Source organism: Mustelus asterias, chromosome 15 (assembly GCF_964213995.1).
Source record: "Mustelus asterias chromosome 15, sMusAst1.hap1.1, whole genome shotgun sequence".
Taxonomy (NCBI): domain Eukaryota; kingdom Metazoa; phylum Chordata; class Chondrichthyes; order Carcharhiniformes; family Triakidae; genus Mustelus; species Mustelus asterias.
This window is the reverse complement of record NC_135815.1, coordinates 5408149-5552327: the sequence shown is the minus strand read 5'-3', so window position 1 is coordinate 5552327 and position 144179 is coordinate 5408149. Positions and strand designations below refer to the sequence as shown.

The following is a 144179-nucleotide window of genomic DNA, read 5'->3' as shown; positions in this document are numbered from 1 at the left end:
ATGCTGGCGTTGGACTGGGGTAAACACATTTAGAGTTTTAACAACAGCAGGTTAAAGTCCAACAGGTTTATTTGGTAGCAAATAATTTGGTCGCTGAGCAGAAACTGACAGCCACGTTCCGCACACATGAGGACGGCCCAAACCGGGATCCTGGGTTCACGTCACACCTGTCAGGACAGCCAGTGAGATTCTGCAAGTCCAGGGGTGGGCTGTGGGGGTTGCCGATGGTGTGACGTGAACCCAGGATCCCGGTTTGGGCCGTCCTCACGTGTGCGGAACTTGGCTGTCAGTTTCTGCTCAGCGACCAAATTATTTGCTACCAAATAAACCTGTTGGACTTTAACCTGGTGTTGTTAAAACTCTTACTGTATTTCCCACGTTACAATCATTTTGTTGACTGTAAAGTGCGTTTGTGAAAAGATGCCATAATAAATTCAAGTTCCTTCTTATTTTGATCCAGCCAAGTTATTCAATGAGGGCGAAGATTCAAGCACCATAGGGGGGGGGGGGGGGGTGGGGGTGGGGGTGGAATTCTTCTCTGTACTCACAAACTCCTGCTGAAACCGTGATGGCCTGAAAAATCGGGAATCAGGCGCTGGCTGAAAAACAGGTTCCTGGTCCACTGTGCCACCCCGATTGCATTCCCAGCCAAAGTGGGTGGGAACCCAATCAGGGTGGCATGGTGGCACAGTGGTTAGCACTGCTGCCTCACAGCGCCAGGGACCCGGGTTCAATTCCAGCCTCGGGTCACTGTCTGTGTGAAGTTTGAACGTTCTCCCCGTGTCTGCGTGGATTTCCTCCGGGTGCTCCGGCTTCCTCCCGCAGTCCAAAGATGTGCAGGTTAGGTGGATTGGCCATGATAAATTGTCCCATAGTGTCATGGGGATTAGCAGGGTAAATATGTGGGGTTATGGGAATAGGGCCTGGGTGGTATTGTGGTCGGTGTAGACTCGGTGGGCCGAATGGCCTCCTGCTGCACTGTAGGATTCTATGATTCCATTGTATTCTATGAAATATTCAAATACATTATTTTACCACCTGATTAGCAGGCTTGAAGCCGGATTCAATTCCCTCCCGTGATTTGCCCGCCTCCCCGGCAGGATCTATACACGGCAGCCTTTGGTCCAGGTCCACACAGTGCAGGCCTGGTGTGTTGGACCCAAGAGTCCAGGGACCACTACCCTTCAGCAATGAGAGACAACCTCCCCCCACAACACTCAGACATGAAGTTGACCCCACCCAATACCTCCTCAGACTCCCTCCCTCTGGTGCTCACTCAACAATCCCCGCTCCCTCAGATCCCCCACTCAGACTCCATCCTCAGACCTCCCATGGGCCAATGGGCTCCATTGAGAGCTGTGTTTATTTTCATTTCTCTTCATGCTGGAATGCATCCCAGTGCCTCCATTGTTCCTAACCACAATGTTGACATTCACTGTAAGCGTGATTGACAGCTGAGGGGAAGGGGTGCCTGAGTGGGGGTTGTGAGGGGCAAGAGGAGGCTGAGTGGGGGAGGGTCTAAGGAGGAATGGAGGCTGAGTGGGGCATCTGAGAGTGGGGGTCAGGTTGAGTCACCCTTATGCCTACGTGGTGTGGGGGGGCTGGTTACTCATTATTTGTGGGTGGGGGTTAGAGTGCCCCTCTTAGTGAAGGGTTGGTGGTTCTCCCATGGTCAGTGCAGTGGGTGTGGGGAGAGGGGGGGTGCGGTTACCATTTTATTTTGGGGGGATGGGGTCCCGTCTCTGACTGCGGAGATCCTGATGTCTGAACAGTGAGGCTATCCAATGGATTCTCCGAGGTGAGATCATTAGCATCTCTCAGGTGGGTGAATCTCACCTGCCAGACGCTGCCAACGTCAACTGTTTCCGTGCCAGCCTGGTCATTCTCCCAGTGCGGGAGAATCGCTGCCCACATGTTGCAAGCCTCCCATCCATTGACTCTGTCTACGCTTCCCACTGCCTTGGCAAAGCAGCCAGCGTAATTAAGGACCCCACGCACCCCGGACATTCTCTCTTCCACCTTCTTCCCACGGGGGAAAAAGATACAAAAGTCTGAGGTTACGTACCAACCGACTCAAGAGCAGCTTCTTCCCTGCTACCGTCAGACTTTTGAATGGACTTACCTTGCATTAAGTTGATCTTTCTCTACACCCTCGCTATGACTGTAACACTACATTCTGCACTCTCTCATTTCCTTCTTTATGAACGGTATGTTTTGTCTGTATAGCGTGCAAGAAACAATACTTTTCACTATATACTAATACATGTGACAATAATAAATTAAGTCAAATCAAATCAAAAGTTATGAAGGTAAAAGAAATCCAACCTCTCCAGCAAACGGGAATATAATTCTGATATAGGTTAGAGCTCACTCTCACCATATCATCAGCATTAATCTCCCTGAGCTGTTGTGATTTACAGTTTCACAGATATTGGGCTGTGTGAATTGTTACCAGGTTATTTTGGGAGGTAAGTAATTATCACCATATGAATGAATTCACGAGTCAGACCGAACAGTTAACTAACTGCACACGGTTTCAGCAACAGCCTGGGATCTTTACTCGGGTCACCAAACAAAGACTCCCCTCTCCCGCTCGCCTTAACCTAATCAACACTAGTTTCCGTATCAGAACAACAGCCACATGCATTTATATTGTGCGTTTTTATATATTAAAGCATCCCAAGGTACCTCACAGGCATGTAATCAGACAGAACTTAGCAGTGGCCCACACAGGGAGATGTCAGAACGGCGAAAGATGTAGATTTTAGTGAGCTTGTCAAAAAGGAAAGTGAGGGAGAGAGGTGAAGAGGTTTTGGGAGGGAATTCCAGAGTTTAGGGCCCAGGAAACTGACGGCACTGCCACTAATGGCACAGTGGCGCAATGGTTAGCAATGTTGCCTTCCAGCGCCAGGGACCCGGGTTCAATTCCCGGCTTGGGTCACTGTCTGTGTGGAGTTTGCATGTTCTCCCCGTGTCTGCGTGGGTTTCCTCCGGGTGATCTGGTTTCCTCCCACAGTCTGAAAGGCATGCTGGTTAGGTGGATTGAACATCTCAGTGTACCTGAACAGGTGCCGGAGTGTGGCAACTCGGGGATTTTCACAGTAACTTCATTGTAGTGTTAATGTAAGCCTACTTGTGACACTAATAAATAAACTTTTAAACAATGGCCCTGGTTTTACCGGCACGCTCGCTCCGAAATCAGGGTGGGCGAGGCTCGCAGAACAACATTCTCCGTTGGCCTCGGGCGCGATCTTACGAGCCTCGGGCTGGCGTGATGGTAAAATTCCAGGCAATGCGTGCAGGGACTGGGTCCAGATCTTTCTTTAGTGAAGAAAAGGAATTGAAGATGTGTTGAGGGGATGACAGACCTCTCAGAAATGAGTGTACTTATTGGATGCAGTATTTCCTGAATGCTCAATGTTCTTTATGAGTGAAGCTGAGGGTATAGTTGCAGACAACTGTCTCTGCTTAACTCTTGGGTCGGATGATTCCACTGAGCTAGGGAAGGAAAGATTGCAAGCGATCGTTTGATGAAGATGAATAGAGAGTTGGCTACTTCTGCAGTGGGGAAAAGGAATAAGCTCACAGGATATTCAGTCACTGTTTAAGAATTGCTCTTGAGAATTCCCAGGTGAGATTCGCTATGCTTTTGCTGGTTTATTACCCTGATGTAGTAAACATAGTGAGAGGACACCTGTGGTTTTGTGTTTTCCACAGTGTTTAGATCACTCGACAGTTATGTTATAAAATTAATCTGAAACAAATTACTGAACCTTTTTTTAAGTTCAAGGGAGGGAAATAAAAATCCTGATCATTGAGCATCAACGCCAAGATACGGTCAGAATCTGTAATGGAAAACAGATAATATTAAAAAAACTCTCCCCAACAAGTCAATTTACACAAAGCAAAAATAATATTGTAACCCTACACAGCTGTGAGCTCATCAGCAGGACAAAGCAGCAATAGAGAACTTGGCAGAAATTATTAAATGTTAGGCACCAATTCATTCCCAGAGGAGCTTTTCTATACTTTTAGCCTCAGTACAGCATCAGTCTACACCCCTGACTACCCCCCCATCGCCAGCGCTTGATCAAAGAGACATTTCCTTCAGGAACACCTGTGAAAAAATACAATTTAAGACTTGGACGCGCCATTGGATTTCAGCTCTGTGGGCCTGTGGTGTGAGCTGGATTCGCTGTGACTCGGAGATTGTGGAAGAGAGGGAGCTTGGACTGAGTTCACTGATGCTCTGTGGCAGTTACTGTCATTCCCACTGGCACCGCCACTGCCACCGCGCCCCCCCCCCCCCCCACCCCCGCCATTCCGTGCCCCCTCGCCACCAACCATCCGCCGTCCCTCCCAGCTGGATTGAGAAAGGTTCCAGAAAATGGGATGTTGTGCCGTTTCTGGATTGCTGACCTCAAACCTATCTCCGTAAACCACATCCAGCGCTACAACCCTCCAAGATCTTTGCACTTCTCCAATTTTAACCCTCTCAGACACTTCCCATTTTCTTCAACTCACCGTTGGCCACCATGCCTTCAGTCTCCTGGCCCCTAAACTCTGGAATTCCCTCCCTAAACCTCTTCACCTCTCTACCTCACATTCCTTTCTGACAAGCTCCCTAAAACCTACCTCTTTCACCTTTTCTGACATCTCCTTGTGTGGGCCGCCATTACGTTTTGTTTGGTAACATGCCTGTGAAGTACCTTGTGATGTTTTACTAAATATAAAGGCGCTATATAAATGCATGTGGTTGCTGTTCTGTAACGGAAACTGGTATTGATTTTGTGAAGGCGAGCGGGAGAGTGGTAATTATTCACCTCCCAAAATAACCTGGTAATAATTCCCAAAGCTCAGTATCTGGGGAAGTCTAAATGACTCACCTGATGAAGGAGCAGTGCTTCAAAAGCTAATAGCTTGTGCTACCATATAAACCTGTTGGACTTTACCTGGTGTTGTGAGATTTCTTACTGTGTTTACCCCAGTCCAATGCCGCCATCTCCACGTCAAGTCTAAATCACACAGCTCAGGGAGCGGGATGCTGATGTTTAGTTGCGTTTGAGACCGACACTAGGTAAAGCATCTCTGTAAATGCTTGGCTGGTAGTCCTGTCCTGGTCACTGAGAAATCTCAAATCTGACTCTTGTCTCATAAATCTCTTCAATGTCTGTAGCTTTATTTCTTTCCCCACTTTTCCAAATGATTCACTGGTAATCATGGAGCCATTGCAGACGCTAGGAAAAGGAGGAGGCCATTTAGCCCTCAAACCTGAACTACCCCTCTACTCATTTTCCTGTCTTTGCTCCCTATTCTTTGATATCTTAACTCACCAATCATTTAATCTCAGCCTTGAGAGCCCCAGTTGAACCCCCAACGTCCATACTGTTTGTGGGAGAGAATTCCAGATTTCCATGCACCCTCTGTGCGAAACAGTGCTTCCCATTTTCACTCCGGAACAGCCTAATCTTTCCCCTTGTTTCTGATTCTCCCGTCTGAGGGAATAGCTTTTCCATGTCTGTCCTCTGCTGGAGAAAGCATAGCAAACGCCACAAGCTGGAGGACATTGTGCAGCTTTTCATCCGTCAGTCTAACGAGTCCCGTTCGGGAAGTTAATATATTTGAGTTAATGAATAAAAGTGCAGAAGAGATTTACTAGGATGCTACCAGGACCTGATGGTTTGCGTTATAAAGAGAGGCTGGATAGACTGGGACTTTTTTCCCTGGCGCATAGGAGACTTAGGGCTGATCTTATAGTGGTCTATAAAAAAAATGAGGGTCATCGATCAGGTAAATAGTCAACATCTTTTCCCAAAAGTAGGGGAGTCTAAAACTAGGGGGCATATGTTTAAGGTGAGAGGGGAGAGAAACAAGAGTGTCCAGAGGGGCAATCTTTTCACACAGAGGGTGGTGAGTGTCTGGAACAAGCTGCCAGAGGTAGTAGTAGAGGTGGGTACAATTTTGTCTTTTAAAAAGCATTTAGACAGTTACATGGGTATGATGGGTACAGAGGGATATGGGCCAAACGCGGGCAATTGGACTAACTTAGTGGTTCAAAACAAAGGGCAGAAGGGCCTGTTTTCATGCTATAAACCTCTATGACTGTAAATTCGGGGACCTTGCCCAGGGACTGATTTTAAGAATCTGCACCAGTTATTCTGCTTCAGAATGAACGGCTCTGGTTCAGGATCACTGAGGTTTTAGCGATTTTTCTCTCTCAATGTAGAAGGGTTGCAATCATTTGGCTCATGATCTTGAGTGCCATACCTCCTAGCCTGTGTAGTTTAATGCATGATGATTAAAGCAGAACTTTTCTCCAACCCTGCTTCAACATCAGAAAAAAACAAAACTGCTGCCCCTGTGCCTAATTCAAAGCATGTCTTGTTTTCCTCTACTAGGAATAAGGTCGCTGCACTACCAGAAGGATGCAGATGTTTTGCCGAGGGTACAGAAGAAGTTTACCAGGATGTTACCTGGTCTGGGGGGTACTAGCTATGAGGAGAGGTTGGATAAACTTGGTTTGTTCTCACTGGAACGATGGAGGTTGAGGGGCGACCTGATAGAGGTTTACAAGATTATGAGTGGCACGGACAGAGTGGATTGTCTGATGTTCTTTCCGAGGATAGAAAAGTCAAGTACTAGGGGACGGAGGTTTAAGGTGCGTGGGGAAAAGTTTAGAGGAGATGTGTGAGGCAAGTTTTTTACACAGTGGGTGGTGAATGTCTGGAACACGCTGCCCGGGGAGGTGGGGGGAGCAGGTACGATAGCGGCATTTAAGAGGTAACTAGACAAATATATGAATAGGATGGGAATGGAAGGATACAGACTCTGCAAGTGCATACGGTTTTAGTTTAGACAGGCATCATGATCAGCGCAGGGTTGGAGGGCCGAAGGGCCTGTTCCTGTGCTGTACTGTTCTTTATTCTTTATTCTAGGATATCAGCACTCCAGTAGTTTCTGCTGGTTTTCTGGATCTCCCCAAGAAAAGCATCTTAATGGCTTTCCTTTCATGGATCTTGGCTCCTTTCAAAGGCTTCTCTTTTTGTTTATTCTCTACAGGCTTCTTGCTGTGCTCCCGAGGTCAGAACTGACCCTTCTTTCTGCAGAAATGGCATTCAGCCCCTTTGGCCACACAAATTTTGAACCTTTTTTTTGTCACAGCACTGATTACAGTTAGTTTGGAGGGCTGATGGCCACTCTTCCTGCTGTCTCTCAGCTTGAACATTATCCAGTCATTTGTCAGATTGGGTTCACTCCAGTACAGATTGGCTTTGCTTCTTGATTTCAGCTTGTCCATTCAGTTGCATTACCTTTGTTTTGGTTCAGGCCTCGACTACAAGTGGTCAGACATTGCTTCATCCAAGACTCAGACAATTCCATCCCTCATTGTACCATCTTTTAAGCTGCATATTAATAGCTGTCTGCCAGTCTATATAGATCATTGAAAAATGTATCAATATTTTCCCCTTGTCATTGGATACTTGATTTGATTTGATTTGAGTTATTATTGTCACGTGTATTAACATACAGTGAAAAGTATTGTTTCTTGCGCGCTATACAGATAAAGCGTATCGTTCATAGATAAGGAAAGGAGAGGGTGCAGAATATATGTTATAGTCATAGCTAGAGTGCAGAGAAAGATCAACGTAATGCGAGATAGGTCCATTCAGAAATCTGATGGCAGCAGGGAAGAAGCTGTTCTTGAATTGGTTGGGACATGACCTCAGACTTTTGTATCTTTTTCCCGACGGAAGAAGGTCGAAGAGAGTATGTCCGGGGTGCATGGGGTCCTTAATTATGCTGGCTGCTTTTCCGAGGCAGTGGGAAGTGTAGACAGAGTCAATGGCTGGGAGGCTGGTTTGCGTGATGATCTGGGCTACATTCACGACCTTCTGTAGTTTCTTGCGGTCTTGGGCAGAGCAGGAGCCATACCAAGCTGTGATACAACCAGGAAGAATGCTTTCTCTGGTGCATCTGTAAAAGTTGGTGAGAGTCCTAGCTGACATGCCAAATTTCCTTCGTCTTCTGAGAAAGTAGAGGCGTTGGTGGGCTTTCTTAACTATAGTGTCGGCATGGGGGAACCAGGACAGGTTGTTGGTGATCTGGACACCTAAAAACTTGTAGCTTTCGACTGTTTCTACTTTGTCCCCATTGATGACAGGGGTATGTTCTCCTTTACGCTTCCTGAAGTCGATGACCATCTCCTTTGTTTTGTTGACATTGAGGGAGAGATTATTGTCATCGCACCAGTTCACCAGATTCTCTATCTCATTCCTGTACTCTCATCATTGTCTGAGATTGCTTGTTAAATTTAGCCCACTTAATGATGACATTTTTTGGCAGGTTGAAGTAGTGATGAATGCTTTTATTACTTAATCGTACTTGGCTTTTTTCATCTGGAACTAGGGGTCACTATTTAAAAATTAGGGGTCGCCCACTTAAGACAGAGACGAGAATTTTTTTCCCTCAGAGAGCAGTGAGTCTATGGAACACCCTTCTTCAAAAGGCAGTGGAAGCAGAGTCTTTGAATATTTTTAAGACAATGATGGATAGATTATTGATAAGTAAGGGAATGAAAGGTTATCAGTGTAGGTTGGGATGTGGGGACCTTACAATTAGATTAGCCATGACCTTATTGAATGGCGGAAGAGGTGAGAATGGTCAACTCCTACTCTTAATTCGTATGATTACTTGTCTGACTAGAATATCATCTGCACAGCCACCCATTGCATATAATAGTGTAGTTCCCTTATCGCTGCTTGGCTCTGCTCCTGGGTCTGATGCAGTGTGATATCTGGTGAATCGTTAAAGTAATTTCATGCATGTTTTTGCTTTGTTCAGACCTGCGACATGCTGGAAGTTTTCCAATAATGGCAGAGGTTTTTCCATGTTGTTCTTTTACTTACTGCTACCATCTAATATTCTTGGTCTTGCTCTACTGACACAGGATGTTTACAGAATCTGCTGAGGTAAGGATAATATTAACTTTTATTGAGCACTGCCTTGTAGTGACTTCAACTTGCCGTGAAGTGTAAAAGAGAATAACAAGATTACGAGACATTGCATCACTTCCTCCGATGATGTGTGCTGACTCATTAGAATTTCACCCAGTTAGCGTTAACCCCTTCTACCACAGGTATGACTCTCCATTCCTTACTTAAAACATTCCACTCTAAAACTATGGCATCTAACATAGGCCAGCCTCGGGTGACTCTCTGTGGAGAGTCTGCATGTTCTACCCATGTCTGCGTGGGTTTCCTCCGGGTTCTCCGGTTTCCTCCCACACTCCAAAGGTGTGCAGATTAGGTGGGTTGGCCATGCTAAATGCATGGGGTTACGGGGATAGAGTGGTGGTGGGACAGGGGGGATTGGTTAGAATGCTGTTTCGGAGAGTCGGTGCAGATTCAATGGGCCGAAAGGCCTACTTCTACCCTGTACGGATTCTATAGATTTATCATTAGTTTTCCCAGCATGTTAATGCCGAATGGAATTTCTGGAGTGGGTTAGTGCTAAGTTGTTTTAGAAATTGAGCCCATTTCAAAATTTCACTCGAAATGCTGCTGTGTTGAGGAAAAAGGCAAATTATTCTTCCCTCTCCATTCTTCTCCCCCACTCAATAATTATAGTCACCCATCATTGTAATGTTCATGCTGCCATCTGTCTGATATGGTGAATACCAGTACACTGTTAGCCTGCCAGGACACGGCAGCTAGGTCAGACCTAGCCTACACCTGGTATCCACCTGCTATATCCCAGATGGGGAGTGGGTGTAAAAGCCCATCTGATTCACTGATATCCTTTAGGGACAGGACTCTGCTGTCCTTGCCTAGTCTGGCCTACATGTGACTCCAGACCCACAGCAATGTAGTTGACTCTTAAATGCCCTGAAAATGGCCTAAAAAGCCACTCAGTTAAAGGGCAATCATGAAACATAGATTCCCTTCAGTGCAGAAAGAGGTTATCCGGCCCATTTGCTGGAATTTCACACCCTCGCCTGCCTGACGCTCGGAAGAACCCGCCCCAGGCCAACGGTGAATGCTGTCCTGTGAGCCTCGCCCGCCCCAATTCTGAGTCAGGCGAGGTGGTAAAATTCTGGTCATTGAGTCTGCACTGACTCTCCGAAAGAGCACCCTGCCCAGGCTCACTCCCTCACCTTATCCCCATAAACACACATACCTACCATGGCTAATCTGCCTAACTGTGGATGATTACCAAGTGTTCAACCAACACCTCACACAAGACCGGATATATTGAGAATAAATGCTTTCCTCTGGGCAAGACCAATTGACATAATCTTAAAAATTAGAGCGAAGCCGCCAAGGGAATTACTTTTTGAAACAAAGCATTGTGAAAATCTGGAATCCTCTGGCCCAATTGAGACTGGTGGTCAGTTGAAAATTTCAGAATTAAGATTAATAGGCTTTGGTTAGACACGAGTATTAAACATAATGGAACAAAAGTAGATAAGTAGAGTTTGGATGCAGCTCAGCCAAGATCTAATTGAATAGCAGATCAGACTCCAGGGACTGAATGGCCTCCTCCTGTTCCTACGTTATAGCTAGACTCCTGTGAATAATCAAATGTTGCCTGTATGCGGTGTGAGTGCCTGTCGATCCTCACAAGAGCTGCAGTGTTGAAAGTGCTGTTTATCCGAGCCAGTCCCTTGTTAAAAATTAGATTCTTTGACGAGTAAAGGGAGATTTCTTCCTTTGGTATTTGGAATCTCCATTCCTCCACAATCCGTAAAATTACTATCTTTGGTGGATCTCCTGAGTGGATTCTTTGGCCAGTAACGTGCTCTTGTTTCTGTTATTAATCAGGAATAGGCAGTTGTTTTTGTTTTTGGTAGTCGCAGTGGCTTGAGTCTGGGTCCAGGATTTCACATGCAGTCCACATGTTTCATGTGTGTCTGTGGAAGCAGTGGTGAGTTTTGACCCTTCTCAATGCTACACAGCTGCAGAAGCTGTTTCTGAAATCTAATCACAGGGAAAGAATGTTTGCTGAAAGAAATTCTGCCTCTGCAAAGCTGAGGAATTAATCGCAAAATTAGCACTCAGCCCCCCTACCCATGTCTGGCCGCAAGTAACTGCAAATTTAAGGTGTTTTAGCCGATGGAACAAGGAATAATCTCAGAGGGGATGAATTTTAAATCAAAATTAAATGCCGTCCTTGCAACTCTTTGACTTTTCTGGGCCTCCTTGAATGTTGGCGCAGAATATGGGGCATGCGTTTAATACTTCAGAGTTCATAGAATCATTGAATCCCTACAGTGCAGAAGGAGGCCATTCAGCCCATCGAGTCTGCATTGATTCTTTGACAGAGTATCTTACCTAAGCTCTCTCCCCAACTTTATCCCTGTAATCCTATACATTTACCATGGCTAATCCATCTAACCTACACATCCTGGTACACTAAAGGACAATTTACCGTGGCCAATCCACTTCACCGGCACATCTTTGGACTGCAGGAGGAAAACCACACAGACACGGGGAGAACATGCAAACTCCACACAGACAGTCACTCACTTGATTGGCACTCCATCTATGAACATTCAATCTCTCCACCACTGATGCACAGTAGCAGCAGTGCGCACCATCTACATGTGCACTGTGGGAACTCACAAAGGCTCCTTCGACAGCACCTTCCAAACCTATGACTACTACTGTCTGGAAGTACAAGTGCAGCAGATACATGGGAATACCATCACCTGGAAGTTCCACTCCAAGACACTTAGCATCCTGACTTGGGAATATATCGCCGTTTCTTCACTGTCTCTGGTTCAAAATCCTGGAACCCCTTCCCTAACAGCACTGTGGGTGTATCTGCACCACATGGACTGCAATGATGCAAAATGGCAGCTCACCACCACCTTCTCAAGGGCAATTAGGAATGGGCAATAAATTCTAGCCTAGTCAGCGACACTCACATTCCATGAATAAATTAAAAAAGAGATAGAATTTCACAAAGAAGCATGGATAAGCTATCTTGCCACTGACAATTAACATCTTTAGAGGTGCCAGTAAACAGCTTTGCAAGTTGGATGGCTATCTGCATTAGATATGCAAATCCAGAATATTGATTTGAAAGAGCAAGTGTCAAAGATAAAGAATGCCAGCTAGCCAAAAGTAAATTTAAGTCAGATATCAGAAGTCCTTCACTAAGACAGCAGCTAAGTGCTGGATTCAGCTGTGGCTCAATGAATAGTTTACGTACTTCTGAATTGGAAGGTTATAGGTTTTTAACATTTTTAAAAATTCATTCATAGGACACGGGTGTCGCTGTCTGGTCAGAATTTATTGCCCATCCCTAATTGCCCGAGGGCAGTTGAGAGTCAACCACATTGCTGTAGCTCTGGAGTCCCATAATGGCCAGGCCAGGTCAGGATGGCAGCTTTTCTTCCCTCAAGGACATTAATGAACCAGGTGGGTTTTTCATACAATCGACAATGGTTTCATGGTCGTCAGTAAATTCTTAATTCCAGGTATTTTTTATTGAATTCAAATTCCACCATCTGCCGTGGCAGGATTCGAACCCGGGTCTCCAGAACACTAGCTGAGTTTGTGGATTAATAGTCTAATGATAGTACCACGAGGCCACCGCCACCACGAGGCCACCACACTTCAGAGACTGAGGGTACAATCTAGGCTGCTGCCCCTATGCAGCAGTAAAGGGGGATGGTCTTTGTGACATTGCTGTTTGTGGGAGCTCGCTCCGTGCAAGTTAGTTCAGGAACGGACTTTGAACAGACCACTAGCTTTTCCTCACATCCTGCCACAGGACCTTTTACATCCACCTGAGAGGAACAGTTAATATTTAACATTTCGTCTGAAAGTTAGCACCCCTGAAAATGCAGCACTCCCTCACGCCTCTGACTTGCTGGAAATATTTGCAGAGGTCCTTTGGCAGGAAACTTGTAAAACCATGTGACTTGGCTGAAAATGATCACTCACACAGCAGAATCCTGGATTTCTGCCAATCATTCCCTGCAGTGATAACAAAGAGATGCGGATAATTCTGCAGTTCAGGGCTACACTCTTTTACACACATTGCCGTTCATTTACTTGTTCAATAAATTGTTTGTCAGTTTACAGTCTGACATTAATCTGACAGTGCGTACATAAACAGTCAAAGCTGAGGCAGAAGTGCATAATTAGATGTGGGCCTTGTTTAGTTCGATGTCAGGCAGGTAAATGTTCATTCTGATTCATCGGGGGATGTCAGGTCTATTTCTGAGGCAAATTCACTGGGAGGCAAGCTTGAGTAGAATGTCTAAAATAATCTGCAAAATATAACACCTGCCAAACATAAGCCGGTACATCCCACTTTTCCAAACAATTCCTCGGGTGCATTTCTGAAACCTCAATGGAAGCTATCAGGAGTAACTCAACACCCAATATCCGGGCTTGGGCTGACAAGTGGCAAATAACATTCGCGCCACACAAATGCCAGGCAATGACCATCACCAATAAGAGACACTCTAACCACCGCCCCTTGACACTCAATGGTGTCACCATCACTGAATCCCCCACTGTCAACATCCTTGAGGTTACCATTGACCAGAAGCTCAACTGGACCCACCACATAAACACAATGGCTACAAGAGCAGGTCAGAGGTTAGGAATACTGCAGCGAGTAACTCAGCTCCTGACTTCACAAAGCCTGTCCACCATCTACAAGGCACAAGTCAGGAGTGTGATGGAATACTCCCCACTTGCCTGGATGGATGCAGCTCCAACAACACTCAAGAAGCTTGACACCATCCAGGACAAAGCAGCCCACTTGATTGGCACCAGATCTACAAACATTCACTCCCTCCACCACTGATGCTCAGTAACAGCATCCACAATGTACTATCCACAAGATGCACTGCAGCAATTCATAGATCATAGATCATAGAATATTACAGTACAGAAGGAGGCCATTCGGCCCATCGTGTCTGCACCGACCACAATCCCACCCAGGCCCTATCCCCATAACCCCATGCATTTCCCCTAGCTAGTCCTCCAACACTAGGTGTCAATTTAGCATGGCCAATTCACTTAACCTGCACATCTTTGGAGTGTGCGAGGAAACCGAAGCACCCGGAGGAAACCCACGCAGACACGGGGAGAACCCTACACCAATTCACCAAAGCTCCTTAGACAGCACCTTCCAAACCTATGACGACTTCCATTTAGAAAGACAAGGGCAGTAGTTACATGGGAACACCATCGCCGGCAAGTTCCCCTCCAAGCCACTCACCATCCTGACTTGGAAATATATCGCCGTTCCTTCGCAGTCGCTGGGTCAAAAATCCTGGAATTCCCTCCCACAGCACATGGGTCAACCCACAACACGTGGACTGCAGCTATTCAAGAAGGCAGCTCAACACCACCTTCTCATGGGCAACTAGAGATGGACAATAAATGCTGGCCAGCCAGCGACGCCCATGTCCCACGAATGAATAAAAAAAAAGTAAAATCTGCTGTAGTGTGCTATCTTCAAACAACTCCAGACTGACCTTCCAGTGTAGTACTGAGGGAATGCCGTACTGTTAGAGGTGCCATTTTTCAGATGAGACATCACCAAGACCCTGTCTGCTCTCCCGAGAGTTTATAAAAGATCCCAAGTTACCAATTCAAAATACAGCAGGGAAGAGTTATCCCCTGTGTCCAGGCCAATATCTTTACCTCAACCACCATCACAAAAGCAGATTATCTGGCCGTTATCAAATCGCTGTTTATGGGAGCTTGCTGTGTGTAAATCGGCGAACACATTTCCTACATAACAGCAGTGACTACATTTGAAAAGTGTTCATTGGCTGTAGAGTGCTTTAGGAATTCCTGAGATGGGGAAAGGTGCTTTATAAATGCAAGTCTCTGTGCCATGTAGATGGGAGGCTACGCTTGATGTACATATCGTGTACTAATTGTTTCTGTAAATACCATGTTGTGAACGCCGAGGGTACATCGAGCAATTTGAAGGCTTTGTGCTCATTGATTAATCAATTCCTCTTTATCCCTGACCTGAAGTGGATTGGGACACAACTCAGTAAACAACTTGACAAGCAATGATGAGCTGTCACTGACTGGAGAATTAGTTGTAGGGAGTGATGTTGATCAATGGGGTAGAAAGATGCTACATAGAAATGTCTAGATGTTGAAGATTGGCCCCATAGAAACAATGTATTGTTAGCTTGTATATTGGAATTGACAATGCATCAATTGATTCTCTGTACTAGCTTAACATTTCAATTTAAGTCCCTGCTATAGACAGCCAATTATCACGAAAGAACATAAAAATTTAAGTGGAGTATGGTGGCACAGTGGTTAGCACTGCTGTCTCACAGTGCCAGGGACCCGGGTTCAATTCCAGCCTAGGGTCACTGTCTGTGTGAATTTTGCACATTCTCCGTATCTGCGTGGGTTTCCTCCGGGTGCTCCGGTTTCCTCCCACACTCCAAAGATGCGCAGGTTTGGTGGATTGGCCATGCTAAATTGCCCCTTAGTGTCCCGAGATGTGTTGGTTAGGGGATTAGCGGGGTAAATTTGTGGGATTACTGGGATAAGGTGGACCTGAGTGGGATGCTCTGTCAGAGAGTAGGTACAGACTCAATGGGCCAAATGTCCTCCTTCTGCATTGTAGGGATTCTATGATAACAGGGATTCTATGAACTAGCTCATTTATAATTACTTCAGTAAGCAGTATGTACAAGGCCACTATTTTAGCTTCACTATAATTATGACGAAACTCTGCTCAGCAATGACAATAGACAAAATGAATTCTTTGTACTGCCATTGACTCTGAATTAATCTGTCTGCTTCAGTCACCTGCATCTCTCTCTGTGACTTTGTCACCTTGTCTAACCAACGCTTCATCCTTTGTCGGTTCTTCTGTTCCCTGCCGAGGAAGATATTCCAGCTGTTTCCATTCAGGCAATGTTCCCAAATATCTCTTTTTTTCTTGGATCTTGGTATAAGTGTACTTTCTTTATCCAATCCATATCCTTCATTCTTGGCATTCTCTAAGTTTCAATATTCTTCTCAATAAAATCTCTGTAGATGCTAAGCCCGAGAACTAGTCTCACATTTCAACACTGCAATTTGTATAATAACATCAGGGTAACCATCTCTTCATAAACTTTTGCCTATGTTTTTACCAAAATATCCTTCCTTGCTCAAGCTTCCAAAAGTATTGAAACAAATCCCAATTCTGCTTTGATGATTTCTTCACCACTCCTGTTCTCCAGCATCAACCCACCAAGATATACGTAGTATTGCATAATTATAGTTAAGAAAGCCCACAAACGCCTCTACTTTCTCAGAAGACTAAGGAAGTTTGGCGTGTCAGCTACGACTCTCACCAACCTTTACAAATGCACCATAGAAAGCACTCTTTCTGGTTGTATCACAGCTTGGTATGGGCTCCTGCTCTGCCCAAGACCACAAGAAATTACAAAAGGTCGTAAATGTAGCCCAGCCCATCACGCAAACCAGCCTCCCATCCATTGACTCTGTCTACACTTCGCACTGCGTCGGCAAAGCAGCCAGCATTATTAAGGACCCCACGCAGTCTGGACATTCCCTTTTCCACCTTCTTTTGTCGGGAAAAAGATATAAACGTCTGAGGTCACGTACCAACTGACACAAGTACAGCCTCTTCCCTGCTGCCATCAGACTTTTGAATGGACCTACCTCGCATTAAGTTGATCTTTCTCTACACCCCTAGCTATGACTGTAACACTACATTCTGCACTCTCTCCTTTCCTTCTCTATGAACGGTATGCTTTGTCTGTATAGCGCGCAAGAAACAATACTTTTCACTGTATGCTAATACATGTGACAATAATAAATCAAATCAAATACTACAGAGAAGCAGGCCTTTTGGCTGAACAGGTCATTGCTGGTGTGTATGCTCCACATGAGCATCCTCCCACCTCACTTCATCCCAATCCTTCCATTCCTTTCACGCTCAAGACCTTATCTAGCTTCCCTTTAAAATGCATCCACTTTATTCACCTCAGCCACTCCATTCTCATCATTCACTTGGTAACGATATACAAACATTTTTGTTTCGACTGACTGAATAAGTCAAATTCTCTTTTTATTAAAAAATAAAAGCAAATTACTGCGGATGCTGGAATCTGAAACCAAAAGAGAAAATGCTGGAAAATCTCAGCATCTGTAAGGAGAGAAAAGAGCTGACGTTTCGAGTCCAGATGACCCTTTGTCAAAGCTAAAAGGGAGATATTTATACTGCAGGGTGAGGGGATGAAAGATGAGTTGTAGCCACAAAAACAAGGGGAAAGACCGTGAGATTATAAGACATAGGAGCAGAATTAGGCCACTCGGCCCATCGAGTCTGCTCTGCCATTCAATCATGGCTGATATTTTTCTCATCCCCATTCTCCTGCCTTTTCCCCATAACCCCTGATCCCCTTATTAATCAAGAGCCTATCTATCTCTATGTTAAAGACACTCAAAGACCCGGCCTCCACAGCCTTCTGCGTCAAAGAGTTCCGCAGATTCACCACTCTCTGGTTGAAGAAATTCCTGAAGAAAGGCTAAGAGGTGCTAATATTTACTTAATATTTACTTAATTAGCACCTCTTAGCCTTTCCCTTTTCTCCTCCAGCATAAATATCTCCCACTTTCTATGCCTTTTAGCTTTGACAAAGATTCACCAGGACTCGAAACGTCAGCTCTTTTCTCTCTTTTCATTAGGTGGGTTTTTCAGATTTTTGCTGGTATTTTGAAGACTTTATTCTGTGATGCCATTCTATTTCTTCCACAGAATCTGAAAATGGGTGATATTGGCTTCATGACCAGATGCTGCGAATATTTTGTACTATTTGTACCTTGTTAAAAAAACATGATGACTAATTCTGACATTTTTTTGTTTTTCAATGCACTTGATTTGTGTTTTTTGGAGGTATCATTTTGGTTTAATATTGAGGGTTGATGACAGTAATGGGGGATCTTGTCAGGATAGATTATTGGATTCAACGGTTTACAAGACAGCTGAATTAATATTGATGCGAACTTGGCCATTTAACTTATAGGGAATATTTCATTGGTTGGAGATACATTTCAGTGGTTGGGATGGTGTAGGAGGTGGGTTCAATGTCCATTGACAGGACTACGAGATCCCATTAACAGCCAATGACAGGTTGTCTCTTGCTGCCAGGAAACATGTCCCGGGGAGCACTGAAAGTTCGGCAGACTGTATCAATCTCACTGTAAAGACACAAAAACCATCCCAAGATTAGCTGGAATTAAGAGGGAAAAGGGAGGGAGAAACTTAAAACAATCACTATCACTATAGATAGAGATGGAAAGAACTAATGGAACTTAAAGCTGAGAAGTTCCTTGGAATGAATGTCCTGCATCCTCAGGTCTTAAAGAGGTTGCTGCAGAGATAGTGGACACATCGATTGTAATCTTCCAAAATTTCCTAGATTCCAGAAAGGTCCCAGTAGTTTGGAAAATTGCAAATTAAACACTTCGAGCTAGACTTACTTTCCAAAGAGAACTGAGGGACTGCTGTGTACTCTGTTTCACGGAGATGTGGCTCACTCCTGCTTCACCGGACAGTGCCCTACAACCAGGGGGCTTCTCAAATTCATCGAATGGATCATACAGCAGCCTCAGGCAAGGCTAGGGGAGGTGGGGTCTGTTACCTAATCAACACCTCGTGGTGCATAGACACAGCAACACTGGCAAGTTTCTGCTCCCCAGACCTAGAATACCTAATGCTAAAATGCCGCCTACTACCTCCATTATCCTGATGGCAATTTATATCCCACCCTCTGCAGACACGAAGATCGCGCTGGATGAAACATACACAGCTACGAATAGCCTTGAGACGAAACATCCCGAGGCCTTGTTCATCGAGGCCTGGGACTTCAATCAGGCCAAGCTCAAGAGCGTACTACCAAGTTATCACCAACACGTCTCCTGTTCCACCGGAGGCCCAAACATCCTAAACCACTGCTACACAAATATCAAACATGCCTACCGCTCTATCGCCCGCCCACACTTTGGCAAATCAGACCACAAGGCTGTGCTCCTGCTCCCGGCTTACAAGCAAAAACTGAAGCGGGAGAATCCATCAAAGAAAGTCGTGTGATGTTGGTCTGAGGAATCGGATGTTTCCTACAGAGCTGCTTGGAGTCAGTGGACTGGTCAGTATTTAAAATCTCTGCTACCAGCCTGAACGAGTACGCCACTACAGTAACTGACTTCATTTGTAAGCGTGTAGAATACTGTGTGCCAAAGAAGCAAGTCCGTGTGTTTCCCAACTGGAAACCATGGATGAACAGGGATATCCACTGCTTGTTGAAGTCCAGGTCTGGGGCGTTCAAGTCAGGTGACCCTGACCTACACAAGAAACCCAGATACGATCTAAGGAGATCCATCAAAGATACGAAAAGACAGTATCAAACCAAGCGAGAGTCCCAGGCTAGCCACACAGACCCCCACCGACTATGGCAAGGTCTGCAAGACATAACAGGCTACAAGATGAAGGCGTGTGAAATCTCCGGCTCCAACGCACCCCTCCCTGATGAGCTCAATGCATTCTATGCCCATTTTGAGCAAGAGGTCAGCGAGAGCATGCTCTCCACCCTGGAAGCCCTGGATGAAACTATGTCTGGGGGTCATCATTGCAGATGTCAGAACAGCTTTCTCGAAGATCAATCCACGGAAAGCGACTGGCCCAGATGGGATACCTGAACTCAGATCCTGTGTGGATCAGCTGGCGGGGGAATTCACAGACATCTTCAACCTCTCTTTATAATAATCTGAGGTCCCTATCTGCTTTAAGAAGATGACCATCATCCTGGTACCTAAAAAAAAACTAAGCAGCGTGCCTTAATGACTATCGGCCGATGGCTCTGACATCCATCATTATGAAGTGTTTCGAAAGGCTAGTCATGGCACAAATCAATTCCAGCCTCCCGGACTACCTGGATCCACTACAGTTTGCTTATCGCCACAACCAGTCCACAGCAGACGCCATCTCCCTGGCCCTGCACCCAACCCTGGAATACCTAGATAACAAGGATACCTATTTCAGACTCCTATTTATTGACTCCAGCTCAGCCTTCAACACCATTATTCCCACGAAACTCATCTCCAAACTTTGTGGCCGGGGCCTTGGCTCCTTCCTCTGTGACTGGATCCTGAACTTCCTAACCGACAGACCACAATCAGTAAGGAGAAGCAACAACACCTCCTCCATGATCATCCTCAACACCGGTGCCCCACAAGGCTGTGTTCTCAGCCCCCTACTATACTCCTTATACACCTATGACTATGTGACCAAATTCCCCTCCAATTCGATTTTCAAGATTGCTGATGACTCCACCGTAGTGGGTCGGATGTCAAGCAATGACCAGACAGAGTACAGGAATGAGATAGAGAATCCTTGAACTGGTGCAGCAACAATAATCTCTCCCTCCATGTCAACAAAATGAAGGAGATTGTCATCGACTTCAGGAAACGTAGAGCAGAACATGCCCCTGTCTAGATCAATGAGGATGAAGTAGAAATGGTCGAGATCTTCAGGTTTTTAGGTGCCCAGATCACCAACAACCTGTCCTGGTCCCCCCATGCCGACACTATAGTTAAGAAAGCCCACCAATGCCTCTACTTACGCAGCAGACTAATGAAATTTAGCACGTCAGCTACGACTCTCACCAACTTTTACAGATGCTTACAAATAGAAAGCATTCTTTCTGGTTGTATCACAGCTTGGTGTGGCTCCTGCTCTGCCCAAGACCGCAAGAAACTACAAAAGGTCGTGAATGTAGCCCAATTCATCACGCAAACCAGCCTCCCATTCATTGACTCTGTCTACACTTCCTGCTATCTCAGCAAAGCAGCCAGCATAATTAAGAATCGTACACACCCCGGACATTCTCTCTTCGACCTTCTTCCATCGGGAAAAAGATACAAAACTCTGAGGTCACGTACAATCGACTCAAGAAGAGCTTCTTCCCTGCTGCTGTCAGACTTTTGAATGGACTTACCTCGCATTAAGTTGATCTATCTCTGTTATGACTACAACACTACATTCTGCACTCTCTCCTTTCCTTCTCTATGAATGGTATGCTTTGTCTGTATAGCGCGCAAGAAACAATACTTTTCACTGTATGTTAATACATGTGATATTTATAAATCAAATCAAATCAAATCAAATTCTATTCAAGAAAGGAGGAAGACAGAAAGCAGGAAACTCTGGGGCAGTTAGCTGAGCATCTGTTTGATTCCTGGGATGGAGAGACTGTCTTATGAAGAAAGGTTGAGCAGGTTGGGCCTATAGCCATAAGAGTTTAGAAGAATGAAAGGTCATCTTACTAAAACATAGAAGATTCTGAGGGAACTTGACAGAGAGGATGCTGGAACTGGGAGGATGGTTCCCCTTGTGGGCAAGTCTAGAACTAGAGGCCACTATTTAAAAATAAAGAGACTTCCATTAAAGACAGAGGCGATGGTCATTAGACTTTGGAACTCTCTTCCCCAGAGAGCAGTGTGGGCTTTTGTCATTGAATTTATCCAAGGATGAGTTCGATAAGTTTATGATTGACCAGGGAGTCAATAGTAATGGGCAGGGGAAAGGGAGAGGTGGTGAGTGCATTGGCAGGCAGGAAAATGAAGTTAAGTCCACAATCAGATCAACCATGATCTTATTGAATGATGGAGTGGGCTTGAGGGACTGAATGGCCTATATCTGCCCCTAATTCTTATGTTCTAATGACCTAATCATTATATCACCTGTCTGTTCACCAATGTTCTTTCTGAGCTTTTTCATTTGAGAGTCTCAGAGTCTAAGTTTTAAAGTTTAAAGTTTATTTATTTGTCACAAGTAGGCTTACATTAACACCCGCAATAAAATTACTGTGAAAATCCCCTAGTTGCTGCACTCTGGCACCTATTCAGGTCCACTGAGGGAGAATATAGCATGGCCAATTCACATAACCAGCAGATTTTTAATGACAATTCCTATAGAATTGGTATTGAAGATTCTTCACAAATAGAAAATCCAGTTGGATGGGTTCATTTAAACTTTAACCAGTAAATATTATGACCTTTTAGGAACTTTTTTTGCAAATGCAGACTGACCACACACTTGGCCTGGACCTGAGTTAGAATTTCCCTCTGGATAATCAGGACGCCTCTTTCAATCGATTAAAATAGTCTAATCGCTTTGATGCCTCATCCAATGTTTCTTCTGTTCTCTGTGTTCATGTGAAAACAGATGTCAATGAGACACACAGCTCACTGTGGGTTTGAAAAGCATGCAGAGTTAGCACAAACAGCATCATTCATACCTTCCAGGGATCACAGCGGGGCAGGTATTTGATATAACCTTGTTGCTTCACGGATTCAGACAAGGAGCAGCAGGCCTTTAAATACACACGGGCCCAGATTATCATCACAGTGGAGAGGCTCTCCATCACAGTGAAAAATCCCAGGAATGACTGAACATTCTAAATCCCATCCCCGAACCAGGTCCCCACTCCTGACATGGACTTAGGATGACATGGCGGCACAGTGGTTAGCACTACTGCCCCACAGCACCAGGGACCTGGGTTCAATTCCTGGCTTGGGACACTGTCTGCGTGGAGTTTGCAGATTCTCTCCGTGTCCGTGTGGGTTTCCTCCGGGTGCTCCGCTTTCCTCCCACAGTCTGAAAGATGTGCTGGTTAGGTGCATTGGTCATGCTATATTTTCCCTCAGTGTACCCGAACAGGCGCAGGAGTGTGGCAACTAGGGGGTTTTCACAGTAACTTCATAAGCCAACTTGTGACACTAATAAATAAACTTTAAACTTCAGGTCTCCCTGTCTTCGCAAAGCTGGGAGTGGAGTCGGACCAGGATTCATGTGCCATTCTCAGAAGCAGCTGGTAATTTAAGTTGCCAACTGCCTCCATTGATTTCCAATTCTTGAACTCTTGCAGTATGAACCCCACACTGCGCAGAGCGGAGCAAGTAAGCGAAAGTCTGAACTGGCTGGATTCTTTGGATAGCTAGCATACCAATTTGAAGTGATAAGTTGCCCCTTTGGATAGAGACCTGGGACATCTTTGGGAGAGGTAAGACACCCTTTCGGATTGTTTGAATTAAGTATGATTATGCACTTTTTAATGCATAAACTCATTGACGTTGTCAAGCTGTCAAGGAACCGTCCAGCTATCAAGGAGCTGTCCAGCTGTCATGGAACTGTCAAGGAATTTTTCAGCTGTCAAGGGACTTTCCAATTATCAAATGTCACAGGTGTCAAAGCTGCCCAAAAAAGTGCCCAAGGATGTTTGATGAATTGGCATAGCGGATGTAAGGGCAAAAGATGTTGTGTGGGGCCATAGTTTGGCTTGAGTTAACAATATAGAATCATAGAAAGTTTACAGCACAGAAAGAGGCCACTTGTCCCATCATGTTTGTGCTCTTTAAAAGTCAAGCAAAGCAGCCAATCCTATTTTCCAGAATTTGGCCTATCAGCCTGCAGGCTACAGCACTTCAGGTGCATATCGACACACCTCTTAACTGAGTTGTGGGTTTCTGCTTCAGGCAGCGAGTTCCAGGCCCCCAAAACACTCTGGGTGAAAGACTCTTCCCTCATCTCTCCGCTAATCTTTCTACCAATCACTTCAAATCAATGCCCCCTCGTCACTGACCTCTCTGCTAAAGTAAATAGGCCCTTCCCAGCCACTCTATCCAGGCTCCTCACATTTTTGTACATCTCAATCGAATCTCCCCTCAGTCTCTCTGCTCCAAGGTGGACAGTCCACGTCTATCTAATTATTCTGCATGACTGCAATTTTCCTGGCAACATTCTGGCAAATCTCTTTTGTACCCTTTCTCGTGCGATCACATCCTTTCTGTAATGAGGTGACCAGAACTGAAAACAATACTCAACGTTGTGGCCTGACTAACGTTTTATACAGTTCCAGCATAACCTTGGTATTCCATACCTTGGCTAATGAGGAGCAGGATTCCATATGCAACAACCTTCAGCCAGAAGTGTTAAGTGGATAATCCATCTTAACCTCCTTTGGAGGTCTCCAGCATCGCAGCTGCTAGTCTTCAGGCAATGCAATTCGTTCCACATTATATCAAGTAACATCTGAAGGCACTGGATATTGCAAAGACAATGGGCCTGAAAATATTCTGGCAGTAGTTCTGAAGACTTGTGCTCCAGAACCTGTCATGTCCTTAGCCAAGCTCTTCCACTACTACTACAATATTGGCATCTACCCGGCAATGTGGAAAATTGCCCAAGTATGTTCTGCACACAAAAAGCGGGACAAATACAACCCATCAGTCTACCCTTGTGATGGAAGGGATCATGAACAATGCTTTCAAGTGGAACTTGCTTAACATTAACTTGCTCAGTTTGGGGTCCACCAGGGTCACTCAGCTCCTGACCTCAGTATAGCATTGGTTCCAATCAGGAAAATGAGCTGAATTCCAGAGGTGAGTGAGAATGACTGCCGTTGACCCACAAGGAACTCAGTCTCAGCTCTGTTCAGGTGCAACCCGCCCAGCTTGTACAGGCGCCATCTCCTCAGAGTTCATTCTTCTCATCCTGCAGTCTATCACCCCATGCCAACACTACAGTTAAGAAAGGCCACCAACTCCTCTACTTTCTCAGAAGACTAAGGAAATTTGGCATGTCCACTATGACTCTCACCAACTTTTACAGATGCACCATTGAAAACATTCTTTCTGGTCATATCACAGCTTGGTATGGCTCCTGCTCTGACCAAGACTGCATGTAACTACAAAGGGTCATGAATGACCCATATTAGTATACAGTGAAAATAATTGTTTCTTGTGTGCTATACAGACAGCACATACCGTTCATAGAGTAGGAAAGGAGAGAGGGAAGAATGTAGTGTTACAGTCATAGCTAGAGTGTAGAGTAAGATCAACTTAGAGTGAGGTAGGTCCATTCAAGAAGCTGTTCACGCAAACCAGCCTCCCATCCATTGACTCTGTCTACACTTCTTGTTGCCTCGGCAAAGCAGCCAGCATAATCAAGGACCCCACTCACCTTGTACATACTCTCTTCCATCTTTTTCTATCGGGAAAACAAATTCTAAATTCTGAGGTCATGTACCAACCGACTCAAGAACACGGCACAGTGGCACAGTGGTTTGCACTGCTGCCTCACAGTGCCAGGGACCTGGGTTCGATTCCTGGCTTGGGTCACTGCCTGTGTGGAGTTTGCATGTTCTCCCCGTGTCTGCGTGGGTTTCCTCCAGGTGCACCAGTTTCCTCCCACAGTCCAATGATGTGCGGGTTAAGTAGATTGACCATGATAAATTACCCCTTAGTGTCCTGGGATGCGTAGGTTAAAGGGATTAGCGGGGTATATATGTGAGGTTACGGGGATAGGGCCTGGGTGGGATTCTTGTCGGTGCAGACTCGATGGGCTGAATGGTCGCCTTCTGCACTGTAGGGATTCTATGATATTCTATGAACAGCTTCTTCCCTGCCGCCACCAGACTTTTGAATGGACCTACTCGCTCTAAGTTGATCTTTCTCTACATCCTAGCTATGGCTATAACATTTCATTCTGCCCTCTCGCCTTTCCTTCTCTATGAACGGTATGCGTTGTCTGTATAACGTGCAAGAAGCAATACTTTTCACTGTATACTAATGCATGACAATAAATCAAATCAAATCAAATCCTCACTATCAATCATGTGGCCAAGTTTTGTGTCATCTGAAAACTTCTTGGTCGTGCCCCCAGCATTTACATCCAAGTAATTAATATATATCACACAAAACAGGGGACCGAGTACTGAACCCTGCGGAATCCCATTGCACACAGTCTTCAACAATTATCTTTTGTTTCCTGCTATTGAGCCCAGTTTCTATCCAGCTTGCTGCATATCCCTGGATCCCATTGGCTTTTATTTCTTTTAACCAGTCGATCAGGTGGGATCTTGTCAAAAGTCTTGCTAAAACCAATGTAGACCACATCAACTGCACTACCCTCATCAGTAATCCACCTTGCTACTTGCTCAAAATATTCAATCAGGTTTGTCCAACACATGATCCTCCCTTAATAAATCCCGGCTGACTTGATCAATCCCTGTCATTTTAGAGGGCAGTTGAGAGTCATGCACATTGCTGTGGGTCTGCAGTCACATGTAGGCCAGACCGGGTAAGGACGGCAGATTTCAAAAAACAAAGAACAAAGAACAGTATAGCACAGGAACAGGCCCTTTGGCCCTCCAAGCCTGCGCTGATCACGTTGTCCTATCTAGACCAATCGCCTGTATCCCTCTATTCCCCGTCTGTTCATGTGTCTATCCAAACAAGTCTTAAATGTCGTGAATGTATCTACCTCAACCACCTCACTTGGCAGTGCATTCCAGGCCCCCACCACCCTCTGTGTATAAAAAACTTCTCCTGCGCATCTTCACTGAACCTTTCCCCCCTTCCCTTGAACTTGTGCCCCCTTTGTAATTGTCATTTCTGCCCTGGGAAAAAGCTTCCAACTGTTCACCCTATCCATACCCCTCATAATTTTATAAACTTCTATCAGGTCGCCCCTCAGCCTCCATTTTTCCAGGGAGAACAATCCCAGTTTATTCAACCTCTCCTCATAGCTAATATCCTCCATACCAGGCAACATCCTGTTAAACCTTTTCTGCACTCTCTCCAAAGCCTCCACGTCTTACTGGTAGTGTGGTGACCAGAATTGAACACGGTATTCCAAATGTGGCCTAACCAACGTTTTATACAACTGTAGCATAATTTGCCAATGTTTACACTCAATCTTTCGACAGATGAAGGCAAGCGTGCCATATACTTTCTTCACCACCTTTTCCACCTGTGCTGCCACTTTTAAGGATCTGTGGACCTGTACTCCCAGATCTCTCTGTGTGTCTGTGCTCCTGATGGTTCTGCCATTTATTTTATCGCTCCCTCCTGAATTGGATCTACCAAAATGCATCACCTCACATTTGTCCAGATTAAATTCCATTTGCCATTTCTCTGCCCAATTTTCCAGCCTATCTATATCCTGCTGTATTCTCTGACAATCTTCATCACTATCTGCAACTCCACCAATCTTAGTGTCATCCACAAACAGTAATCAGACTAGATATGTTTTCTTCCAAGTCATTTATATATGTTACAAACAGCAGAGGTCCCAACACTAATCCCTGCGGAACACCACTAGTTACAGATCTCCATTCCGAAAAACACCTTTCCACTGCTACTCTCTGTCTTCTATGGCCAAGCTGTCCTAAATCCATCTAGCTAGTTCACCCCTGATCATCCCCTGTGATTTAACCTTTTGCACCAGCCTGCCATGAGAGACCTTGTCAAATGCTTTACTAAAGTCCATGTAGACAACATCCACAGCCCTTCCCTTGTCAATCATTTTTGTCACCTCCTCAAAAAACTCAATTAAATTAGTGAGACATGACCTCCCTCATACAGAACCATGCTGTCTGTCGCTAACAAGACTATTCAGTTCCAAATGTTTGTAGATCCTACCTCTAAGAATCTTCTTCAACAACTTCATTGTCACTGACGTCAAGCTCACTGGCCTATAATTACCCGGGTTATCCTTGCTACCCTTCTTAAATAACAGGACAACATTGGCTATCCTCCAATCTTCTGGTACCTCACCAGTGGCCAATGAGGAAACAAAGATTTCTGTTAGAGGCACAGCAATTTCATCTCTTGTCTCCCTCAGTAATCGAGGATAGATACCATTTGACCTCGAGATTTATCGACCTTAATGCTTTTTAATTCACCTAACACTTCCTCCTTCATCATGATGACTTGTTCTAGAGGGTTTACACACCTCTCCGAGGCACCATAAATCGACGTGTCCCTCTCTGTGAATACCAATGCAAAATACTCATTAAGGATCTTACCCACTTCCTTTGGTTCTACGCATAATTTCCCTCCTTTGTCCTTGCGTGGACCACTCTTTCTCTATCTACCCTCTTATTCCTAATATATGTATAAAATGCTTTGGGATTCTCCTTAATCGTGTCTGCCAATGATGTTTCGTGACCCCTTTTTGCCCTCCTAACTCCCTGTTTGAGTTCTTTTCTACTTTCTCTATATTCTTCAAGTCCTTCATTTGTTTTTAGTTGCCTAGGCCTCATGTATGCATCCTTTTTCTTTTTGGTGAGATCCGCATTTTCCCTGGTCATCCACGGTTCCTGAATCCTGCCTTTCCTGTCCTTCCTTCTCATAGGCACATTCCTGTCCTGCACTCCGATCAACTGCTCCTTAAAAGATTCCCACGTGCCAAATGTGGATTGACACTCAAACAGCCTCTCCTAAACAACAGCCTCCAAACCCTGCCTAATCCAGTTGTAGTTACCCTTCCTCCAATTTAACAGCTTAACCCTAGGACAACACTCGTCCTTTTCCACGAGTATGTGAAAGCTTATGGAATTGTGGCCACTGTTCGCCACATGTTCCCCCATTGCAACTTTGATGACCTGGCCATGCTCATTCCAGTATAGCCCTCTCTCTTGTCGGATTATCCACATATTGTTCTGAAAAACCTTCCTGGACACACTTGACAAATTCCTCACCATCTGGACCCTTAGCCCTAAGGGATTTCCAGTCAACATGAAGAAAATTAAAGTCTCCCACTACAACAACCCTATTATTTCTACATCTGTCCAGAATCTGCTGACATATCCGTTCTTCAATTTCCTTCCCTAAAGGACATTAGTGAACTAGATGGGTTTTAACAACAACCGATGATAGTTTCATGGTCGTCATTACTAAGAGTAGCTTTCAATTCCAGCTTTCTTATTTAAACTTGTATTCCACCTTCTGCTGTAGTGAAATTTGAACCCATGTCACCAGGGCATTAGCCTGGGCCTCTGGATTACTATCTTAATGACATTGGCAGTGCACCAACATCTCTATTTATATACAAGTTTACCTCATCAACAATGTGAGAAATGACCAAATAATCTGTTTTAATCTGATGTTGATTGAGGATAAATAATGAACAATCGTGGCATGGTTGCAGCACAGACGGAGGCCATTTGGCCTGTCACGTCCATGTCAGCTCTCTGCAAGAGCAATTGAGTAAGTCCCTCTGTCCCGTCCTTTCCCTGTAGTCCTGCAGTGTGTTTCTCTTCTGGTGCTTATCCAATTTCCTTTCGAAAACCCTGACTGTATTTGCCTCTCTGTGCATTCCAGATCCTAACCACATGCTACATGAAAAACATTTTCTACGTGTCGCCTCTGATTCTTTTGCAAACCATCTTAAATCTGTGCCCTTTGGTTCATAGAGTCATAGAAACCCTACAGTGCAGAAGGAGGCCATTCGGCCCATCAAGTCTGCACTGACAACAGTCCCACCCAGGCCCTATCCCCGTAACCCCATGCAGTTACCCTGCTAATCCCTGTAACCTATGCATCCCAGAACACTAAGAGTCAATTTAGCATGGACAATCAACCCAACCCGCACATCTTTGGACTGTGGGAGAAAACTGGAGCACCCGGAGGAAACCCACACAGACACAGGGAGAACGTGCAAACTCCACACAGACAGTAACCAAAGCCGGGAATCGAACACAGGTTCCTGGCGCTGTGAGGCAGGGACCTGTCGGGCAATACAGCAGGATATAGATAGGCTGGAAAATTGGGCGGAGAGGTGGCAGATGGAATTTAATCCGGATAAATGCGAAGTGATGCATTTTGGAAGAAAGAATGTAGGGAGGAGTTATACAATAAATGGCAGAGTCATCAGGAGTATAGAAACACAGAGGGACCTAGGTGTGCAAGTCCACAAATCCTTGAAGGTGGCAACACAGGTGGAGAAGGTGGTGAAGAAGGCATATGGTATGCTTGCCTTTATAGGACGGGGTATAGAGTATAAAAGCTGGAGTCTGATGATGCAGCTGTATAGAACGCTGGTTAGGCCGCATTTGGAGTACTGCGTCCAGTTCTGGTCGCCGCACTACCAGAAGGACGTGGAGGCATTGGAGAGAGTGCAGAGAAGGTTTACCAGGATGTTGCCTGGTATGGAGGGTCTTAGCTATGAGGAGAGATTGGGTAAACTGGGGTTGTTCTCTTTGGAAAGACGGAGAATGAGGGGAGATCTAATAGAGGTATACAAGATTATGAAGGGTATAGATAGGGTGAACAGTGGGAAGCTTTTTCCCAGGTCGGAGGTGACGATCACGAGGGGTCACGGGCTCAAGCTGAGAGGGGCGAAGTATAACTCAGACATCAGAGGGACGTTTTTTACACAGAGGGTGGTGGGGGCCTGGAATGCGCTGCCAAGTAGGGTGGTGGAGGCGGGCACGCTGACATCGTTTAAGACTTACCTGGATAGTCACATGAGCAGCCTGGGAATGGAGGGATACAAACGATTGGTCTAGTTGGACCAAGGAGCGGCACAGGCTTGGAGGGTCGAAGGGCCTGTTTCCTGTGCTGTACTGTTCTTTGTTCTTTGTTCTTTGCTAACCATTGTGCCACCCTGGTTCTTGATCCTCCTGCCAATTGCAACAGTTTCTCTACCATCTACTTTATCGCGGTCCCTCATGATTTCGAGCACCTCGATTAAATCTCCTTTAACCTTCTTAGAAAGGGTGCCATGGGATCTTTTGTGTGCACCTGAGGGGTAAGATGAAGTCTCTGTTTAATATTTCTCTCAAAAGACGTTTTCTTGGTGAGTGCAACACTGTGAGCATCAGCCTAGATTATATGCTCTTTTTTTCTGGAGAGCAATTTGAACAATAATAACCTTCAGATTCGGAGTACAAGGGAATGCAATCCACCAAGACCCAACTGACACTGTGTTAAAATCTTTACCCAAGGTTTTGCAATGTTAAGAAGCTTGACTTAAGAGATGTAGCTCTGGAAGACAGCTTAATATGAACAGCGTGCCTTGATAGATAAATAACCTATCATTATTTTTCTCATTCGTGGATACATCCGCACATGTATGGAAAATTGTATGTGTCAGTGACAGTGCATTTCTTCAAATACCTTCAGGAACATAGTCCATTAAAATGATGCTTCAGAATATAACATAAAAGTGTCGATGGTCTGATGAACTGAGATCATTCAAAATCTTTTCATTGACCGCCTAATGAACTCGACTATCACAAGCACGCTCATCTTATTTCATTCTTAATCTGAAATACTGAGCTTTCTTTGCTACTCTTCATCATAAATACTGGAGCAATCCACCCACAAAACTGTTGTTAGGATGAGTCTTAGTGAGTGCTGAAATTCCCTGGCAACGCACAAATTTGTTCTATTTCAAAGAAAAAATCTTTCCAGTCTGTTATTAAAACTGCATGGCAAATAAATGTCAATTTTCATCAAAAACGACTAGATAACAATGCTAGCTACAGAAACAACGTCCGTGCTCACATTGCCTTACTGTGCAGGGTCCAGTGAGGGACTGCCATTAAAAACAAAGCAAATTGTAACTTGGGCTTCTTGGAGTCTGACGTTGGAGCAAGATTGTTGCAGAGTGAAGGGGAGGAAGCTGAGAGAAAGCTAATATAAAATAAAGTCACCACCCATGATGAGACGAAGCTCAGAATATTGATTTAATAATGGCAGTATCGGATTAATCTTCCAATGTAAAACGTCCTGACTTGCATAACATGTTGTTATAGTTAGCTTATCAAGCCGATAATCAGGAGGCCGAGACTTAAAACCCAGAGGAATGTAGAAGAATCATAGAATCCCTACAGTGCCGAAGGAGGCCATTCGGCCTATCAAGTCTGCACCAACCACAATCCCACCCAGGCCCTAGCCCCGTAACCCCTCACATTTACCCTGCTCACCCCCTGATATTAGGGTCAATTCAGCATGGCCAACCAACCTGACCTGCAGATTTTTGGACTGTGGGAGGAAACCGGAGCACCCGGGGGGAAACCCACACAGACATGGGGAGAACATGCAAACTTCACACAGACAGTGACCCGACAGCAGAATTGAATCCAGGTCCCTGGCGCTGTGAGGCTGCAGTGCTAACCACTGTGCCACCGTGCTGTGAGCTTGTGAATGTGTGGGAAATCTGAGAATTTAACTTTAGTTTTAAAAAATCTGGAAATAAAATGTTGGCGTTAGTAAATGTGACCACAATGATGATGGATGTTATAAAAGTACTGCTGGTTCACTGATGTGCTTCAGGGAAGGAAACTTGCCATCATTACTTAGTCTGGACCTATATGTGACTCCAGACCCATACCAACCAGCATTGATCTTAGTTGTCCTTTGAAGCATCTCAATGGCACATCAAAGCGCAAATAAAAACAAATGCTGTACATCACAACCATCAATTCCTAAGCTGCAATAGAACAATGAGGAATCTCTCTGGTTCTATTGGACACAGTTGGCCAAACTTCTGATCTGCTTATTTGAGAAAGGATATAATTGTATTGGAAACAGTGCAGAGACGTGTGTTGTTTTTATGATATAAAGGCACCAATCACTCATAAGGGATTGTGTAAACATGTCATGGATTCATTTATTGAGACTGGATACATGGAACATTCGTTCAAAGATCGAAATCTTGTAGACTTCAGCAGCAGAGCTGTGTGTGCGCTCTGCCCAAAGGCCAAAGTATAACCGAGACTGGATTGCATGATACACTTCCCTTCTCGTGATCTCATGCTGCTACCCCTCAAAGATTTATTGCAGAATCACAGAATTGTAACAGCGCAGAAAGAGGCCATTTGGCCCATCCATAATGCAATCTGCACCTGTAACTCCACAATCTTATTCAGTATATTCCATACATTCACATACATGCACTATGACCCTGATGTAGACCCCACTAATTTCTCCCTTACTCCGACTTAACCCATTAACTTACCATTCTCTAGACAAGTGCTTTCTGTTCCTCCCAGTATTTCGTCCATCCTGGTATTCCTCTCTAATATTTCCTCTTATAGAACATAAGAACATAAGAACATAAGAAATAGGAGCAGGAGTAGGCCATCTAGCCCCTCGAGCCTGCCCCGCCATTCAATAAGATCATGGCTGATCTGACGTGGATCAGTACCACTTACCCGCCTGATCCCCATAACCCTTAATTCCCATACCGATCAGGAATCTATCCATCCGCGCTTTAAACATATTCAGCGAGGTAGCCTCCACCACCTCAGTGGGCAGAGAATTCCAGAGATTCACCACCCTCTGGGAGAAGAAGTTCCTCCTCAACTCTGTCTTAAACCGACCCCCCTTTATTTTGAGGCTGTGTCCTCTAGTTTTAACTTCCTTACTAAGTGGAAAGAATCTCTCCGCCTCCACCCTATCCAGCCCCCGCATTATCTTATAAGTCTCCATAAGATCCCCCCTCATCCTTCTAAACTCCAACGAGTACAAACCCAATCTCCTCAGCCTCTCCTCATAATCCAAACCCCTCATCTCCGGTATCAACCTGGTGAACCTTCTCTGCACTCCCTCCAATGCCAATATATCCTTCCTCATATAAGGGGACCAATACTGCACACAGTATTCCAGCTGCGGCCTCACCAATGCCCTGTACAGGTGCATCAAGACATCCCTGCTTTTATATTCTATCCCCCTCGCAATATAGGCCAACATCCCATTTGCCTTCTTGATCACCTGTTGTACCTGCAGACTGGGCTTTTGCGTCTCATGCACAAGGACCCCCAGGTCCCTTTGCACGGTAGCATGTTTTAATTTGTTTCCATTGAGATAGTAATCCCATTTGTTATTATTTCCTCCAAAGTGTATAACCTCGCATTTATCAACGTTATACTCCATTTGCCATATCCTCGCCCACTCACTCAGCCTGTCCAAATTTCTCTGCAGATCTTCTCCGTCCTCCACACGATTCACTTTTCCACTTTTCCACTTATCATAGAACATAGAAAGCCACAGCACAAACAGGCCCTTCGGCCCACAAGTTGCGCCGATCACATCCCCACCTCTAGGCCTATCTATAGCCCTCAATCCCATTAAATCCCATGTACTCATCCAGAAGTCTCTTAAAAGACCCCAACGAGTTTGCCTCCACCACCACCGACGTCAGCCGATTCCACTCACCCACCACCCTCTGAGTGAAAAACTTACCCCTGACATCTCCTCTGTACCTACCCCCCAGCACCTTAAACCTGTGTCCTCTCGTAGCAACCATTTCAGCCCTTGGAAATAGCCTCTGAGAGTCTACCCTATCCAGACCTCTCAACATCTTGTAAACCTCTATCAGGTCACCTCTCATCCTTCGTCTCTCCAGGGAGAAGAGGCCAAGCTCCCTCAACCTATCCTCATAAGGCATGCCCCCCAATCCAGGCAACATCCTTGTAAATCTCCTCTGCACCCTTTCAATGGCTTCAACATCTTTCCTGTAATGAGGTGACCAGAACTGCACGCAGTACTCCAAGTGAGGTCTAACCAGGGTCCTATAAAGCTGCAGCATTATCTCCCGACTCCTAAACTCAATCCCTCGATTAATGAAGGCCAGTACGCCGTACGCCTTCTTGACCGCATCCTCCACCTGCGAGGCCGATTTAAGAGTCCTATGGACCCGGACCCCAAGGTCCTTCTGATCCTCTACACTGCTAAGAATGGTACCCTTCATATTATACTGCTGCTTCATCCCATTGGATCTGCCAAAATGGATCACCACACACTTATCCGGGTTGAAGTCCATCTGCCACTTCTCCGCCCAGTCTTGCATTCTATCTATGTCTCGCTGCAACTTCTGACATCCCTCCAAACTATCCACAACACCACCTACCTTGGTGTCGTCAGCAAACTTACCAACCCATCCCTCTTAATTCCCACACCCCTGTCAGTCAAGAATGTAACTTACTGAGCCTTAAAAATAAACAACAACCCAGCCTCCTCTGATATCTGGAGATGAGAATGCCACAGACTAGTGATTCTTTGATAGAAAAGTATTCTCCTCATCTCCGTCTTAAATAGAGGACCTATTAGTTTTAAACTGTGTCCCCTAGTTCCAGTCTCTCCCATGAACAAAAACATCCTCTCAGCATCCACCCTGTCAAGTTCCCTCAGGATCTTACACGTTTCAATCAGATCACCGCTCATTCGTCTAAACTCCAATGGTTACAGGCCCAACCAGTCCAACCTTTCCTAATAGGATCCACCACTCCTGCCCCCCTGTCGCCATTCAGGAATCAGTTGAGCAAACACAACTTCGAATGCAATTGCATCATTAAAATATTGAACAGGGATACCAGGACTAAATCAATGCCAAAGTTCCAACCACATTATCCCATAATGACCTTTTGCCAAGCATCCAATTAGCCGATCGTTTTCTCCCCCACGTTACAACTCACGCTGCAGAAAGTGCCGGCCTCCCCCTCCGTTGCAGCATTCCTAACTCCAAGGACTTGAACATAAAATCTGACGGAATGTTGCACTGTCAGAGGTGCAATCATTTTGATGAGATGTCAACTCAAGGCCATGCCTGTCTTCTCAGCTGAATGTGAAAGACTCTCTGGCACTAAGAGAAGAACTGAGAAGTTCACCCTCGTGTTCGGATAAAGATTTATCCCTAAACCTACATCACAAAACAGATTATGTGGTCATTTATTTCAATGTTGCTTTGCAGGATCTTGATTGGCACCACATCCACAAACATCCATTCCGTCCACCACCGACGCTCAGTAGCAGCAATGTGCACTATCTACAAGATGCACTGCAGCAACTCACCAAAGATCCTTAGACAGCACCTTCCAAACCCATGACCACTTCCATCTCGAAGGACAAGGGCAGCAGGTACATGGGAACACCACCATCTGCAAATTCCCCGACAAGCCACGCACCATCCTGGCTTGGAAATATATCGCCATTCCTTCGCAGTCGCTGGGTCAAAATCCCGGAATTCCCTCCCTAATGGTATTGTGGGTCAACCCACAGCACATGGACTGCAGCGATTCAAGAAGGCAGCTCACCACCACCTTCTCAAGGGCAACTAGGGATGGGCAATAAATGCTGGCCAACCAGCGACACCCACGTCCCACGAATGAATAATAAAAAAAATCTGTCTGTGTGCAATTTGGCTACCATGTTTCCTGCATTGTAAGAGCGACTGCACCTCAAATGTACATAATTGGCTGCGAAGTGCTTGAGTACACCCTGAGCTTGTGAGAGCAGTTACAGAAATGCAAGTTCAGTCTTCTGTTTCAGCTCAGTATAATTCAAAAGTACAGTTTTTGTGAAGGATTCAGAGGCCCCAGATGTACGGAATGTTACATTTCTGCTGATCCTGGTGCAAACACAGTCTACTCCAGAAATCAGAAAAACCATATTGAAAGATAATGAGTAAGGCAGCGGAGGCTGAGAACGAACATTCAGAATCATTTATCAGAGAGGTTGAAGAAAGCCCATTTCCTCTCTCATTGTGTAACTTGGCAGCTGTGATTCGCAATCATGCGGTAAAGTGAAATGCCGACTGTCCTTTTAATCCAGTATCTCATCATTCCTCAAATAATGAAGATATCTCCAGATACATGTCATTGTCCTGGTAGCACGTTGTGCACTCATTGGTAATAAGGGGGATTCTAACTGTGACCAAACAACTATTGGCAGTTCTCCAGGAAGGTCAGACATCGGATAGCAGCAGCTTGCCTTAATACGGTGCCTTTGATGTGCCAAAGCGGGAACATTCCTGTGGTCTGTGGCAGCCCTCCATCTCACAGGACAATAGTTTGCACCACAGTGGTCAACTCTGTTAGGCATCGCCTGATGTGACTCGGGCTCCTCTCTGGCTTAGTTGTCTCTGCTGTATTTGCTTCACAGGAAGACAGTGGCTGAGAACGTAGGGAAGAAGCGCAGGAATAGACCATTCAGCCCCTCGAGCCTGCTCCCCCATTCAGTTAGATCATGGCTGATCTTTTACCTCAACATCATTTTCCCCGTTATTCCTTTATCCCTTGATATCTGAAATATCTAGAAATTGACCGATTTCTATCTTGAACATACTCAATGACTTCACAGACCTCTGGGACAGAGAATTCCAAGGATTCATCAGCCTGAGTGAAGAAATTCCTCCTCATCTCAGTCCAAAATGGCCTACCTTCTATTGTGAAACTGTGTCCCCTCGTTCTAGACATCACCCTCCCTCCCTGCACCTCTCCGTCAGCCAAGGGAAACAAACTTGTACCATCTAACCTGTCAAGCCCTGTAAGAATTATTTAAATGAGGTGACCTCGTATTCTAAACTCTAGAGAATACAGGCTCAGTCCCTTGGGCGGCACAGTGGTTAGCATTGCTGCCTCACAGCACCGGGGACCCGGGTTCAATTCCTGACTTGGGTCACTGTCTGTGTGGAGTCTGCACGTTCTCCCTGTGTCTGCGTGGGTTTCCTCCGGGTGCTCCGGTTTCCTCCCACAGTCCGAAAAATGTGCTATTTGGTATGTTGGGCCATGCTAAATTCTCCCTCAGTTTACCTGAACAGGTGCTGGAGTGTGGCAACTAAGGGATTTTCACAGTAACTTCATTTCAGTGTTAATGTAAGCCTACTTGTGACACCAATAAATAAACTTTAAACTCAGTCACTCCCCACAGGACAGTTCCTCCATCCCTGTAATCAGTCTGATAGACCTTTGCTGTGCTGCATCTGTAGTCAGGAGGCTAAAACTGTGCACAATACTCTATGTGAGGTCTCACCAAGACTCTATCCAATTGCAACAAAACATCTGTGTTTCTGTACTCAAATCCGCTTGCAATAAAGGCCAACATTACACTCGCCATCCTAATTGCTTGCTGCAGCTGCATGTTGGCTTTCAGTGACTCATGAACAAGGACACCCAGGTCTCTTTGGACAGCAACACTTCCCAGTTTCTCAATATCTCAGAACATTTCTGTTTTTCCTCCCAAAATGAACAACTTCACATTTTATTCCATCTTGTCATGAAATAGAGATAGCTCCGATAAGTTATATTTGTACTTGCGTGTTCAGGATAAGCTATAGAATCCCTAAGTGCAGAAGGAGGCCATTCGGCCCGTCGAGTCTGCACCGACCACAATCCCACCCAGGCCCTATTCCCTATAGATAATTTATATCCCTTTTATTTTAGTTTCATTTTTTAAAGCTGCTTGTAAATTTGTGGGTCTGTTTAGATGCCTGCATTGTAATGAAGCTTTTTACCACCCCTTAAACAAACACAAGGCATAAAAAACTAGGATTTCCTTCCCTGAAGGACATTAGTGAACTAGATGGGTTTTTGTGACAATCAATTCATGGTCATCATAAGACTTTTAATTCCAGATTTTTATTGAATTCAAATTTCACCATGGTGGGATTCAAACTCAGGACCCCAGAGCATCACACTGGGTCTCTGGATTGCTAAGTCTAACGACAATACTACTATGCCACTCGCACAGCTAACAAGTTGCATGAACTTGGTTGGCATTCCCTGGAGTGGAGGAGATTGCTGGGTGATCCAATCAATATTTTGAATGATTCGAATGGTAAACAGGGAGGAACCATTTCCTCTGATAGGGGAAGTCTACAGCATGTGAGAATTAGAAAAGGCTTTAGGGAAGGAGTATCTCTCGCAAAGTTGAGTAGAAATTTGAAACTGGGTGTTTCAAGGCTGAGGTGAGATTGATATGTTTTGCTTGGTAAGGGATATGGAACACAGTGGGAAAACTGAGTTGAAGCAAAGCTCAGCCATGAATGGTCTTTCCCACTTCCTAATGTTCCCTCTCTCTGGTGCAGGAAACTACAGAGAATTCAGTGACATCTCAATCAGAATAAGCAGCAGAATAGTCTACCACTCAGGAGTCACAGAAAGAGAACAATGACTCCTGACTAGAATGAAAGGGAACATGAGAAGTTAGCTCTTTGGAGAAAAGTTCATTGTCTTTTTCCCAGTCCACATAAGTGACATGCTGTTTGATCTTAAATGCTCCAGCCCTGCTAACATCTCCCCTTTTTGACACAAATTCATGTCCAAGCCTAGTTCTGGGCTCCACACAAGGGGCCTTTCTGGAGAATAATTATGAGCTATGAACCATGAATAATGAGAGGTGGGACTGTGTCTTATTTGCGACAAACCTGACAGAACTTTACTTGAAATACAACCTGTGTTTGAATTGAACTTGGTATCCTCAATATCTCCAGGTACCAATATTTAGTTTTGTTAAATTCATCCCCGGGATGGAGATCCCACTGGCAAGGCTATCGTACCTCATTCACTTGTGAAGGTGCTGGGCTTTCTTAGACCATGGCTGTCTGTGTGGCGAAGGTGCACCCACCAAACTGTTAGAAAGGAAATTCCATTATTTGGAAGCAGTGACAATGAAGAAATGACCAATATGTTTTCAGGTTGAGGTGATGTATGAATTGGAGGGGACTTTGGAAGTGGTGGAGTTCCTAGATGCCTGCTGCCCTTTCCCTGGCAGTGGTGGAGGGGAGGGGTTTAGGAAGTCCTATCGAAGGAGACTTGGTGAGTTGGTGTAAACTGCTGCTACCTATGGGAGTAAATATTTAACATTGAGCAAGACTTGGAACAGACACCCGTCTGATTAATGTGGCAGCCTCGTGACTGGGAGTGAAAGCCCAAGATAACTCAAGTTCACACATTAGTACAGACAATTTCCCCCTTTAAATTTTACTGACTTCAGTCAACTCAACACACACTGAAGATTGACCCTGGCTGGTGAGGCTCTGTATCACACAGCACGGTGTACTTACCAACCGAGCCACTGGAGGGAGTAGATGTTGAGTTTTATTGGCTACATTTTGAATTGGAGTCACTGGGCAAAATTTGCTGGCCTTTAAAAATAATTGAGAATTCGGATCGTTTCCAGATCCTGAATCTACACTTGGAGCAAGTACATCTGCCAAGGAGGCTGCATCCGGGTCTGCCCGGATCCAATTAACAATGGCGGGTTTAAAGTTCTGGGAAGATAAAGTTTTATGTATTTGCCAGAGGTATTAGAATTTGAACTGTATGAGATATTAAACATGATTTCCTTTATTATCTCTCCCTCGCGGACTCCCTCTGCTTGTACATTTCTGAATGGTAGCCTCAAGTGGATAAAATGTACATTGCACTTTTCAATACACTATAGTGGGCCAGGACCTGAGGCTGCAGGCCCAATCAGAGTGGGAGGGGATAGCCTTGGAAAGACGGCAGAGGTGGAAGCTGGCACTGTAGGATGGGGACTACAAAGGTGTCTCAATCGAGGCACGTTCTGAATAGGTTGATGATGTTACAAAATGAGCCTGTGCCACAGCTGCCAGGCCACTCCATGTAGAGGTGAAATTCCTCTGCAGGGTAGTGAGCAGTTACTGCTCAGAGTCTCAGATCCATGCTGTTCTGGTGGGGAGGCATGAACAGGAGATCTCAGAGGTCACCCTGGCTAGGCGCCAACAAACTGGCTCCAGGCCAGGTCCTGGGTTGGTCTCATAGAGTCTATCCATTGCTTTCAGTGACATCCCCAATCAACCCTCAATTGGCCACTTCATTATTTAAATTTGCTACCCACTACCACTGGAAGGGAACTCCGGCTGGCGATGAACCATCTCTGGCAAGATTGCCCGGAGGCAGGAACATGTCAGCCCTCTAACTCGAAGCCCTCATTGCAAGATGAACTTCCAGTCCTGGCTTTTAAACCTCTCCTGTGGGACTGGGATGGTTACACCCAGTGAAAACTGGAGGTAGGGATGCAGAATGCTGTGCGTTAGAAAGATTCTTGAAGAAATTACAGCTATCTGACAGAACGCAGTGAGTTAACGAGGTTCCTGAACAATTACAGATATCGGTCATGCAGCATCACCTCCCACCCCCCCCTGCCCACCCCCCCAATCACCAACCCACCTTCACCTCCTCCTGACCCCCCAACACCCCTCTTTCTACTGCAAAAAAGGTAAGGAAAGGAGGGAGAGAATCTGCAAAAGCACATCATCGGCTGGGGCCCTGCTCCCTACCTCTGTCCCTGCTGTTGTGGCTGGAAGGACAGGGCTAATGCATCACTTTCGGGCATATGCGAATGTCATTCTCTGAGATACTGCAAGAACCGATTCCCAGATGTCCTAAAAATCTTCCTGTTTATACACCACAGCAGGGTCTTCCTTTCACATTTCCTCATATTAATCATCATCACAGGAGCTCAATTGACTTCCCATGCTTTCAAATGGAATTGCATAACTGCAATGTGAAAACCTCCTCCCCCTCTTTTGAGGGCTAGTCTCCATGGTAACGGGCCTGGGCAGAATAGGGGAGATAGGACAGAAGAACTCAGAGAGTTCAAAGCCAGGGGACCTGAGAAAAAACACAGAGTCTGACCAGCCGAGTATATCTGGTCAATCTCAAAGTTTGAAAAATGCTACAAGCTACTGTAGCTCTCATACGCTTCCTTTGCCAAATAACCATCAAGTTTCTCTCTTGCGTGTTCCAACTGATTCTTCTCCCCATTATATCCTTGAACATCTGCTTCATGCATTCCCTGGTCTCTAAAGGAAATGAAATTAAACCCCAACCGTCTGTTCATCTTCCCTCCTCTGAGCTTGAGTCTTATCTCATCTTTGTAGAGATCAGGATGAGGTCAAATAGGAATAGAGGGACGGAGCCAAACAGAGTGACTGAGAAATGCTTCATTTTTGCCCAGTAACCCGGGCCTAACACAGTCACTACCTGGGCCAGCTCTTGTTCCCACTGCCAAACCTTCACCAAGGTGTTCAGCAACTTTCGTTTTGAGTTCTGCATTGAGCCTATTGCCTGCATCCCATCATGCACTTTTCATGATCCCAAAAGGTCAGTTCTTCAACTCTTCCTTTTGTGCATTGTGCTCACCTCTGACCAGAAGAAGTAACAGGAATTATAATTGCTTAAATTATAATTGCTCTTTTGTTCTTTGTAAAAAACCTAGATAGAAAGAATCATCAAATCCCTACAGTTCAGAAGGAGACTATTCAGCCCATCAAGCCTGCAGCAACAACAATCCCACCCAGGCCCTATCCCCATAACCCTGCTAATCCCCCTGATATTAAGGGTCAATTTAGCATGACCTATCCACCTAACCTGCACATCTTTTGACTGTGGGAGGAAACCGGAGCACCCGGAGGAAACCCATGCAGACACAGGAAGAATGTGCAAACTCCACGCAGACAGTGACCCAAAGCTGGAATCGAACCTGGGTGGTTGGTGCTATGAGGTAGCAATCTTAACTGCTGTACCACTGTGCTGGCCCTGCTAACCAGTGTGCCACGGCCCAGCACTGCTAATCACTGTGCCACGACCTGGCCCTGCTAACCACTGTGCCACCGTGCCACAGATTTGGGTAATCTGTCATTGTCTTTCAAAATGCTTGAAAATTATTTTTTGAAAGGTTGTATCAATTACAAAGGAATCAGTTGTAATTTTTGGATAAGACTGGTCCATGTGACCTGGTGAGCCTTGACATGGAGGCAGTACCAATAGGGTGGAAGTTAAAATAAAGACCAAAATTTTTAAAAGTTTATTTATTCATCACAAGTACAGCTTACATTAACACTGCGATGAAGTTACTATGAAAATCCCCTAGACGCCACACTCTGGCACCTGTTCAGGTCAATGCACCTAACTAGCATGTCTTTCAGACTGTGGGAGGAAACCGGAGCGCCCAAAGGAAACCCACGCAGACACGGGGAGAATGTGCAAACTCCTCACAGACAGTGACCCAAGCCGGGAATCGAACCCGGGGCCCCTGGTGCTGTGAGGCAGCAGTGCTAACCACTGTGCCACCATGCCACCCCTGCTAATCCCCCTGACACTAAGGGGCAATTTAGTATGGCCAATCCACCAAACCCGCACATCTTTGTAAAATTTAGTGTTGGCTCAGAGGTTTTGCCTGCTGGCGAGTGAACTGGTAAGAATCTTGCATCACCTGCTTTCAGGGAGGCCCAGTGAATTAAGTGCTAATCAGGCACTCAGACGGGCAGTGGTGGGTCTTCCCTGGGATCAAGGACCCGGGGTGCAGCAGTCCAGGTCCCTAAGAACTGCTGGCCAATCAGAGGCTGGCTGCTGTGCATTGCTTGGCAGCATCACCAGGGAGACGGTGTCTGCTGCTAGTAACGCACCCACCCAAACCGCAGGAGCACTGAGGGACACAGGCCATAGTTGGGAGATGGCTGGAGTGGGGTTGCAGGTTTGGTGTCACAGGGGCAAGGAGAGAGTGGGGGGCTGTTAGCAAGCTCCTCCCTCTGGGTCTCTCAATCAGATATCAGGATGCCTGACAAAACGGAACCTCCCCAGAAACCTTCAAGCAACCACCGTACTGTGAAATTTTCACAGTAACTTCACTGCAGTGTTAATGTAAGCCTATCTGTGAATAATAAATAAACTTTAACTTTATGATAGGGTTAGGTTTTCTGGCATTCGCATGGAGAATTCCCCACCCACCACTGGGTGAATACCAATGGTGATGGACTGAGTCACTGGAGACTGGCATTAACTGTCCACTTCAGGGCTTCAGTTGACAACAGAGTAAGAAGATAAACCCTGAATCTGCCATGCCACCCTCCTGTCCAATTAAAACACTTACCCACTATCAAACCCACTTCGGGAGAGGGCACTCAATTCCACCTATTAAAGCCAGATGCTGGCAGTCAACGAAAAGGAGGACAGGGGAGAGTTTGATTCCTGAACAGTCAGAAATCATTTCTTTTACCTCTGAGCAATTAAACACCCAGAACTGGCCATAGCATGAGAAGGGAAAGGTGGTTCTGGTAGATCCATGCTGCCATGACCAATGGGAACTTAGAGTTGAGAAGTTTCCAGAAAACGTGCACTGAATCGGGAACATTGCGTGGGCAGAACACTGCTTCCAGGAACCGCTGCCTTGGAGAACCGGCTAAGTCCTTGAAGGAAAGTGACTGGATACGTGCTTCGGAGACTGAGTGGCTGAAACCGAGACAAAACAGGCTAAGTGGACTGTTGGGAAATCAGTGAGATAATCTGTTGTAGCTACTCTTCAATGTGAGAGTTATAATTCATACCAATCATAATTCACCTGTGAATTTACATTTCATTTACGTTGACTCTGACTCATGTAGAAGGAAAAATTACAAATAGTGAAATATTGTTGGTAATTTGCTCATTTGGGTATCATTTAGCAAATTTGGTTATTTTGGTTTACGGATTCCCACAGAGATCGTTGCCAGAATTTTACCGCCTCGCCCGCCTAAGGCTTGTAAAATCCCGCCAGAGGCCAATGGAGAATGCTATTCTGCGAGCCTCACCCGTCCCGATTCCGGACAGGCATGCCGGTAAAATTCCCGCCAATGACTGTGTCCTCTTTCTCTCATCATTGGTAGAGCTTTCCGCTGCCTCAGCCTTGCTCTCTGGAGTTCCTTCCTCAATTCCCTCCACTCAACCCCATCTCTCCAACTGCACAAAGCTTCTCAAAACCTATCTTTTCTCAGTTTTACTGTAATCTCTGCTGACTGTCACATTATAACTTCAATTTGAATTCTTCATTCTTTCTATCCATCTCTTGCTTTCCCCTTCAGTGTGAGACATGTTGTGATAGTTTCAATGTTAAGTGAGTAACATGACTGTGAGTTGTCATGTGCCGGTGGTTGGTTGGGTGGTTTGCACTTTCATATCTGTGATAGGATTTTATGGGTTGAAGTACCACTCCAGTTATTTAAACACATATCCCAGGCTGTACTGAGAGCGTGCTGCACTGTCAGATAGGAGGTCTGTGGCACAATGGTAGAATCCCTACCTCCTGGTTCAAGTCCCACTCCAGGACTTGGCCACAGAAGAAGCAGGCATGATGACATTAGTTCAACAGGCTGGTAATCAGCTCAAGAATCTTTCCACCGCTTCCCCAAAGGGAAGTTTGCCGATGATACAAAGATAGGTGGAGGGGCAGGTAGTATTGAGGAGGTGGGGAGGCTGCAGAAAGATTTAGACAGTTTAGGAGAGTGGTCCAAGAAGTGGCTGATGAAATTCAACGTGGGCAAGTGCGAGGTCGTACACTTTGGAAAAAAGAATAGAGGCATGGACTATTTTCTAAACGGTGACAAAATTCATAATGCTAAAGTGCAAAGGGACTTGGGAGTCCTAGTCCAGGATTCTCTAAGGGTAAACTTGCAGGTTGAGTCCGTAATTAAGAAAGCAAATGTAATGTTGTCATTTATCTCAAGAGGCTTGGAATACAAAAGCAGGGATGTACTTCTGAGGCTTTATAAAGCACTGGTTAGGCCCCATTTGGAGTACTGTGAGCAATTTTGGGCCCCACACCTCAGGAAGGACATACTGGCACTGGAGCGGGTCCAGCGGAGATTCACACGGATGATCCCAGGAATGGTAGGCCTGACATACGATGAACGTCTGAGGATCGTGGGATTATATTCATTGGAGTTTAGGAGGTTGAGGGGAGATCTGATAGAAACTTACAAGATAATGAACGGCTTAGATAGGATGGACGTAGGGAAGTTGTTTCCATTAACAGGGGAGACTAGGACGCGGGGGCACAGCCTTAGAATAAAAGGGAGTCACTTTAGAACAGAGATGAGGAGAAATTTCTTCAGCCAGAGAGTGGTGGGTCTGTGGAATTCATTGCCACAGAGGGCTGTGGAGGCCGAGACGTTGAGCGTCTTCAAGACAGAAATTGATAAATTCTTGATTTCTCGAGGAATTAAGGGCTATGGGGAGAGAGCGGGTAAATGGAGTTGAAATCAACCATGATTGAATGGTGGAGTGGACTCGATGGGCCGAATGGCCTTACTTCCGCTCCTATGTCTTATGGTCTTAAAAGAAACAGCGTGGTTTTGAAGTTACGCTTAAAAATACTTTTGTCTGGGCTATCTTTCTGAAGTGACAATAAACTAATTCCATCTCAGTGGAGTAATTTAAAACTTCTCCCCCTTGGCTCAGTTGTGGAGTCTGGAGTTCCTGTCTCTCTTTAATAAACCTTTCCGAAATCTATCTTTCGGCCAAGTTTTCTGTAAGTGCATCTCACTGAGATTGATCGAGCGAGCAAGGGACTGGGAAACAAACTCAACTCCCACTTTCTATGTCTTTTAGCTTTGACAAAGGGTCATCTGGACTCAAAACATCAGCTCTTTTCTCTCCTTACAGATGCTGCCAGGCCTGCTGAGATTTTCCAGCATTTTCTCTTTTGGAAAACGAACTCATGTGAGAATTTCCATTGGCATTCCCGTCCCTCCTGTCTTGCGGAGATGGACTCAATGACCAACCAGTGGTGGGAAGCCAATCGAAGAGCTTACTTCCCTTCTGACCTTGTGGGGGCAATGACAAAGGTTTTTTTTTGCAAAAATATACTTAATTCATAAAATATCTGAAAAACACTACAGAACGTTTCAGAATGGCCATCGCACAAAGTGCAATAATATTCAGGTTTTCTACATAGGTCATGTTGCACTTCACACAACTCACAGAAGATTGACATTGGTTAGTTTAAGAACCCAACCTTCGCCTTTCTACTTTGTGGCTCTCAATCATATCACATTGGTAGTTAAGTCGAAGGGCGGAGTTTTACTGGCACGTCCACCCGAGGCTCATACGATTCTGCCCGAGGCCAACGGAGAATGCCGTTCCCCGAGCCGCGCCCGGGGCGTGCCGGTAAAATTCTGGCCAAAGTTTCTCTCACTTCCCCGATGAGGAATTCTGCTTCCAGTATAACACTTAAAATCACTCCACATCCAGGGTAAAATATTTTCCCAACGATCCATTTTTTTTTTCGTTAAGGAAGTTCACAGTTTATTTCTTTCACTCTGTAGGAAATCCCACCTCAAAATAGCAGCACTGTTGTTCAGTCCAATGACTTCCATGTGCTAAATGAATCTTTCTAATTCAAATGCTTTCCCAAATGCTTTGCTTGGGGCCGAATCGAAATAAAAGATTTAAGCGTTACAAAATGGCTCGAAAAATAATTTCGATCCGCGCTTAGATCCAAAGGAGTTTCCATATCCAAGCATAATATCCCTCAGTAAACTGGAGATGAGCTCATCAAAGCTTAACTCGTGAGCAAAACAAATAGCTGAAAAATTCAAAGGGAATTAATCATATTTAAGATCTCATCGTAATTCTGTTTTTCCTTTCAGGATTGGTTTCTGCCTTGCTGCAATAGTAATCTGGATTCTGGCAGTTCCTTCCTGTGTCCCTCCACACAATGATTACTGATTTACATGAAACTGACCTGAAATTGCTGCTTCCATCTCCAGTTCTGAGGCTGTGTTAGCTCACGGCAGATCATGTTTCCAACTTGCCATATTCCGCACGTATTTTAACTCCGGGTAAAGCTGCCTGGGCACAGGCGTCAGAAAAAAAAAATTGGGAGAGACTGAGAATTTATAAGGGTTCAAGAGTGAGGGAGAGAGAGAGAGAGAGAGAAAGAAGGGGGAGGGGGGAGAGAGAGCGGCAAGTGGGAGGGGAGAGAGAAAGAGTATGAAAGAGAATACAGCAGGATCTGCATACTGGCAACTAATTGATAGATCTCTGCAATTTTAAATGAGAACATTTTTTTATCGGAAAGGAGGTCTTTTAACGCTTTCCCAGAAGGCAGTGGGATGCTGGGAGCCAATTGAATTTTTCAAGATGGAGATGGTTTTTTTGAGTGAATATATTGCGAGCTATGGCAGGTATATGACGTGGAGATACAGATCAGCCATAATCTTATTGAATGCCAGGCAGACTTGGGGGTGGGCTTGAGGGGGGGGGGGGGGGGGGGTGGGGGTAACGACTGACCAATTCACCTTCTTTGTGTTCATGGCCTTTCTTGCTGCCACGGAATATGTTTTGGGGATAAGGCAGTGACATGGAGTTGAGGATTATCACATCAGATCAGTCTGGATCTCACTAAATGGTGGCACAGAAGGCTTTCTTCTGTTCCTACATCTTATGTTCTTATGCTTGATTGTCTAGATGGGGGAGCAGGTTTGAGTCTGAATTCATATTCTCTTGGAGCACGTTCCAAATCCATGAGTTTGAAGGTAAGACTTTGATCTAACTTCTGCTGTACACCAAGCCAAAGAAGAGACCTCTCTAGAAATGAGTTGCTTCTGTTCTCTAACCACTGCAGGACATTCCTGGAGCATTGTGTCAAGAGCCAGACTGACGATGCTGTGTGGACAATCACAGTGCTGCTAACACCAAAGAGAATGTTTATAGAATCTTCCAAAAGAACACTAGAAATAGGAGCAGGCATAGGCCAGATGGCCCTGTCATTCAGTATGATCATGGCTGATCTTATACCCCAGCCCCACTTTCTCGCCTTATTCTCACATCATATTTCCCTTGCACAAGTGTCCAAGAATCTATTGGCCTCTGTCTTGAACATACACAGTCCCTTATGGAAGAGAATTCCAAAAATTTAGAAACCTCCCCACCACACCACCCCGAGTGAAGTTATGTTTCCTCATCTCAGGTGCCGGAGTATGGCGATGAGGGGATTTTCACAGTAAGCCTACTTGTGACACTAAATAAACTTTAAATGGCTGATCCCTTATCCTGAGACTGTGGTCCTTAGTTCAACACTTCACCACAGAAGGAGGCCATTTGACCCATTGTGCAAGCGCTAACTCACACTATCTAAATAGTCCCATTATCTTGTTCTTTCCCCATAGATTTACAAATGATTTCATATCTAAGTATTTATCAAATTCCTTTTTGAAAGTTACGACAGCGTATTCCAGATGATAACAAGTGAGTGACAGAAACCAAGAGAGAAAACGCTGGAAAATCTCAACAGGTCTGGCAGCATCTGTAAGGAGAGAAAAGAGCTGACGTTTCGAGTCCAGATGACCCTTTGACAAAGCTAAAAGGCAGAGAAAGTGGGAGATATTTATACTGCAGGGGGAGGGAATGAAAGATGAGTCGTAGCCACAGAAACCAGGGGAAAAGACTGCTAATGGCAGCCCATAGAGAGAATAAAGAGTGTGAATGGCCAAACGGTAGAGAAGCTGTAAGCTGTGACAGATGAAGATGTTGTGGGGGGTGGGGGGGAGGGGGGGGGGGGGGGGAGGGGGGGGGGGGGAGAGACGGAATGGGACAGAGGTAGAATGTAGAAAAGGGGAAGTGGGGGGAGAAAAGGGAAGGGAAAGGGGGTGAAGTAGGGGGAAAGAATGGGGGGGGGGAATGAAGAAAGACAATAAAGAATTAAAAGGTAGAGAACAGTAAAAAATTAAAGTAAATAGAATGAAAACAAAGGGGGCTGAGGTGAGGTGACAGATTTGGCCTCACCTCTTATCCTGCTCATCTGCCAGTTATTTGTGTCCTTTGCTCTTGCCAGTAGAAACATGTTAACCTTAGTTAGTCTCTTCAAAACCTGGCATTAAGTTAAAAACAAAATAGAAACACTCAGTAGGTCAGGCAGCATCTGTGGAGAGAGCAGAGCACTATAAGGTTTAAGTGTGAACTTTTCACCGAAAGCCGCTGACAATGGGTGAAATATATCTCTCACCACAGAAGCAGCCTGCAGCTTCTGAATGTTGGCAGCATTTCCTGTTCTCTCTTGTGGTTCTACGCCATCTGTAGGAATCTGGTCTTTGTTCAGACGTATTTCTGCTTCTGGAGAATGCGTTAAGTATTAGGAGTGTCTCTAAAACAGAAAGAGAAGCATGTACTAAACTGTAAACTGTAGGGCGGCATGGTGGCACAGTGGTTAGTATTGCTACCTCATAGCGCCAGGGACCCGGGTTCAATTCTGGCCTCGGGTGACTGTCTGTGTGGAGTTTGCACGTTCTCCCCATGTCTGCGTGGGTATCCCTCTGAGTGCTCCAGTTTCCTCCCACATTCCAAAGATGTGCAGGTTAGGGTGGACTGGCCATGCTAAAGTGCCCCTTAGTGTCCCAAAATGTGTAGGTTAGGGGGATTAGTGGGGTAAATACTTGGGGTTACGGGGCACAGGTCTGGGTGGGATTGCCCCTTAGTGTCAGGGGGATTACATGGGGCTACAAGAATAGTGCCTGGGTGGGATTGTTGTCGGTGCAGACTCGCTGGGCCGAATGGACTGTAGGGATCATATAAAATTATTCACTTGCCTTCTTGTTCTTTGCATTATTCTCTGGTCTTTCTTTGAGAAATTGGAATTTTGTTGTTTTATCTGTGGTCCGCTCGAAATTATTCTTTGACCTTTCTTTATCTTCACCTTTTAAAAGAATCACTTGGCATTCCCCAACATTGACCTTTAGGGTAAGGGGGCAAGTGGTCCCCTGAGTTACCCCTAATGTTGATGCACATTATGAGTTCATAGCAAGACGTGATGGGGGCAATGGGACGAAGCAAGTGATATCGGACCAGCTGCCTCTTTTATTTCTCTCTCCATTGACCTTAACGGCAATGAAAATGGAGAGAAATATAGAAGGTGGAGTCATTGGCTGGGATTTTACCGCCACAGAATCGGAGCGGGCCAGGGGTGGACCATAGGAAGGTCCATTGACCTCGGGTGGGATTTCACAGTTTTGGGACGGGCAAAGCTGTAAAACCTCGCCTATTGTACGCCGTCTCCCAAAGTGAAAATTATCCCTGTTCAATTGCTGAGCAAATTCCACTCAGGTGGCCAAACCTCTCAGCAGATTTGGAAGGTTCAATTTGTTGTCACAGCAACAGACCATCTGACTTGTGCCTCCATGACAATAGATGTTGAAGTTCTTGCAAGGATTTCTTTACGGGGATGGGCAATAAATGTTGGCCGAGCAGTGACGCCCAGATCCCAAAATGAATTTAAATAAAAGAAGGGGCAGACATATTCCCATCCCCTTTTTATCATGGACCAGAAGGGGACTTTGGAATTCTACCCCTCTCAGGCATCCTCAACCTTCCCTTGATGATGACCACAACATCACCAAGGACTTCCTTTTGCCTGAAACAGCTCCATGGTTCACTGGTGGTGGTCTCCAGCCACGCTTGGTAACTAGTGGTGGTGTCCTGCCATGCTTGTTCATTTCCCTCCAACAGCACCATCTCATTGGCACCAGGAGTGGGTAGCTGCCGGGTGGCACTTGTTTAAAAGGGCTCAGTGGAGTAACAATGGCTGGGGTCTAAGATCGGCAAGTCTGGATGTGCCGCACTTATGAAACCATCCCTCCACCACCCCCACAGGGCCCCATTCATACTTACAATGAAGCGTATTTTTCAGATGCCAAAGGATGCACCGGCAGCAGTTTTATGGTTTTCCATATTGCTGGTCTCTCAGAGAGATGAACAAATTGGTCACAAATTAGTGGAATTTCTTGTGTTACGAACACTCTAAACCGGCCTTGGAGCAAACCTATTTAAATTGGAGCCCGGCAATTAGCCATAAAAGGAGCCCTTCCATTCACTCAGTCAAGCAGGTTTGGTCGCTGGAATGGGCAGTGTTATAGTGCTAACATGGCTCAGTTGTTGTATTCTTGTGTTAGAAGCAGAGAGTTGCAAGTTCAAGGCTCACTCTTGGAACTAGGGTACAACATCTGATATGGTGGTAAGGTATGAAGAGACTTGTGTGGGGAACTGCTGGGTCAATGGGCCTGTTTCTGTGCTGTTAGTGAGTGGTGTGAGGATGAGCTGTCATAACAACAGGCTTATATTAATGACTATGCTGTTTTCAGTGAAGTATTGTTGGAAACTTCTTTAAGAAAAACCAATGTCAGAGTGCCAGCTTGGGAAGCACTGTCATGCCCCAGAGAGTTTGATTTGATTTAATTTATTATTGGCACATGTACTAGTATATAGTGAAAAGTATTGTTCCTTGTGCGCGATACAGACAAAGCATATCGTTCATTGAGAAGGAAAGGAGAGAGTGCAGAATGTAGTGTGACAGTCATAGCTAGGTTGTAGAGAAAGATCAACATAATGCGAGATAGATCCATTCAAAAGTCTGATGGCAGCACGGAAGAAGCTGTTTCTGATCCAGCTGGTATGTGATCTCAGATTTTTGTATCTTTTTCCTGAAGGAAGAAGGTGGAACAGAGAATGTCCGGGGTGTGTGGGGTGCTTAATTATGCTGGCTGCTTTTCCAAGGCAGTGGGAAGTGTAGACAGAGTCAATGGATGGGAGGCTAGTTTGTGTGATGGAATGGGCTTCGTTCATGACCCTTTGTAGTTTTTGATGGTCTTGGGCAGAGCAGGAACTATACCAAGCTGTGATATAACCGGAAAGAATGCTTTCTTTGGCGCATCTGTAAAAGTTGGTGAGAGTCATAGCTGATGCCAAATTTCCTTAGTCTTCTGAGAAAGTAGCCAAGAGAGGGCCTGTCACAGAGGGAAATAATGTGGAGATGCCGGCGTTGGACTGGGGTAAACACAGTAAGGAGATTAACAACACCAGGTTAAAGTCCAACAGGTTTATTTGGTAGCAAAAGCCACAAGCTTTCGGAGCCTTAAGCCCCTTCCTCAGGTGAGTGGGAATTCTGTTCACAAACAGGGCATATAAAGACACAAACTCAATTTACAGAATAATGGTTGGAATGCAAATACTTACAGCTAATCAAGTCTTTAAGATACAAACAATGTGAGTGGAGAGAGCATCAAGACAGGCTAAAGAGATGTGTATTGTCTCCAGACAGGACAGCCAGTGAGACTCTGCAGGTCCAGGCAAGCTGTGGGGATTACAAATAGTGTGACATGAACCCAATATCCTGGTTGAGGCCGTCCTCATGTGTGCGGAACTTGGCTATCAGTTTCTGCTCAGCGACTCTGTGCCGTCGTGTGTCGTGAAGGCCACCTTGGAGAACGCGTATCCGAATATTAGAGGCCGAATGCCCGTGACCGCTGAAGTGCTCCCCAACAGGAAGAGAACAGTCTTGCCTGGTGATTGTCGAGCGGTGTTCATTCATCCGTTGTCACAGCGTCTGCATGGTTTCCCCAATGTACCATGCCTCGGGACATCCTTTCCTGCAGCGTATCAGGTAGACAGCGTTGGCCGAGTTGCAAGAGTATGTACCGTGTACCTGGTGGATGGTGTTCTCACGTGAGATGATGGCATCTGTGTTGATGATCCGGCACGTCTTGCAGAGGTTGCTGTGGCAGGGTTGTGTGGTGTCGTGGTAACTGTTCTCCTGAAGGCTGGGTAGTTTGCTGCGGACAATGGTCTGTTTGAGGTTGTGCGGTTGTTTGAAGACAAGAAGTGGGGGTGTGGGGATGGCCTTGGCGAGATGTTCGTCTTCATCAATGACATGTTGAAGGCTCTGGAGGATATGCCGCAGCTTCTCTGCTCCGGGGAAGTACTGGACGACGAAGGGTACTCTGTCCACTGTGTCCTGTGTTTGTCTTCTGGGGAGGTCAGTGCGGTTTTTCGCTGTGGCGCGTTGGAACTGTCGACCGATGAGTCGAGCGCCATATCCTGTTCTCATGAAGCCATCTTTCAGCGTCTGGAGGTGTCTGTTGCGATTCTCCTCATCCGAGCAGATCCTGTGTATACGGAGGGCTTGTCCGTATGGGATGGCTTACATAGAAACATAGAAAAACTACAGCACAAAACAGGCCCTTCGGCCCCACAAGTTGTGCCGAACATATCCCTATCTTTTAGGCCTACCTATAACCCTCCATCCTATTGAGTCCCATGTACTCATCCAGGAGTCTCTTAAAAGACCCTATTGAGTTTGCCTCCACCACCACTGATGGCAGCCGATTCCACTCGCCCACCACCCTGTGTGTGAAAAACTTCCCCCGAACATTTCCCCTGTACCTACCCCCCAGCACCTTAAACCTGTGTCCTCTCGTAGCAGCCATTTCCACCCTGGGAAAAAGCCTTTGAGAGTCCACCCGATCTATGCCTCTCAACATCGTATATACCTCTATTAGGTCTCCTCTCATCGTACGTCTCTCCAAGGAGAAAAGACCGAGCTCCCTCAGCCTATCCTCATAAGGCATGCCACTCAATCCAGGCAACATCCTTGTAAATCTCCTCTGCACCCTTTCAATCTTTCCCACATCCTTCCTGTAATGAGGCAACCAGAACTGAGCACAGTACTCCAAGTGGGGTCTGACGAGGGTCTTATATAGCTGCATCATTATCCCCGGACTCCTAAACTCAATCCCTCGATTGATAAAGGCCAGCACACTATACGCCTTCTTAACCACCTCCTCCACCTGCGGGGCCGATTTTAGAGTCCTGTGGACCCGGACCCCAAGGTCCTTCTGAACCTCTACAGTACTAAGAGTCTTTCCCTTTATATTGTACTCCTTCATCCCATTTGACCTGCTAAAATGGACCACTACACGTTTATCTGGGTTGGAGTCCATCTGCCACTTCTCTGCCCAGTCTTGCATCCTATCTATGACCGTCTGTAACTTCTGACATCCCTCCAGACTGTCCACAACCCCACCAACCTTCGTGTCGTCGGCAAACTTACCAACCCATCCCTCCACTTCCTCATCCAGGTCATTTATGAAAATGACAAACAGCAAGGGTCCCAGAACAGATCCCTGGGGCACACCACTGGTGACCGACCTCCATTAACGCTTCTTTAACATGTTTAGGGTGGAAGCTGGAGAAGTGGAGCATCGTGAGGTTATCCGTGGGCTTGCGGTATAGTGAGGTGCTGAGGTGACCGCCCTTAATGGAGATGCGTGTGTCCAAGAATGCAACCGATTCCAGAGAGTAGTCCATGGTGAGTCTGATGGTGGGATGGAACCTGTTGATGTCATCATATAGTTGTTTCAGTCATTGTTCACCATGAGTCCAAAGGAAGAAAATGTCATCGATGTATCTAGTGTATCGCATCGGTTGAAGGTCCTGTGCGGTGAAGAGGTCTTGTTCGAACCTGTGCATGAAGATGTTGGCATATTGAGGTGTGAATTTGGTCCCCATGGCTGTTCTGTGTGTCTGGATGAAGAACTGGTTGTTGAAGGTAAAGACATTGTGGTCCAGGAATGAAGCGGATGGGTTGTAAAATTGCATCTGGAAACTGGCAGTTGTCAGCGCTGAGCACTGAGGCCATTGCAGCAATGCCATCATCGTGGGGGATGCTGGTGTAGAGTGCTGAGACATCCATTGTGACGATGAGCGCTCCTGGTTCAACTGCTCCATGTGTGCCGAGTTTCTGTAGGAAGTCCATAGTGTCGCGACAAAAGCTGGGGGTTCTTTGTACAATGAGTTTCAGGATGCCCTCGACATAGCCGGAGAGGTTCTCGCACAGGGTCCCATTGCCCGATACGATGGGACGGCCGGGTGTGTTTGCCTTGTGTATCTTTGGGAGGCAGTAGAGATCTCCAACGCGGGGAGTACGTGGGATGAGAGCACCAAGGGTGCTCTGAAGGTCCGGATCAAAGGTCTTGATCAGAGTGTTGAGTTGACGGGTGTGTTCTTTGGTCGGATCTGTGGATAACTGTATGTAGTGTTCCTCGTTGTTCAGTTGTCGGTACACTTCTTTGCAGTAATCCGTTCTGTTCAGTATGACGATGGCCCCTCCTTTGTCTGCTGGTTTGATGACAATGTTGCATTTGGTCTTGAGAGCGTGGATGGCATTGCGTTGTGCTTGGGTGATGTTCGGGGCTGTCTTGTGAGTGCAGCTGATGAATTTGGTGTTGACGCACCTCCTGATGACTTGGGCATACATGTCAAGTCGAGGGCAGCTGCCTTCCGGAGGAGTCCAATTCGACTCTTTCCTCTTCGGATGCACTGCGGATCTCTCTGTCGGCTGTTCCGGTTCATTGGCTGTCTCATTGCTTTTACTGTTGGCCTCTTGGGGTTTGTGGAAGAACTCCCGCAGCCTCATTCGCCTGATGAATTCCTCTGTGCCTGCTGCGAGACTGATGGGGTCTATTTTGGTGGTGGGGCAAAAATTAAGCCGTCGGCTGAGAACTTCGATTTCATCTGGTTGAAGTGTGCAGTTGGACAAGTTGACACTGGACTTCCCTGCAGTGGTACTGTTTCCTACTGTGGCACTGGGGGGGGGGGGGGGGGGGGGGGCTTGCTTGCTGCTGGTGGTGATGCCAAGTTTCTCAAGTTTCCTGTTCTTGGTGTGCATGTAGATGGTGTAGTTCCTTTGTCTCGTCTGCTTGGCAGAGTTTCGCAGCTGGTCTGCATCCTGAGCGCAAGTTGAGAATATGGACTCTATCTTGGTTTCCAGGCTGCGGCGTTTGCTGTACAGTTGGTGTATGAGTGTTTGAGGTGTGTGAGAGAAGTGCGACGGAAAAGTCTCTCAGCGTAGTCTGTGTTATAGGTTGACCTGAGTGGGTTCGTGATCTGTAGTCCTTTCGGTATCTTGTCTGCTTTCTTGCATCTTTGTAGAAACTTGATGTCTGTGTCGATATGCGCGATCTTCTTCGAGATCCTCTCCACTTGGAGCCGGCAGCTTGCGGTGTCGATGGTAGTCATGATGTGGAGATGCCGGCGTTGGACTGGGGTAAACACAGTAAGAAGTTTAACAACACCAGGTTAAAGTCCAACAGGTTTATTTGGTAGCAAAAGCCATAAACTTTCGGAGCCTTCAGCCCCTTCCTCAGGTGAGTGGGAATTTTGTTCACAAACAGGGCATATAAAGACACAAACTCAATTTACAGAATAATGGTTGGAATGCAAATACTTACAGCGAATCAAGTCTTTAAGATACAAACAATGTGAGTGGAGTGAGCATCAAGACAGGCTAAAGAGATGTGTATTGTCTCCAGGCAGGACAGCAGTGAGACTCTGCAGGTCCAGGCAAGCTGTGGGGATTACAGATAGTGTGACATGAACCCAATATCCCGGTTGAGGCCGTCCTCATGTGTGCGGAACTTGGCTATCAGTTTCTGCTCAGCGACTCTGTGCCGTCGTGTGTCGTGAAGGCCACCTTGGAGAACGCTTACCCGAATATCAGAGGCTGAATGCCCGCGACCGCTGAAGTGCTCCCCAGCAGGAAGAGAACAGTCTTGCCTGGTGATTGTCAAGTGGTGTTCATTCATCCGTTGTCACAGCGCCTGCATGGTTTCCCCAGTGTACCATGCCTCGGGACATCCTTTCCTGCAGCGTATCAGGCTCGTCAACCGGGATATTGGGTTCATGTCACACTATCTGTAATCCCCACAGCTTGCCTGGACCTGCAGAGTCTCATTGGCTGTCCTGTCTGGAGACAATACACATCTCTTTAGCCTGTCTTGATGCTCTCTCCACTCACATTGTTTGTATCTTAAAGACTTGATTAGCTGTAAGTATTCGCATTCCAACCATTATTCTGTAAATTGAGTCTGTGTCTTTATATATGCCCTGTTTGTGAACAGAATTCCCACTCACCTGAGGAAGGGGCTTAAGGCTCCGAAAGCTAGTGGCTTTTGCTACCAAATAAACCCGTTGGACTTTAACCTGGTGTTGTTAAACTTCTTACAGAGGGAAATGACAGGGGTGCCATCATGAAGATAATTGTTCTCATGCTTATGAGGAAATGGTGACACACTATCAATATTGGTCTAACAATGAAACCATGTACAAAGAGCAAGTAAGCAGCAACTGTTTCTCGCTGTGTAGAAACAAGTTCAAATTCGATTAGTCTTATTTTAAAGACATTAAGTGGAATTCCGTGATGTGAGGCAAAACTTTCAGGAACTGGGAAAAGCCCAAGAGACAGAATGGGTCCAAATCCTTTTCATCAGACTTCTCAGACCTCCAGATCTGCTTTAATGCATTTCTCGAGTAACTCATTCCACAACTGCATCAAAAAATATTCTGCTCAATTGCTTTTAATTCTGTCTTTTCTGTACTGGAACGGCAATATGGGCTCGAGTTCACAGAATTTAACAATTATACAAACATCAAAAGTTGAAAATTGTGCTAGTTCTTGTTGGAATAAAAGAAAAGTCTGTTTTGCATAAAGTGGAGAGATCTTTGCTCACTTGTCCTTAGTGGCTGGGCTGCTCACTATTGCAGAAGTTAGAACGTTTCAAAATTGGCTAGGATTTTTAACAGATCATTTAACAAAAAACATTCAAAGGGAAGCTAGACAAACAAGCTGAATAGAAGGAGATGCAGGCAGGGGGAGATGAAGAGGGGCGGGAGACATTCTCTGTGGAGCGTAACTGCCAGCATACAACAGTTGGGTTGAATGGCCTGTTTCTGTGTAATTCAACACAATGTGCCTCAACCTGGTTCTGTTGAAAGCAGCTTGCATTTGGGATGGTAAGCCTTAGCTGCAAGCCCTCATTCCTGTATTTGACTACATTTCCCAGCCTGGCACCCACTGTGTGGTGTTGTAGATTTTCATTTCAGGTGGGCAAATAAGAACATAAGAATATAAGATCCCAAGAAATAGTCTGGCCCTGGCCCAAATGTTGCTGGAAAAGAGAGATGGCTGATGGGAAATGTGACTAAGTTACGAAGACACTACAAGGAAGCACATAGAGTTCTGCCACAGGATACAAGATGTCCCTGGACTTTAAAAGGTGATTGTTATCAGTTTCACATGCCAGAGACGTGAAATGAACAAATGGCTGTAAACAATCGCCCATCACACGGGAAGTAGGAGATAATGATGTGAAGGATGGGAGGCCATTAATATGGATATCCGTGGTAATCAGAGGAAGAGAGAAATGAAGCAGACACACAATCCCAAGGAAGATATAAACATTGTCATAGACTTTGTCAAATTAACAATAATCTACAGGAAGAACCATCGTGGAAGGAAGCCTCAAGATTTTGGCTTGAAGTTGGAGTTTGATCCCCGTTCGTGCCTGGCCAGTACGATGAGCGCATTTTTGGGTGCGAAAACTTGGTAAAGTCGGGCGTGAGACGAGTAGGCGACCCGTGCCCGCCCTCGCGGCCATTCACCCTTTACCAATGGCTGAAAGTGGCGGCAATCGGAACTGTGCCCGAAATGGGCGCAATGGTCATTTAAATGGATTTGCATTCATTTAAATTGACTTAATGGATTGCATGCCCAAATTTACCGTACTTCCCCCTTTACCATCGTGTTCACCCATCCAGAATCGACATGAAACACACATGGTCCGCAAAGGTCTAATTCGGGCGCTCCAGCTTCTGAGGAGGTAAGTTCAGAACTTCTGGTGGCTCTCTAACTCAGATCAGTAGTGGAGAGGAGAGGGAGGTGGGTTAGATGGCTCTCTGGAGGGGTGGGGGTGGGGGGGCAGGGGCAAGAAGGAGTCCGCTGCCACTCTGCGTGTGATCGGTGGCAGGAAGGGGTGATCCGTCGCCACTCTGCATGTGAGCGGTGGGGGAAGGGGGGTCCGCTGCCACTCTGCGTGCAATTGGTGGGGGAGAGGGGGTCCACTGCCACTCTGCATGCGATCGGTGGGGGGGGGAAGGAGGCAGGGGGCTGCGATCAGCCTGAGTAGCGGGGGTGAGGGGCATAAGGGGGTCAGTTATGTTGTGGGGGTGAGGCAATGTCTGTGGGGGCCATGGGGAGGCATTATCTGGCCCGGGAACGATGTGGCAGGGCAGCATTTTTCTATTTTTTTTACTGCATATGTGCAGTTGAAGGCGCTGATCGGAGCTGCACCGTTTCGGGAATGTTAAGCCCCGCCCACAGGCTTCTGCAGCGCGATTCAGAATCGCTGATATTTTTTCAGGCAGAGTGCGTATGGGGGCGCCTGAGAACGGGTCTAAAAGTTGGATCTGAAACACTCCCAGATTCAAGTCCGCCCAGCACTGAGAGTTAAAATGGTAAAATAGGGCCTGATGTCTCCACAGCTTCACTTGAAGTCTTCAGATAAACATTGTTTGTACAACCTATGCTGAGGAGTTTGCAGTGGTAGCAAAGGAAGGTAGAATCATTAGTGTGTTTTAAACAGGGTGTAGAAGACTTCCTGTTTTTTCTTTCTCTTGTAGTCATGATAAGCAACAGAATTTTATATTTTGTTTAATAAAAAAGTGATTTTATTGAAGAATAACTGTGTTGTGTCCGTCAATCGACTGGAGTGAAGGTCTCAGTCAACAATAGGAACAAGAGTAGGACATTTATCCTCTCGAATCTGCTCCACCGTTCAATTAGATCATCGCTGTTCTGACTGGTCTCAAATCCAGTTTACTATCTGTCCACCAAACCCTTCACTCCTTGAAAATTTATCTAACTCCACCTTGAATATATTCAATGCACCAGCCTCCACTGAGAATTCTGAAGACTAATGACCCTTTGAGAAAAGAAATTCCTCTTCATCTCTGTCTCTGTAATGACTTTAATCAGGCAATTGGGATTGCCTGTTAGAATATGAACTCTCGGATTAAGGCCCTAATTGATTGGCAATCAGGGAGCCTCTTGCTTTGTACTTAACCAGGAGTGTCAGTTCCTCTGGGACTCCGAGTGTAGACTGCTAACTGAAAGTACTCTGTATGCTGTTGTCAGACTTGCAAATAAAGGGATGTTGGTGAAGGGATTTCTGCCTCCGAGGACTTATTACAGTCTCAAAGCAGAATTCCCTTATATTTAAATTGTTTGCCCCCCTCGTTTTAGATTCCCCCACAAGTGAAAACATCCTATCAGCATCTAACCTTCAAGACCCTTCAGAATGTTTCACCAAGGTAAAATAAGCTCACAAAAGTCCCAATGAGAGTAGCAACTGTTGCCTGCTCATTTTTCAGGCAAGAGAAAAGTGGCTGGGCATAAAAGGTTTCCTCATTACCTGGAGAAGGACACACGGGGCAGGATTTTGCAGCCCCTGTGGGATATTACAGTCCAATCAAAGTAAGAGCAATTTAAATGGCCTGCAGCATCTTCTGGGGGAGACTTGCCATGGTCATTAGAGAGAGAAGATAGTTACACAAAGAGGGGGATTGCTGGAAGGCACAAAACAGTGAGTGGGGCCAATGGATATTGTTAAGTGAGATGCATGTTGTAGCGTGGCTCGAGGGATCTTCACTGGACTCTTGGGGGGCAGAATCCTCCCTTGCTCCTGCTGGTGGGTTCAGTGGCTGGCCAGGGGGTGGAGAGCGGGTTGTGGGGGGTGCCGCGGTGGGGAAGGTGAGAGAATTCAGTGGGAGGCCCAAAGATTTTTCAGGTTTTCAGTCTGGCGTGAATTTCCCGTGGGATCTGCTGGGGCATGCCAAGATTAAACAGGAAACCGGCTGGTGGCTGGCGTGAAACTGATTGGCGTCCCACTAATTGGATGCAGATGAAGGCTGGACTGGCGTCTACTCCCTATGCCCCATTCTCCATGAAGCCAGAGCGAAAGAAGTTTAGAAGGATGAGGGGTGATCTTATAGAGACATATAAGATAATGAAGGGGCTGGATAGGGTAGAGGTGGAGAGATTCTTTCCACTTAGAAGGGAAACCAGAACTAGAGGGCACAGCCTCAAAATAAGGGGGGGCCGGTTCAGAACAGAGTTGAGGGGGAACTTCTTCTCTCAGAGGGTAGTGAATCTCTGGAATTCTCTGCCCATTGAAGTGGTGGAGGCTTCCTCGTTGAATATGTTTAAATCACGGGTAGATAGTTTTCTGATCGATAAGGGAATTAGGGGATATGGGGAGCAGGCGGGTAAGTGGAACTGATTCGCTTCAGATCAGCCATGATCTTGTTGAATGGCGGGGCAGCCTCGAAGGGCCAGATGGCCTACTCCTGCTCCTATTTCTTATGTTCTTATGTTCTTATGAAACCACACTGTCCAGAACATGCCTGGAACAATGTGGCGTACAGAACTCAGAACTTACCTGAAGAAAGCCTGAGGCCACGAGCAACCCTGGACTCTGTGATGCGCGATTAATTCACTCGGGAGGCTAGGACGTACCCGGAAATGAAGGCTTTTATTCACAACAAGAATAGAGCATACTGCTTAACAATACTATCGCAGACTAAGGGCCACTAGGAAGTAGCAGTGACCTTTATACTCCTGTAAGAAGGCGGAGCCAACCGGAGTGTACCACAGAACAATGCTAACAGGTGGAACACCCCAACCCTAACCCCAACAGTAACAAGAGTAACATATGTACAAGTACCCATAGTGGTAACCGTCTATGGTTCACCACACCCTGGAACACCAGAGCAGTGGGTGGAGCATCTCTCAGGCGAATTTTCAATGCTGTAACGTTGGAAACGCAGCAGCTAGTACGTAACACAACAATTTCCCACAAGTAGCAATGTGGTAATGATCAGGTAATCTGTTCTGCCATAATGGTGAAGGGATAAATACTAACCAGGTCACTGGGGAGAACTTTCCGGCTCTTCTTCAGAATAATACCACAGAATCTCCTGCATTCCCCAAGAAGACAGATGGGTTTAATAGCGAACCCGAGAGATAGACCCCGGACAGTACGGTACTCCTGAGATGCAGTACTAGAGCATCTGCCTAGTCTTTTGTGGTCAAGTCCTGGAATGGGACTTAAAGCCACAATCTTTTGATGCGGAGATGAGAGCACCACTGACTGAGTCATAACTACCACTGTTAAATCTGTTTCCAATTCACTACAGAGCATTTGTCACTGTCCCGCTCCCCCCCCCCCCCCCCCCCCCACCCCCACCCCACGCCACCCCCACAACACCCACCCCTGTAGGATCCACAGATCATTGGACAATCTTCTGGATGATGGATTCTATCCAATTCAATTCAGCTCCTGGGGAGAGTTGCTGCAGTTTTTTTTTCCTTTCCAATAAACTTGTTGTGTTGTGAGTCTTCTAACTATGCCCACCCCAGTCCAAAGCCGGCAACTCCATTTCATGTTTTTTTTTGTTTCCGTCCACCAAAACAAAATGAAGAAAAACTCCATGACATCCAAGTAATCCCATATAGAAACATAGAAGATAGGAGCAGGAGGAGGCCATTTGGCCCTTTGAACCTGCTCTGCCATTCATCACAATCATGGCTGATTGTCCAACTCAATAGCCTAATCCTGCTTTCTTTGATCCCGTTCGCCCCAAGTGCTATATCCAGCCGCCTCTTGAATACATTCAATGTTTTGGCATCAACTACTTCCACAGGCTCACCACTCTCTGGGTGAAGAACTGTCTCCTCATCTCTGTCCTAAATGGTCTACCCTGAATCCTCAGACTGTGACCCCTGATTCTGGACTCCCCTACCATAGATTGTTGATCACCTTCCTGGCTTTGTATAATTGCTCGTTGCTCACACAAACCATTGGATCACTCGTGTAATGTTTATCCATTGCAGAAAGTCTGTACCAATGCAAAACTATTCAACCTTTGTGCAGCTGGCCATAAGTTGAGGATAGAAGTGCCAGAACTCTTATAGGAAATCCTTAGTGAGATTTCAATACTAATCAAAACTGAGCCTCAACTAGTGAACGAGGCCCTGCTGGGAGTATTGCTCTTTGATTCAAATGTTGGGCCAAAGTCCTGTCCGGTCAATGTTGGCTCCTGGATTCACCATGCTTCAAATTTAGATTCTCAATGTTGTGTGTAAATCTCTTCCTGGACTTGGCATTCCTGAACTCTGCCACCGCTTCATTCCTCCAACCCTCCCTGAACACTCCAGGTAGGATTTTCCATGCAACCCGCCGCATGTTCAGTGGTTGCAGAGGCAGCCCACCATTGGCCCATGGCAGGATCTTCTGCTCTCACTATTATCAACTGGGTTTCCTGTTGAATGCAGGCCTCGTCGCTGGGAAACCCGCGACAGGGGTGCACTGTTGGCGGTACCGGAAGATCCCGCCAATGTGAACAGCCAGAAAGTTCTGGCCTCTGATTCTGATCTCTTCTGTATCATGGAGAGGGATTGAAAGCCACAACCTTCATTCTGTGGGTGCTGCTGGCTAGTCAGCATTTATTGCCCCTCCCTAATTCCCCTTGGAAGGTGGTATGAGCCGGCTTTCTGAATCACAGCAGTCCATGTGGGGTCAATATGTCCACAATGCTGTTAGGGAGGGAGTTCCAGGATTTCGCACCAGCGACGATCGAGCAACGCTGACATAGTTTCAGGTCAAGATGGTTTGTGACTTGGAGGAGATCTTGGATGATGGTTCCATGCCCCTAATAATCATTGTCCTACTGGATAGTGGAGGCCATGGGCTTGGGAAAGTGATGTGACAGAAAGCTTGGTGAGTGGATTCTTTTGAAAACGTTACCAACTAACTCCAGCAGAATTGTTTATCATTTGAAGAAGAACCCAACGGGGCGAGACGTCTGCTAGATGCACGTTTTCAATAAAGTGGAGTTTCATCAAAGAGCTGAGATCACTTTTGAAACTTCTTAAATGTAATTGGGCTTATAATCAAATATAATGGCAGAAATGGAAAACTTTGGCAAATGTTTTTGACCTGATTTCCAACATTTGATATGACTATGTTGAAAAATGAGGTTAGAAATGACGCTTGCTGAAGTTTTACCTTTTGAAACCACAGCTGTGTTTCTGGGACGGAGCGGTGTGCATGGAAACTTCAACAATGAATACAAATGGTAGATGTCAGTAAGGGATCGGTCCATTAAGCAAAAACACCAAAGGCCATATGGAGACTGACACACTGCAGAACTCATGGAGAGTTTGTCGGTGCCAGAGAAAAAGTTCAGTGTAATAAATGGCTCAATTAACAGAATCTTCATTGTATGCCCAGTCCCCGAAGATCAACAGCTAACAGGTTCGTTCTCAGCATTCCAGGGAGCAAAGGGAAGGATATCAGCTATTCGAATCTGAAAAGTGAAAATAAAAGTTAATGCTTTGGATTTCATAGGGCATGGTGAGAGAACCTCTCTGCAGTATTTGAAATAGACGGGTGAGAGTTCATGATTGCAAGCAAGACGTGCACTTCTGTTTCGCCTTTAAGAACCTCAGGATGTCTCCAAACACTTTGCAGCCAATGAAATACATTTGAGGCGTAGTTCATAGAATCCCTACAGTGCAGAAGGAGGCCATTCGGCCCATTGAGTTAGCACTGACCGCAATCCCACCCAGGCCTATTCCCGTAACCCCACATATTTACCCTGCTAATCCCCTTGACACTAGGGTCAAATTAGCATGGCCAATCAACCTAACCTCCACACCTTTGGACTGTGGGAGGAAACCGGAGAACCCGGAGGAAACCCACGCAAACACGGGGAGAACGTGTAAACTCCAACTGACAGTGACCCAAGGCCGGATTTGGGCCCGGGTCCCTGGCACTGTGAGGCAGCCGTGCTAACCACTGTGCCACCATGTAGTTGCTGTTGTAATGTTGGAAACATGGCAGCCAATTTGTGCACAGCAAGATTCCATAAACAGCAAAGAGATCATGCTCAGGTCTCATGGAGTGGGACATAAAGCCAGCCTGTTAGTGCAAAGGCAACAGTGGAATGTTACATCAAAGGAGTGTTACATACTGAGTGTTACATACTGCCGAGTGTTTCAACAAAGGAGAGCTACCTCTGACACTAGATCAGCAATGTGCTTAGCGAATAAAGTGTTCTTTGCATATTTGATGCTTCCATGCTTTCCATATTTGTTGCAATTAAAAGAAGTCTGAAGTTGGTACTGCTAATTTCTTTTAACATCGATTTTAACACACTGCTTTTTGAGCTGGGAAGTTTAAAGCGAATTCAACCTTCCTGTGAATAGTTCTTTTTGGAAATTCCACAGCATGAAGCTCCTCATTCAATGTCTGGCCCGGAAACCAGAGAAGTTTCACCCTCACAGTGTTGGCTCTCTAATATCCCAAGACACAAACTTACACGTAGCACTAAATCTGCTGAAGACGAGAACATAAGAAATAGGAGCAGGAGTGCGGCCCAGAGAGCCTGCTCTGCCATTCAATATGACGATGGCTGATTTTGGGCTTCAACTCCACTTTCCTGTTCACCTAACAACACCAGACATTAAACTGCCAGCTTGCTGTAGGGGGCTTTTACTCTAATTCTCAACAGTCCATTAAGCCAGTGAAAGACACGCTATTTCTTTGGATAGTCAGGCCGAAAACCTGGTACGTGGCCAGCAAAATGCACGGCAACTGCATCCCTACCCAAAAAAAAATCAGAATTAGACTACAGGCCTCAGGGGGGTTTAGATTAATTCCATAGCAACCAGGTTACAAATCCTGCAAACTGTAAAATATAAACAAGGGCATATTTTAAAACAAACATAATTTTTTTAATAAGGGAAACTTTGACTAGTTACTTTGTGCAATACAATTTTAATCCCCATAAACCAGTTGGAAAGGAAAGGAAGGGGACATCAGAAAGAAAATGCCCAGTTCTTTCTGTTGCACTTATCACCTCTGATACAGATTGTGGTGTCACAAATATGGGTGGGAATTTTTCGGCGGTTCACGTCCGAAAGCGAGGATGGAGAGTTTGGTGCTCAGACAAATCACCGCTCACTATAGCAGGACTGGAGAATACTGCCAGCATGAACAGCTGGAAAATTTCTCCCATGGACTGGACGTGTTTTATGACATTGTGGATGGGGAGCCCGTGGCAACATATGTTTCAGAAATTAGCCAGTAGCAACATTAATTGGCCATCCTCAGTCCATTGGCAGTGCAGAGTTGACGATATTGTATCTGGTCAAAACTTTACCCTACTGGGAACTGCATGGTATCAGTTAAAGGGACAGAAATTACAACAAAACATGTCCCTGCTGTTAGTAAAGAAACACTTGCATTTACACAGCAACTTTCACAACCTCAGAATGTCCCAGAGCGCTTCAGAGCCAATGATGCACAGACGCCGCTGCAATGTTGGGAACACAGCAACCGATTTATACACAGGAAGCTCCCACAAACAGCAGAGCATCGGTTTTAGTGATGCTGGCCTGGAGATGCCTGGGAGGTCGGGGTGTGAGGGGATCGGTGGGGCAGCAATGGGGTGGGGGGTGGGATCACTGTGCTCGCCAGCGATCAAGCTGACTAGCAATTGGGAAGCTGGCAGTGTGGGGCTACTGCGCATGCATCGATCTCCGCTATGACAGGTCGGCACATGCGCAGTGGCCCGCTCAGCGCTATGCTGCCGGCCTCTCCAGCGGGAATAGGCCCTGCCCATTGATTTTTAGTGTGATTCATGCTCTCTGTGATGCACAGATTGTGGGAGATTCATTTTGAAAATCCCACTAAAAAAAACCAGTGGGATTGACTCCAGTTTTTATACAAATTCAGAATTTTTTGGGGAGAATCCCAGCCCAGATTTCTCTCTGTCTGGTTTGGAAGTAGAACCCACAGACTTCTCACAGGATGGTTCGGGTGCTACCCACTGAGGTCTGGCTGGACAGCTGGAACAGGAGTACAGAGATTAGGTCAAAATTTCCTGATAATTCCGGCCGATGGCATCTTCTGATTAGAACGAGAAATAAACATCCCTCCCCCCGACCATGGAGGATTCAGATGCTCTCCCCCTACCCTGACAATCATCGCTGGCACTCCCATCACCCCTCTCCGACAGCCGAATTTCCAATCCCACCCCCGACAATCATCGCCGGTATTCCGATCACCACTCCCTTAGTGCCCACTCTCCCCCCACCCCCTCCACACATGAATGTCCCCCCCCACCGCCCCACATTGGAGCGCCACACTAGGGCCTGCCCCGGAAATACCCCCTGGCACAGGCTGAATATCCTGTGCCAGAGGGCAGTGCCCTGGCATGTCCCTCTCCATGTTGTGGAGATGCCGGCGTTGGACTGGGGTAAACACAGTAAACACAGTCTAACAACACCAGGTTAAAGTCCAACAGGTGTATTTGATAGCAAATGCCACTAGCTTTCGGAGCGCTGCTCCTTCGTCAGATGGGGTGGAAATCTCCACTCCATCTGATGAAGGAGCAGCGCTCCGACAGCTAGTGGCGTTTGCTACCAAATAAACCTGTTGGACTTTAACCTGGTGTTGTTAGACTCCTTACTGTATGTCCCTCTCCACTCAGGGGCTATACTTACCACTGCGCTGTCAGAGGGAATCCCCTTGATTGTTTCTCATTTGGCCAAACCCTGTTGTGACTATTTAGTGAGGGGGGAATCATGTGGCGGGGGTCCCATTATTAATATTTAAATGTATGAAAATCTATTTAAATGAAGTTCCCTGCCCTTTGTGGGCGTGAATCTCCAGTGAGGGTGTGGGAAAAATCAGGAAATGGGATCTCTCCGGAGAGAATTACATTTCTTGAATCTCTCTGGATTTTCCCCCTGTGTGGCCATTCTCTCTGGTGGTGAATATGGGCTGAAAATCCCTCCCACAGTGTTTGCCATTGGCCAATTGATCAACAATTGAGGTGAATAAATTAGACTCAATCCAATCCTTTGAACCACCAAAATCTGAAGCACAGGGAGAGACCATTCAGCCCCATTCCATCTGTGCTGGCTCTTTGCTAGACTATTCCAAAAATAGTCCCACTGCCACTCTCACAAAAATAGTCCCTCTCACCTTCTAGCTCTGTGTCTTTCCTCATTTCAAATAATCGTCCAATTCTTCCTTAAAAGTTGTAATGGTCTTTATCTCAACCGTTCCCAGTGACAAATAACTGCATGAGGAAATTTCTCCAAACCTCTTGCCTCCCTCTCTTGACGACTATTTTAAATGAATGACCTTCTGAGGCTGCCTCCCAACTAGAGGAAATTTTGTTTGGAGCAGTGGCTAGGATTCAGTGTGTTCCTACTTTTGGAAAATGATTATTCCCTGACCACATGACTTTCATATTTTAACTGTGCAGGAATGTGGGTACTGTGATGAAAACTGGAGAGAGGTGTGGAAAAATAATTAAACAAAGTTCTCCCAGTCTCTCCCTTCTTTTCTCCATTGCAATCTCATTATGTATAACTCCACTGGCAAGGCACAGCACTTAAGAATCTGGCACATCAAAGGAGATGTCATAGCTGTCAAAACATTGTCCTGGACTCTGTTTTCCACTGTGTTCAACAGCTGATTTCATTTTTAATGACCTTTGTTTCACTGAAGAACTTTCCAGAACAGACAGCTTGATGGAGCAAAATTACTGATTTTGTTTGTCCAGTTCTTTCCAGTTACCTCGCCAATCAACCATTTCTCTTAAACACATCTCTTGCTGGAGATTTTAGACTCCAGGTTATAATATCCCTGTGCATGATCTTGCATGAACACTGCTATTATCCTGACATGATGTGGAGATGCCGGTGTTGGACTGGGGTGGAAACAGTAAGAAGTCTCACAACACCAGGTTAACATCAAACAGATTTATTTGGAATCGCGAGCTTTCGGAATCAGGTTAGACTCACCTGATTAAGGAGCAGCGCTCCAAAAGCACATCATCCTGACAATAAGTGAAGACCAACACTACAAAACTCTGTTTCCTGTACACCAGTTAATCAGCTTGTTAACTGTATGAACTTCCGTGGGACAAAGTTTTGAGTGAGATGTTGCCTCATTTTACAGCCCAATCTCTAATTGACTTTGTAATTATCCTTATTCCCTAGCTGTACTATAAACACAGAGCCACAATTTGGAGATTCAAAAACATCCACAAATTTGTACAAGCAGAATCCCTCCAGATAGCGTCATCCCAACATAGTATTTCTTTCAAAATTTACTCAACTCTGAAAATAGTGAAACAATAATTATAGAATTCAACACAGATAGAGGGTGGCACGGTGGCACAGTGGTTAGCACTGCTCCCTCACAGCGCCAGAGACCTGGGTTCGATGCCCGGCTGGGGTCACTGTCTGTGCAGAGTCTGCACGTTCTCCCTGTGTCTGCATGGGTTTCCTTCGGGTGTTCCAGTTTCCTCCCACAGTCTGAAAAACGTGCGCCGGAGCGTGACAGCAAGGGGAATTTCATAGTAACTTTGTTGCAGTGTTAATGTAAGCCTTACTTGTGACTAATAAATAAACTTTAACGGATAGACAAGAACATACACGTACACACAAATACACACACACAAACACAGGCTCAGAGGGTAAAACTCTTATTTCTTCATCAGAAGGTTGTGGGTTAAGTTTCCACTTTAGAGACTTAAATGTATAATCAAAGGGGACATTCCCAGTGAGGTGAGTACTGAGGGAGTGCTGCACTGCCAACAATATCAAAATCAGCTCAGATACTAAACCCCTCATCTGACTCCTTTGGATTGACATGGAAGATCTGAAGATAATTCTCAAAGAAGAGCATAGATGGCCAATACTTACCTCCCCACCAAAATCACTAAAATTGTCTCCGTTCTTTGCCTTGTACCATCAGTCCTTTTGTCATTTAATCAAGCCTGCCCTTTTTAAAAAATGTATTCTTTCCTCAGATGTGGGTGTCACTGGCAAGACCATTTGTGGCCCATCCAGAATTGCCCTTGAGAAAGTGATGGTGAACTGCCTTCTTGAATCCTTGGAGCTCTCATGATGTAGGTACACCCACAGTGCTGCTATGGAGGGTGTTCCAGGGGTTTGACCCAACAGTGAAGAAACATTGATATAGTTCCAAGTCAGAAAAATGTGTGTCTTCGAGGATAACTTGCAGGTGGTGGTGTTACACTTGTTCTTCTTGGTACAGGTACGGAAGGTGCTGTCAAGAAGGAACCTCAGTGAGTTGCTGAATGCATCTTGAGATGATGCGCACTGTTGTCACTGTTTGTCAGTGATGGTGAACATAAATGTTGAAGGTGAAGGTGAAACTTGCGTGTCGGACGGACTGCTCCGACAGCGCGGGTCAGTCGGACCGGTCTCACGGCGCAGGTCGGTCGGTCCGGTCCCACGGCGCGGGTCAGTCGAACCGGTCTGATGGCACGGTCTCACTCAAGTGGGCTGCTTTGTCCTGGATGGTGTCAGGCTTCTTGAGTTTTTCAGAAGTTGCACTCATCCAGTCAAGTGGAGAGTATTTCATCATATTGCTGACTTGTGCTTTGCAAATGGTGGTCAGGCCTTGGGGAGGTGAGTTACTTGCCACAAAATTCCCAGACATTCCCCGACTCTTGTACTCATGATATTTATGTTGTTATGAACCCAGCTGATATTACTACTGGACATGTCAGATCCCAGGGTGGAACCTGAGTTCATAGATCCTCATCCTTTTTTTTTGTTAGAAATCTGGAGAGCAGCTACTGAATAGAGTAATAGGAATCTGCTGATTAACTTTTAACACATGAATAAACATTTATTCAACAAGAAAATATGAATTAGATTAACTACTCCCACTGCAATACCTCTACACATAAATACTCAAATTAATATGGAGAACATTATTTTCAATATAGAATCATAGAATCCCTACAGTGCAGAAGGAGGCCGTTCAGCCCAGTGAGTCTGCACCGACCACAATCCCACTCAGGCCCTATCCCCATGAATCTACTCTAGCTAGTCCCCCTGACACAAAGGGGCAACTTAGCATGGCCAATCAACCTAACAACCTATCCACACAGATAGTGAACCAAGCCGGGAATCAAACCTGGGTCCCTGGAGTTGTGAGGTAGGAGTGCGAACCACTATGCCACCCCATCCATCTTATAATCTAATGCTCACAGTAAGTATAGTCTATGTATTAATAGACGGCCTATGGTCAGACACCACCACACTCTGAAGCAAAGTGACAGATGTCACCAAAAAGTAGATGCTATGGATATCTCATCAACTCCCCCCAGACCTTGTCACACTGCAAGATAACTAGTCTCACTAAACTTAATCTTTCCCATGAGAGTTCCCATATCCCAGTGATCAAGGTACTCAGGTTAGAATCTTCTCCCAAACTATGCTTTCTCTTGGTCGACTTGAACAAGGATTCACCTCCAGGTTTTCAGTCCCTCCTTCCAATGTTCCTCTTCTCCTGGATCACCATGTGTATTCAAACTTTGCCTTTCACATTCTCTCAAATGCTCAGCCATGCCAACTGAATGCCACTGCCTCACAGACCCGTAGGAAAGAGTCAAAAGCTTTTGGCTGTCTCCTTGTTCAGATTCCTGATCTTGTTCCACACACACATAATTATGCATTTATATTGGAGCATGTTTGGAGGTGAGAAGTTTTCAATGTGTTTCAAAAACCTGGAACTCCCTTATGGATCTCCTGCACCACATGGATTGCAGGCCACGCACCACCACCTTCTCAAGGGCAACTTGAGATTGGCAATAAATGTTGGCCGAGCCAGTAACACCCACATCTCATGAAAGAATATAGAAAATAAACAAATAATCAAGAATATTTGTTACAATAGCCATGCCCTTTTGTTGCTAAATTGAATTATTAAGAATAGAAGTGGCATTGATTGTATAAATAACCCCTGAGGAAATATTTACTTTGAGAGTACTGCCAACACATTTCTGCTGGCATTTTTCTTACCTATTCATAATCAAATGTACACTTTTGACAGCACTTAATCAAAAGTAGCAAATGGGTGGCACAGTGGCTAGCGCTGCTGCCTCACAGCTCTAGGGACCCGGGTTCAATTCCCGGCTTGGGTCACTGTCTGTGTGGAGTTTGCACATTCTGCATGGGTTTCCTCTGGGTGCTCTGGCTTCCTCCCACAGCCCCAAGATGTGCGGGTTAGGTGGATTAGTCACGCTAAATTGCCCCTTAGTGTCAGGGGGACTAGCGAGGGTAGATGCATGGGGTTATTGGGATAGAGCCTGGGTGGGATTGTTGTCAGTACAGACTCGATGGGCTGAATGGCCTCCTCCTGCACTGTAGGGATTCCTTGACATCTGGAGGAGGGTGCCATGAAGGGTAAAAAGAAATTATTTTCAAGGCCAGAGCTTCAACTGTCTCAGCGAACTTGAGAGATGGTTCTGACCTTGATGGTGTCTATGGTGATGGTCTACTGAAAAGATAACAGCTGAGCAAAGCAACCTTTTTAGGATGGCTTGTCTGGTGAATTCTGATTGCCCACAAGTCAGGAAATAAAAATAGCCTCCTCAGTCTTCGGAGTACTGAACAAGGAAGCTAGGAATATTATCAGCATGCTTTTCAAAAGGTTAGATCCCTTCAGCTCTTGATCAGTAAAGTAAAGCTTGCCATTTGTTTTCTTCGACATGCGGCCGAAGGTCTTTGTGCTAGAATAGACCCAAAACGGTACTTGAGTGCAAAGCAAAACCATCTGTCAGTGAGGATCTTGCAGAAACAAGTCTGAGTCTTCATCAGGCAGAATCTGGGCCACAAATCCTGGATGAGACAGTGCCTTCGTGTCATGGCTTAACTCCCAATGAATGTGCTGAGGTTTCAATGAATTCAAGAGGTCATAATGTTCTGAGATAGATATGGAGGAGAAAGACCCTGTGCTCTTTATTATCTTACACACTTGGAAATAAAAACTGCACGTACACTGTTCCATTACAGAATCCAACTGATCCCAGGATCAGGAAAAACGTAAGAATAGAAAGAGTCCATTTGGCTCCTTGAGCCTGTTCCACACTTCAATCATTTTGTGGCTGATCTGAACTCCCTTCACCAGCCTGAAGTTCAGTAACCTTTAAAATCCTTACCCAGCAAAAATGTAATTGAATGTTGAATTTATTTTCTGTGGGAGGCAACTTGTTGATAAGCCTTAAATCTGCTTTTCATAAATTTTAATCCTATCTGTCATCAAAGTTCAAATTGTGTCCTGAATTTAATTTGCCGGAGAGGTCCAGTCCTGCACTGGAGTGCGTCATCGTGGACAGGGTGCGAAAATTTGGAGATTGGCCAACAGTTAAATTTTCCCACCCATCCCACAATGATTCCCGACAATGATGGGAGGGGAAAATCCCAGTCTATGGGCTCAAAATCCCACCCTATGTTTCTCTTGAAGGTCCCCTTTCAGCCACCTACATTCAAAGCAAAATTTCCCAAATCCTTCCAACAGATGAGACCTTGTCAGCAAGATATCGGGCATGGTGGCACAGTGGTGAGCACTGCTGTCTCTCAGGACCAGGGTCCCAAGTTCAATTCCCAGCTTGGGTCACTGTCTGCGTGGAGGTTGCACATTCTTCCCGTGTCTGCGTGGGTTTCCTCCAGGAGCTCCAGTTTCCTCCCACAGTCTGAAAGACATGTTGGTTAAGTGCATTGACCTGAACAGGCGCCGGAGTGTGGTGACGAAGGGATATTCACAGTAATTTCATTGCAGTCTTAATATAAGCCTACTTGTGACTAATAAATAAACTTAAACTTAATATTCAGGGTTTGAGCTCTCTCCAGTGTCTGGACACAATGGGTGAATTTTCATTTTTTTATCAATGCGTTGGCATTGCGGTGTGTAGCACACCAGCAGCACTGTCGACTTTTGCCATTATCATTTCAAACACATAGAGAAGAAAAATTTTGGAGGTCACGTCCCATCAGTAAGGGGTTAAATGGAATGTGGGAGCGAGGGGTGGGGGGCATGTGGATGTGATACGGTGGGGATATTGCAATGTATTTAGATGAGAATCCTGACCTTCCTGGGCAATAGCTGTGTTATGTTATGTGGCGCTGTGAGGCAGCAGTGCTAACCACTGTGCCACCGTGTTATGGGGTGGCACGGTGGCACAGTGGTTAGCATTGCTGCCAGGGACCCAGGTTCAATTCTGGCCTCGGGTCACTATCTGTGTGGAGTTTGCACGTTCTCCCTGTGTGTGCGTGGATTTACTCCGGGTGCTCCAGTTTCCTCCCACACTCCAAAGATGTGCAGATTAGGTGATTTGGCCGTGCTAAATTGTTAATGACCATACCCTGCAGTTATTGGCTATACGCTGCAGTTATTGACTATTCACTGCAGTTATTGGCTATACGCTGCAGTTATTGACTATACGCTGCAGTTATTGACTATACGCTGCAATTATTGACTATAGGCTGCAGTTATTGACTATACGCTACAGTTATTGACTATACGCTGCAGTTATTGACTATACACTGCAGTTATTGACTATACGCTGCAGTTATTGACCATATGCTGCAGTTATTGACTATACACTGCAGTTATTGACTATACGCTGCAGTTATTGACTATACACTGCAGTTATTGACTATACGCTGCAGTTATTGACTATACACTGCAGTTATTGACTATACGCTGCAGTTATTGACTATACACTGCAGTTATTGACTATACGCTGCAGTTATTGACTATACACTGCAGTTATTGACTATACGCTGCAGTTATTGACTATACACTGCAGTTATTGACTATACGCTGCAGTTATTGACTATACACTGCAGTTATTGACTATACGCTGCAGTTATTGACTATACACTGCAGTTATTGACTATACGCTGCAGTTATTGACTATACGCTGCAGTTATTGACTATACGCTGCAGTTATTGACTATACGCTGCAGTTATTGACTATACTGCAGTTATTGACTATACGCTGCAGTTATTGACTATATGCTGCAGCTATTGACTATACGCTGCAGTTATTGACCATATGCTGCAGTCATTGACTATACACTGCAGTTATTGACTATACACTGCAGATATTGACTATACGCTGTAGTTATTGACTAGACATTGCAGTTATTGACTATACGCTGCAGTTATTGACTATACGCTGCAGCTATTGACTATACGCTGCAGTTATTGACTATACGCTGCAGTTATTGACTATACGCTGCAGTTATTGACTATACGCTGCAGCTATTGACTATACGCTGCAGTTATTGACCATACGCTGCAGTTATTGACTAGACATTGCAGTTATTGACTATACGCTGCAGTTATTGACTATACACTGCAGTTATTGACCATATGTTGCAGTTATTGACTATACGCTGCAGTTATTGACTATACACTGCAGTTATTGACTATACGCTGCAGTTATTGACTATACGCTGCAGTTATTGACTATACACTGCAGTTATTGACTATACGCTGCAGTTATTGACTATACACTGCAGTTATTGTCTCTCCATTGCAGTTATTGACTATACGCTGCAGTTATTGACTATACGCTGCAGTTATTGACCATACGCTGCAGTTATTGACTATACGCTGCAGTTATTGACCATACGCTGCAGTTATTGACTGTATGCTGCAGTTATTGACCATACGCTGCAGTTATTGACTATACGCTGCAGTTATTGACCATACGCTGCAGTTATTGACTATACGCTGCAGTTATTGACTATACATTGCATTTATTGACTATACACTGCATTTATTGACCATACGCTGCAGTCTTTGATGATACGCTGCAGTTATTGACTATACATTGCAGTTATTGACTATATATTGCAGTTATTGACCATACGCTGCAGTCTTTGACGATACGCTGCAGTTATTGACTACACACTGCAGGCATTCTCTATCAATGTGCCTACAACAGACCCAGACATGAGGTCGGGGAAAACCCCAAAGGTGCAGAACGTTGCGAACCAGAGTTCAAAGTTACCAGTTCTTCTCAAGCATGATAATCTCACTACACATCATTGACTCAAATATTGCTTTCTGAATGAAACCAATCTTATTTGAATGCGTGAATCATCTTTGCTTACCTCTGAGATGTTAGAGAATAGAGCAGGATATAGATAGGCTGGAACATTGGGCGGAGAAATGGCAGATGGAATTTAATCCAGATAAATGCGAAGTGATGCATTTCGGTAGATCTAATGTAAGGGGGAGCTATAGAATAAATGGCAGAACCATCAGGAGTATAGACACACAGAGGGACCTGGGTGTACTAGTCCACAGATCCTTAAAGGTGGCAGCACAGGTGGAGAGGGTGGTCAAGAAGGTATATGGCATGCTTGCCTTTGTTGGACGGGGCATAGAATATAAAAGTTGGCATATGATGTTGCGGCTGTATAAAACGTTGGTTCTGCCACATTTGGAATACTGCCTCCAGTTCTGGTCGCCAGAAGGACTTGGAGGCTTTGGAGAGAGTACAGAAAATGTTTACCAGGATGTTGCCTGGTATGGGGGGTCTTAGCTATCAGGAGAGATTGGGTAAACTGGGGATGTTCTCCCTGGAAAGACGGAGGATGAGGGGCGACCTAATAGAGGTGTATAAAATTATGAAGGGCATAGATAGGGTGAACAGTGGGAAGCTTTTTCCCAGGTCGAAGGTGAAGAACACAAGGGGTCACAGGTTCAAGGTGAGGGAGGCAAGGTTCAACACAGATGTCAGGGGGACGTATTTTACACAGAGGGTGGTGGGGGCCTGGAATGCACTGCCAAGCAAGTGATTGAGGCGGACACACTGGGATCGTTTAAGACTTACCTGGATAGCTACATGAACAGACTGGGAATAGAGGGATACAAATGAATGGTCTAGTTGGGCACATGAGCGGCGCAGGCTTGGAGGGCCAAAGGGCCTGTTCCTGTGCTGTATTGTTCTTTGTTCTTTGTTAGTGTACCTTGAAGAAAGGTTTTTTTTAAAAACATGATTTCTGCAGCTTTCATAGTTTCAATGATGTCATTGTTGCCTGCTTGACTACGATGAGTCTTTTTATTGCTACTTAAGTGATTTAAATTGGGTTATTTGTGTTTACTCGGGGATTAGTTTTACGGTCCTGCATTTTTAGAAGGATGGTCATGTGTTTTTGGACTGTTTTTTTTCCCAATGAGTTTAAGGTTCCTTTTTCAGTTCTGAGCTGCAATGGTTTTCGTTTAGAAGGGAGTGGACATCAGATTGTACACAATGTCTCTCTCACTCTCTCCCTGGTTTTGGGAAATTCTGCTGTTTAGCTGAAAGCCTTCCTGGAGTAGAAAATCTGCTGTTGTTGGGGGCTGGACCAGAGTCTCGCTGGTGTTTTGGGAAGCTGTCTTGTCTTCAAACTTTTCTGAGTCTCAAGAGCATTTGACTGCACAATTCAACTAACTGCCTCAATCCCAGTATCATGTGAGCATTAGTCTGTGCTGCGTTAAACCTGTGCAAAGAGTCTTTTGTCTATGGAGTTTGATTTTGATTGGGGCAGTTTATATATATTCATTAAGGGTTATACATTATCATGATTGTTTGTTTCTTGTTTGTAATTGATAAAAGTTCTTGCTAGTTTTCTTACTATACATGTTAACTATATTCTCAAATAATCTTTGGTTGATAAAAGCTCCCTAGTGGGTCATTTGAATCACACCTGAAGTGAAACATCTCATGCTTTTCCTAGCCAAATTCAAAAAGCAAAACTTACAATTCAGGCAGACTTCAAACAACACTTTGGCTTTTCTAACCTGAACCATAACACCTGTTGGGTCAGAGAGAAATGCGACAGCTTTTCTTGGAGGTTTTATCAATTTCGCTTTAAAATTTAATGACAGTACAAACACTCTGGTACAAACAACTGAGAAAATGAATCATTTGGTCCGCATTTACCCTTTGTTAATAAAGTGAACAACATTGTTTGCAGTGTGTGTGGATTTCAGTGATTCCAGTCTACATATAGCATGAGATGTCATCAAAATATCATAAAGGTCTCACAAGAATTGATAATTGGAAAATTCATCATTTTTTTCCCACAATATCTGTTTTCTTTCGGAACATTTCCAAGTGTTTCCCACATGACAAGGGTGACTACGTTTCAGAAGTACTTTATTGGCTGAGTAGCACTTTGGGACATCCTCAGGGCAGGAAAGACACTTGTTTACCTGTGGAGGAAGGGCAGGTTTCAATGAAAATTAATTTAAACAAAGATTAACAAATTTTAATGTCATTTGAATCCCATGGATGAGGTAGCAAACAGATTGATGTGTTGTTGGGGGGAATTTGGTATTTTTGGTGATTATGATGGTGGAGTTCGATTATTTCCCTGTTTCTAGTTGCTCGTACCCTGACAATGCTTTGAGTGTTAATAAATAGATGCTGCATCCACTCTGTAGAAATTCTTTATTATTGATCAACAAGTAGTGACCTCTCACTCTGGTGACATCTCACCCCAGCAACAACTCACACTAGTGGCAGTTCATGCTCGTGGCAGCCTCCTTCAGGTTATCCTTCAGTGAGTATGAGGGGAAGGGAATCAATTATGCGCTGGTCGCACCCTCCTCACAAGTTACACCAGACCCACAAAAGCCTGGGCAGAGCCTGGCAGCTGCTCCCTTCAGAGCTGTCCAGTGGTGCCGAGGGTACCACAGACTCCAGACCCCTCCTCAGCAGATGGAGCCAATCAGACTGTCTGAGATAGCTGGAAATCGTCTGCACCAATACGACACAGGATGCGTTTCAGTCTTTCTTGGAGACCACCACCTAATCCTGCAGAATTAGTCATTCTGAGCCTGTTTTATGCCTGGAAGAAGGGTTAATTGTGTCCAGAGAGCTCACATGCAAACCATTGGGCCCTTTAACAACGACAAATATCTTAACTTTCTAAGTTCTCATATTTATTGAGAAGACTGTTGTATTTATCTTGCTGAGGGTCCTGCTCTATTTCCACAAGGAATGAACTGTCCTTCCAGCATTATCACATGATATTCTTTGAACAAAAAAAATCTCAGTGTATAACAAAGTGTGGCACAGAGTTATTATTAACTGGTGACTATTGTAACAAGGGGGCCCCAATAAATACAGAGAGCCCAGGAAATTAGTTGCTCTGACTGAAGACACATGTGAAAAAGCTTGCATTTCTGCAGCACCTTTCATGACCTCAGGATATCCCAAAGTATCTCACAGCCAATGCAATACAGTGTTGAAGGATAGTCACTGCTTTATTATGGGAGGTCTTGTGACTGAATGAATAGAATCTCTGCCTCTGAGCCAGAAGCTCTGGGTTCGAGGCCCGACCCAGGATTTGATGGCCAAGGAATGTGTGTCTATAACCACAGCCAGACAGGTTGATTTTCAACCTGTAAAATCCTTCCAACAGGCACCAATAACAGGTGGTAAGGGTGAGGGAGATTCCTGGTCAGTCGTGTGACGGACAGAATATTGGAACCTCTACCATTACTATCAATAGCTCCAGATTACAGTCTGCACATGAAAGTGCATGTTGCTTAACAACACAGACTCATAGAATTATAGTACAATCTCTACAGTGCAAAAGGAGACCATTCGGCTCATTGAGTCTTCACCAACTCTCCGATGGAGCATCTTACCCAGAACCTATTCCCGTAACCCTACATATTTAACCCACTAATCCCCCTAACCTACACATCTTGGGACACTAAGGGACAATTTGGCACGGCCAATCCAGTTAGCCTATACATCTTTGGGCAAGTTGGGCTGAAGGGCCTGTTTCCATGCTCTAAACATATATGAATCTATGACTCTAAGATCTCACAACTGCAATGTGATGTTGGCTGGGAGAGAAAACTGCCCTATTCTTCTTCAAAATAATGCTGTGAAATATTTTAGATCCACCTAAAATATTTTTTAGGGGGTAGACAGGGGCGTCAGTTCAATGCCTCATCCAAAAGACAGCACCTCCAACTGTGCACCATTCCCTCGTTACTGCTACTGGAGTGCGATCTCAGGCTTCTGGAGTTGGAATTAAACCAATAACTTTCTGACTCAGAGGCAAGAATGCGAGCCACCGGGCTGTGACTGCAGCAAGAATAACATTTAAAGCTTTGATTATCACTCAATAAATTTGCACTGGAGTATACCCAGAGTGATAACAATACTGGAAACAGGACAGCTCAGAAATCCTTCTCACAATACATGACCTAAAAAGTAATGGACTTTCTGGAATGATTGCAAAACTGCAAGGCTATTTTACTGCCCTCTGGAAAGTTATTAAACACACACACTCTCTCCCAAAATCTATACTCAGAGTCATTTTGATTGTATTACACTTCTATGCATGCATTGGTTATGTAAGATTTCTTGCTCACATTGAGGAAGGTGAATGGATGAGCAGTGGAAGTGGACTCAATGATAACTTTCAAGAGTGAATTGGGTATACACACGGAAAGGAAAAACAAATACAAGACTATCGTGAAATGGCTGGCAACTGGGATTATTTGGATCGCTCTTTCAAAGAACAGACACAATGGGCCAAGTGGCCTCTACCTCTGATTCTATATTGAAAGGTGGTTGTAGGTATAATAAATCATCGGAGGCAGAAGTCCCTTCACCAAAATCCCTTTATTTACAATTCCAACAGCAGGACACAGAGTGCTATCAGTCAGCAGTCTACCTTCGGGAATGCCAGAGGAACTGACACTTCTGGTTAAATACAAGAAAAAGTCTCCCTGACTCGCCCACCAATTGACTTCATAATCAGGGAGTTCATATTCCAATAGGCCAACCTGAATGGCCTGATTGAAGTCATTACAATAGGATTTGAGGTTAAGGCGAATTCTATCTCAAATCTCCTTCTCGCATGCCCTCAACAAGCATCTCAATCTGCACTTAGGCCATCAGCTTTAATATTTCAAAATGTTCCTACCTTTCCCTGACACTCCATCAGCATTGTGGCAACGGGAGCTGCGGGGGGGTAAGGAGATGTGGCAGGGGAGTGTGGGGGGGGGGGGGGGGGGTGGGGCAGGGGCTGGGCAGTTATCTTGGCAACAACACAGCCAAGTTCGCCATAATGGAACAAACATCTTGAAGACAATTTTCACACTTTGTCCTGAAGCTCTTCTCACAACTCACCGAGTGCCCATCCCTCATGGTCTGTACAAGAGTGACAGTGAGCCACCTTTGTGAATGTAACTGAATGGCTTGCCTGACCATTGTAGAGGACACTGAATAATCAGTCATGCTGCTCCAGGTCTGTAGTGACATGTCAGCGAGATAATACAGCAGATTTCCTTTCCTAAACCACATGAGTGAGCCAGATGACTTTTTTATGACAATCCGGTGGTTGCATGGTCATTATTACTGGAAGTAACTTTTCTTCATTCCAGATTTATTTAATAAATATAAATTGAAATCCCCTATGGTAGCATTTGTACCAATGTCTCCAGATTATTAGGCATAACTTCTAGATTAGTAGCCCGGCAACATAGCCATTATGCAGCCACACCCCTCTGCAACTGGCCTTTATAAGTTAATCCTTTGAATTTTGGGATCAGCCTCGCGAACATGTGTTTCAAGGCCAATGTATCCTTCCTGAGATCACATGGCCAGACTCAAACATAGTGGTCCAGATGGAATTGGTTGAAGGTTCTTTACAACTGAAACATCATTAACTCCCCATTATTATCAGAGCTCTCACCTATTCTGTCCCTTTGTAACATCTGCCTCCCATCCGCAGAATCCATTCTGCCTTGCACTATCGTAGTTGTTAGAAAAGCAGCTAAACAACGCATCAATATTTTACACAGCAAGACCCCCCCAAAAAAAAATCAGTGCGAGAAATAACTAGCTTTTAGCCTTACTGGTCTGAGAAAGAAATATTGGCCAGGAGTTCAGGAGTTTTTTCAGTGTTACCATGACAATGTGGTGCAGGTAACTCAAGCAGGTAAACCATGACCATGACAATGTGGTGCAGGTTATCCAAGAAGGTAAGCAGGGCTTCAGGTTACCGCTTCATCTGAAAGGCATTACCCTCAGCCTGTGCTGCCCTCTCTCTTTACCGTGCTGAAACATCGCCCGAGCTTTTAACCCATAATCTTGAACACTGGACTTGTTTGGGTCTGGCAGGATCTGTGAGCAGTTAAATCAAACACTGAGCTGTTACTGGAGCAGGCAATGATGCTGCAGTAAAGGCCAACTACATAGATTACACAGTGTTTACAGCACAAAAAAGACCATGCGGTCCAACCAGCCCGTCCCAACTCCTGCCAGCCCTACTTCATGTCACGCTATCCTTCTATTCCTTTCCTGTGTTTATCCAGTTTCCTCTAATGCAGCCATATTAATCACTCAAACTGCAACCTCTTCTTCTGAGTGCCATATTCTCACCACTCTGTGAGTGAAGAAGTTTCTCTTGAATTCGCTGCTGGATTTATTAGTGGCTGACTTATATTTATGGTCCCTAATTTTGGTCTCTTCCAACATTTTCTTTGAAAGGCTTTCTAAATGCCCACCTCATTGAACCTCTTTATAATTTTACAGCCCCCATATGAAGCCTCCTCTTAGCTCTCTCTGTTGTGGAGAAAAGAGTCCCATTCTGTTCAGTCTTTCCTGACTATTATAACCTCTCAACTCTGTTATTATCCCTATAAGTCTTTCTCTGCATTTTCTCCAGTGCTTCAATGTGCTTTTTGAAATATGAAGGCCAGAACTGCTCACAGAACTCCACATGTGCCTAACAAAGGTTCAGTGAAAGTTTAATGTCATTTCTCCCTTTTCAATCATATTCTACTCGAAATGAATCCAATTGCTTTGCACGTTTTATGGCTTGTTAAAGTACGTTACTACTTTTCATGATTTATTAGCTTGTATCCCGGGATCTCTTTGTTCCATGATATTATTGGAATCATTAAATAATTCATATTTTCCCAAGAGTAAGTGGCGTCTATATCATACCAAAATTCACCACCTCATACAATGAAATTTATTTGCTGTAAGTTTGTGAATACATTCACAACTGACCGAAGGGAGCAGAGCGATAGTTGGAAGTGAAAACAGCAAATGGGAATGTGAGGTTGATGGAAGCAGATGTGATTGCAATGCGTCAAATATAGAAATCTCATCAGAGCTGATTTATCAGTCTCTGACAGATCACATCATTCACAGAAACATGGCTTGTTGAGTCAAATTTCTGCCTTGATAATTTATTCCCTGGGTTGCCAAAGTTCACTTTGGATTTCAAGGCAAGATTCTTCTTCATTGTTCCTTCTTCTTCAGATTTACAGAGCTCAGTCAAGTCCAGCACAGACTCCCCTTCTTTACTTTTTTCAAGAACGTCATTTCATCTGTGAATTATTATGATCAAGTCCCGGTGAAGTTACTAGTTTTACTTCAATGCAGTAAAACTATGCAATAGTATCCATGCTATTTACCATCGATCTGGCAATGGCCATTCACCTCATCAAAGGTCAACTGCCCTCTGGTGCGAGTACTAACTACCATCTGGATGGAAAATTCTTTATCCCCTTAACCTCAGTTGCCTCTATGCCAAAACAAAACTGACCACCATAGACATAAATGATCGACAGTTTTTGAATGACTGCCATGTCACAAGGGGACAGAAGTTAAAAGTGAGGGGTGGGAGGTTTAGGGGGGATTTCGGGAAAACCTTTTTACCCAGAGGGTGGTGACGGTCTGGAATGTGCTGCCTGGTGAGGGTGGTGGAGGCGGGATTCCTCACATCCTTTAAAAAGTACCTGGATGAATACTTGGCACATCATCACATTCAAGGCTATGGGCCAAGTGCTGGCAAGTGGAATTAGGTCAGGACCTTTCATGCGTCGGTGTAGACTCAGTGGACAGAAGGGCCTCTTCTGCACTGTAGTATTCTGTGATTCTGTGATTCACTCTGCAACAGATTTTCAAGCCATTCTCGATCTCTTCAAGTCTGCATACATCAAACTTGGCTTGTCTTTGAATGTTGCCAAAACAAAACTTGTAAATCAACCCACATCTGATCAACTAAATATTCCACCTACAATAAATGTTGAAGGGGAAACTCTAGTATATTTTGATCACTTCCCAAACCTTGGCAGCCAACTTTCTCAAAAGGTCATCATTGACAAAGTGATCCAACACTTCATCTGCAATATCCCAGCCTTTTACAAAGTATGGGGGTGAGTTTTTGACAACAAACATCTCCACAGGTCCACAGAAGTCCAGTGTACAAAGGAGTTTCATCATCACATTCCTGTACTGCAGTGAGAACTGGACTGTGTATCAGTGACATGTAAGAGTGCGAGAGAAATTCCATCGGTAAACTTTTGCAGCATCATCCAGATTCAATGGGATGACTATCAAGTAAATGCCAGTGTCTTTTTTGAAGCCAATTCCACAAGAATTCTTGCAAAACTCCTCCAAAATCAATTGTGTTGTTCACTGTGTCTGGATGGCTGAGATGTGTCTCCCCACCTCCCCAGCCCCCCCCCCACTCCGCCCCTTCCCACTGCCCATCACCCCCCCCCCCCCCACCCCCCCCCCCCCCCCCAAACCCCCCACCCCATCCTCCAAGCTCCTGTTTCCTCAACACTCAAATATCCAATCTTCCAATGGAGGACAAAGAGCCTCTGAAACTTTTCTTGAAGTGTGGCAGTATTGACATTAATGACTGGGGGAGCTTGATGCCAAGCATTTAACATGGCGACAACTTGACCATCAAGCTTTGAGTCCAAACGTCTCAACAATGAGGCAGAACAGTGACAGGGAACAAAGAAAAGGAAGAAAATCCTGAATTATGGATCCCACTACCTCATGGGATGTCCTGCCCCATGTGCCCAAAGATTTGTGGGCCGAGAGTCACCCTGTTCAGTCGCATGTAAACCCATGACAGAAACCTGTGACCCTGAGTAGATGTCATCCTTGAATCGAGGACAGCCAATAATGATCAATCAAGCTTACAAGAATTGACACCAACACAGTAACAGGTGCACTCAGCGTAACTCTCAGAGGGCGGGAACCACAGCGACTATCAGTATTTAACACTTGTTACTAGTAATATAGGAACTAATGTGATTATGAGAGGCATGGACAGAGTGGATAGTCAGAAGCTTTTTCCCAGGGCTGAAGAGTCAATTACTAGGGGGCACAGGTTTAAGGTGCGAGGGGCAATGTTTAAATGAGATACACGAGCCAAATTGTTTACACTGAGGGTGGTGGATGCCTGGAACTTGCTGCCGGGGGAGATAGTGGAAGCAGATACGGTAGTGACTTATAAGGGGCATCTTGACAAATACATTAATAGGATGGGAATGGAGGGATATTGTCCCCGGAAAAGTAGGGGTTTTTAGTTCAGACGGGTAGCATGGTCAGTGCAGGCTTGGAGGGCTGAAGGGCCTGTTCCTGTGCTGTAATTTTCTTTGTTTTTTCTGAGGGAGGAGGAAAGCATAACTCCTTCCACTGCACAGTTGAGCCCAAACCTGAATCCTCCTTGAAAAGGAACAGTCCATTCTTGACCAATACTGTGCACTTTACCTACTGCCTTTAAGGAGATCAGATGTGCCAGGGTGCAACACAAAGCCACCTGTGGAGAGGTGGAGATGATGGATTTGAAGGAGTGTTGTTAAAGGAGGTGGAAAGGAAGGGGGTGGGAGAGTGGGAGATTTTTTTCACAGCAAGATACCACAAGCAGCATTCGGACAACTCACTTTTCGAATTGCTGAAGCAGTTCTGACATTAGGTCATCGGCCTGTAAAGATGAACTCTTATTCCTGTCTTCACAGATGCTGCCTGAGTCCATTGAGTTCTTACAGCATCTTCAGCTTTTATTTGGAGATTTCAGCAGCTTAGTATTCTTGAATCTTCTGTGACATGTTTATAAGGCCCCTCAAGATTCGCACGCAGCCCAGTGAGAGGGTGGCATAGTGATAATGTCACTGGATTGGAATTCCAGAGCTCCAGGCGAGTGTTCGTTGGACGCAAGTTCAAATCCCACCTCGACAACTGGTAGAATTCAAAGTCAGTAAATAAAAAATCTTGGAATATAAAGCTAGTCTAAGTAATGCTGACCATGTAACCATTGTTGTTAGTTCACCAATGTCATACTTTTACAATGATATAAAGGCACCAATTGCTCATAAGGGATTGTGTAAACATGTGGATTAATTTACTGAGACTATGCACTTGGGAATATTTATGGAGGTATTAAACTTAGACTGCAGAGCCCCAGAGCGATGTGTGTGATCTACTGAAAGGCAAAAGTGAGCTAAACTGGATCACATGACACATTTCCCTTCCAGTAATGTCACACTCTTATCCCATAAAGGCATATTAACATGCCCTACCTTACTTTTTAAAGGTACTTACCCCTTTTCAAAGAAGTATATTTGTTCATGTTTAGTTATGATTACATAAGTATAGAGAATGGATGAATCTAAGAGTTTCTGAAGCGCAGAGGCAATCTGCTGGTACACCCAATGGTAACCTTGTCTGGAGGTGCCTTCAGTTGCTCACAGCGATCTATGGGATTGTTAAGCTTGGACGTTGTTCCTAGTTGCATCTGGGATCTTGTCCGAGATGTGATAGGATTGTACAGTGGTTGAGGAGCTAGAATGGATCTGATTTGTCCTTGGTTACGCCTCACCATTGTGCCTTTGTGTGGAACTATTTCATAGGAGCAAGATTCTGAACAAACCCCAGCCACCTCAGCTGGTTGCCACAGACCTCCAGTGGGATCCTGGATGTGAGCTTGTTGTCCCAACTATAAACTTGGCGATTCTGTACTTGAATTTTATGATGCTCGTTGGTCATCTTTTCTTGCAGTTTTAAAATTTGCTCTCTCTGAGAAACTAGAGTAGGTACATTGATTTTGATTTGACTTATTATTTTCACATGTATTAGTACAGTGAAAAGTATTATTTATTTCATGCTGCGCAGAGAAAGCATACCGTTCATAGAGAAGGAAAGGAGAGGGTGCAGAATATAGTGTTACAGTCATAGCTAGGGTGCAGAGAAAGATCAACGTAATACGAGGTAGGTCCATTCAAAAGTCTGATGGCAGCAGGGAAGAAGCTGTTTTTGAATCGGTTGGTACGTGACCTCAGACTTTTGCATCCTTTTCCTGACGGACGAAGATGGAAGAGAGAATTTCCAGGGTGCGTGGGGTCCTTAATTATTCTGGTTGCTTTGCCAAGGCAGCGGGAAGTGTAGACAGAGTCAATGGATGGGAGGCTGGTTTGCGTGATGGACTGGACTTCATTCATGACCCTTTGTAGTTTCTTGTGGTTCTTGGACAGAGCAGGAGCCATACCAAGCTGTGATACAACCAGAGAGAATGCTTTCTATCCACTGCTCTACCAAACATGAGATCTGCCAGTGATGGAACAGTTTTCCTTCTCACTCTCAGATGTAAAATTGCAATGTGTAAATCTTGCTTGGAAGGTCTACTGATTTCACTGTGCAATTCATTCATTCAGCTAGGCTGTTATATCTAGGCTAATGGGGAGAAGTATGATTGATTTTCCACTTTCCACACATATCCTGAAATGGCTTCCAGTAGGTTGTGGACTGTTATCCATAATGACCTCCATGTGCACACAAAAGAAACTGAAAATAGCACTCAAGAGTGTGCACACCAGTTGTGCTTGATGTATTGTGCAATTGTCGAATAATGGGGTACTTGGTGAAGGAATCAATGATGACCATGAAATCAGTGCCATGGACATGAAAGAGATTGAATGCGATTTTAGACCAAGGATGAGTAAGAACTTCACGCGCAATGCGTGTGCCTTTGTGCTGACTTGGCAAACGCACTTGGCATGCCTTATCACTTCTTGACAATGACTTCAATGTTATCATTCATTGCTGGCTAATAGACTGCCTGTTCTGCAAGTGTTTTCATCCAATCTATGCCAATTTGTGAGTGATGAAGTTGTTGAAGAATATCAGGTTGTGAAGATTCAAATATGATGAACTGCCTGCCTTTGAAAATGACTCCTTGGGAGATACCTAGTTCATCCCAATAAGTCAAAATGGATTCATATTTATGAACATGCTGAATGGAATCAGGCTGCCCCTTATGATTGGTTTTGCAGTTTCTGTAGTGTGGAATATTTCATTGTTTTCTCTTGTAGCTATTGGCATTTGCAATGCGAAAAATGTACTTGATCAATTGATGAACTTGCATTCTCCTGCAAGTGTAATGTTGCAGCTCAATTGAAACTGCCAATTTTGTGAAAACATTCCGGATATTTTGAGGTTAGGTCATGAACTGAGGTGATAAGGATTATTTCTGAGGTTCATCTGCCTCGTGATGTCTGATTATTTCAATGGATTGCCACAAGTAAGAGGTTTGGGCATGTTGGTAGACCTAAGGTTGTCAGACCCTTTGTCTCCATGATGTAGAGCATATGTGAAGCCCAGGAGGATTGATAGCGCTTGCACTCTAGGACTATGGAACCTAAGCATGGAGTTAATGGGCCATTGTATTCTGAAATACAATTACGGGCGGCACGGTAGCACAGTGGTTAACACTGCTGCTTCACAGCTCCAGGGACCTGGGTTCGATTCCCAGCTTGGGTCACTGTCTGTGTGGAGTTTGCACATTCTCCTCGTGTCTGCGTGGGTTTCCTCCGGGTGCTCCGGTTTCCTCCCACAGTCCAAAGATGTGCGAGTTAGGTTGATTGGCCATGCTAAAATTGCCCCTTAGTGTCCTGGGATGCGTAGATTAGAGGGATTAGTGGGTAAAATATGTAGGGATGTGGGGGTGGGGCCTGGGTGGGATTGTGGTCGGTGCGGACTCGATGGGCTGAATGGCCTCTTTCTGTACTGTAGGGTTTCTATGATTTCTATTCTATGAAAGTTTCACAGCATTAAACCTCTCGAAACTTGGCAAACACTTTGGAATGTGTAATAGCATCTATGCTTTTCATGAGATTGATGGTGTGAAACATGTGTTCACCGCCAATCATCTCATTGTACAATTCATTGTCATTTTCTGATGTGTGAGTCACGTCGTGTATGTGTTTCTATGGGATACCACAATCTAAGAATAAGGGGTAAGCCATTCAGATCTAAGACCATTTCGTACCCGTACTTAATCTTACTGCCAGGCTGGGTGCCTTGTTATTTAACAGGAACCACTGCTGCATACCATGTTGCATTTCTATAATGATATAAAAACACCAATCACTCATAAGGGATTGGATAAACCAATCCAAAGAGAACAGGGATATTAAAGGGATATTGTAACTATAAAGAACAAAATCTCTAAAAGAAACTTATCAAAATAAAGCTAAATATTGCTGGGGGGGGTGGTCAGTAATGCCCCACTGATCACGGAAAGTTACGTGTTCGGCTGAAAAGCTGATGTGAAACTAAACTGGATTGCATGACACACTTCCTTTCTGGTGATGTAATGCTTCTATCCCTTAAAGGTATATTACAACACTTCGATTTGACTCCCAATTCACACCAATGTTATTGGTTCTTAACTGCCATCTGAAATGATCAAGCAAGCCGTTCAGTTTCAAGGGCAATTAGGGATGGGCAACAAATGCTGACCTTGCCAGAGACACCTACATCTCATGATAGAATTCTGTTAAGATTACACAGTTCCCTAGCTTCAAAAAGGCCCACTCACCAGCTGCTAGTATTGAAAGCTAATTGCAAAATAGAATTAGAAAGATCCCTCACATGATTGTACATTTAAAAAAGTGGTTTTGTTTTGGCTATTCAATAAACTTCAATAAACTTAAAAAAAATGAACTGGTGAAACACAGTTTGAGAACACCAAAGATCAAGTTTTCTGAAAGTGAGTTCATAATTGTCATTCTCTCTGGTTTTACTGACACATGCTACCTCGTACTATTATAGATGATAGAGTTACAGGAGCCTTGTGGCGATGGACTGCACAAGCAACAGAGAGGGCATGAGATATATATCTTAATAAGTGATATTTGAATTTAACAAAGCTAGTCAGATATGGTGCTGGGTCAGAATAAATTGATTGTGGAAACTATGATTCTGTCCCTAAAAAGCCAACACATATCTTTCAGGGAATGGTGTGAAGAAATGTATTTCATCATTAGTCACTGGACTAGAGATCCAGAGGCCCAGGCCCTGGGGACATGGGTTCAAATCCCACCGTGGTAGTTGGTGGAATTTAAATTTAAAGAATAAATCTGGAATTGATAGAACATAGAACATAGAACATTACAGCGCAGTACAGGCCCTTTGGCCCTCAATGTTGCGCTGACTAGAGAAACCAATCTAAAGCCCCTCTAATCTACACTATTCCAATATCATCCATATGTTTATCCAATAACCATTTGAATGCTCTTAATGTTGACAAGTCCACTACTGCTTCAGGCAGGGCATTCCACGCCCTTACTACTCTCTGAGTAAAGAACCTACTTCTAACATCTGTCCTATATCTCTCACCCCTCAATTTAAAGCTATGTCCCCTCGTGTTCGCCATCACTATCCGAGGAAAAAGGCTCTCACTATCCACCCTATCTAATCCTCTAATCATCTTGGATGCGTCTATTAAGTCACCTCTTAACCTTCTTCTCTCTAACAAAAACAACCTCAAGCCCCTCAGCCTTTCCTCATACGATTTTCCCACCATACCAGGCAACATCCTGGTAAGTCTCCTCTGCACCCTTTCCAACACTTCCACACCTTCCTATAATGCGGCGACCAGAACTGTACGCAATACTCCAAATGCGGCCGCACCAGAGTTTTGTACAGTTGCAGCATGACCTCCTGGCTCCGAAACTCAATCCCTCTACCAATAAAAGCTAACACACCGTATGCCTTCTTAACAACCCTATCAACCTGGGTGCCAACTTTCAGGGATCTATGCACATGGACACCCAGATCCCTCTGTTCATCCACACTACCAAGTATCTTACCATTAGCCCAGTACTCTGTATTCCTGTTACTCCTTCCAAAGTGAATCACCTCACACTTTTCTGCATTAAACTCCATTTGCCACCTCTCAGCCCAGCTCTGCAGCTTATCTATGTCCCTCTGTAACCTGCCACTTCCCTCCGCACTGTCTACAACTCCAACGACTTTAGTGTCATCCACAAATTTACTTATCCATCCTTCTACGCCCTCATCCAGGTCATTTATAAAAATGACAAACAGCAGTGGCCCCAAAACAGATCCTTGCAGTACACCACTGGTAACTGAACTCCAGGATGAATATTTCCCATCAACCACCACCCTCTGTTTTCTTACAGCTAGCCAATTCCTGATCCAAACCACTAAATCACCCTCAATCCCATGTGTCCATATAGCTTGTCTCAGTAAGGACAACAATGAAACTATTAGGAATTGCCATAAAGACCCACCTGGTTCAAATCCACCATCCTTACCCAATCCGGCTTACATGTGACTCCAGGCGCTCAGGAATGGAACACTCTTAACTGCCCTCTGAAATGCCCTACAAAGCTGTTCAGTTCCAGGGCAATTGGGGATGCTCCACAAATGTTGGTCTTGCCAGTGACACCACTTCCATGAAAGAATTTAGGAAACAAAACCTTAATATTGGTAAACATATGGACTATGACAAGAGAAAACATTGTAAGCTTTCGGTGTCAGTTTAAGCTATTAACTCAACTCCTAGAGGTGTTATTGGCTGGAGACATTGTCCAGTCTATACCACTCTTCACGGTGTAGTCACCTATCTTGCCATATAAATATAAGTTGTTGTTAAAATACTTATATATAAACACACCTTGTGTTCAACTAAACTCTTTCCTATTCTAATGCTTTGCTGCCTAGATATCTGCCAATGTAATTCTGAGACTGTGTAAATTTTAGAAATGGAATTTCCTTATTTCAGGACTGCAGCATCAGCATATAAAGGTCCACAGCTGCAAAAAGGGCAACTGGAAGTAGAACTGCAGACTCCAAACATCTGGTGGCATTATGCCACCCTTCTGAAGTTTTTTATCTTGTTTTTAGTTTTTTTTCAAAAAGTTTATTATTTTATTAGTGTCACGAGTCGGCTTACATTAACACTGCAATGAAGTTACAGTGAAAATCCCCTAGTCGCCACACTCTGGCGCCTGTTTGGGTACACTGAGGGAGAATTTACATTGGCCAATGCACCGAACCAGCACGTCTTTTGGACTGTGGAAGAAAACCGGAGCACTCGAAGGAAACCCATGCAGACATGGGGAGAATGTGCAAACTCTGCACAGACAGTGACCCAAGCCGGGAATCAAACCTGGGTCCCTGGCGCTGTGAGGCAGCAGTGCTGACCACTGTGCCACCATGCACCGCCACCCCCCCCCGCCACCCCCGCCCCTCCCCCCTTCCTCCATCTCCACTGGGATAAATTTTAATCTGGCTTCATCTATTTTTAATCTATATTTAACTTTATTACTTTTTCACCTACCTTCCTTCTCCTAGCCTCAACTATTGGCCATTCGAGGTGATTTGTTTTTGTGTACTTCCCATTGTCTGATCCTTTAGCTGAGTTCCATTTTTTTGCGACTGGCTTCAGCCTTTTAGCCCACCTCCTGACGACCAGAGGAACTGAATTCCTTTCAGCTAATTGCTCTTTGATCTGTTTCGACTCTTCCTGCTTGAATATTTCCCCCGAGGACTCCTCACATGGTCACCCAGTCCCATTCAGTCAGACTTTTCTCTCTCTGTTTCCAATTTGTAAGCAGAAGTTCTTGCACTTGATGCCTCATGGTGTTGCCTTGTCTGTCCTGTTTTGGCTCAAAGATATAAGCTGTATGATATTGGAGGATAAGGATAATAAGAATTGGCCTACTGCAGTGCTCCTGGGGTCCAAAACTTTGTTTCTGTGCTTGTCTTCACTTATTAATTCAATCACCCTGCCACCTGGATTAGTTCATTTACTTTTCTCTATTCATTTTGTTGGTTTCATCATTTCTCTCTCCATTCATTTGCTTTCTGCTACTTGTGTTCCACGAATTTATAGAAACAAGAAGCAGGAGGCCATTCGGCCCTTCGAGCCTGCTCCGTCATTCATTTTGATCATGGCTGACCATCAAATTCAATATCTTAATTCCCCCCTTCCTCCCATATCCCTTGATCCCTTTAGCCCCAAGAGCTGTATCTAATTTCTTCTTGAAATCACACAATGTCTTGGCCTCAACTACATTCTGTGGTCATGAATTCCATACATTCACCACCCTCTGGGTGAAGAAATTTCTCTTCACCTCAGTCCTAAAAGATTTACCCCTTATCCCCAAACTATGACCCCTCGTTTTGGACTCTCCCACCATTGAGAACAGCCTTTTTGAATCTACCCTGTCTAATCCTGTTGGAATTTTAAAGTTTCTGTGCGATCCCCTCTTATTCTTCTAAACTCCAGATTCATGTAGACAATTTATATCCAGATGTCTTGCTATTTCTCCCTTGATGATAAATTCAAGCATTTTCCCTATTACAGAAGTTAAGCTAACCGGCCTATAGTTACCTGCCTTTTGTCTACCTCCTTTTTTAAACAGTGGTGTCACATTTGCTGTTTTCCAATCTGCGGGAACCACCCCAGAGTCCAGCGAATTTTGGTAAATTACCACTAGTGCATTTGCTATTTCTCCCGCCATCTCTTTTAGTACCCTGGGATGCATTCCATCAGGACCAGGAGACTTGTCTACCTTTAGCCCCATTAGCTTGCCCAACACTACCTCTATCGTGATAATGATAGTTTCTAGGTCCTCGCCTGCCATAATCTTCCTGTCATCAATTTTTGGCATGTTATTTGTGTCTCCCACTGTGAAGACCGACACAAAATATCTGTTCAATGCCTCAGCCATTTTCTCATTTCCAGTTATTACATCCCCCTTCTCATCCTCTAAAGGACCAATTGTTTACTTTAGCCACTCTTTTTCATTTTATATATTTGTAGAAACTTTTGCTTTCTGTATCTGGGTTGATGATGCGTTCCAGTTGGCATTAAATCATTTGTTCTCAGAAAATGCATCAAGATTAAAGCAAAACCCCATATATAAACATTCTTTCTGAGTTTGTTGGTGAGCCAGAAGAATCATTGAAACAATAATTCTATTTTCCTCATTCCAAATTCTCAAATATGAGTTAAGCAAATTGTCACAAAATGATTCAATTTGCTTATTGAATTGTCTTCTGCATCTTCAAACCACTTTCATTGAAGCTTTCACTGGATGGCTTTGGGCTGTCCAAAATGTCTTGCTGTGACTGTTTTTTTTAAACGTCATAATTGTTTTCTGGAATTTTTAACCACAACTTAAATATATCGACTGTGTGCGGCTGGCACGATGTTCAAGAATGTGTGCTTCAGAATGAACTGAGGATAAAAAGGGTACGTTTCCTTTGAGGAACACCATTGCTGTTTTACTTTCCGAAAGACTTCAGAAAGAAGTCGAGGCTGAATTCTCAAAGCTCTATCTTTGAAGACAAGTCAGACATTATACACATTTACTGATAAACATCATCTTTCCACTGGGAATCCTGACTGACACATGCCACCTGGGAAGAGAACAGCTGTGATCTCTTTGTAGGTGCTTAAAAGGAAACCAAAGATTGTTTATGGAGAATGGATTCCTTTTTCGTTACTTACTTCCAATGAAAATTTTCTCTGTGCTATTTTTGAGGCATGAGGATGTTTTGATGTATTAAAACTTGGAATGCACATCGACAATGCATTTGAGTATTTTATGAGGGCTTTTTGTTTGTGGAAAAGTTTGTTTATCTAAGATTGCATGAGTTGGCAAACTAATATTGCAATAATTGTTACATTTTCCATTTCTGAGTGACTGGTTCAATGCCAGGCATTCAATTTGTGAGTTTGTGCATCCTACTGCTTAAGAAACAGAACATCTAACCAGGGAGGATGAGGGGGAGGAAATTTATTGCCTGAGCGAATGGTCTGGAGGAAAGATTGATGGCTGGAGATATTTAGCGTGTTGAGGGTTGATGACTCAAAAGTGGTGAGCATGAGTTTGGGCCCCATTTCCGTGAACCTGTCTCCTTTGCGTGTTACTGATGACTTAGCAGGAAAGCAATCTCATGACAGAAAGCTGTGGGTCCAATTCCCACTCCAGATCCTTGTGCACCAATCCAAGCTGACAGTCATCGTGTAAAACTGAAGGACTGCTGCACTACAGCAAGTGCCACCTTTCGGACAAGATGTGCAACCGAGGCCATGTCCATTTTTTCAATTTGAAATAAAAGATACCATGGTACTATTTTGAAGAAAGACTGTCCTCTTTTACACTTTTCTTCAACCATCACCTAATGGGAATTATTGAGTCATTATCTCATTACTGTTTGTGGAACTTTATCTCTCAAACAATATAAAAAGGCAGATTATCTTGCCCATAGGTATTTCAAAACTTCCTCTCAATTCTTCTATTCATTAGGAGTTTCCTCCTTAACTTCACTCCCGGATCCTGGGATCTGCTCCCAGGCTGCTTGACCTATTCCCAGTGTGTTCTCACCTGGAATGGTTTAAGGTCCTGAGATCCCGTTCTTTCAGTGCTTATGGCTCCTCGGTCCCTCACACAATGATGATGGCTCCCAGAACCTGTGCCAGTGTTTTTAGGATCTCCCTATACACTGGATCCTCAATCCCTAGGGCCGCACTCATAATGTCCACCCCATCTTCCAACATAGTATCAGGTCCTGTGCCTTATAACTGACAAAATTCAGGTCCCTCTCCCACTATTGAATGCTCGTAGATCACTGCCCTTTGTAACATATAATTTGTGATGTCACCCTTGTTCCTAGAAAGTCTCAGACTCACCGACAAGCAGTGCCACAGAAGATATGCCAGTATGGAATACTTATAACATATTAGAACTCTCACATCTCCACATGCTTCCCATTTATAATTCCTCACTCTCTGCTGTCACAATCTGACACAAATGTATGTGTAAAATCTTTCACTACTGCAAATTCCTGTGTTTGCATTTCTGATGGGATCTCCCTGTGTACCAGGCCAAGGACAGGCGACTATTAATCCATAAACCCAGCTAATGTTCTGAGGACACGGATTCGAATCCCGCCACAACAGATGGTGGAATTTGAATTCAATAAAAAATATCTGGAATTAAGAATCCACAATGTGATTGACTCTCAACTGTCCTCTGAAATGGTCTGGGAAGCCACTCAGTTCAAGGGTGACGAGGGATGGGCAATAAATGCTGGCCCGTCCCATGAAAATAAAAGCTGTAACAATGCAGCAGCTCCTCATTGTGATTACCTGTGGTGAGTGAGTAAGAAACTGCACTAAACTGTGCTACCTTAAGCATGACATCCGAAACGTGACAAGTGCAACGTTAACAGGGATTACATGCTCTGTACAAGGTTTTCCCGATATTACACACAGACTTATCTGGATCGAAATCAGTCTTATTAAATGAAATCCAAGCGTAAAACATTAGAAAGGAAATCAGATTGTTCAACTCATTTAGTTAGACTCTATCCAATTTGATCCAGGATACGTGACAAACTCTCAGTAGAATTCCATAAAAATAAGGAACAAATTTTCTGTCGGATCCCCAACTTTACTCCCGTAAAACTACAGGGCATCAATCTAACATTAGAAACTACTTTTAAATGAACACTGTGGACACATTCCAGATTCGGTCTAATTGCTTGGGTAACCTACACCATATGTAGAAGTCAAGAGCAGCATGTGTTTCTCTTCAGGGCCTTCTGCCATTGCATTTTCCCTTCTTCATGAGCCTCCATACACCATTCAACCTCTCCATTCTTCTGTAGGTTCCAATCATTATCTTTCAGACAGACCAACATTGCACACAATTTTCATTTCTCTGACTGTGCATTCACTTGATCGTTCTCCATAACTTGTTGAAAGTTCACCAATCGGAAACGTTGGGCGGGATTTTGCGGCCTTGCTTGGGCAAAATCGTAAAATCCAGCCCAAGGCCAACGGTGATTCCCGTTCTGGGAACCTCGCCCGCCCTGGAATTGGGACGGGCGAGGTGGTAGATTTTTGGCCATTAATTCTGTTTTTCTCTCCACAGATACTGCCTAACTTGCCGAGTGTTTCGAGCACCTTCTGTTTTTATTTTTGACTCACCCTTCTCATTCTGTAATGAATCAGTTGAAATCTTTGAAATGTTCCTTCGTGTCTCTAACCAACTTCTTCACTTTGATAAATTCATAGTCTTCACATATAGACAATCATGCTTGTCTGTGTCTCTTCTACCTGGTTTCACAGAATCTTTACAGTGCAAAAGGAAACCATTCGGTCCATTGAGTTTGCCATCCCACGCCAGTGATGTTGTGAGGTTTACACCCACAAAGGGCAAGAACCCAATTTTAATGTCCATACATAAATTTTAATATAATTATCAGCCCCCCCACCGACCATATATTCCCTCCTATGTTGTATTTTCAAACCTTGCAACATGACGTCACGTCGGCAAGGTTTACAATGCTTTCATCCAGACGTACACCTGTTGTGGGGATCCCTCTGGGGGTGCAAAGGTGATTATAGTCCCCAGGAGAGACAGATCTGCCTGGGAACAGCCCCCTGGCTCTGCCCTTGGCACTGCACCCTGGCACTGCACCCTGGCACTGCCTCTGGCACTGCGCCCTGGAACTTCCCTTGGCACTGCCCCTGGCACTGCCCACTGGCACTGCCCCCTGGCACAGGTTGGAATGGTCAGGTCCCATGTCTGTCAGGGAACAGTGTCAGGGCAGACCCCAGTGGGAGCCTGATTAGGGGTGCATGTGTGTGTAGCGGGTAGAATGCGTGCAGTGAAGAGGGGAGGAAATGCCACCAATGATTGGGGGGAGAAGGGAGTTTATTTGATTTATTATTATCACATGTATTGGGATACAATGAAAAGTATTGTTTCTTGTGCGCTATACAGACAAAGCATACCGTTCATAGAGTACATACGAGAAGCAGAGGGCACAACCTCAGGCGAAAGGGATGATCCTTTAAAACAGAGATGAGGAACATAGAACATAGAACATAGAACATTACAGCGCAGAACAGGCCCTTCGGCCCACGATGTTGCACCGACCAGTTAAAAAAAACAAAAAAAAACTGTGACCCTCCAACCTAAACCAATTTCTTTTCGTCCATGAACCTATCTACGGATCTCTTAAACGCCCCCAAACTAGGCGCATTTACTACTGATGCTGGCAGGGCATTCCAATCCCTCACCACCCTCTGGGTAAAGAACCTACCCCTGACATCGGTTCTATAACTACCCCCCCTCAATTTAAAGCCATGCCCCCTCGTGCTGGATTTCTCCATCAGAGGAAAAAGGCTATCACTATCCACCCTATCTAAACCTCTAATCATCTTATATGTTTCAATAAGATCCCCTCTTAGCCGCCGCCTTTCCAGCGAAAACAATCCCAAATCCCTCAGCCTCTCCTCATAGGATCTCCCCTCCATACCAGGCAACATCCTGGTAAACCTCCTCTGCACCCTCTCCAAAGCCTCCACATCCTTCCTGTAATGTGGGGACCAGAACTGCACACAGTACTCCAAGTGCGGCCGCACCAGAGTTGTGTACAGTTGCAACATAACGCTACGACTCCTAAATTCAATCCCCCTACCAATAAACGCCAAGACACCATATGCCTTCTTAACAACCTTATCTACTTGATTCCCAACTTTCAGGGATCTATGCACACATACACCTAGATCCCTCTGCTCCTCCACACTATTCAAAGTCCTCCCGTTAGCCCTATACTCAACACATCTGTTATTCCTACCAAAGTGAATTACCTCACACTTCTCCGCATTAAACTCCATCCGCCACCTCTCGGCCCAACTCTGCAACCTGTCTAAGTCTTCCTGCAAACTACGACACCCTTCCTCACTGTCTACCACACCACCGGAGGAATTTCTTCAGCCAGAGAGTGGTGAATCTGTGGAACTCTTTGCCGCAGAAGGCTATGGAGGCCGAGTCATTGAGTATCTTTAAGACAGAGATAGATAGGTTCTTGATTAATAAGGGGATCAGGGGTTATGGGGAAAAGACAGGAGAATGGGATGAGAAAACTATCAGCCATGATTGAATGGCAGAGCAGACCCGATGGGCCGAGTGGCCTAATTTTGCTCCTATGTCTTATGGTCTTATGGGAGAAGGAACGGAGAGGTTGCAGAATGTAGTGTTACAGTCATAGCTAGGGTGTAGAGAAAGATCAACTTAATGTGAGGTAGGTCCATTTAGAAGTCTGATGGCAGCAGGGAAGAAGCTGTTCTTGAGTCGGTTGATACATGACCTCAGACTTTCGTATCTTTTTCTTGCTGGAAGAAGGTGGAAGAGAGAATGTCTGGGGTGCGTGGGGTCCTTTATTGAGGTTATGGATGGGGATTGTTGGGGTGGAAGATGCCAGCAATGAATGGTGGGGGGAACGGGGAGGGGTGGGGGGATGATGGGGGTAGGGAGAGAGGGAGGTCAGTGATAAGGGGGGCAGGGGGATGGTGGGGAGATGCTAGCAATAATTTTTCTGGGGGCAGGGGGCGAGAGCCCCACTGTGGTGGGGTGGGGAAAGATTATTTTTTTGCTCTGATCAAGGGCATCCTGATCTCTGTGCAGCCGAGCTTTGCCAGCGTCTTTAGGTCCTACCCCTTTTTGATTTATTATTGTCACATGTATTCACATACAAGTGAAAAGTATTGTTTCTTGCACGCTATTCATAGAGAAGGAAATGAGAGAGTGCAGAATGTAGTGTTACAGTCATAGCGAGGGTGTAGAGAAAGATCAACTTAATGCGAGGTAGGTCCATTCAAAAGTCTGATAGCAGCAGGCATGATAGTATGAAACAGATTGCCCTGGTTGCTTTTGACAAAGATCTGGATGGAAAATCTATCTGTTTCTCTGGACAGTAGGAAGTCTTACAACGCCAGGTTATAGCCCAACAGGTTTATTTGGTAGCACGAGCTTTCAGAGCACTACTCCTTCATCAGGTGAGTACAGGATTGGGTTCACAAACAGGGCATATATAGACACAAACTCAATTACAAGATAATGGTTGGAATGCGAGTCTTAACAGGTAATCAAGTCTTTACAGGTACGGACAATGTGAGTGGAGAGAGGGTCAAGCACAGGTTAAAGAGATGTGTATTGTCTCCAGCCAGGACGGTTAATGAGATTTTGCAAGCCCAGGCAAACTGGTGGGGATTACAGATAGTGTGACATGAACCCAAGATCCCGGTTGAGGCTGTCCACATGTGTGCGGAACTTGGCTATCAGTTTCTGCTCAGCGATTCTGCATTGTCGTGTGTCTTGAAGGCCACCTTGGAGAACATTTACCTGAAAATCAGGGGCTGAATGCCCTTGATTACTGAAGTGTTCCCCGACAGGGTGGGAACACTCCTGCCTGGTGATTATCGAGCAGCCTCCATTCATTCGCTGTCATCGTCCTGTAAAGACTTGATTACTTGTTAAGACTCGCATTCCAACCATTATCTTGTAATTGAGTTTGTGTCTGTATATGTCCTGTTTGTGAACCCAATCCTGCACTCACCTGATGAAGGAGCGGCGCTCCAAAGGCTTGTGCTACCAAATAAACCTGTTGGACTTTAACCTGGTGTTGTGAGACTTCTTACTGTGCCCACCGCAGTCCAACGCCGGCATCTCCACATCATGTTGCAGTCAGGTCCTGACACTTTGCCATTCTTTGGTAAGATTCCACCCATGGAATTCTCTACCACAGAAAGCTATGGAGATCAAGTCACAGAATGTATTCAAGAAAGGATAGTTTTTAAAATATTTTATTGGCATCAAGGGATATGGGGAGAAAGTGAGAATATGGCATTGAGGTCAAGGATCAGACATGATTATATTGAATGGCGGAGTAGGCTCAATGGGCTAAATGGTCTAATCCAGCTCCTTATTTCTATGTGCAGACTCCAGAGAATCTTTTTTGTTAATTTCCATCTGCAACAGAGGGTCCCTGGATGATCACAGTCAGCAAACAGGGCTCGACGCTTACCAGGTGGGCTTGAGACAAAAGGAGGCAGGAGGGATCCCACTTCAGCCTTCTCTTGAAGCTGCTTGTCCTCAGTTCTGCTGAGAAAACATGGGCTTAAAGAAACAAAGGGTTGGTTTGTCACATGACCTTCCTTCACAACTGCTGGAAATTCCAAAGGTCTATTCCGAAGGTGACTTGATTAGCTCATGACTGGAGGCTTAATCAGTCCCAGTCACATTGTCCAAGCAAAAAGTGTTATTGGACCTTCTCCGACAGTTAAATATCTCAGATAATTTTCATCAATGCCTTGTTAATGTGCAGGAGATGTGATTCCTTCACAATCCCATTGTCTTTGATGGGCTTTGCAAACAGATTTACTCCATTCCACTGAATTGGAATGTGGAATGCATAGCAATGCACATTAGGTGTAGCCATCTTGGTCGGTGAGCTCGGCTCACTTTACTCTCAGTTTTTAAAAAGTCTGCTTTTAAAAGCTCAATTCAGATTTCCAGCTGGTGGATTTTTAAAAAATCATTATTTGGCATAACACACATCTTCATGACAGATTTCATCTTCAGTTGCTGAATTTAAAGTGATTAGTCATAAGAACATAAGAAATAGGAGCAGGAGTAGGCCATCTGGCCCTTTGAGCCTGCCCCGCCATTCAACAAGATCATGGCTGATCTGAAGCGAATCAGTTCCACTTACCCGCCTGCTCCCCATAACCCCTAATTCCCTTATCGATCAGAAAACTATCTACCCGTGATTTAAACATATTCAACGAGGAAGCCTCCACCACTTCAATGGGCAGAGAATTCCAGAGATTCACTACCCTCTGAGAGAAGAAGTTCCCCCTCAACTCTGTTCTGAACCGGCCCCCCCTTATTTTGAGGCTGTGCCCTCTAGTTCTGGTTTCCCTTCTAAGTGGAAAGAATCTCTCCACCTCTACCCTATCCAGCCCCCTCATTATCTTATATGTCTCTATAAGATCACCCCTCATCCTTCTAAACTCCAACGAGTACAGACCCAATCTGTTTAATCTCTCCTCATAAGCTACACCCCTCATCTCCGGTATCAACCTAGTGAACCTTCTCTACACTCCCTCCAAGGCCAATATATCCTTTCGCAAATAAGGGGACCAAAACTGCACACAGTCCACCACTTAATTTATAGAAGAGACACTCTTTGGTAAGGTGCAGCATTGTTTTGTCTCTCCATAAGTGCATAACTGGTTTCTACTTAGGCTGCAGTGGTGGAGGTTAACTGCACAGGAACCTTGGCCAGTTCTGAACCTGTTTAATAGAAACATAGAAACATTGAAAAACTACAGCGCAAACAGGCCCTTCGGCCCACAAATTGTGCCGAACACATCCCTACCTTCTAGACCTACCCTCCATCCTATTAAGCTCCATGTACTCATCCAGGAGTCTCTTAAAAGACCCTATTGAGTTCGCCTCCACCACCACTGACGGCAGCCGATTCCACTCGCCCACCACCCTCTGTGTGAAAAACATTCCCCTAACATCTCCCCTGTACCAACCCCCCAACACCTTAAACCTGTGTCCTCTCGTAGCAGACATTTCCACCCTGGGAAAAAGCCTCTGAGGGTCCACCCGATCTATGCCTCTCAACATCTTATATACCTCTATTAGGTCTCCTCTCATCCTTCGTCTCTCCAAGGAGAAAAGACCGAGCTCCCTCAGCCTATCCTCATAAGGCATGCCACTCAATCCAGGCAACATCCTTGTAAATCTCCTCTGCACCCTTTCAATCTTTTCCACATCCTTCCTGTAATGAGGTGACCAGTATTGAGCACAGTACTCCAAGTGGGGGCTGACGAGGGTCTTATATAGCTGCATCATTATCCCCGGACTCCTAAACTCAATCCCTCGATTTATAAAGGCCAGCACACCATACGCCTTCTTAACCACCTCCTCCACCTGCGGGGCCGATTTCAGAGTCCTATGGACCCGGACCCCAAGGTCCTTCTGATCCTTTACAGTACTAAGAGTCTTTCCCTTTATATTGTACTCCTTCATCCCATTTGACCTACCAAAATGGACCACGACACATTTATCTGGGTCAAGTTTAGAAAGGATCAGTCTCACCATGGAGTTCAAAGCCTGCCATTTGACCGACAAGGTTCGTCACAAGGAATCAGTTAGTGACTTATTGTGTTTCCCATTCCTTGCTTGGGGGTGGCACAGTGGCACAGTGGTTAGCACTGCTGCCTCACAGCACCAGGGACCTGGGTTCAATTCCCGGCTTGGATCACTGTCTGTGTGGAGTTTGCTTATCCTCCCTGTGTCTGCGTGGGTTTCCTCCGGGTGCTCTGATTTCCTCCCACACTCCAAAGATGTGCGGGATAGGTTGATTGGCTATGCCAAGTTGCCCCTTAGTGTCCAGGTTGCTAGGTTAGAGGGATTAGCAGGGTAAATATGTGGGGTGACGTGGATAGGGCCTGGGTGGGATTGGTGCCAGAGCTGACCCGATGGGCTGAATGGCCTCTTTCTACACTGTAGGAATTCTATCTGTTGGTAGACCTGCACAAGGGCCACTGCGATGTAAGATGGGTCGCAGGCAGGATGACTAACTGTTCCAGAACTGTCCTTTAACTTTGCATTTGTCCCAAGACACATTCAAGTACTGAAGGCAGTTCAGAGAACAGGCATGAGATTGTTCTCTGTGGTCAGGGGTTGAAATTAGAAGGAAAGGTTGCAGCAACTTGGTCTATTCAGTTTTTAATAGGGATCTCTGAGAAGTGAATAAAAAACATAGATTGCAAATTGTATGGAAATTCAGAAAATTATTTTATATTGCATTGTAAGAGTAGAACAAAGGGGTGATCGCAGGTTTTTGTTATTCATTTGTGGGACATGGGCATCGCTGGCTGGCCAGCATTTATTGCCCATCCCTAGTTGCCTGAGGGCAGTTGAGAGTCAACCACATTGCTGTGGCTCTGGAGTCACATGTAGGCCAGACCGGGTAAGAACGGAAGATTTCCTTCCCTAAAGGTAAAAGTAGAATAACTGTAACTTTGGAAAAGACTCTTCATCCTGTGAATACTGATCAACACATGGGATGCATTCATCAGATAGAGTAGCAAAGGCAAAAATCCTGGAATCATTTAGGAAGCAACTGGATGTGGGATGTCAGGAGATTTATGATGAAACATCTAAGACGTGTCAGAAGATCTTCTGAAGGAATCTTAACTCTCTGCCAAGTTTCAATCTGCACATGATTTGAACGTTCCTCCTGTCCCAAGGAGATTAATGGGTCACATTCCAAAGGGTTCAGGTCCACATAATCAAGTGGAAGAATACAAGTCAAGACACCTCGCAGTGCAGTGACCATGCACAAACATTTAACAATTCACTCCAGGCTTTGCATCAAGTGGTCAGATATGATGTTTGTTCAAATCTTGACCTGTGCTTTCGGTAGATTGCATTACAAAAGCACATTGTGTGTCGAGAGAGAGACTGCTTGGCGGCTGAATCCCCTTTCCTCCTTCCAGACACCAAGAAGAAAGAAAATTGGAAATATTAATCTAAACAGGGAACAGGCAGCAGAGACGGGCTGCCCAGTCCAACTGTGGGTGGGTGAAACCAGCAGCGGGTGCCAATCTCGTAATTGGCAAGCCGCTGGATGTGTGCGCCAACCAGCTTGGTTCAGATCCATCTTCAACTTCTTGAATATCCAAATTGTTTAACCACGAGGAAAACGTTCTGAAACGCCTGGCAGTCCTACTGGGCTGGGGCGAGGAAGGGGAGAGCAAAGCTCTCCAGGGAGGGCAGATAACGAAGCCAAACAATTTGGTTAACTGTGACAGGCAGAACCTGACCCAGACTCAGTGTAAGTGGAGCTTTTTGACGGTCCTTTTGCTTGCCTGTGTTCCTCTTTTATCCTGACGCTAAGCAGTCTAGCCAGGGCGACCATACTCTTTCCTTGAGTAGCTCAAGAATTCCGTACTTAAGTGATCTCATTAATCCTCTGAAGGCTCTACATGACGGACAGAATCAGCAGAGTATTAAAAAGGTTGCACTCGCTCAACAGGCAGACCGCAGTTTGGTCACGAATTGGTGCTTTGAATTTCAAACAGATAAGACGCGTGCTGACAGCTGTTATAATTTAAACCAGTCTGCTGCAAGGACGAAATAAGAGGCAGATTAGAAAAACCTTCCAGCTATCGGTCCAAAACAATCTTTCATTTTCCAAATGATCTGAGCATGGTGCCAAAATTAGAAAGTTAATAAAATGAATAAAACGTTCAGAAAAAAGAAATACTTTGACATAAAATTGACTAAAGTCAGACTGAAAAAATTGGTGCCGATTTAATAAACTGTCCACTTTTGCAAATTGAATTAAAATAGCTGGAGTTTGACTCTAAGGCCCCTCGATGGGAGAAATCTTCTCTTTATCTACCTTATCATATCCTTTATCACCCTAATACATCAACCAGACCAATCCTCTACCTTGTATAATCAAAGGACTACAAGCAGAATAGTCCCGCAAAATAGTCTCAATATAACATTTTTTGCCTTGATGTCATTTTGTTGCAGTATTTTTCTGATGGGATGATTCTGGTGAATCTCTTCCATGTGCTGCACCCCCTCCAAGGTCAAAGTATCCTACCCGACATGCAACTCCAACAATAATTCTTTTCATTCATTCACGGGATGTGGACATCACTGTCAAGGCTGGCAATCATTGTCCATTCCAGCTTGCCCTTGTGATGTTGGCAGTGAGTTGCTTTCTTAAATTCACCCGAGTAGCTTGCTCGGCCGTTTCAGAGTCAATTTATTGCTGTGCTTTTGGAGTCACATGTAGGCCAGACCAGAAAAGGACGGCAGATTTCCTTCTCGAAAGGACATCAGTGAACCAGATGGATATTTATGACATGTTTCATGGTAACCATGAATGATACTAGCTGGAGTGAGAGTATGTGGTGTCTGCCAGCACCCTTGAGGCCTTCAGTACCCAATGGGCACCATGGGGACTGCAGTGTTTCATCAACCCGATTTTTCATATTTTGGTTTGATGTTTTAAGTTTCCTTTGCAGTCTGTTTGTTTGTTGCGGTGTCTCTTTAAGGAACTGTTCTCTTGACTGGTCCATTAGTTTACTTTAGTTTAATTGGTTCAACTTAAAGTAGAATTACTGATATCAGCTTTTTATTCCACGTTTATTTGATGGATTGAAATTTAATTTCAAAGAAACAATAATTTTAAAGAAACAATACTTTTCACTGTATACTAATACATGTGACAATAATAAATCAAATCAATTTCCCAGAGACTAGGGTGGGATTTGAACTCAGGTCTTCAGATTATTAGGACAGTAGAGTCATAGAGGCATGGAGGTTTACAGCATGAAAAACAGGCCCTTCGGCCCAACTTGTCCATGCCGCCCTTTTTTTTAAAACCCCTAAGCGAGTACCAATTGCCCACATTTGGGTAAGATGGGTATCCCTCTATACCCATCTTACCCAACTGTCTAAATGCTTTTTAAAAGACAAAATTGTACCCTCCTCTACTACTGCCTCTGGCAGCTTGTTCCAGACACTCACCACCCTCTGTGTGAAACAATTGCCCCTCTGGAACCTTTTGTATCTCTCCCCTCTCACTTTAAACCTATACCCTCTAGTTTTAGACTCCCCTACCTTTGGGAAAAGATAACATAACCATTATGCTACCCTACAAATTCTTGAGCACAATAGAGGAGGAGGTGGAGGGGCGACTGGACATTCTTCTTCCATCAGCATGTTCCTCTCATCAGAATGACAATATGTCATCCAATGTATGATTCCCTAAACTCTGCACCAGCCTGGATTATGTGGTGAAATCTTGGAGTGGTTCTCAAAGCCACAGTCTTCTGACTCAGAAGTCAGCACTCCACTGGCTGAGACGTGATTATAGTGGGATTACAGCAAAAACTTTGCCAGGTGTTATAGAAGCCAGCTTCCATTTAATACATTCTCATGAAAGCCATGAAATGTGCCTTTCCTGACTCTGCAAAGACCAGTAAGATTGACCAAATCGGCCAACTCTAAAGAAACAACTCTGAAGCAAAAATGAAAGCATTTCAAATAAAGTTTGGAGATATAATTTAAGCATTAATGCAGATTAAAAATAATTGCGGAGGTTAGTGCAGCAGTATGCATGAAATAAAAACAGAAAATGCTCGAAAAACTCAAGCAGCTCTGACAACATCTGTGGAGAGAGGAAATAGAGTTAATGCTTCGAGTCAGGATGACGCTTCTTCAGAGCCATATATATGTTCGTGAAATCCTCACATTGACTCTGTTCGAGAAGTTAACTTATTATCATTGTTGCCGTGTAAGACGTGGACATCAAGTGTTGATCATTTAGGATGGTGTGTCAGATCATTTTGGTTTACTCACTTATATAGTGTTTAGCAAGTGACGGGTTAACAGCCCCAGATGTCACTACACCTGAACCGGAGAACATTTTAGGCTTTGATGATGCTACAGTGTCAAATCCAGACCAGTTGGGTGGATTTTGAAGCTTAGTTTTGCTGTGAAGCACTTTGAAGCTCCCAGTATGCTAATAGATAGAGGGGGGCGTTGGCATAATGGTATTGTCACTGAACTGGTAATCCAGAGACCCAGGGTAAAGCTCTGGGGACCTGGGTTCAAATCCCACCAGGGTAGATGGTGAAGTTTGAATTCAATAAAAATCTGGCATTAAAAATTCTACTGATGATCATGAAACCATTGTCAATTGTCGTAAAAACCCATCTGGTTCACTACTGTCCTTCAGGGAAGGAAATCTACCATCCTTACCTGGCCTACATGTGACTCCAGAGCCACAGTGATGTGGTTGACTCTCAACTACCCTCAGGCAACTAGGTGTGAATAATAAATGCTGGCCAGCCAACAACGCCCACATCCTTTGAATGAATAAGAGGAAAGATGTTCAGCATAGTTCTTGGGTGAAAACATAGGGCGGGATTTTCCAGCCACACTCTTCTCCAAGATCGAAAAATCCCACCCGAGGTCAACAGATCTTTGCATGGTCCGTGTCCTGCCCGCTATGATTCCTGTGGGGGGTGGGACAGGAAAATTCTGCCCGTAGCTTGTCGATGACCTAGCTTCAATTCACAACGCACTCCAACTACTTGAGATTTCTAAAAAGCCTTCAACAAAGTTCCTAATGCAAAGCTCTTGTACAAACTTCACTAATATGGAATCAGGGAGACATTATTAGATTAGATTTGGCAGAAAGCAAAGAGTAGTTGGCGTGTAATGGGGAATCTGTCTCCCAGAGATGTACTCTCTGCAGTGCCCCAGGGAATGGTTTTAGCACTGTTACTCTTCTTGACGTACATAAACAACTTTCCCAACAAGTTAAAGAAACAATATGTGACTATTTGCAGATGGCTGTGTGGTTTGTGCAACAAGTAAAAGTCAAAATCAGATCCTTTCACAGCAAGATAATCTCCTGCAATTGAAAACAATGGCAGGACCAATGGGCGATAGGTTTTTAATGCCAAAGAATGCTGTGTCATGTGCATTGTTAACAAAAAGCATTCACCAGATAACTAAATTATGTAATTAAATTCTCCAACAGGGAGATATGCAACCATACCATTCAGCAGACAACATCCAAAGCAAACTTGGTTTTTGGATTTCTGAGGATGAAAATATCTGAGCTTACCAAACATTTGTTTATCTAATCTCCTAATGTTTGCAAGTTGTGTGTTGAATCCTTACACAGTGAAAGATATGAATGAAATTGAAGCGATCCAAAGACGCGCTAAAGCATTCTGCATGAGTCAGTGTGGGGAATACACCAGCGTCACATCCTGGATCAAAGAGAATGGCAATCATCACACAAGAGGGAGAAAATCTTTGACAACTTTTACAGAGGCACAATAGAAAGCATTCTTTCTGGTTGTATCACAGCTTGGTCTGGGCTCCTGCTCTGCCCAAGACCGCAAGGAACCACAAAAGGTCATGAATGTAGCCCAGTCCATCACGCAAACCAGCCTCCCATTCATTGACTCTGTCTACACTTTCTGCTGCCTCGGCAAAGCAGCCAGCACAATTAAGGACCCCACGCACCCTGGACATTCTCTCTTCCACCTACTTCCATCGGGAAAAAGATACAAAAGTCTGAGGTCACGTACCAACTGACTCAAGAACAGCTTCTTCCCTGCTGCTATCAGACTTTTGAATGGACTTACCTTGCATTAAGTTGATCTTTCTCTACACCCTATCTATGACTATAACACTACATTCTGCACTCTCTTGTTTCCTTCTCTATGAAAGGTATGTTTTGTCTGTATAGCACGCAAGAAACAATACTTTTCACTGTATGTTAATACATGTGACAATAATAAAGCAAATTTTTTAAAAATCGACTGAGCATGTTCTATAAAATTTGGAATGGACGGGTGGGGATTGACAGAAACAAGGACCTGTTGCCCTCGGCAATGACAGAACATGAGGTAGCCCTCCACACAAACTACAGAAACCATTGGTTTCCAAGACAGTTTAGCAACAATTTTTCTTTCCAAATATGATCCCAAATGAAACAAGCTGCAGAAGGAAATAGTCACAGCTCTATCACTGGAAATCTTCAAGAACCATCTTCAGATTATTACACTTCCAATTTTACTTATTAGGACCACCATCTCAGCAGGTCATGGTAGGCAGCACTGCTAATACAAGTGTTGGTGGAATGCAGACATTAGTCTGTGACGCTGACACAACTAAAGTAGAAACAGATGTGGAAGAGGGAGTTCTGTGACAGGCAATGACTGGTGGAGAAATTGGGAAAAGTGCATGCTATCAACTCAATGTTAAAGTGACCCCTGTTGAGTTGAACTAATATACAGATTGCTTCTGTCTACTCAATTGTTTCAATGGCTATTGGCTCAAAATTAGGAGGTACATATTTAACAGAAGAAATATAAGAGTCGGCCATGTGGCCCTTCAAACCTGCTCTGCCATTCAATAAGATCTGACCTTAATTCTACCTTCCCACATTAGTTTTCCTTAATTCCCTTAGTATTCAAAAATCTAGTGATCTCTGTATTGAAGATAATGACTGAGCATCCACATCTCACTGGGGTAGAGAAATCCAAACATTCACAACTCACTGAGTGAAGAAACTTCTCCGGAGTCATAAATAACCAGCACTCTGAGGTCTGTTTGACCCCTCATTACACCCAGGAAGAGACTTCCAATCTTTGGGCGGCACGGTAGCACAGTGGTTAGCACTGCTGCTTCACAGCTCCAGGGACCTGGGTTCAATTCCCGGCTGTGTGGAGTTTGCACATTCTCCTCGTGTCTGCGTGGGTTTCCTCCGGGTGCTCCGGTTTCCTCCCACAGTCTAAAGATGTGCGGGTTAGGTTGATTGGCAATGCTAAAATTGCCCCTTAGTGTCCTGAGATGCGTAGGTTAAAGGGATTAGCGGGTAAATGTGTAGGGAGAAGGGGGTAGGGCCTGGGTGGGATTGTGGTCGGCGCAGACTCGATGGGCCAGATGGCCTCTTTCTGCACTGTAGGGTTTCAATGATGCTATGATTCTTTCTAATGCCTTTTCAAAAACTCTGCAGCAGGTTTGAATGGTGCTCAGAAGATCTGACAGGCCAGTAGTTGACTTTGCAAAGACTTGCCTCAATGTTGTGCAGTGGCTGGATCTCTTACAGTCCCATGTTGCTCTCTCACTCTCTTTCCCCTCCCCGGGCTTGGCTCCTCTCGTACAATTTGTTCTGGGCTCCCCCACCAGAGGAAATAGTTTCTCTTTATGTGCCCTATCAAAACCTTTAATCATCTTAAGCACTTCAATTAGATTCCCCATTAATTTTTTATATAGTCAAGCCATCCAAGCCTCGCCAACGCAACCTGTCCAATTTAAACTCCGATGTAAATGGAACAGCCAGCTGCATCGAAGTCTCTATTTTCCACTCTCATTCAAGGGTAGCATTACCCCCAGGTGTGGTGCTATTGTTATCCTATGGAAAGGTTTGGTTACCTTGGCAATTATCTTCCGTCTTGAATAATTACTGCAAATTTTCTACAGTTGATTTTACACAGCTGTAATAGATTAGTGCTCAGTCTCAAAAGTGGCAATAAAACCAATTATTAAGGAGCCGTTTTGATTAAAATAAGTCTATTACTTGCAGTTGTGTTGTGGACCAAGCAGATGAGGTCACCTCTGAAAAATGTTCAACCACAAGTGCGATATTTTGTCTCAGTTGATAACTCGCTCACATCAGAGGCAGAACCTGAAATCAGGCTGAAAAGTCAAATACCTGTCATTGGGAATACTGCCCCATAAATGTACTTGTATAAAGCATTGTTAATGCAGTGAAATATAAGACATTTCACAGGAGCATAATCAAACGAATAATGACCCTGAGTTATGTACGGAGATGATAGCCCAAATCTTCTGGTCTCCAGATCATTGGAGACTGGATGTGGAGGCCGTGTAGAAGCCCTGATAATTCCCCTGCACCCTGGGACCCTCCTCAAATGTCTCTGACTCTGAGTTAGAGTCATAGACTTCAGAAAGTTCTGCTGTACTTGACTGGATACTTACCCAGAAAGTCTAGACAGATGAAAACCTAGTATAGATCCTGGGTAACTGTAGAACTGACTCCTCCAATCAAATATACTGACCTGCCCTGCAGCCCTGCCCTGCCCTGCCCCATTTAACCCCCAAACACCTGACTAACCCAGACTTGACCCCACTCACCTGGAAAGTCACACACCTACGCACCTCACCCACTTACCCGTTACCCACTTACTCACCTCATCCACTTACCCACCTCACACTCCCTACACGCCTACTCACTTACCTCACCCACCCTACTACTCGACTCATTCATCCACACAATTACTCACCCATTCACAAAAATTCATCCATTCACCAATTCACCAACATTCATACTGGACCGTAACAACGAATGCTGTAAATAGCGGACATATCCTGCATCCCCCCAACTCTGCTCCATTGCAACGGAGCTCTCGGAGGCACTCTGAATTTCTGGAAGAGCCGAATTTGGAAGGTCCTGGAAGAAATGAGCGGCACGGTAGCACAGTGGTTAGCACTGTTGCCTCACAGCGCCAGGGACCCGGATTTGATTCCAGCCTTGGGTCCGGTTCTGTATGGAGTTTGCACATTCTCCCCGTGTCTGCATGGGTTTCTTCCGGGTGCTCGGGTTTCCTCCCACAAAGATGTGCGGGTTAGGTTGATTGGTCGTGCTAAATTGACTCTAGTGTCAGCGGGGATTAGGGGGGTAGGTGTGTGGGGTTGTGGGAATAGGGCCTGGGTGAGATTGTGGTCAGTGTGGACTTGAAGGTTCGAAGGGCCTCCTTCTGCACTGTAGAGGTTCCATGATTCTAAATGCAAAGCAGTGTAAAGTTGGGGGAATGTTTAAGCACAGTGCAATCTGAAGGTGATTGCCGCTCTTTGGAAGGTATGGGCCATTAGGACAGATGACCAAAAGCTCTGTCAAAGAGACTGCTTTTACACATCGTCTCAAAGGAGGAGAGAGACAGCTAAAGACAGGGAGAGGTTTAGGGAGGGAATTCCTGGGGTAAGGCCTTGCCAGCTGAAGGCCCGTTCTTCATTGGTGGAGCAAAGGAAGTGGTTAAAGCCCAAGAGGCTAGAAGAGACTTGAATCAGTGCAGTGCAATGGTCCAGAAAGGTGGAAGTCCTTCAGAGGAGATGCTAACCCTCTGCATGTCCAAGCAGCCGTCAAAGATCCCATTTCATTCTCTGATGTGAGGACATTGCTTCGAGGGATCCTGTCTAATATTTTCCTATCAGCAAAGAAAAGCAGCCGAGCCAATTATTAATCTTGTGGTGTTTGTGTGACATTTTCTCACAATTGTCAGTCACTACACTCCAATAATGACTGATCGGCACGTTGGCACAGTGGTTAGCACTGCTGCCTCACAGCGCCAGGGACCCGGGTTCATTTTCCACCTTGGGTCACTGTCTGTGTGGAGTTTGCATGTTCTCCCCGTGTCTGCGTGGGTTTCCTCCAGGTGCTCCGGTTTCCTCCCACAGTCTGAAAGCCGTGCTGGTTAGGTACATTGACTTAAACAGGCGCCAGAGTGTGGCAGCTAGGGAAATTTCACAGTAACTTTGTTGTAGTGTTAATGTAAGCCTGACTTGTGACTAATAAATAAACTTGAACTTTAAAAATTTTTAGATCATGCAACGCATGTTGAGATGCTTTGATACAATCTGATACTGTTTGCAAGAGCAAGTTGTCGAAAATCAGATGGTTTCTATAAAGGGCAGGTGATCCATTCTTGCAGGGTTAACAGCCAGGTAGAGAGGTTGAAGGTGATTCCCAATGTGCATAGTTAGCCATATATACACAAAACTGCTACGATTTATAGAACTGTGATCAACTTCATTAAATTGCAACCAGAGAGAAATATTAAATTCTTTAAGAAATATGTTTTTTTACCAACTATCTGCAACAGATTGCAAAGCTAGTTAATAGAATGTCAGCAACGTGATATAGGAACATGGGAGAGTGAGAAACACAAAGACTCCCTCAAATCCCTCAATCAAATCATGGCAGCTACACAACCACAGAACAACATTTATAAACTGGCTGCTTGAAAACAAAACTACCTTTACATAAACATACAGAAAGGGCTATTTGCACAGAGAATGCAAGTCGCAGGATATGGCAGTAAGTGAAAAGTTAAAGCTCAGGCCTATCCTGTGGTATTTATGCTCCATTTAGATTTTTAATTCCAAATGGTACATTGCTTCATGCCATGAGCACAGAAGTTGTGTGAACCCATTTTTTATTGAACAAGTCTTCCGTGAAGGAATGTAGATTAATTTCATTTTTTTCCTGTATTTGGAAGTGGAGAAAAATGGTAACAAATAAAATTAAAATATGCGTTTATGTCATGCCTTTAATAACATCAGAATATCCCAAAGAATCACAATTAAATACTTTTGAAATGTAATCACATCACAACAGTCACGATACTTCAAACGTTCTTCACTGGCTTTGTGATATTCTGAGGTGATGAGGGATGATGTACGAATGCAAATCTGTTTTTGGATTGCAAGAAATGTGGCAGTTAATTTGTGCACAGCACGATCTCACAAACAGCAACATGGCAATGATCTAATAATGCATTTTAGCAAGGTGGGTTAAGGAATAATTATTGGCCAGGAGTGCGGACACCTGCTCTTCTGCAAAATTATCCTGTTTTTTTTAAATCAGCAGATGGAGCCTTAGTTTAACATCTCATCTCAGAGACAGATCCTCTGAGAGTGCAACACTCCCTTGGTGCCACACTGGTGTTGTGCCTGTTAATTCTCAGATACTTTCGACAAGTTTGCTTACTCTAAGGTTTTACCCCGGTGTCCTTATTTGCAAAATGGATGAAGGACAGACACAAGTAAAGGTTCAACAAGTTTATTAATAATAACACTATTAACCCTTAAATTACCCACATAAAACAAGAGGATACCCCAGATTCAAATATACTACCCGCAAGATGGTTTGGTTAAACTGCAGGCCCGATTCTCTGAGTCCCTCTGGTCCGTCGTCACGAAGGTGAGTCTCGATGGCAGCTTCTTCCTTCCTTCCTTCTCTGGTCAGTCTTCCGAATGGCCACGGCCGCCTCCCTCGTCGAGTCTTCGCTGCAGTCTGTCTGAAAATGTGTTCCTTTATCCCCCTTCCTGCTTGCCTTTCCAGAAACTTCTCTAGCTTCCGGCCAATGAGGTCCCAGCAGGGGGTTCCAATACCCAGTGGGTTTCTTGATGTCTACCTGACAAGACACCAGGGTCCGCCCCCCAGGTGTCCACCTCCATGTTGTTGCTTACATGTAACTGCAGGAACTTTCGGTGACAGAAAGTCTGGCCCGATCTGGCCTTCTAACAATAGGCCGGTGCATTTCAATGAGGTGCAATGATCTCCTGCTAAGTATCAGTAGAGAGCAACGACCTTTGATGGGTGATTAATGTGTCAGGCCCAGACATGTTTGTGTATTTGTACAATTGGCCTGCCCGAGGTTTGACTGTGTTTGATTTTAATATGCCCAATTCTTTAATTTAGGATATCCAATTTTATCAGCCTTAAAACTAGGCCCTGTATATATCACCACACTGGGAATGTCAGCTCAATGTGCTTAAGATCCTGGAGTATGTTTGGAAATGGCAACCTGCTGCTTCTAGATGTTGGAGCGCTACCCAACTATTCCTAGGACCTTTGTGGTAGTGTGTAGAGATATTGAGATAAAAACAGGATGGTGCTCGAAACTGCTGGCTTACTAAGGCCAAACAGTCCACAGATGATCACTTTCCAGCAAGCACAAGTTCCAACTGCATACTGGAGCTCAATGACAGAGGTTGGATTGATTTTCGATTTGGATTGAAGATAGCGTATGTGGAACATTTTCCCATCTGTTCTGTAAATTATCTTCACGCCTATGGGTAATTTGCTGGGGGTGAGGTATTGCAGCAGGGAAAATGGAGAACATATGAACATTCAAATTGGGAGCAAGAGTAGGCTATTTGGCCCCTTGAGCCTACTCTGCCATTCAGTAAGATGATGATTGATCTGATTTTTGGCCTCAACGTCACATTCCGCCTCCTCCCAATTGTCTTTGACTCTCTTTTTAGTCAAGAATCAATCAACTTTCTGCCTTAAAAATATTAAATGACCCTGGCTCTACCACCCTTCAGGGAAGAGAGTTCCAAAGACTCATGACCCTCTGAGAGAAACAAATTTTGCTCATCGCCGTCTTAAATGGGAGACTCCTTATTTTTAAACTGTGTTCACTATTTCTAAGCTTCCCCACAAGGGGAAACATCCTGTCAGCATTCACCCTGTCTTGTTTCAATAAGATTAGCCCTCATTCTTCCAAACTCCATTAGATTACAGTCCCTAATCTTTACTCATAAAGTAACACCCTCTTCCCAGGAACTGGTCACGGGTACCTTTACTGAACTGCTTCTCGTTCAATTATGTCCTTTGTTAAATAAGGGGACCAGAAGTGCACACGATGCCCTCGACATGGTCTCAACAAAGCCCTGTGCAACTGTAGCAAAACACACCTACTTTTGTACAAGAACAGGGAATGCTGGAAAAACTCAGCAGGCCTGGCAGCATCTGTAGGGAGAGAGAAACAGAGTTAGCATTTCAAGTCCGTCTGACTCTTCATCAGAACTAAAGAGAGGGAGAAATGTGTCAGATATTAAATTGTCGAGAGACTGCAACAAAAATGTAGCAACTTTAAGAACAAAAGATAGATTCCTGGTGTGTGTGGGGGGGTGGGGGGGGGGGGCGTGGGGTGGGCAGAGGCGAAGGGGGGGGGCAGTGAAAGGAGGGCGTTTTTGCATTGGGACAATAAATGTATGGAATATTTTTTAGAAACGGGTTAAGATGGAAGTGGAAGGTCACAGTCTAAGGTTGTTGAACTCAATGTTGAGTGCTTCGGGTTGTAAGGTGCCTAATCAGAAGATGAGATGTTGCTCTGCCAGCGTGTGTTGGGTTTCATTAGAACATTGCAGCCGGGTTAGCACAGACATGTGGGCATGAGAGCAAGTTGGTGGATTGAAATGGTGAGCGAGAGGAAGAATGGAGTCATGTTAACGAGTACAGCAGACCAAATTGAAGGAGGTACAAGTGAAAAGCTGCTTCACCTGAAAGGATTGTTTGGGGTCTTGAATCTTGAGGAGGGAGGAGGTAAAGGAGTACATGTCATACCTTCTGCAGTTGCATGGGAAGGTGCAGTGGGAAAGGGGTGGGGAGCTGGGTGTGATGGAGGAATGGACCAGGATGTCACAGAGGGAATGACGCGTGTGGAATGCTGATAGCGGGGAGGTAAGGGGAAGATGTGCTTCATGGCTGTATCGTGCTGGAGGTGTCAGTAATGGCAGAGGATGGTGTTTTGAATATTGAGGCTAGCGGAGTGGAAGGTGAGGACAAGGAGGACCTATCATCTGGGAGGGAGGGGAAGGGGTGAGGGCAGAGGTGCTGAAAATGGGTCAAACCCAATTGAGTGCCCTCAAAGCACAGGTGGAGGGGTAACCTGGGTTAAGGAAAAACGCAGACATGTCAGTTTTTTTACACAGAGGGTGGTGGGTGCCAGGAACTCGCTGCCGGGGGAGGTAGTGGAAGCAGATATGATAATGACTTTTAAGGGACGTCTGGACAAATACATGAATAGGATGGGAATGGAGGGATATGGTCCCCGGAAGGTTAGGGGGTTTTAGCCTGCATGGTCAGTGCAGGCTTCGAGGGCCAAAGGGCCAGTTCCTGTGCAGTAATTTTCTTTGTTCTTTGTTCCTTAGCACCATTTTCAAAGGAAGCAGGTGCAAGGAAACAGAGAATCTGGAAGAATGGGATGAAGTCCTTACAGGGAGGTGGGTGTGAGGAGCTGTAATCGGGGTAGCTATGGGAGTTGGTGGGTTTGTAATGAGTATGGGTGGTCAGTCTATCACCATAAATGGAGACAGAGAGGTCAAGGAAGGGAACAAAAGTGTTGGAGATGGACCATGTGATGGTGAGAGAAGGATGGATGTTGGAAGCAAAATCGATACATTTTTCCAGGTCCAGATGAGAGCACGAAGCAGCACCGATTGTTTGTTATTTCATCAAAGAACTCATAAATTATTCAAACACAATTTCCCTTCTTTAAAACCATGTTGATTCTGCCTGAGATTTGAGATAGAGATTTTCTAAGTGTTCCGGTGTAGACTCCTTAATAATAGGTTCCAGCATCTTCCCTATGAGGGATGTCATTAGTGAGAGCTTACGGAGGAGTATCCTTCTCAAATCTGGCTACTCTCCCAAAGAGAGGCAAGTTAGTGCAAAGACACAGGGCGGGATTTTCCGGCCATGCTCAACCCGAAACTGAAAAATCCCGCCTGAGGTCAACGGACATTTCCATGGACGGCCTCTCGCCTGCTCCGAGTCCCGTGGTGAGCGGAACAGAAAATTTGCCCCACAGTCTTGCTTGACTCCAGCCTCCATGAAACAGGGTTTGTGATGGCTCCATTGGTGAGGATCAGGGCTCATCGTGGTGTAGGCGGAGGATGATGACAAATTTCTAGGGCAGCCAGTTTTGAGAAAGACACTCCATAAGTCTTCAACTAGTACGGAATTAAAGGCTTTTGTGAGGTTGAAAATAGCCTGTATAGCAATTGGTGCAGTTTCTTGCATTTCTCTTGAAATTGCCATGGAAATAGGGCCTCGCTTGGGTGAGGCTCGTAAAATAGTGCCCGAGGCCAATGGAGAATTCCGTCCCACGAGCCTTGGTAAAATTCCGCTATATGCCTTGGTGCACAAAGAGATCTAGGGGTACATTTTTGTTTGCTCCTTGAAAGTGGAGTCACATGTGGACAGAGTGGTGAAGAAGGCATTCAGCATGCTTGGTTTCATCGGTCAGAACATTGAATACAGGAGTGGGGACGTCTTGTTGAAGTTGTACAAGACAGTGGTAAGGCCACACTTGGAATATTGTGTGCAGTTCTGGTCACCCTATTATAGAAATTATTAAACTAGAAAGAGTGCAGAAAAGATTTACTAGGATGCTACCAGGACTTGATGGGTTTGAGTTATAAGGAGAGGCTGGATAGACTGGGACTTTTTTCTCTGGAGCGTAGAAGACTGAGGGGTGATCTTATAGAGGTCTGTAAAACAATGAGAGGCACAGATCAGCTAGATAGTCAATATCTTTTCCCAAAGGTAGAGGAATCCAGAACTAGAGGGCATAGGTTTAAGGTGAGAGGGGAGAGATACAAAAGAGTCCAGAGGGGCAATTTTTTCACACAGAGGGTGGTGAGTGTCTGGAACAAGCTGCCAGGGGTAGTAGTAGAGGCAGGTACAATTTTGTCTTTTAAAAAGCATTTAGACAGTTACATGGGTAAGATGGGAATAGAGGGATATGGGCCAAATGCGGGCAATTGGGACGAGCATAATTTGGTTTAAAAAAAAAGGGCAGCATGAACAAGTTGGGCCGAAGGGCCTATTTCCATGCTGTAAACCTCTATGACGCTATGCTGCAAACCTCTATGACTCTATGACTCTATGACATGAAGGTGCACTCACTCAGAAACTGAGCTTCAGGTTGTTGTTGACTCTTTCACTGAAGCATATGAGAAAATGGGCTTTTCACTAAACACCCAGGAAACTAAAATCCTCTTCCAAACAGCTTCCCCAGCAAAACCACCCTTCCTCCCATTGAGTTAGTTGAACGAAAATATTCCAGAAAATGTGAACCATTCTCCATATTTGGGGAACCTCCTGTTGACAAAGGTAGACAGACAAAGTTCCTCCTCAGTGTGCCGGCTCAGACTTTGGCTGACTGAGGAAAAGAGTGATTAAGGGTTAGGATCTCAACCCGAGACTGTGCAGCAGTAATCCCCGTGCTCATATAAACAACAGAGACTTGGACAACCTGCAGCAGGTAGCTCAAAGCAGTGGAGAGGTACCGCCAGAGTTGCCTCCTCCTGCTCGAGTGGACATGTTGTTTATCATAGAAATCATAGAAACCCTACAGTGCAGAAGGAGGCCATTCGGCCCATCGAGTCTACACCGACCACAATCCCACCCAGGCCCTACCCCCCCACATATTTTACCCGCTAATCCCGCTAACCTACACATCTCAGGACTCTAAGGGACAATTTTTAACCTGGCCAATCAACCTAACCCAGTTTATCTGCCTGACAGCAGAGCCTTGAAGCAACTGTTCCGCTTAGAACTCAATTACAGCAGGAGACTCCGAGGGAGACAGTGGAAATACTTCAGGGATGTCCCCAAATAATTCCTAAAGAGGTCAAGCTGTGATGACCAAAATGGAGAAGGTGCATTTCATAGAATCATAGAATCTACAGTGCAGAAGGAGGCCATTCAGCCCATCGAGTCAGCATCGACAACAATCCCACCCAGGTCCTGTCCCCGTAACCCCACATAGTTACCCTGCTAATCCACCTGACACTAAGGGGCAATTTATCATGGCCAATCAACCTAACCTGCACATCATTGGAGTGTGGGAGGAAACCGGAGCACCCGGAGACAAGGGGAGAATGTACAAACTTCACACAGTCACCCGAGACCAGAATTGAACCTGGGTCCCTGGTGCTGTGAGGCAGCAATGCTAACCGTTTGGCCAGGTACCAGGCCCCTCGAGAGATTTGGTCAGGAGCTTGCAGGGGTGATATCGAGATGCTGAACAGTGCACACGAACTTCCAAACACTTCATCTGTCCGATCCTTCAAACGTTATCTGGCCCACATGCGGCAGAGTCTGCAGATCGCGCTTTAGACTTATCCGCTGCCTGAGAACAGGCTAAACTGGAGAGGGAACAATTCACCCCCAATCCTGCGGGACTGACTGAAGCAGACTTTCCAAGATGGCGAGTGAACCCGGAGGGAGTGACTGCACCGCAACAACGGAGAGAGGAAAATAAATAAAAATCCGCCAGATGGGTTAACATGAGATGGATGCAGGAATAACTGGATTAAAACAGCAAAGTTTATCAAGTGACAGACAGTCAAGGCCATGTCAATTCAGGAAAAGAAAGTTTGATTATAAACACCATGGAAACAAACCTCAAGCTTTGCCATGTTCCACTCAGATAAAGTCGCAGATACTCAAATTTCCAGAAGAGATCCTCTCTCTCTAATGTTGTGGATTGAGCAGTGATTAGCAAGTGCCAGACACTGAATGAGATTGCTCTGCTCTTTCCTGGTTCTCTGATTGCTAATACATTTTTATGTGAATACCTCTGCTCTTTAAATAGAGGAAAGATAGAAAGGCGATTGGAGCATATGACTGCGCAGCTGTCAGGTATCCGGCAAAAGTACGAAAACCACACTCTCAGCGGAAAATCTGGCTTCATGTTCACTCTCAGTATATATAAATATGTCATAGCAGTTGATAATGTATGTTAACTAAAAGCATAAGGCTGAGATTAATTATAGAACTGTCGAGATTACAAAGGAGATAGGATCTGGTCCCCTCTGGGAATGTATTTCTTTGTACTTGTTAATTGCTTTTGTCTCTACTTACGATCTGGAATGTGCAGCCTGAGAGAGCAGTAGCACCAGATTCAATCATAAATTTCAAAGGGAATTTGGGAAATACTTGGAAAGAAAAATTGGCAGTGCTATGGGAAAACAGTAAGGTTTCACAGCTGGGAGGGGGGGCAGTAAGACTAATTAAATAATGCTTGGCTAATCAAAGTCAAGCTGCCTGGCTTTAAATTTCAATCATTTTTTGTCAGTTAACTCTCAGTCACCATCAACTGGTACATTCCCCATGGCAGCACCTCTACCAATCAGATCCACTTTCCAACCAATTAGCATCCTCTTGCAAGATGGAAAGCTCTGATAAAATGTTTTTTTTTAAGTAACACTTCAATAGCCCTTTTAGAGGCATAGGCTAATGGGCTGAGTGGCCTAATTTGCACTGCTTGATTTCATAGTGTTCTGGCCTCTCAATAGCAGGTACCGGAGGACCAAGACATGAGGTTCTGACACAGGTCAGGTTCGAGTCACGGAGTGACTCCGATTGCAAGAGAAATGAAACGTGAGGAACGACAGGAAAAACTGGATTACAACAGCCATAAAGATCTGTAAATCATAGCTCAGGGGGTAACACTTCTGAGGTTGGACATTGGGTTCAAACCCAGATATTTCACAAAAACTAGAATGATGAAGTGCTGCATGGTCAGAGGTGCAACCTTTCAAGTGAGACATTAAACCAAGGCCTGTCTGCCCTCTCAGGTGGGTCCCACAATTTGATTTGGATGGTGCCAAGGAAGTTAGTTGGTGGTCAATGTTGTTTTTATTCATTCAAGGGATGTGGGCATCGTTGGGCCAAGCATTTCTTGCCCATCCCTAATTGTCCCAAATTGCCTTTGAACTGTGTGACTTGCTCAACCATATAAGAGGGTAATTCAAGAATCAACCACATTGTTGTGGCTCTGGAGTCACATGTAGGCCAGACTGGGTAAGGATGGCAGATTTCCTTCCCTAAAGGACATTAGTGAAACAGATGGCTTTTACAACAATCAACAATGGTTTCATTCCAGACTTTTCATCCCATGATGGGATTTGTACCTGGGCCCCCTGTGTATTACCCTGGGTCTCTGGATTACCAGTCCAGTGACAATACCACTACGCCATGCCTACCCTGAGGAAGCAGAATATCTGGTCATTGATATTTGTGGGAATGTGTTGTGCACAAATTAGCAGCTGTATTTGTTACATTACAGCGGTGATTACACTTCACATTTTGGGAGGCACCCTGCTGCCATAAAAGGTGCTATATCAATGCAAACTATTTTCTTTTCTTCCTTTAATCTATTGGAACCACAGAACAGGCTCAAGGGGCTGAATGGCCTTCTCCTGATTTTATGGCTCCAAGAGATTATAACCTTATTCCCAGCAGTGTAATCCAACCAGTTGTTTGGCCAGTGGTCGAGTTTGGGAAGTGAATTTTATGTCGAAGCAGGGTGAGTAGTAACAGAGCGGTAATGTGACTGGACTATTAAGAAAGAGATGTTCATGCTCTGGGGTCAGATGCTCAAATTCCATCATGGCAGCTAGTGGAACTTAAATTCACTGTATAAAATCTGGAATTGAAAGCTAGTTTCGGTAATGGTGACCATGAAACTATCATTGATTGTTGTAAAAACCCATCTGGTTCACTAATGTCCTTTCGGGAAGGAAATCTGCTGTCCTTGCATTTAACTGCCCCCTGAAATGGCTGAGCAAGGGCAGGGGCAATTAGGGATGTCCAAAAGGTTTTGGCCCAGCCACTGATGCCCACATCCTATGAAAGAGCAAACAAAAAGATTTGGGCAGGGAATATCTGCACCAGCAGATCAACCAGGGGACCTGGTTCTTGTCTGCTCTTTGTGTACTCCTTTCAGAAGACTTTGACATGAGTCTTGCTCCGTCCCACCAGAGCTCCATGGGAGGAAGTCTCTTTGCCTCCTTCCCCAGCTGGCCCAGAGTTCTCCACTACATTCCCTACTCCCTCCTTTCCTTCTCTATGAATGGTATGCTTTGTCTGTATAGTGCGCAGGAAACAATACTTTTCATTGTATACTAATACATGTAACAATAATAAATCAAATCAAATCAAGGGTTCTTGTCTGTGGATTCAAATTATTTATTACCCCGTGAGGTGTAAATTAAGAGGTCAATGTTCCATATTAAAATGGTTCCATGGCAGGTTATAAAAAATAATGTTTATAATTTATTGGAATAAGGCATTTGGTGTTCACAGATTGTCTGTGGATTTTATGTTTCTAATCTGAATGCTAACTGCATTGAGTTACCATATTTGGCAAAATATTGCAAGCTGTCTTATTTACGTTTATGTTCAAAGCTCAGCTGAAGGTTGGAATCTGTGACTCATTCATTTGTCTCACTGTTTTTGTTACACCCTCAGCTTTATACTGTCTGTCAGGACTGAATGTGTGGCAAACTGGCCAGTTTTCTCATTCCGCTGGACCCATGCATTTCAACAATGCGCGGGGAACAGAGAGAAATTACATGAAGGACTCTCTTTTTTTGGTTTGCTTAAATTGCCCCCAGCGTCACATTTCCCATTGCCACTCTTCAGGTTGGGTTGGCAGTGAGGACTGAAGATCCTCGCACGGTGAGATGCGTATGTGTGAAAGGGGTCAGTCAGTGCCTTGATGCGAAAGCTTTACCATAGTTTTAGCAAAAAACGACATCAAACCCTGAAGTGGAAATAAGAAGCGACAGCGTTCCAAGTGCTTTGCCAACTTTGTTTTGTATGTTCCATACTCCTTCTGTTAAAGTGCCAGTCTGCCCCTACTGGCGCCTACTTAACCCCCAACTTGGCATTGTGGATGACATTTACAATAGGAGCGATTCTCTGCGTAAAAGGCATATTTCATTTGGCAGATTTGATTGGCAAAGAATGATTTCCTCTATTACTTTTATTCTCTGTGGCACTAAAATTTGATATCAGCAAGGAGTTCTACCTGGAATTGTTGATTCCACTTGCCATCCAGATTATTTGAAGGTTGACTTCAAATATGTAGATATACAGACAATATGCAACAGGCCATTCAATCCAACCGGTGATTGCCAGCATTTATGCTCCACTTGAACCTCGTTCTAGCCTTCCTTAAAAAACTCTATCAATCTAACCTTCCAATCCTTTCTCCTTCATCTGTTTATCGAGCTTCCCCCTAAATGCTATTCGCCTCAGCCACTCCCTATGGTCGTGAGTTCTGCATTCTCACCTAACTAATTTGCAGCTTCTACAGCTCGCAATTCCCCACCACCCAGCCAGGTTTTGTGTGTGAATGCTGCTTTAATGCTGTTTAACACTGACGTTTAATTCTATGAGGTCTCACATTTACTCATTCGGAGCTGGGTTGGCACTTTCCTAACTAACTCAGCTTCTACATGGAGCTCTTCTAACCAAGATACTGAGAAATTCTTCATTCCATTCCTCCAAACTGAGTTCAAATTTAGACCCCAAAGTTGAAAGCTACTAAACACTCACTGCAATGGCTCCAACATCTATATTTTGTGAGCAAATTCCTCAGAGTTTCATTCATCTTAATTGATAAATACTTTCTCATAAGTAATCTTATTTATCCTCATTATCAGAGTGCGCGAAATAGAAAGGATAATTTACATTGAAACCGATGGACTAGAAGCAGAAGTAGACCCTGCTCCAACATTCATTATGATCAAAGCTAATCACCAAATTCAAAATCCTCATTCCCCCTTCCCACCATATCTCTTATCCTTTTTTCCCCAAGAGCTACATCTAATTTCTTCTTGGAATCACACAACGTTTTGGCCTCAACTGCTTTTTGTGGTTGTCAATTCCACAAATTCACAACTCTCTGGGTGAAGAAATTTCTCTTCACCTCAGTGCTAAAAGGTTTTCCCCTTTGGGCGGCATGATGGCAAAGTGGTTAGCGCTGCTGCCTCACGGTACCAGAGACGTCGGTTCAGCTCCGGCCTCGGGTCACTGTCTGTGTGGAGTTTGCACGTTCTCCTTGTGTCTGCGTGGGTTTCCTCCAGATGCCCCGGTTTCCTCCCACACTCCAAAGATGTACGGATTAGGTTGATTGGTCATGCTAAATCGTCCCTTAGTGTCAGGGGGATTATCATAGAAACCCTACAGTACAGAAAGAGGCCATTGGGCCCATCGAGTCTGCACCGACCACAATCCCATCCAGACCCTACCCCCACATCCCTACATATTTTACCCACTAATCCCTCTAACCTAAGCATCCCACTAAGGGGCAATTTTAGCATGGCCAATCAACCTAACCCGCACATCTTTGGACTGTGGGAGGAAACCGGAGCACCCGGAGGAAACCCATGCAGACATGAGGAGAATGTGCAAACTCCACACAGGCAGTGACTCGAGCTGGGAATCGAACCCAGGTCCCTGGAGCTGTGAAGCAGCAGTGCTAACCACTGTGCTACCGTGCCGCAGTAGAGTAAATACGTGGGGTTACGGGGATAGGGCCTAGGTGGGATTATTGTTGGTGCAGGCTCGATGGGCTGAATCTCCTCCTTCTGCATTGTAGAATTCTATGTTTCTATGATTATCCATTAACGGGTTAAGGCTACTTTCCACTGTTCGGCCAATAAGTTCCTGAAGTATCTGGTGACTGCATTTGACAAAAGAGCAAGTTCCCTCCACTCTACGCTGCAGTATTATGAGTGCACCTATGGAGACATTTTGAAATAATAATTGTCATGTATATCTTTGTGAATTTACAACCTCTATAGTCTGTGATTATGCTCTTGGTGACAGGAGCATTGCTGCCTCATAAGAAGTTGATGGTTAACTCTGTGTTAAGCATCATCTGGTGTGGTTCAGAAACCCCATCCTGACACGGCAATCTGAGAGACAGGAGCATTGCAGATTGGAAATGTAAGAAATGTCATGGCAGCTAGTTTAGAAAATAGCCCACTTGTCTGAGAAGCAACACTATAAGTTCAAGCCCCACCCCAGAAGCTTGAACACAATAATTCAGGCTGATGGCACAGCACCGAGGGAGTGCAACACTGTTGGAGGCATCGTAAATTGAGCTATTCTATGTGGGTTTGGGGGGAACAGGAGCTTTCTGTGAAAGCTTCTGTTGCTCCAGTATTTACCCGGGTGGTTATTGTAATATACAAAGCCAGTGCTCAGAGTGGGCCGGGCAGACCCAAATCCATTCCTTGCTTCAAAAGCCAAATTCAAAATCCAATTGAATCCAATTCAAGGCCCCCACAAGAAAGACAAACAAGATCCGAGCTGACAAGATAAAGCATTGCATCCCATCTTGGGCTTGATCTTTTGTTTGATCTTAACCAAAAGGCGGAGAAGCACTCTGTTAAATGCTTTCAATGCAAAGGCCCACTGTTTTGTCTCCTTCTCTGTGTTGTGTCTGTTCACCGACATTAGCCTCAAACCAATCATCAACAAGCTGCTATCTCATTTAAATACCTTCAAAGAACGGCCTTGAAGACAGGACTAATGGCTCTCCAGGGAAATCCCATCAGTTCACTGGCACCGATTCCAGATTTCATTTCATCCCTTTTCTTAACAGTGAGGAGTTGGCACTTCAAATGCAAATTGCAGATCAATCAGCCAGAGCCAGTCTACTCAGCCTCAGATAATGAGTCAAACATCATTTCTGCTTGGTTCAATAAGCTGTCAGTAATGCCAGATGAGCACTAATGTTAGTGAAGTGAAGGAGGATCGATCGGTAACTGGAGTTTTAATAAATGGAGTGAATTTGCTGTTGTAAAATAGAATTATATAGAAGTTACAGCCCAGAATAAGGCCATTCTGGCCATCTAATCTCTCTAAAGATTTTAAAAGATTTCCACTCCATCTGACGAAGGGGCAGCGCTCCGAAAGCTAGTGGCGTTTGCTACCAAATAAACTTGTTGGACTTTAACCTGGTGTTGTTAGACTCCTTACTGCATCTAATCTTTGCCAGTAGTTACACTCCACGTGAGTTTCCACAATTATCACAATCTGCTATTCCTCTTTTCCTTATGTGTTTACCTGGCTTCTCCTTAAATGTATCTTTGGTATTGTCTGAGCCACTCCTTGTAGCAGTCAGTTGCACATTCTAAACATTCTTTGCATTGTTGCTCCTGAATTCCTTATTGGATTAATAATGACTATTTTATATTTATGAACTCTGCACTTGGCATTCTTAATTTTCCCAGTTATTTTTCCAGGAACCTAATCGGAGAATTATTAACTTCCTGCACTAAACTCTGGAATGTTCTGATGTTTAAAGGTGATGCACAGTGTGACATAACAGCGCTCAACCTCAGAGCCTTCAGAACGGATGTGGTCCTTCCCGATAACAGAGTAAATAAGGAGGGACTGTTTTCACTGGAAGGAGAGTGCTTATACCAGAGGACACAGATTTAAGACAATTGGCAAAAGAGCTTGAGGAGATATGATAAGAAATCTTTCATGCAGTAAGTTGGTATGATCTGGAATATGTTGACCGAAAGGTTGATGGGAGCAAGTTCAATAACTTTTAACAGTGAATTGGATAAATACTTCTAATGGAAAAACAAACACAGATCTAAGGGGAAAGAGCAGGGGAGTGGGACTAACTGGATTGCTCTCAGAGAGTTGGCATCGACGCAATGGGCCAAATGACATCCTTATGTGCTTTACGATTCTATCTTAAGGAAATCACCAAGCACTGAGTCGATCATCTAATTCGAGTTTACAAATTCTTTTGCAGTGTAGTCACTATTTTAACATAGGAAAATTTGAAGGCCAATTTGCAAGCAGCAATGAAGCCACGGCCAAGTTATCAGTGATAGTGATGTTGGTGGAGGGATAAATATTGGCAAGCACGTGGAAATCTGTGAAAAAAGCACCATGGGATATTTTATCTTTTACCCACCTGAGAAGGCAGACAAGGCCTTGTTTAACATCTCACCCACAAAACCACACCTCTGACAGCGCAGCACTCCCTCAGTACCGCAGTTGAAAATGTCAACTTAGATTTAGTGCTCAAGTTTCTAGAGTTGGAATTGGGAGGGCAATCGATGGTCTGGTGATTATTATCACTGGATTATTAAGCCAGAAACTCAGCTAATGTTCTGGGGACCTGGGTTTGAATCCTGCCATGGCAGATGGTGGAATTTGAATTCAATGACAAAAAATCTGGAATTAAGAATCTAATGATGACCATGAAACCATTGTCGATTGTCGGAAAAACCCATCTGGTTCACTAATGTCCTTTTGGGAAGGAAATCTGCCGTCCCTGGTCTGGCCTACATGTGATTCCAGAGCCACAGCAATGTGATTGACTCTCAAGTAGGGATGGGCAATAAATGCTGGCCAGCCAGTGACGCCCATGATCCATGAATGAATTTTTTAAAAATTGGACATGGACCCAGAATTTCCTGACTCAGAGATGGTAGTACTGAGCCACCAGTGTGTGGTATGCAGGATTCTTTTATTCCCGATCTATAATTCTCCTCCAGTATACCACATAGATATGATCCTGTGTGTTGTAGCCTCTCTTTCTTCGGATAAATTTCTTTGAATTTATGAGACAGAACAACAGGGAGAAGTGTTACTCAGCACACCAGCACTGACCCCCTCACCCTTTGCAGTTTATCACTTCTGCTGTGTCTCATTTTGATGTTTCTGATTCTTTCCCTTTACTCCCTGTTTGCTCCATCTCACTGCCTGCAGATCTTAATTAAGAACATAAGAACATAAGAGATAGGAGCAGGAGTCGGCCATCTAGCCCCTCGAGCCTGCCCCGCCATTCAATAAGATCATGGCTGATCTGATAGTGGTTTAGTTCCACTTACCCACCCGCTCCCCATAACCCTTAATTTCCTTATTGATCAGAAATCTATCTACCTGTGACTTAAACATATTTAACGAGGTAGCCTCCACTGCTTCAATGGGCAGAGAATTCCAGACATTCACTACCCTCTGAGAGAAGAAGTTCCTCCTCAACTCTGTCCTAAACTGACTCCCCCTTATTTTGAGGCTGTGTCCTCTAGTTCTTGTTTCCTTTCTAAGTGGAAAGAATCTCTCTGCCTCTACCCTGTCTAGCCCCTTCATTATCTTATATGTCTCTATAAGATCTCCCCTCAGCCTTCTAAACTCCAATGAGTACAGGCCCAATCTACTCAATCTCTCCTCATAAGCTAACCCCCTCATCTCCGGTATCAACCTGGTGAACCTTCTCTGTACTCCCTCCAAGGCCAATACATCCTTCCACAAATAAGGGGACCAAAATTGCACACAGTACTCCAGTTGCGGCCTCACCAGTACCTTGTACAATTGCAGCAAGACCTCCCTGCTTTTATACTCCATCCCCTTCGCGATAAAGGCCAACATTCCATTTGCCTTCTTGATCACCTGCTGCACCTGCAAACTGAGTTTTTGTGATTCATGCACAAGGACCCCCAGGTCCCTCTGCACAGTAGCATGTTGTAATTTTTCACCATTTAAATAATAGTCCATTTTACTATTATTCCTTCCAAAGTGGATAACCTCACACTTGTCAACGTTATACTCCATCTGCCAGATCCTCACCCACTCACTTAGCCTATTCAAATCTCTCTGCAGACTTTCCGCATCCTCCACGCAATTCGCTTTCCCACTCATCTTTGTGTCATCCGCAAACTTTGTTACCCTACACTCGGTCCCCTCCTCCAGATCGTCTATGTATATGGTAAACAGTTGAGGCTAGCAGTTTGTTAGCAGTTTATTGGACTGCTTTGCCCTCTGACACATTTATTGAGGTGATGGGGAAACTTTGCAGACAGAAATGAAAGTTTGCAAGGCTGGTTTGTGAATGCTTTTTGTGGGGCCACTAAGTGCATCAACATCTCACAAACATTGATCTATGCTCCCCCCCCCCTACCCCCACCCCGATGCCTGACCCTTCATAATCCTCCCCAGGACCCCCCTCCCCCTTACATTCATTCCTCAAATTTAACTTACTCGGTCGCGCTTCAGGCCTCCGGACTGGTTGGTTTCTTGGACAGATGGAGATCCTGCTGTGGAGTGATTCAGGTATCACAGAATAGAATCATAGAATCCCTACAGTGCAGAAGGAGGCCATTCAGCCCATCGAGTCTGCACCAACTACAATCCCACCCAGGCCCTATCTCCATAACCCCATGCATTTACCCCAGCTAGTCTCCCTGACACTAAGGGGAAATTTAGAATGGCCAATCCACCTAATCCGCACATCTTTGGACTGTGCAAGGAAACTGGAGCACCCGGAGGAAACCCACGCAGACACGGGGAGAACGTGGAAACTCCACACAGATGGTGACCCAAGCTGGGAATCGAACTAATGCTGTCCTTGTCTAAATGGACCCTACACATCTAAAGGAGATTCATAGAAGTGTTATAAAGCAAAGGTTGACACAGGGCCATGTAAAGAGATACAAACATAAAGGAACAGGATTAGACCACTCAGCCCCTTAAGCCTGTTCCTCCATTATCCATCATGGCTAATCCTCTAGTAACCTCATATCCTCATCCTATCTACCCCCCAGTAATCAATCACCCGCTTATTAGACAATTCAGTGATAAATATAAGCCTGGATTTTCAGAATGGTCAGTACTCGGCACACATTAACCTGAGAGTCAGCGGGGAACGCACCCCTGCCGATTCTAACAGTCCCGCTGCCACTGTACACTCAATTGAGCGTTAATGTGCTTCAGGTGGGCCTTCTCTCTGCCTCTGGATGAAAGCCCCATCTTGGAGTGGTGTTGGCCAATCAGATTGGCTGACAGCTCTCCAACCCCCCTCCAGGCACAGCTTTTCTCTTTTCCCGGAACTATCAATATTGCGACTGATTTGCCATCAAATGTGAATTGCATGTTTGGTTCTTTAATAAGCTTCTTTATAATTTAGAAAATAAGTAGCCTCATGTAGTCGCCTGTATCAAATCTTGAGACCCGATCTCTGTATACTCTTCACTGGTGAGGTACACTGTTGAGGAGGGATGCCTGGATCCTCATAATACCCAGGTTGTTATAACTGGCTAAAACTAGTTTAAAAGGCTATATGGAGGAAGGTAATATTCCTTTGTGGTTCCTTTCCTTCAGGAAGAGTTAGATCAATTATCCAGAGCCATTTAAATGTCACAGTAAGTAGTCTTACAACACCAAGTTAAAGTCCAACAGGTTTATTTCGTAGCACGAGCTTTCAGAGCGCTGGCACTCACCTGATGAAGGAGCAGCGCTCTGAAAGCTCATGCTACCAAATAAACCTGTTGGACTTTAACCTGGTGTTGTAAGACTACTTACTGTGCCCACCCCAGTCCAACGCTGGCAACTCCACATCTTTTAAATGTCCACGAAGTCTGTTTTTCTCAACTTTAAGTGAGAGTGATCACCACCTAACCTGGAATAGCCCCAGAAAGGGGTTAAAATGATCATCCATTTCATTGCATTGCAAACCCTTATCTCAGAATCTCCGACTGTTGTCAACTGTTGCGATAATTCTATACAGACCTCCTTGCTGGCCACATCCCAGTTGCTAAGCCAAGTAGAAGTATTAACAGCGTTGTTGGAACCACATGAGAATTAGCAAGTGAGCATTGTCGATGTTAACTTTCAATTGTACAGCCGCCAGGTTCTGCAGATCAAGACGGTGGTCTGTTTTTGTGGATATTTCCGAGTAGCAATGCATGAGTAGGCTGCACTTCACTGATAGGGCTGTCAGCGGCAGGAGCTGCTTCATGTTGGACCAGGGAGACATGACTTTGCCAACTGGCTCTCAAAACTACCATTGCCACATAGCTGTGGCGCTGTTGATGTACCTACACCAGGGACTGCAGATGTTCAAGAAGGCAGCTCACCGCCACCTTTTCAAGGTGAATTAGGGATGGGTAATAAATGCTGGCCTAGCCAGCGACACCCGCATCTGAAAAGTGAATTAGATAAAAGAACCTCTTTGCCACAGCGTCTGCTACATTGGGTATCGCGCCCCCCCCCCCCCCCCCCCCCCTCTCCATTTCCAGGATTGCAGTGTACAGCTGCAGCAAGCATCCTGCCAATTCCCCTCCTGCCTGGACGAACCAGTATCTCCCTGCGAACGAACGAGAGAGTGCTTGGACACGCACACAGAAGCGGCCGGACTCCCTTGTGTCTGCGATGAAATCTAAAAAGTCGAATGGAAAACTTACTTTTCCATAAAAACAGTTTGATCCCAATAAAATTGATATTTATTTTTGTCCAGTGGGGTATTTAATCAAACCAAAAATCTTTTACAAGTTTATCTTGAACCAAAGCCAAGCTGAGAAGAAACACTTCTGATTTCAGCTTGTAAATCTACCCTTTCTTGGTTGTAAAAAGTCAGCAGCCCCCTCGCTGTAATCAGTTTCTATCAATGCTTCAGGGCAGTGGAAGATGGTCGCACCTTAATACAAGGGTAAGCATTAGAAGGTCATCTTCAGATCAGCTACAGTGTCCTTGTCTCCAAGAAGAATGAAAGAAGGAATAACAGTGATCGTAGAATATTTTATACCTGCTGTGAGGGGAATCGGGTCTTAGTTTTTAACGTGCTGGGAAACGGCACTTCAGACAGTGCAGCACTAACCTGTTACTGTACTGGGAGTGAATTAAGTATCCAAGTCTCTGGAGTGGAACTCAAACCACAACCTGTGACTCAGTTTCCAGTTGCAGCTATCATCAATGCTGGAGTGATTTGAATCGGGTAGGTGTGTGTGTTTTCCAGGTGCTATGTAGTCGACCAAGAGACCAAAATTCCAAAACTGTAGGCAGGAAGTGAACATCCATTTCTGACAGGAAATGTTCTGCCCACCATTTTGGGTCGGGAGAAAAAAGAGACATCTTTTAGCGCGGTCTCAAATAAAGTTCTTGCTAACAACCTGCTTCAATCTCCTGCTTAATATTTCTAGAGGGATTTAGTAGCAGCCTGTAAACCAACCACATTGGAAAAAGGTAGCTAATCACCATCAACGTGTCATTTTTCATTGTTACTGGTTGCAAGATTCTGAATTTGAGCTGCCAGTTTGTGACCTCTGTTCTCCATCCCTCTCCCTAACCCTTATCTCCAATAATCCCTCCCTCCACCCCTGACTTTCAATCTCTTCATGCACTCCCTGCTTCAAAGGCCACCATCAGTACCCACCCACCCATTCTCCCACCCCCAAGCCCTTGGTTCGGGGCTGGTTGCTTAAGTAGTAGTGGCAGGCAAGCCCTCCCTGCAATGACGTCCGTCTCCACTTCCAATCTCCCAACTTGTATGGAAGGGAATTACATGGCATGTGAAGGGGCCCCTAAAGTCCTGAACCAAACACCCACAATCTTTGAATTTGGATAAGTTGGACTGTTCTCCCCTGCAGGATAGAGAGTGGAGCTCTTTATTGGGTAAACCAGAAAACCTAAAGGTGTTGGTGTAGATTTCTTGAATGGGAATGTCATAGACAGGGGACAGGGTGACTGGTTTCCATTCCTCACATCCGATGCCTTCGTGACCTCCGACTGGAGATGGTTAATTTGGCACCATTCAGTTCCAAATCCTAAGCTGCAGTTTTTGTTGAGTCTCACTTTACATTGGCTCCTGTGACAAAGAAGAGGCACGAGCGGGCCAAAAAATCACACACAAGCAGACTTGTGCATGTAATCAGCACAAGAAGACTAGGTTATAAAATACAGATGTTTCCCGGCATACAAAGCTTGTTTTTGACGGTGGCTGATTTGGGTCAATCCAGCCCAACAGTGAACGTCACTCTGGTAAACATCCAATACACTTAGTGGAGAAGGTCTCCATTTCTGCTTGGATCCCAGTTCACTGCAACACAAAGACTTGTACTTCCAACGAGAGGTTTATTAGTGAGGTCTGCTGGTTAACTGGCACCAGAGCAATCGTTTCGGTTCAACCCGTTGTTGAACTTTCCTCACTTGGCATGCAATCGCTCTCAGCACATACCTCTCTTGGTATGTGAATGTATCTGTCTGGACTGATTTTTATTAGAGGCGCACAGTTTATAGTGGCATTGGAATTTGCAAGACTTGGCGATGCATTCCCAGAATCTGAACAATCCCACACACTCATTCTCCTTAAGTTTCATCTATGCCATATATCTATTGAGTCCCTCTTGAACTGTTCCAAGCTCACTCCACAGCCTCTTTTTAGCTGGAATAGGGGTGTCACATGGAAGACTGGCAATTATTGTATATTCCTGAATGTCCAGAGAAGGCAAAGATTTGCCCTCTCCTTGATTGGCTGCCATTTGTTGCAGTGGTTTAATGTAGCTGAATGGCTCACTCAGACATATCAGAAACTAGTTACCAGTCAACTTCTTTGGTGTGTACCTAAAGATGGGTCAGACTAGGCAAGGCCAACAGACTTTCTTCCCTCAAGGATACTGGTGAACCAATTGGATTTTTACAACAATCTGACAACTTCAGGTTCATATTTACTGATAGAAACCTTTGAACTTGATTCAACCCCTCAAGTTACCGATTTGGGAGTTGAATTTACATTTTCGGGATTATCAGTTTTAAGAATAGCCACTCCAAGTGGATATTGGTCGCTCAGTCCACTCGCCACATTTCTTCAACAACCTCACTCACCATCTACAACAATCAGCCTCCCCCCACAGAAAATACTTGGCAGCTCATTTCAGAAACTGCTTCAGAAATTTGTGTCTGATTCCCTTGGGTAATCAAGCAATCACCAGGTTAATATCCACAGGGAGAGAGAACAGAGTTAATGCTTCGAATTGGTTTGGCTCTTGGTCAGAACTGTTCTGATGACAAGCCAAACAGACTCGAAAGATCATAGAATCCCTACAGTGCAGAAGGAGGCCATTCGACCCATCGGACCCGATTTTACCAAAAAGGGGCGCGAAATCGCGGTAAAGTCGGGCATCGGGCCTTTAACGCGATCTGCACCCGAATCCGAGCAGATCGCGGCTTTACCGACACCCGATTCGGGCGCGGGTCCGGCCTGCGCCCGAATCGGGGGGCCCGACAATTTAAATGCATTTGCATGCATTTAAATCGACTTAATGAACCGCACGCCCAACTCTACCGCCAAATCCCACTTTACCACCACTTGGCCCAATCCGGATCCGCGTATTTAGCGACCTGCAGAATAAAAGTCCGAAGCGGATTTCTATTCTGCAGGGGAATCTCCGAAGCCCATCCTCCCCGACCGTCCTTTGCGGACCCCCCCCGCTAACGATCCCGGCAGACCCCCCTCCCCCTCCCCCCCCCCGGGATCGGACACCCCTGGGAGGCAGGCCCCCCCAGCAGACCCCACCCGTCCCCCCGGGATTGGACCCTCCTGGGAGGCAGGCCCCCCTCGGCAGAGCACACCCCCAACCTACCTTGATCGCTGGTCTCCCTCCACCATTCTTCCGACCTGCAGTCCTTCGAGAGCCTGCAGCACCTTCCTGGCCTTCCGCTGGCATCTGCTGGAAGAGGGGGGCGGACTCAGATGGATCTCTGGTTGGGGGGGGGGAGGATGGACTTGGGAGAATCTTGCAAACTGCAAATAATGTAGCATCGTCTTTGTGCTGCCTAATTATCTATGGGAAAGGTAATTAAACTACAGTGTCCTAGTGAGCAATTAGTGACCTGTATAATACATTTGTGATCTGTAACTGGATTATTGATGCTCAAATGTTCAGAGTCCTGTGGTGAACTTGGAAGAATTGTCCCCGTGGTGGAAGTTGGTTGGAAATGAGATTCAAGGAGATTACTAAATCTTGTTTTCATCTGAACATTGCACAGAATTAGAGGAATTCCCTTTGGAAGATAATGTCAGAATTATAATCGCAGGAACTAAAAACCTGACAGTCAAAAATTTGGGAAAATATTTCAAAATATGGATGGGGGATATATATTTGCTTATGCTAAAAATTATATCCTTGGTGTCGGCAGCCATTCCTGATGTTACAGTGCTGATAGCAGCAGGAAGATCGACCAGTACCATTCATTATCCTTTGTATCCAAGATGGTTCAGTAGATGCTGAACGCAGTATTGTAACTGACTTGGTGAGCCAGATGGACCCACAAGGCAGAAGGACCATCTTTGTGCTGACCAAAGTGGATCTAGCTGAGAAAAACCGAGCCAGTCCAAGTCGGATTCAACAGATTGTGGAAGGCAAGTTGTTTCCAATGAAGGCTTTGGGTTACTTTGCAGTTGTTTCCGGTCGAGGCAACACAAATGAAGGTATTGATTCCATAAAAGATTATGAAGGAGCGTTCTTTCAGAATTCAAAATTGTTGAAGACAGGGATGCTGAAAGCACATCAAGTGACAACTAAGAACTTGAGCTGAGCAGTTTCAGACTGTTTCTGGAAGATGGTGCGTGAGTCTGTGGAACAACAGGGTGATGCATTTAAAGCTACTCGCTTCAACCTTGAAACTGAATGGAAGAACAACTATCCTCGGCTGAGGGAACTCGACAGGAATGAACTATACGAGAAGGCGAAGAATGGAATTCTGGATGAAGTGATCAGCTTAAGTCAGGTTACTCCAAAACACTGGGAAGAGATTCTACAAAGGAAACTGTGGGAAAGAGTCTCTACACATGTGATAGAGAATATTGACCTTCCTGCTGCCCAGTCTGTGAATTCAGGCACATTCAATACCACAGTGGGCATCAAGCTCAAGCAGTGAACTGACAAACAGTTGCCTCACAAAGCAATAGAGGTTGCTTGGGGAACCTTGGAGGATGAATTTGCTCGATTTATGTCAGAGCACAAAGGGAAGGACCATGATGATATCTTTGACAAACTAAAACATGCTGTTAAAGATGAAAGTATAAAACATCACAGACGGGATGAGCAGGCGAGTCATCCAGCACAATGCTTTAGAAGATCGTTCCATATCTGACAAACAGCAGTGGGATGCAGCTATCCATTTCCTGGAAGAAACCTTGCAAACCCGTCTTCGAGATACTGAATCTGTAATTCGTGATATGGTGGGGCCAGATTGGCAAGAAAGGTGGTTCTACTGGAAATCACGGTCTCCAGAACAGCATGTTCGAAGTGAAACCAAAACCGAACTGGAACGGCTGCTAAACATCACTGAGGAACATACAGCTTATCTTGCTAACGGAAGGATGGTGGAGGGAGACCAGCAATCGAGGTACATTGAGGGTGTGCTCTGCCGAGGGGGGCCTGCCTTCCAGGGGGGTCTGATCCGGAGGGGGGTGGTCTGCCAGGGTGGTTAGCGGGGGGGGTCCGCGAAGGATGGTCGAGGAGATGGGCTTCAGAGGTTCTCCTGCAGAATAGAAATCCGCTTCGGACTTATATTCTGCAGGTCGCTAAAAGCACAGATCCGGAACGGGTCGGAAGACGGTAAAGTGGGATTTGTTGGTAGCGTTGGGCGCACGGTTCATTAAGTCAATTTAAATGCATGCTAATGCATTTAAATCGTCGGGCCGGACCCGCGCCCGAATCGGGTGTCGGTAAAGCCGCGATCTGCTCGGAATTGGGTGCAGATCGCGGTATAGGCCCGACGTCCAACTTTACCGCGATTTCGCGCCTATCGGGCCCCTTGAGTGTGACATGTTTGATATGTGATACCTGATACCAAACCAATGCTCTCAAAACTTTTGCATAATAGCTAATGGGATAATGTCTCCATTAATGCAATAGACAGAGAAACATCATATCAAACTGGTTCACATTATCAATGCTATGCCCCCTCTCCCACAGCATGATGCCAATCCAACCTTCAACCCAAATTTCTAGCTACATTTTCTTGTCCTCCTGCACTTTAGAATGAATTTCAACACTTTTGGAAAGGATGCAGAGGGGATTTGCCAAGATGGTCGTGAAGCTATGGGGAGATGCTGTTTTCTTAGACGAGAGAAGTTAAGAGGAGATTTAATAGAGGTTCAGAAAATCATGAGGAGTTTTAATCGAATAGATAGTTCTGATTGGCAGGAGGACCAGTAAGCAAAAGACACAAATTTAAGATGACTCGCCAAAGAATTAGAGGGGTAGTTGGAGAGAATTTATTTTTATTCATTCATTCATGGGAAGTGGGCATCACTGGTTGGGCCAGCATTTGTTGCCCAAGCCTAATTGCTCTTGAACTCAGAGGCTTGCTAGGCCTTTTGAGAGGACATTTAGGAGTTATATTATGATTTGGAATGCATTGCCTGAAACGGCAGTGGAAGCAGATTTAGGAGCATCTTCCTAAAGGGGATTGGATAATTACTTGAAGGGGGGAAGTTTCTAAGGCTTTGGGGTAAAATGTAGGGGAGCAGAATAGAAAGCTTGCATAGGTTGATGGACTGAATGGCCTCCTGTGCTGAAAGATGCAATGAGTCTGGAGTGTAATGTAGAATTCATGTCAATTCGTTGGAAAAATTCCACACTGATTTCTGAACCATATTTCTGAGTCACAAAGCCAGATTTGGGTGTTTTCTCTTTGAATTAAGAATTTCTTTGTGGTTAAAGTTTACAGTAAACAGTGATTGCGAGTACAGTTGTAATAATTATGTGAAAATGGATTGCAGACGAGCTGATATATTATCATACATTTCCAGGCAATCTTTGGAATTTGCTTTCAACTTATCCTCAGAGAATGTGTCAGAATGCTTCCCTGTTCCAGAACGGATGAGGGCAGGATCCAATCAGTTAGTGGTTATATTGCAGGATGAGCAATCAAAACCTGGAATGGTAATTGGAGAGACACAAGTTTCAATCTCAACACAGCAGCTGGGGGATTTAAATCCATTTAATTAATTAAACTGAGAACAAAAATCTGAAATGTGATGACTTAGAAACTATCATTTTGTCTGAAGAACCCAATCGATGTCCTTGAGGAAAGGAAACCTATCATCCTGTTCTCATCTGGTCTATGTGTGAGTCCAGAGCCACAGGAATGTGGGTCACTCTTAACTACCCTGTGAAATAAAGAACAAAGAACAGTACAGCACAGGAAACAGGCCCTTCGGCCCTCCAAGCCTGTGCCGCTCCTTGGTCCAACTAGACCATTCATTTGTATCCCTCCATTCCCAGGCTGCTCATGTGACTATCCAGGTAAGTCTTAAACGATGTCAGCGTGTCTGCCTCCACCACCCTACTTGGCAGCGCATTCCAAGCCCCCACCACCCTCTGTGTCAAAAACATCCCTCTAATATCTGAGTTATACTTTGCCCCTCTCACCTTGAGCCCGTGACCCCTCGTGATCGTCACTTCTGATATGGGAAAAAGCTTCCCACTGTTCACCCTATCTATCCCCTTCATAATCTTGTACACCTCTATTAGGTCTCCCCTCATTCTCCGTCTTTCCAGGGAGAACAACCCCAGTTTACCCAATCTCTCCTCATAGCTAAGACCCTCCATACCAGGCAACATCCTGGTAAACCTTCTCTGCACTCTCCCTAATGCCTCCACGTCCTTCTGGTAATGCGGCGACCAGAACTGGATGCAGTACTCCAAATGTGGCCTAACCAGCGTTCTATACAGCTGCGACATCAGACTCCAGCTTTTATACTCTATACCCCATCCTATAATGGTCTAACAAAGCCACTCAGTTGCATCAAGAAAACACCAGCTCGATAATTCATTAGAAAAAGTGGCCAGGAAGCCATTTATTGCCCAGCCACCTTCTTGAATATCTGCCGTGCAGGTGGCACAGTGGTTATCACTGTTGCCTCACAGCGCCAGGGACCCGGGTTTAATTCCGGCCTCCGGTCACTGTCTGTGTGGAGTTTGCACATTCCCCCATGTCTGCGTGAGTTTCCTCCGGGTGCTCCGGTTTCCTCCCACACTCCAAAGGTGTGAGGGTTAGGTTGATTGGTCGTGCTAAATTGCCCCTAGTATCAGGGGGATTAGCAGGGTGAATATGTGGGGTTGCAGGAATAGGGCCTGGGTGGGATTGTGGTTGGTGCAGACTCGATTGGCCAAGTGGCCTCTTTCTGCACAGTAGGGGTTCTATAAACATGCCTAATTGTTCCCGTGAGCAAACATCAAAAGGATACATGTGATCCCATTGAAGTCAGTGTTGCCAGTTACCTCACCTTTATTGTTTCTATTGTCAGGACAGGAATTAGTGATCGATGTTGCCGAGAATTTGAAAACAAAATTCCGAGTTATCTTTAAGATGAAATACCAACAGATATTTGTTAAAGTGAACAACATGCTTCCTGCTATTTAAATTCAGGATGATTTAATTGCAATGGAAATAATCCTCGAGAGCTTAATTTTACTGTGAGGTAATTGGTTCGCGCGGCCAATAGAAGGAATTTGATAAATACTCTCTCGAGAATGACATGCTGTACTTTACTCTTCTGCAGGAAATTCTGTTATGACATTGCAGTTGCTTTCTTCAGCCAATTTGATCCACTCTACGTGATATCAGGAAATGGCACAAGGCACTGGATACTGCAAAGGCTATGGGCCTTGACAACATTCTGCCAATAGTACTGAAGACTTGTGCTCCAGAACTGGTCTCGCCGCAAGTCAAGCTGTCCCACTGCAGGTACCACACTGGCAGCTACCCACAAATATGGAAAATTCTCCAGGTATGTCCTGTCACAAAAAGCAGGGCCAATTATTGTCACATTAGTCTACTTCTGATCATCAACAAAGTGATGGAATGTGTTGCTGACAGTGCTATCAAGCAGCACTTACACAGCAATAACCTGCTCACTGATGCTCAGTTTGGGTTTTGCCAAGACCACTGGGCTCTGGCTCTCATTCCAGCTTTGGTCCCAACTTGCACAAAAGAACTGAACTCCAAAAGTGAGGTGAAAGTGACTGCCCCCTGGGCACCAAGGTGGCATTTGACTGATTTTGACAGCAAGCAGCCCCAGCAAATTAGAAGTCAATTGAAATCAGGGGGAGAGCTCTCCACTGGCTGGGATCGTATCTGACTCAAGGGAAGATTGTTGTCGCTTAAGACCAATCAGCTCAGCCAGGATATTGCTGTTGAGTTCTCTCAGGGTGTCCTAGGCCCATCAATAGCCAGCCATTCCAGCAAAGACCTGCCCTCCAACATAAGATCAGAAGTGGGGATTTGCGCAATGTTCAGTAACATTCTTGACTCCTCACGTACTGAAGCAGTCTATTCCCTCATCAACAAGGCCCTGCCAACATTCAGGTATGAACAGTTATGCGGCAAGTAACATTTTGGCAACCCAAGAGTCAGGCAATGACCATCTCCAGCAAGAAAGGATCCCACCACCTCCCCTTTGACATTCAATCCATCATATTAACATTCTGGTTGTTATCATTGATCAGAAACTTCACCAGAAAAGACACATAAATGCTATGGCTACAAAAAGCAGATCAGAGACTGGCAATTCTATGGTAGAAAGTTCAATTCCTGACTCCCCAAAGTCTGCCCATCTTCTACAAGGTACAAGTAAAGAATGTGATGGAGTATTCTCCACTTGCCTGAATGGGTACAGCTCCAACATCCTTCAAGAAGCTCAACACCAGGCAGGCCGAAGCAGCCTGCTTGATCAATATCCCATCCATCACCTTAAACATTCACTTCCCCTACCACCAATGCACAATGGCTGCAGTATGAACCATCTACAAGAATTTCACAGTAACTTCATTGCAATGTTAATGTCAACTTTACTTGTGATTAATAAATAAACTTTACTTTTTAAAAAAAAGATGTACTGCAGCAACTCACCAAAGCTCCTTCAACAGTACCTTCCAAACATGTGACTACTATTCGGAGGACAAGTGCAGCAGATATCTGGGAACACCACCATCTGCAAGTTCCTCTCCAAGCCACTCACCATCCAGACTTGGAACTATATTACCGTTTCTTCACTGTCGGTGGGTTAAAATGCTGGAACTCCGTTCCTAACATATGTAGAGTTATGGGGGAAAAAATCAAGGGAGTGGCACAAGATAAACTGCCAGCACAGGTATGACATAAGAACATAAGAAGAACATGAGAAATAGGAGCAGGAGTAGGCCATCTGGCCCTTTGAGCCTGCCCCGCCATTCAACAAGATCATGGCTGATCTGAAGCGAATCAGTTCCACTTACCAGCCTGCTCCCCATATCCCCTAATTCCCTTATTGATCAGAAAACTATCTACCCGTGATTTAAACATATTCAACGAGGAAGCCTCCACCACTTCAATGGGCAGAGAATTCCAGAGATTCACTACCCTCTGAGAGAAGAAGTTCCCCCTCAACTCTGTTCTGAACCGGCCCCCCCTTATTTTGAGGCTGTGCCCTCTAGTTCTGGTTTCCCTTCTAAGTGGAAAGAATCTCTCCACCTCTACCCTATCCAGCCCCTTCATTATCTTATATGTCTCTATAAGATCACCCCTCATCCTTCTAAACTCCAACGAGTACAGACCCAATCTGTTTAATCTCTCCTCATAAGCTACACCCCTCATCTCCGGTATCAACCTGGTGAACCTTCTCTGCACTCCCTCCAAGGCCAATATATCCTTTCGCAAATAAGGGGACCAAAACTGCACACAGTACTCCAGTTGCGGCCTCACCGGTGCCTTGTACAGTTGCAGCAAGACCTCCCTGCTTTTATATTCTATCCCCCTCGCGATAAAGGCCAACATTCCATTCGCCTTCTTGATCACCTGCTGCACCTGCAGACTGAGTTTTTGCGATTCGTGCACAAGGACCCCCAGGTCCCTCTGCACAGTCGCACGATGTAATTTTTCTCCATTTAAATAATATTCCAGCTTTGGTCAATGACAGGCCAATTAACCTCTTTCTGTGCTGTAACCATTCCATGATTCTTAGGGGCAAGTAGAAATGGTGTTGGGTCCATTCATTCATTTGAATAGACGAGGAGACAGCATTGATACGAGTTTTAAAATGGTTTTCTTTTGTTTAACAGAACTTGAAACATTAACACGACAAAAATGAAAAAGTGAACTTGGAGACTGGCTTCTGCTGCCAGCCCCTGAACTGAGATTGAAAACAAACTGAAAAACACACACTTAAATCCAACCATTATCTCGTTATTGGAAATGTTTGTTGCAGTCTGTCTCCGTCTTCGAAAAATAATTCTTGCAGCTGTGGTTATGCTGTTGTTTGCCTGCATTGTGTACTTTTCAGGAATGCAGTCAATTTTTAGCTAACATTTAGCCTTCTGATTCTACATGTAGTCAAGTTAACAGAGTTAGTTGCATAGGCAGAAATATCTTAAAATGAAGTCTTTGCATAGACTGAAGCAAACAGGGCTGAGCATACATGGAGGCTTTGGAGAGAGTACAGAGGAGGTTTACCAGGATGTTGCCTGGTATGGAGGGGCTTAGTTATGAGGAGAGATTGGGTAAACTGGGGTTGTTCTCCCTGGAAAGACGGAGGATGAGGGGAGACTTAATAGAGGTGTGTAAAATTATGAAAGGCATAGATAGGGTGAACGGTGGGAAGCTTTTCCCCAGGTCGGTGATGACGTTCACGAGGGGTCATAGGTTCAAGGTGAAGGGGGGGAGGTTTAACACAGATATCAGACGGACATATTTTGCACAGAGGGTGGTGGGGGCCTGGAATGCGCTGCCAGGCAAGGTGGTGGAGGCGGACACACTGGGAATGTTTAAGACTTATCTAGACAGCCATATGAACGGAGTGGGAATGGAGGGATACAAAAGAATGGTCCAGTTTGGACCAGGGAGCGGCACGGGCTTGGAGGGCCGAAGGGCCTGCTCCTGTGCTGCATTGTTCTTTATTCTTTGTTCTTTGTTGTTCTTTGTTCTTTGGGATCTCTCAGCTGAGCAGCAGATACTTACTATTGACGCTCACTTCCATGGATCGGTAAAAAATAAAGATTGCATGACTCTGCAAACAATATTTACATGTTGGATAAGTTGATTTTTGATTTGATTTGATTTGATTTATTATTGTCACATGCATTAACATACAGTGAAAAGTATTGTTTCTTGCGCACTATACAGACAAAGCATACCGTTCATAGAGAAGGAAAGGAGAGAGTGCAGAATGTAGTACTACAGTTATAGCTAGGGTGTAGAGAAAGATCAACTTAATGCGAGGTAGGTCCATTCAAAAGTCTGACAGCAGCAGGGAAGAAGCTGTTCTTGAGTCGGTTGGTGCGTGTCCTCAGACTTTTGTATCTTTTTCTTGATGGATGAATGTGGAAGAGAGAATGTCCGGGGTGCGTGGGGTCCTTAATTATGCTGGCTGCTTTGCCGAGGCAGCGGGAAGTGTAGACAGAGTCAATGGATGGGAGGCTGTTGGGAGAAATTACCTCACTTTTAAGGCTATCCTTGATATAATGTAGATTTATAAATGGTCAATCCAGGACCTAGAGTGAGATTTTGGGTGTGCACCCTTGTCCCACAAGAGCTTGATGTGCATAGT

The 144179-nt window shown here is 44.9% G+C and overlaps 1 pseudogene; it reads left to right on the top strand.

Moving 5' to 3' along the window:
- Window positions 1-58359: 58359 nt before the first annotated feature.
- LOC144504886 (dynamin-like GTPase OPA1, mitochondrial) lies at window positions 58360-140020 on the top strand (annotated as a pseudogene).
- The last annotated feature ends 4159 nt before the right edge of the window (window positions 140021-144179 follow it).